Source organism: Mercenaria mercenaria, chromosome 12 (assembly GCF_021730395.1).
Source record: "Mercenaria mercenaria strain notata chromosome 12, MADL_Memer_1, whole genome shotgun sequence".
NCBI classification, from domain to species: domain Eukaryota; kingdom Metazoa; phylum Mollusca; class Bivalvia; order Venerida; family Veneridae; genus Mercenaria; species Mercenaria mercenaria.
The window spans coordinates 48,536,782-48,648,813 of record NC_069372.1 but is presented as its reverse complement, the minus strand read 5'-3'; the positions used below and the strand labels follow the sequence as shown (position 1 = coordinate 48,648,813).

At 36.5% G+C, this 112,032-nt stretch overlaps 1 protein-coding gene across 1 annotated transcript; it reads left to right on the top strand.

Moving 5' to 3' along the window:
• The first annotated feature begins 4,265 nt into the window (after nt 1-4,265).
• LOC123534516 (uncharacterized) lies at nt 4,266-105,192 on the top strand. Its single transcript, XM_053519971.1, has 16 exons — nt 4,266-4,340; nt 10,282-10,346; nt 14,410-14,721; nt 25,708-25,764; nt 34,019-34,405; nt 40,479-40,591; nt 42,146-42,216; nt 59,235-59,396; nt 67,399-67,598; nt 76,420-76,532; nt 85,212-85,331; nt 86,113-86,197; nt 86,430-86,564; nt 96,279-96,411; nt 100,661-101,367; nt 103,529-105,192. The coding sequence occupies exons 2-16, from the start codon at nt 10,325-10,327 to the stop codon at nt 103,669-103,671; spliced, it is 2,760 nt and encodes a 919-aa protein (XP_053375946.1). The 5' UTR covers nt 4,266-4,340; nt 10,282-10,324; the 3' UTR covers nt 103,672-105,192.
• Nucleotides 105,193-112,032: the final 6,840 nt, after the last annotated feature.

Here is a 112,032-nt window from a genome sequence, read left to right as displayed (position 1 = left end):
TTAGTTTTAAAACTAAGTGTTATAATTGACTTTAAATAATTTGATTACATAAAAAATTGGGAGTTATCATTTAGTTACACCATTTTCTTCAGTGCAAATCTGTATTTCAAATAAGATGACAGATGGCTAATTAATGATTCTCCTGAGGACTGGTTTCTCATTCTGTTTGACATGCAGCAAGTAAACAATAAAGATTAATACTGCCTGCTACTGTAAATGTATATTTAGATTGCATGCCAACATTTCTATATGTACAATAAAATCTGGTCTGGCCTGGCCTGGCCCGGCCCAGTCGAAAATTGGGCTCATCGAACCAGGCCAGGCCAGAGATTAGAACATGCCATGTTTTGCTGCTTAGCAATCGTTAACGATATATAATTATGACTAGCAGGCGCGTTGTCAGGGATAGCTGTTAAAAATAGTAAGAACAGAGAGATTATGTGCATCACAAAGATAAAGTAATTTAAGAACTATTACTGGTCAGGTTAAAAGTAAAAGCAAGAAGCTGAATTAGAACTGATAGAAGGGTGGTAGCTGCCCAGCAAATATTTCTAAGCTGGGACTAGTTGGAAAGACACAGGGAGACTGTACCACAGACGTATACTTCTGGAAAAGAAGGAGTTTGCCTGATAGTGTTTCTTTGAATACGGCATCAAGTAGTTCAAGTTTCTAGTTATTCTAAGGTGACTGTGGTCAACAAAAAAGGTGTTGTTGGATCTTGTACAACATAATAACTGCACTGATCTTACGGCATTTTGGAAACACTACCGGTGTAACTGTAGTCATTATAAACATGTCTTGCTGCAGATCTTTGAACTTGCTCTATTTTGAGGGTTAGGTATTTTTTGCCATGGTTGTCATATGGTGGAACAGTACTCTAACTGGGGTCTAACATAAGTTTTATGTGCAACCTCTTTGACTCTTTTTATTTGGGGTTTTGACATTACGTTTGAGGAATCTTAGGTATTTTTTTGCTTTGGATGTTATGTTGCTCATATTATTGGTCTATGATAGGTCTTTACTGATGATTACACCTAGATATTTGGCAGAATCAGCTGATTTTAACTCGATGTCATGCAGCTTATAAGGGAAGATTACATAGTTTCTTTTACGACTGATTCTTAGGACTTCGCACTTGTCTGGATTAGATTCCATGGACCAATCAGACTCCCAGGTTTCGAGACTTAAAAGGTCTTTCTGTAGAACTTGGTCATCACTTTTGGATTTGACCGTAACATAGACTATTGTATCATCTGCGAACAGCCTCACTTTGCCCTTAACACTTTCAGGCAGATCATTTTTGTAGGAAAGGAAGAGTCAAGGTCCGAGAACCGAGCCTGGAGGGACACCAGAGAGGACGGGGAGATTGTCTGAATTGTACCTTCGACGACAACTTGCTGGGTGCGACCCTGAAGGAAGGACTTGACCCAAAACGTGACCTGTGGGTTGACACCTAATCTTTGTAGCTTATGGACCAGTTTGTGATGATCTACCTTATCAAAAGCTTTGCTTAAGTCCATGACTATGATATCTGTTTGTTGACTTAGTTCTAAGGTTGTCACTGACTTCTTGGGAGAAACTTATAAGCTGGGTTTCACAGCTGTGCTTTGACCTGAAACCATGTTGGTAAGGGCTAAAGATGTTAAACTGGTCATAGAAGGACATGATGTTGGAGACCAGGATATGTTCCATTATTTTTGAGGCGATACATGTGAGAGAGGGATATGGGGCGATAATTAGAGGGTTTACACTTTCGACCTTTTTCATATGCTGGGGCAATGTGCATGCTTCCAGTCATTGGGGACAATACCAGTATTGAGGGAGATTTGGAATATGTAGGTAAGGACAGAGGCTATTTCTTAGTATAATTCTTTTAATAACCTTGGTGACAGTTCATCTGGGTAAGAGGCTTTGCTTGGATCAAGGTTTTTAGGGAGCTTTTCCACTCCGTCCTGGGATATGCTGACCTTGGACATGGCTGGTTGATTTGCAGGAGTTAACAGCTGCTTCCCAGAAAGCAGACATGTGTTGGCCCAACGTTGGGCCAACTGCAGACTCTTCGTTGGCCCAACGAAGATTTCCAACATTGGCTCAACGCCATTTTGCTAATTGGCGCAACGTTGGCCCAACGGTTGGTACACCGTTGGTCCAACGACTGGTATCCTACACTTATCGTTGGCCTTTCATTGGGCCAACAGCATTTTTTCGTCTATCATGTTTGGTCCAACGTTGGACCAACTCTGTTACTTTGTTGGCCAAAGATGGATGCCAACGCTATCCCAACGATTACGAATTTAACAAAAAGACTAAAACTAACATTATTTAGTACATAATTTATTTTCAAAATAGTTTTAATTTTGTTTAACATTTAACAAGAATAAATCTAACATTTATTTAAAGTTTATTTGCAATTTTCCTAAAGATTTATAACAGAATATTTCAACACTACTAACATGTAAAATATTGATTCCAACCTTTTATAAATCTAACTATTTTTCTTTTTTCAGTCACTGATTAAATCCTACTAAAGTAAATTACTGTCTGTATTTTAACTGACTATATATCCAAGTTCTGTCTGCTTGTTTTCTTTTCTTACTGAAGTTGCAACTTTATATTTTTTCTCTTTTTTTCCTGTGCACCACAGTGCTAGGCGCTCAATTATTACTCTCTTGAACAGCACCCTGTAAAATAACCAAAAATCATAATGTTGATTAAACCATCTACGTCAAATTGATAACAATAACTGAAGACATGCACATAAACCTCTGGACATAAACTTGCAAAAAAATGTATGAAATTTATTTTTGTCTGTATTTAACCGAGAAAATAATGTTAAAATTAACGAGAATATGAGTTATTTTATTTAAAGAATTAAATACTCAACACTAGTGCCATCCGCCAGTTTTAGAAAAAAGTATTTAACATATGTTCAAGTCACATGGATATTACATGCGTACACGATATAAAAAGAAGTTCTCTATAAGATCCCACAACTTTATCAAAAAACATTCAAAAGCTTCTACTTACAGTTTATAGCTAGTAGACCGGGCTTTTGTTTCACATGTATAATAGTTTCCTCTACTTCACATGTCTATGCAGCTAGAATTCTTGCCTAGAGACAAAGAAGTATAAATTTATTTTTATAGCTCTTTGCTAGAGAGTAAAATAACCATATTTTCTGGGATTTCTTACATAACTCGGGTTAACGAGAGTTCATGTTCTGGAATATTCAACAGATTTATTGTAAACATTTTATGATTGTATAAAATTAGATATTTGTTATAGTAGTTTTTTTCTTCAATATTTTTTTTTCACAAATTTGATTTTCCAGGTAATAGATTTGAAATAGTTCAAAATATCATTACGGCTGCAGATAAGTATTAAGTTTAATTAGTCCAAATTTAACTGATTACGAATTGGTGCAGAAAAGTGTTTAATTATTAATTAAATACTGCATGTTACACCTACACAACGTGTTTACCTGTAGGGGCTTGTGATAAAACAGTGACCTGTTGAATATATAAATATTATATTATTACTTCTAACGGGCCAACGTTGGGCCAACGATGTTTTCTTTGTATAAGTCTTTCCCTGAAAATCAATATTGGGCCAATGCAGAGATATCTCTGACTGAATTTTAAAGTTGGTTCAACGTTGGCCCAACAGCTGTATTTACAATACTTGTTAATCATTCTTGGGCCAATAGTGGCCCAACAGCGATTATCCTTTGTTGGTTTTTGTCGTTGGCCCAATGACTACATGTTTACAGGGTTATTAATCGCTTTGTGCATATGCTTACCTTAGTTTTTATTCTTATGTGCTGAATTTATTTGTTTACTATGCTTGTGTCTTAGCTCTTGTTGTTTGCTTTGCTTTGTGAATGTGCTCTTCCTTTTATCAGTTCATGTATTCTTGACAATGCATTTATGCCTTGATTATATGTCTTCCTTTGTTGCTGTCTTTATTCTGTTGCTTATGCACAGTATGTTATTTGTAGTCGGTTAAAAAGCTCTTATGAGGTTAAAGAGCTATATACTTTGCTCTACCGCGTTTCATTTAGCATTCTATCGAAATCGGCATTTTTCTATCACATACTAGGTAAAAATGGCAGCTAGTTATATAGCTCTTTATAGGAATATAAGTCTCTGAAAATCAGATATGCTAGAAAATGCCGAAAACCGTTATAAGTTAGTGGATTTATATGAAATAAATAACAGCCGGATTTAGTGGTGTTCAGCCTGATAGGAATGGACATGCTAAGTTGTGTCCCTTTTGTATTCTCCATATTTGTAGCAATGGAGCGGGGGATAATCACTCAAAATTCAAAGTGAATTAATAAAGTGAGTAAAGAAAGCTAATGTTTAGTAAAGGCATCTGTCATACACACATTTTCATTACATTCTTTTTATAACGATTTTAAGATGTTTGCAAACGGATTCGGGGCAGGTCAAGATTATTTTACTAGTTTCGAAAACGAAAGTGGGATGTATATAGACTGAACACCACTAAATCCGACTGTTATTTATCCCGGCACAACCAGTTTTCAACCGCTTAACAAGTTTTCTGTGCAGTTTTGTACAAATGCAAGTCCAAATCTTTGGTTTATTGTCTAACACTTTCTATCAGCATAAGTGCTATAAAACATACCATTTAAGTTTCAAGTTTCTAACTGATCGAATCCCTGGCAGGATGATTTTGAAAGCCATCAGTAGGAAGTCTTGCTGAAAATTTACAACCTAAATTCGACCACAGGTGGTATTTTCCTTCCAGCAAAATGAAACAGCACTAAACTTTTACTGTAGTTTCATTACATCATGGCAAACATAATACACCCAAAATTCAAGTCTGGCAACAAACACTAAAACCAACATGGCAGATCAATATACTGTAGGTACACTTGCCTAAATTGGCACCTAAATTACAGGGGGTAGGGTAAAGTAAATGGCAGCCAAAAGTTAGTGCATTATCTAAAGAACTATATCATGTGCTCAATTACTGAAGAGAACCAGGGTGTCACATCTGCTACATTGATAGCTGTCACATATGGCAATGTATTATATAATCACTAAGCTTTTGACACTCCAAATATTTCAGATTGCTTAGAAAATGAAAAAAATGTTGCAAGGACAGGCATCATGATTGCATTGTCAAAAATAATTTAATAATAATATGCTTCAATTCTGGCAGTAAGCATGTGTTAAGCAATAAACGTTTAATGCAAAAGATATATAAATACTGATATTGGCTTAAGCAAGAATAGGTAGTAGACAAGGAAAGATGCAGGTTTTTTAGTAATAAGAAAAACCTCATGAAAACATAGTACTGCTACATAAATGGAATTTATATAATTTTCTAAGTACCAAAACTAAAGGCGAATAGGTTCCTAACATGTTCTGTCTCTGCTGTAAACAGTGAAACAATCACAACTGATAAATTTGGCTTGTAAAGATTTTTATCATACAAAGTCCTAGGCGGTTGAAAATAGGTTGTGTTTGAAAATAGGTTGTGTGGGGATATCTGTTTATTTCGTTTAAACAGGCTGGTAACATTGCCCAATCGGACTTTCAACAGAAAAACTAGTATTTCTTGAAAAATAACGAAGATATTTCTTTCAAACTTCGTCCTTTTGTTAAGCATTACAAATGATACAAATTAAAAATAACTTGGTTGCCTTCACTTCAGTTTTGGTAGAATTATTTCCCCTTTTCAGATTTTTATGATGCATAATTTTTGAAGTCCAAAAAAATTATGTTTTAATACTAAGTTCTACCAATTCAATTCCTTATTTATTTCATATTAATAACAAAACATTCAGACCTCATTTTCAGCACTTTAGAGCATTTCAATGATATGAAAACCATATATGGTCATTTAGTATAACATGTCTTCTTATCAAAAATAGAAAAATATTGACATGTTATGTTGAATATAAGAAAAATAATCTGTTCTGAGAAACATCACCCTCTAAAAATGCCCCCATGAAAACAGCTGTTTAGCAGTTACGCGTAGGTAGACATTTTTCGCAAAGAATAAAACTTATACCAAGAAATTTACAATGAAAATGGTCTAGATCTATTCTCAATACTATAAGCAATAAACAGAAGTCAAAAATTTAACTGTCACCTCCTCATGTCACTCATTATACCAGATTTCATCCATAGTATGGAACTACATTTTGGACTACTTCACATGTAACACTGAGTATATAGTCACTTCCGGTTTGGTGTAATCCGTCCATAAAGAAACATTTTACATACTCAAAATGTGTTATTTTCACTTAAATTGTACCAGTATTCTAAATGCATGAAAAAAATACCAGTTTCAGTTTGATACAATCAATTTTCAAGGTTTTATGGCTTTTTCAGTAATGTATGCTAGCGTGCCAAATTTCCTGGAAAAAAGCTGTCGCGACATCATTTTTGACCACAACTGCACTCAAATCACACACTTTTACTGTAAAATATACCCAAACTCACCCCTGACACCTAAAACATACCAATATTTAGTCAATAAATATGCATTTTTTGAAAAAAATACACCCAAAACAGTGATTTTGAAATATTTTTAGTTTTTCTTCTTTTTCTCTGCTAAATTGCACTGAAATTGTCATCTTCTATCATAATCTGGCCAAACTAGCCTGTTTACAGCCACATCTAAACAAGTTTAAATTTTTACCCCTGCACAACTTATAGGTTGCATTCTACCAATTCAATTCCTTATTTATTTCATATTAATAACAAAACATTCAGACCTCATTTTCAGCACTTTAGAGCATTTCAATGATATGAAAACCATATATGGTCATTTAGTATAACATGTCTTCTTATCAAAAATAGAAAAATATTGACATGTTATGTTGAATACAAGAAAAATAATCTGTTCTGAGAAACATCACCCTCTAAAAATGCCCCCATGAAAACAGCCGTTTAGCAGTTACGCGTAGGTAGACATTTTTCGCAAAGAATAAAACTTATTCCAAGAAATTTACAATGAAAATGGTCTAGATCTATTCTCAATACTATAAGCAATAAACAGAAGCCAAAAATTTAACTGTCACCTCCTCATGTCACTCATTATACCAGATTTCATCCATAGTATGGAACTACATTTTGGACTACTTCACATATAACACTGAGTAGTCACTTCCGGTTGGGTGTAATCCGTCCTTAAACAAAAAAGGGTTTAATGGCTTTCTAATGCTCTAAATTATTGCGCTATTACTAGCTTACTGTCGCTGAGTGGCTGCATTTTGATTTCTGACTTGCAGCCACCACGAATTAAGTTATACAGTTTGACCTTCACAATATAAAACAAACTGCACTAAACAATTTGCATATAGGACATATTGTTCAGTATGGAGAGCCCAAAACAATGTGTACATTTTGCTTTTGAGAATGAGTTTGGTGATTCAAAGCTTTGTCAACCTTATTTAATGGACTTTCGGTAATGAGTATTACTTTGTATTATTCAGTTATTATATAAACAATGATATGAACATGTTCAAAAGTTTTTATTATAGACAAAATAACCGACATTGACAAATTTATAAGCATACATGTATGTAGTAGTCGATGGATACTGACCCAAGTGTTCATAGAAATTTCGAACATAAAGCCCGAAATGCTATGAGGATAATAGTCAATATTGTAGTTTGAAATTTTGCATAAGCTGTTCTAAAGGTAGCAATTGTTGTATATTGAAGAAGTATACTTATAAAATGTGGTAACTAAGGGCTGTAGCATGCCCAAAGTAATGTTTTATACACATGGTCAGTACCAGATGCTTCTGAAACATTTTATCAAAAGGGTAAATGTCTATATCCTTGTAAAATTCTGTTTTGAAACTCAATTCCTCTGTCAGAAGGTTCTAAATCTTAGATGCCTGTATCTTTTCTGCTAGATTTTGGTAAAAAATTAAACAAGCCAGAACAGGTCAGTGTGCTTAGATTCCACAGGGGGAGGGGATACACCCATATTTAGAAATTTAGTATGCTAAGGTTCCTTTAGCATTTTAAGAGTGTGAAAATTATGGTCAGTTTTGCTGGACTACATTGAATACTGCTGTGAATTCATATATGAAGTACATTCCATTAACTGATAGAAGTTTGATACAAGACTCACATATATTTCTATACTGAAATATAAAGAGTTGGCCCCAGTGTACAGGAAGATCTACGTTCATTAACTTTATATTGGTTCAGTATCCCCTTCCCTCTTTTTCTGTAAGTTCAATACATTAAGTTGATGTTATGAATTGTAATTGAGATCTTTTTTTTGCTTTGTTCCTTGGGCTATAATAACCATGGTATTTTGACTGCTGTTCAAAATCTGTGGTATGTTTTGTGGTGTTGAAAATCCTGGGCATTTTTGAAGACCGTATTATAGGTCTTGTAGATCTTGGTAGGTTGAAGATAACCTCCAGTCAAACTCCAAAAGTCAATTTTAAAGGAGCCAGAGATCTGTATAGGTCGACTACCGGGTACCCCCATTCCCCGACCCACCAACACTCAAACAAGCGCCATTATATGGCCATATCTTTTCAGCATTCTTTATTGGGTCTTTATCCAAAGTCATCATTTGGACTATCTCTGTAAATGTAAGAAGTACATTCATGGGTAGAGAATGTTAAAATTTCTTTTCGATAACATGTGAGGCAAAAACTCTTAATCTGCGATGGGTTTCATATGCTCTGTCTGTGCCTGTTACCAGTATAAAAATCATTAGCAGGTTCATAGCATCATGTTGCTAAAAACTCATTCACCAAAACATGTCCACACATACAAAACTGGTCAATGTGTAATGGAATGTAAATGAAATAAGTCAATGACGGCTATTATCCACTTTCAAAGATAACACATGTAGGGCATTATCCATGGTCATTTTCGGCTATTATCAATTTTTCACACAAGGATCAATATAAATGGTTTTGACATAAAAACGGCAAACGTAAGCAACTTATTCTAAACTGTGTCAGATGTTTAAATGGTAGAGCTGTATATACAGTGAATTACAAGCATAAAAAACAATTTTAAATATTTTTTTTATGAATTTTCAAACTAAACTTACATGGATTTTGTAAATTATTTAACATATTGTGTATTGTTATCACAAAAATAAAGTAAAATAGTTTTGAGTTCCATGGAAACAAATCGCCATTCGTCTTTTTTCAACATCTGGTGGTTAAAATCTCTTATCAAGCCTAAGCAACTTACTGAAAATCTGAAATTTTCAAAAGAGTTCATCTGTCATTTTGTAGCATTTTGGAATTATCAAAGCATTTCGTATTATCCAGATAACAAGGGTGATACAAGCAATATGAAATTGGTATTTCATTACTTATCAGGAAATGGATGCATCCTCGCATTTATTATCGTTTGGTATTAGTATATCAGTTATATTTGTGAAAACAAAAGTTTCATTTTGTGTGATTATGCATTTTGGTCATTCGCATACTGTAAAATCTGGTAAATGAGCGTATACGCTTATAATAATTTTAGTGACCGCTTCATGCGCCAATTTTTGATATATGCGCTTATACTTAAGCCAAAACTATGCGCCTATTTTTGATATGCGCTTACAGGCAAGCCATGTGTGCCTATTTTTGATATATTAGGAATATTGAAAGTGTTTACCTTGGTTGAGAAAACGAAAATAAAACATGGTCATGGACGTGCACAGTGAACAACTTCCTTTTATTGCATAGGCCTACAGTATTTATACATAATGAAAGCATAATGAACTTCATAATTTGCAAAATATGGTCAATCTCTCAGACCATTCAATAATTGTTTAACTGTTATAAGATTGTAGCATTTTATCCATACTCTTTGCAAAAATTTACAAAAGAATGACAAACTTGTAATTTACTGAAAACATTTTCTATTCGAAAACCATGATTATCGTAAACAATTATCGTTTATCAGACAAATTGGATGTTATAATCTTTTAACACCTATCGGCTATTCAACAGGTAAGAAAACTTGTCACCTGTATTTATGATAAACAATCATCACGGTATATTACCGTTAATTATGCCTTTTGTCTGCATCTGTTGTTTGTTTACCAGTAATTGGATATGCGCCTACTTTCGAGACAAAATTATGGTAAGGGCAGGACATGCGCTTATTATCCCATACGGAATAACGGTAAGACCGTATGCGCTTACTTTTGATATGCGCTTATATTCTACAGTATTTTATTTCATACACTACTAATTGATTATTCTAAACATATATTGATGAAGCCGGATATAGTAAAGTCATGATTCTTATTTTATTTTCAGGACTGTTAGTGCCAAGCTAAGGCTGGCGTAAATTCTGGCAGAAATGGCAACAAACCAACCGCCAGGTTTGTTTATTTTCTGTCACTTAAATACTTGTAATATGGATGTATACAGAAATGAATGTAAGGTAGTGGATGATTTTGACAATTGACAAATTGCATATTCTCTTTATATGAAAGTGGTTGGCATTTACAAGTTTTACTGATATTTTTGTGTAGGTTAATTTGAATTTACCGGTACGTGTGAAGAATGCTAAATCACATAATAATGGTACATAATCATAAGGAAATTGTCAAGTGTTATTAAGGTCCGCTGCCTTAATAGCACTCTCTCGTATGTAAGGATCTGTGACGTCACCGATAAGGTCTGCTATCTAAAAATAGCACAGGACTCAATTTGCGGACAAACAATCGGTGCAGCATAAGTAAACCTTAGATTTGGCATTTATTTCGTTATTTTTGTTCAAATTTCTAGCCTGCACATCGCAAACAAATGTTTTTTCTTCACTTTTTAATTTCAATAAACTAGACAGAGAAACAGAGAGTCTTTATTTTTTTTAACATACCGATTTTTCATCAATATATGAATGGATAATGTTATTATATTATTCTGTTCATTTTGTGACACATCCAGTTTTCAGATATATTTAGGAAAACAAAAAGATGCCCACTCGCAAAAATTTATTAACAAAAATGTTTAGACAGAACAGAAAAAAAATCCCAATTGTTCTTCTTAGTAACCGTCATATATCAACACCATATTTTTGTAATTTGTTTCATCCGTGAGTGTTTATGATTTTAATACTTGAGAATGTAAAAAAATCTTATCATCGCATAATTGAGTTTACTAAAATTTCAAAATGTGATGAACAACATGTATATTCTAAAGTAAACTGTCATACACATTTCATATTCGGCCACATATTCAGTTCTTCGTTGAAACAATTAACACCTCTGTGATATACAAATGTTCTGTTTTATTACAAATGACCCCTTGGTATGACATATAGATATTTGACTTTCGGAGGTAATATTTAGATGTTATCTGATAAAACATGTTGCTAATCTAATGCAGCACCATTTTTTTCCTACCAACTCATGCATAAATATGTATTTTCAATAAGGAAATGTTTGACGGACCCTGACCACAGCTGACATCGCAACCACCTCATTGGGGATCATCATCAAGTTTGCGTCTTGTGTTTTGTGAATCAGTTTTTTAACCACAAATGCTTCTTTCGGCGTTTCGAAACTCGAAAATATTGTAATTTGTTATTAAGAGTTTAAACTGTTCTTCTGATGCAAGATTTCAATAGTATTTATTGCAGAATATGGGGTAATGTGCATGCAACATACTTTTTAAGGTTTAGCAGTATATCACAAAACAACAGATTTTTTTAACGAATGAACAGCATCTTGACACACAACGTATCTGTCCAATACATGTTTTACTGTTCTGTCCCACAGAGTTGGATTCTTACTGAGTTGCCCCCCTTTAAATAAGAATGCCATTTGTAAAGAAATAAATGTAAACAATTGTCAAAAACGATGTTTTACCTAGTTATGTAAAGTTTAAACACTCGCACGATGTTGCAAATGCATCAAAACGAAGACGTGTAACAGCTTTTAAAAAATGGTGAGTTTTTAAAGGCGCTGAACTGTCCAGAAGTGTGGCCCCTTCATGCAGTCCCTTTCCGGAATTCAATACATATATCAGTAAATTCACAATGGTTTTGTAGAATAATATAAATGTTTTATACGCTGTTAAATTTTCATGTAAAACAATGCTTTCTTTCTATGATTTGATGACGTTCGAATTTTTTTGTCCGAAACATGGACCTATACCTTAACAGTGCTCTTTATTTGCTTAGGCCTACCCTGTTTTGAATCGTCTCGTTAAAAAAGTACGTCATTTGTATATTTCCTTCTTTCGTTCCACTATCTTTCTTTAATTAGTTATTGTTTCTTTTATTCATTCTGTTAACAGGTGAGACAATACAGATGGCAAGTTACATTTTAATACCCTTCGAAGTTTACTATACTGAGATTGTCCTTGTCCGCAGTTCGCGCATTGCATTATGGTATAACTACTGTGTGTTCTATTTATAGAACACGAGAGTGCTATTAGCCTAGTAGACATAGTTAGGGAGATTGATTTAAAGGAATATTGGATGAAATAAGGCAGAAAAGGATGAAATGTTGACTGGTGTAGCGCAGCCATTCTCAAAGGCAGCTGCTTTTTAGAAAAGTACGTTAAAGTACAGTAGATTAATTAAGTGCAGGAACTGATTGATTCACAAATATGTAAATTAGAAGAAAAATGTTTATTCACAATAGTGAAGATTTCATGTTATATTTTATAGTAGGAGAGCTTATTTAGATACAGTCAAACTTTGTTACCTTGAACTTGATGGCACATGTAAAATTTGTTCAAGTTATCAGTAGGTTGAGCCTCTGAAAAATATAAATTATATAGATATTTTGGTCCTAACCTGACAATGAGTTAGAGTGAAGAGTAGCGTGCTATTTTATTATCTGAGTTCAAGCGAGATGTTAGTCTGTGCCAAATTGTCCAAAAATAAGAGTTTGTGTTTTTTATGTGGTTGACTGTAATCAAATTTGTTATTAATTGTTTCACTGTTGATTAATTCTGCAGATATTTTTTGGACTTTTTTAGCTCACCTGAGCTCACGTGAGTTATTGTGATCGCTTAATGTCCGGCGTAAGTCTTCTGTCGTCTGTCTGTCAACATTTAGATTGTGTATGCGATAGAGGTCGTATTTTTTCAGCTGATCTTCATGAAATTTTGTCAGAATGATCACATTGATGAAATCTAGGCTAAGTTTGAAAATGGGTGATCTGGGGTCAAAAACTAGGTCACTAGGTCAAATGAAAGAAAAACCTTGTGTATGTGATAGGGGCTGTATTTTTTTATTGACCTTCATGAATTTTGGTCAGAATGATTGCCTTGATGAAATCTAGGTCGAATTCGAAAATGGGTTATCTGGGGTCAAAAACTAGGTCACTAGGTCAAGTCAAAATAAAACCTTGTGTATGCAATATAGGCTGTATTTTTCAACTGATCTTCATGAAATTTTGTATGAATGATGAACTTGATGAAATCGAGGCTGAGTTCAAAACTGGATCATCTGGGGTCATTAACTAGGTCACTAGGTCAAATGAAAGAAAAACCTTGTGTATGCAATACAGGCTGTATTTTTCAAATGATCTTCCTGAAACTTGGTCAGAATGATTGCCTTGATAAAATCTAGGTCAAGATTGAATATGGGTCATCCGGGATCAAGAGCTAGGTCACTAGGTCAAATCAAAGTAAAACCTTGTGTATGAGATAGATGCTGTATTTTTCAACTGATTTTTAAGAAAGTTTGTCAGAATGATAACCTTTACGGAATCTTGGCCAAGTTTGAAAATGGGTCATCTGGGATAAAAAACTAGGACACCCAGTCAAATCAAAGAAAAACCTTGTGTATGCAGTAGAGGCTGTATTTTTCAATTGATCTTCATGAAATTTGGTCAGAATGATTGCCTTGATGAAATCTAGATCGAGTTTGAATATGAGTCATCTTGGGTCATAAACTACATGTAGGTCACTAGGTCAAATGAAAGTAAAACCTTATGTATGTGATAGAAACTGTATTTTTCAGTTGATCTATATAAAATTTAGTCAGAATGATTCCCTTGATGAAATCTAGGTCGAGTTCGAATATTGGTCAACTGGGTATAAAAAGTGGGTCACTAGGTCAAATCGAAGAAAAACCTTGTGTATGCCATAGAGGCTGTATTTTTCAATTGATCTTCATGAAATTTAGTCAGACTGATTGCTTAGATGAAATCTAGGTCGAGTTTGAATATGGGTCATCTGGGGTTAGAAAGTAGGTCACTAGGTCATATCAAATGAAATACTTTTTTAAACTCAAGGGACTACATTTTTTCTCCAATCTTAATGAAAATTGGCCAGAATATTTGTGTCCATGAAGTCACTAGATCAAACCTGTTTACACTGTTTTGGTACGTTTCTCAGGTGAGCAACCTAGGGCCATGTTGGCTCTCTTGTTTTTGGTTGGTATATGATTAAAATATAGTATTGTTTGAAACATTTTACTCTTAGCTGTGCTGGCAAGAGAAGCAACTGAAAAGAATCTCCAACGTATTGCTAAGTCAGTGGGATCCAACTGGGAAATGCTTGGGCCATACCTTTTAAAGCAAAATGCCATGGCTAAAGTAGAACAAATAAAAGAAGATCACCATAAAACTGAAATGCGTATATATAACCTGCTTCTAACCTGGAGGCAACAGGCTGCACCAGATACAACGCTTGGTCATTTATTCCATCAGATGCTTCAAGTTGGTACCTCTGTGACAGTAGAATGGCGGTCAATAGCAAAATACCTAGATATTGATGAAAGAGACATAAGAGCATGTAAGTTTAATATTATTATAATATAATTATTTTGTATCATTGAACATTTCCTTTTGAATTTGTACAACTGTTCCAACCCAACATGTTTGTGACACTAATGATGGTTGTGATTTATTTAAGTATCTTATTAGTTAAATATGCTGCAGTTGTATGGACTTTTAAAAAAAAATGGCTTTATCTGTATGATTTTATTGTTTTTAGTTCACCTGTCATGTAGTGACAAGGTGAGCTTTTGTGGTCGCCCTTCGTCCGTTTGTGCGTTGTCCGTCCATCGTCCGTTCACATTCTCTTGTGAACATGATGGAGACCGCAGTTTGCAATCAGTTTTAATCAAATTTGCACAAAACTTGTATTGGCATAATATCTCGGTTCCTTTCGAAAACTAGCCAGATCCCATCATGGGTTCCAGAGTTATGGCCCCTTAAAGGGTCAAAATTTACTATTTTTGGCTTGTGAACACAATAGAGACCACATTTTGCAATCAACTTGAATCAAACTTGCACACAAGTTGTATTGGCTTAATATCTTATTTCCTTTCGAAAACTGGCCAGATCCCATTGTGGATTGCAGAGTTACGGCCCCTTAAAGGGCCAAAATTTGCTATTTTTGGCCTGTGAACATGATAGAGACAACATTTTGCAATCAACTTTAATCAAACTTGCACACAAGTTGTATTGGCATAATATTTCGGTTCCTTTCGAAAACTGGCCAGATCCCATCATGGACTCCAGAGTTATGGCCCCTTTAAGGTCCAAAATTTGCTATTTTGGTTTTTGCAGCCATATAGAGTCTTCATTATGGTTTGATTTGATACAAACTTGCAAAATATCTTCAACAACAATAAATCTTGGATTCCATGACGTCAGATTCAATCATAGGTTCTCGAGTTATTATGTCTCCCCCAGGAGACATATTGTTTTTGCCCTGTCCGTCCGTCCGTCCGTCCGTCCGTACGTCACACTTCATTTCCGAGCAATAACTGGAGAACCATTTGACCTAGAACCTTCAAACTTCATAGGGTTTAAGGGCTGCTGGAGTAGACAACCCCTATTGTTTTTGGGGTCACTCCGTCAAAGGTCAAGGTCACAGGGGCCTGAACATTGAAAACCATTTCCGATCAATAACTAGAGAACCACTTGACCCAGAATGTTGAAACTTCATAGGATGATTGGCCATGAAGAGTAGATGACCACTATTGATTTTGGGGTCACTCCGTAAAAGGTCAAGGTCACAGGGGCCTGAACATTGAAAACCATTTCCGATCAATAACTAGAGAACCACTTGACCCAGAATGTTGAAACTTCATAGGATGATTGGTCATGAAGAGTAGATGACCCCTATTGATTTTGGGGTCACTCCATCAAAGGTCAAGGTCACAGGGGCCTGAACATGGAAAACCATTTCCGATCAATAACTAGAGAACCACTTGACCCAGAATGTTGAAACTTGATAGGATGATTGTACATGCCAAGTAGATGACCCCTATCGATTTTGGGGACACTCCATTAAAGGTCAAGGTCACAGGGGCCTGAACATTGAAAACCATTTCCGGTCAGTAACTTGAGAACCACTTGACCCAGAATGATGAAACTTCATAGGATAATTGGTCATGCAGAGTAGATGGCCCCTAACGATTAAGGGTCACTCTGTTAAAGGTCAAGGCCACAGGGGCCTGAACATGGAAAACCATTTCCGATCAATAACTAGAGAACCACTTGACCCAGAATGTTGAAACTTGATAGGATGATTGTACATGCAAAGAAGATGACCCCTATCGATTTTGGGGTCACTCCATTAAAGGTCAAGGTCACAGGGGCCTGAACATTGAAAACCATTTCCGGTCAGTAACTTGTGAACCACTTGACCCAGAATGTTGAAACTTAATAGGATGATTGGTCATGCAGAGTAGATGACCCCTAACGATTTTGGGGTCATTCTGTGAAAGGTCAAGGTCACAGGGGCCTGAACATTGAAAACCATTTCCGGTCAGTAACTTGAGAATCACTTGACCCAGAATGATGAAACTTCATAGGATGATTGGTCATGCAGAGTAGATGACCCCTAACGATTTTAGGGTCACTCTGTTAAAGGTCAAGCCCACAGGGGCCTGAACATGGAAAACCATTTCCAATCAATAACTTGAGAACCTCTCGACCCAGAATGTTGAAACTTCATAGGATGATTGTTCATGCAGAGTAAATGACCCCTATTGTTTTTGGGGTCACTCCGTTAAATGTCAAGGTCACAGAGGCCTGAACATTGATAACCAGTTCCGATCAATAACTTGAGAATCACTGGACCCAGAATGTTGAAACTTCATAGGGTGATTGAACATGCAGAGTAGATGACCCCTATTTTGGGGTCAGTCTATTAAAGGTCAAGGTCACAATGGCCTGTTTATGTAAAATCATTTTTTGGAAATAACTTGAGAACCACTTGACCTACTATCTTGAAACTTAATAGGATGATTGGACATGCAGAGTAGATGACCCCTATTTATTTTGAGGTCACTTGATCAAAGGTCAAGGTCACAGGAGCCTGAACAGTGACTTGAGAACCACTAGGCCAAGAGTGTTGAAATTTAGCGGGATGACTGGACATGCCAAGTAGATGATCCCTATTGCAGCCAACCATCAGTGTCTCTTTGACTTTCGCTCCTGACCCCTATTGACTTCTTGCCTATAGGACTTTGCATTGGGGGAGACATGCGTTTTTTTACAAAAGCATTTTCTACTTTTATATCTGATTACCTACCCTGATTTTGATCAAAATTGATTTATATCAGTAAGTACTTAAAAGACTCATTTGAAAATTCATTATTGTCATTAGTTGGACTGAGACAATTAAGGTAGATAACTATGGACTGATTTTATGTCAAATTACCTCCCTTTATTTCAAATTAAAATGGGTATATCTCCGTAAGTAATGAAGATACTGATCTGAAATTACATTTATGCCATCAGATGTACTTGAAAAATCAATGAAGATGCATATTGACTGAATTTATGACAAATTACCTCCCTTTATTATGCCCCCGAAGGGAGGCATATTAGTTTTCAACTGTCCGTCCCTTAGTTCGTTCGTTCGTTAGTCACAACGTTGACTTTTTGCATGAAGGCACTTTACTCGCGAACCACTGCACCCAGGACCTTCAAACTTCACATGCTGATAGTACTTATTGAGTACACCACCCCTACTGACTTTGGGGTCACCAGGTCAAAGGTCAAGGTCACAGGGGCCAACGTTAACTTTTTGCATGAAGGCACTTTACTTGCGAACCACTGCACCTAGGACCTTCAAACTTCACATGCTGATAGTACTTATTGAGTACACCACCCCTACTGACTTTGGGGTCACCAGGTCAAAGGTCAAGTTCACAGGGGCCAACGTTAACTTTTTGCATGAAGGCACTTTACTCGCGAACCACTGCACCCAGGACCTTCAAACTTCACATGCTGATAGTACTTATTGAGTACACCACCCCTACTGACTTTGGGGTCACCAGGTCAAAGGTCAAGTTCACAGGGGCCAACGTTAACTTTTTGCATGAAGGCACTTTACTCGCAAACCACTGCACCCAGGACCTTCAAACTAGACATGCTGATAGTACTTATTGAGTACACCACCCCTACTGACCTTGGGGTCACCAGGTCAAAGGTCAAGGTCACAGGGGCCAACGTTAACTTTTTGCATGAAGGCACTTTACTCTCAAACCACTGCACCCAGGACCTTCAAACTTCACTTGCTGATAGTACTTATTGAGTACACCACTCCTACTAAATTTGGGGTCACCAGGTCAAAGGTCAAGGTCACAGGGGCCAACGTTAACTTTTTGCATGAAGGCACTTTACTCGCGAACCACTGCACCCAGGACCTTCAAACTTTACATGCTGATAGTACTTTATGAGTACACCAACCCTACTGACTTTGGGGTCACCAGGTCAAAGGTCAAGGTCACAGGGGCCAACGTTAACTTTTTGCATGAAGGCACTTTACATGCAAACCACTTCATTCAGGACCTTCAAACTTCACTTGCTGATAGTACTTATTGAGTACACCACCCTTACTGACTTTGGGGTCACCAGGTCAAAGGTCAAGGTGCTACGGGGGCATTTGTCACCATTAGCGACAGCTCTTGTTTTTTATCTAAATGAATATACCTTAGCAGCTTCTAATGAGAATGGTTTTAAACGTTATTTATGTCTTTCGTGGTAAGAAATAGTAAGATAACTCTTGATATAACATTTATCGATGTGAATACTTTTCTAATATATTGTTGTAAAGGCTTGTACTCTGTATCTTCTACATGCATATACCAATGCATGATGACCTGCCCTGATTTTAATAAAAATGGATTTATCTCAGTAAATACTTAAAGAACTCATTTGAAATTTCATTATTGTCATAAGTTGGACTGAGACAATCAGGGTAGATAACTATGGACTGATTTTAGGTCAAATTACCTCCCTTTGTTTCAAATTGAAATGGGTGTATCTCAGTAACCAGTGAAGATACTGATTTGAAATGTCATTTATGCCATCAGATGGACTCGGACAATCAGGGTAGGTAACTTTTGACTGAATTTGTGACAGATTACCTCCCATTATTTTATGTCAATGAATATACCTTAGCAACATCTAATGAGATTGATTTTAAATGTTATTTAAGCCTTCCAGGGTAAGGAACAGTCATGCTAGTACAAAAATGCAGCATTTGAGCCTAGAACCCTCAAACTTCAAGGCCGTCGCGGACGGCCCGGCTTGTTCGGCAGTGGCTGGACCTCTTTTTGGCCAAATATAATGTTGGCCGTAAACGGCCGTACCAGTTTTTTTTTTTCATTAAATCTGATCTTTTGCTTTGATCAAAAGTGCCAAAATTGCCTTGTTAATCAACTATCTACATCGCGCTGTATCTGTAATGATCACACGCGGGTATGAAAACAACTTCGGGACACTTTGTGTCAATTTTGACTGGATTAATCATAATTAAACGGTTATGTGATGGATCTTTAATCCGGTATGGTTTAAAGGACGATTTCTTTTATAATCTGTATTAATTTTTAAAGTTCAAATTTCAACTTTCAAGTTTATTGGCATAGTCAGCAAATAAAAATTGCCATTTACAAAGAATACACGTGAAGTATGGCAAAGACATAATTATACAATATGATTTAACATTTCATGAAATAAATTAATAAATATAAAAAAAAACAAAAAAAACAAAACAAAAAAAACATGCCGTATGTTTTTAAAACATGGAAACAGTTGTGTTTTTCACGACGTAATAAAACAAAAGCTAATTTCTTCTAATTATTTGGATATTATTTTAAGATATGATTATATATCTTAAACAATTGCTTTAAATAAAACGAATGTCGACATACTTCTCAACTATGGAAATACATCAAGATCTATAGCAATCTGCTAAAATTGGCCGATTGTTGGACCCTTGTAAAATATTATGAAATCAACTGAAAATCTTAACAGAAAATGGTTTCAAAATGCAAGAAAAACGCTCTTTAATACTGGCATCCAAAATCTTAAAATTTTCTTGGGGGAGATCCCACGTACCTCCATCAAGGGGAGAGAGAGAGAGAGAGAGAGAGAGAGAGGGAGAAAGAGAGAGTTCCCCTCTAGCATTCGGTACTGCTGGACGCCGAAGGCATGACCACTTGTTCAAAACTGGCGACGGCCCTGAACTTGGTATGGAGATTGGCCCTGACTAGTATGTGACCCATAGGTCAAAAGGGACTGTTACAAGAAAATATTTATCCTGATGATATTTAATGTTATGCCTATGTGAAATATGTCAAAACTTATCTTATCATTTTTAGCAATGGTACTCTGGTGAGCACTATAGGGCCATCATGGCCCTCTTGTTTATGTTAATCTGATTTAGCTTTGATGAAGCGAAAAACAATACAGACTGCCAGTGGTCAATTTATTATAATAAATATTATTTTAGTGATACCTGTTCAGATTTCATTGAAGTGAACATGGTTAATCCAGTCTGATTTTAGGTAAACATGGTTAAAGGTAAACATTGTTAACCCATTTGAAATTAAGGAAAAGAGTTAACCAGTTCTGATTTTAGGTAAACATTGTTAACCCATCCAGATTTTAGGTAAACATGGATGACTCATTCAGAGTTTAGGTTAACATTGTAAATCCATTCTGATTTTAGGTAATACTGAAACCTAGAAACGTTCGCGAACACTATATTTCGCATTTTCATGACGACAGACGATTTAGTGGCTACAAAGATTGGTGGAATATGCCGGTTGCAAAATCCGCTAAAAATTAAGAGCTTAAGCACATAACAAACGGTCGCTGGTAAAATAACAGATAAGGCTGCACATAAATTAGGCAAATATTAGTAATTGATCACTTATCCTTAACATATTTTCAATCAACCCTATTTGTGATCTTGAGTGAAATTCACGTTTCACAATATACTGTTTGTTATATCAGTTTTGATCAAACAAATACAAGCATCATTCTCGGTGATAACTGGACCATAGCTAAGCAAGGTAACACTGTTTTAAATTTGCGTAAAATAAACATCAGAGGTAAACCTGTATAGCGGTCTGTTTTACAGAAGCGTGCCGACTATCACCGAGCAATTATTATCACAGGGTGTCACGGAAAATCCGATATTTAGCAATACACGAAGACAATACACCAACGTGTCAATATCGAATTACACCTCTGGGCACAATTCAAAACTTCGCAGAGTCACGAGAGTGTTCCTCCACGCAAGAACGATTATCAGTCAATCTGATTCACCAAATTAAGCCCCGCCTACTATTACGAAAGCAAATGAAACGAAATATTTGATGAACGCACCGTCTAAAGCCCCACCCATTTTCCTAATACGAAAAACGCAAGTTATTTTTAATATCAAGCCGATTCACCGAAGTAATCGAGAACTGAAAAAATGCTGGAAATAATGACAACTTGAAGCGAAAACCTTAAAACTATCCATATTATAGATAAATTTGCGCGATCGATATTAGATAAATTCGCGCGATCGTAAAATATTAGTGTTAAATAAATCTACGCACTCGTAAATTTCAGTTGCGTTCATAAAATTTCAGTCGAAGAATCTTTGAGATACAAATGAACTAAAGCAGTTCTTTTGGTTCTTTTTTTGCGTGCCTAACGTATAGCATTCATACACCATTGATACACAGCCTCATCAAAGGGCATCAAAATAAAGAGCTACTTATACCTTTATGTGGTATATTCGCTATACATTTTTATGTATGAAACGTTATAGAAATTTAGATATATATATAACGAAACTTTAAACCTTTTTAAAAACCTTTTCAAAAGTCAAAAAATAAAATAAAACACGCTATTTTGGATAAATGATTATGACCTTATATAAATTTTGAAATAAAAAGTTAGAAATTTAAGAGCTAAATGGTCATGCTTTAGAAACATCTAAGTAGTGGAAAAATGGCCATTAAAGGGAGATAATTCAAAATTGGCAAACTATATAAAGGGCAACTTCTTACTTATCACTAGGATAAATTACACCATACTTAGCAAAAGTCATCATTGCCAAGCAAAGTTGTGCATATTATGTGCATGTTCTGGTTCAATATTTTTAGCTCACCTGTCACAAAGTGACAAGGTGAGCTTTTGTGATCGCGCAGTGTCCGGCGTCCGTCGTCCGTCCGTCAGTCCGTGCGTGCGTGCGTGCGTCCGTAAACTTTTGCTTGTGACCTCTCTAGAGGTCACATTTTTCGTGGGATCTTTATGAAAGTTGGTCTGAATGTTCATCTTGATGATATCTAGGTCAAGTTCGAAACTGGGTCACGTGCCATCAAAAACTAGGTCAGTAGGTCTAAAAATAGAAAAACCTTGTGACCTCTCTAGAGGCCATAATTTTCAATGGATCTTCATGAAAATTGGTCAGAATGTTCACCTTGATGATATCTAGGTCAAGTTCGAAACTGGGTCACGTGCTTTCAAAAACTAGGTCAGTAGGTCTAAAAATAGAAAAACCTTGTGACTTCTATAGAGGCCATATATTTCACAAGATCTTCATGAAAGTTGGTCAGAACGTTCTCCTTGATGATATCTAGGTCAAGTTCGAAACTGGGTCACGTGCCATTAAAAACTAGGTCAGTAGGTCAAATAATAGAAAAACCTTGTGACCTCTCTAAAAGCCATATTTTTCATGGGATCTGTATGAAAGTTGGTCTGAATGTTCATCTTGATGATATCTAGGTCAAGTTCGAAACTTGGTCAACTGCGGTCAAAAACTAGGTCAGTAGGTCTAAAAATAGAAAAACCTTGTGACCTCTCTAGAGGCCATATATTTCATGAAATCTTCATGAAAATTGGTCAGAATGTTCACCTTGATGATATCTAGGTCAAGTTCGAAAGTGGGTCACATTCCATCAAAAAGTAGGTCAGTAGGTCAAATAATAGAAAAACCTTGTGACCTCTCTAGAGGCCATATTTTCCATGGGATCTGTATGAACGTTGGTCTGAATGTTCATCTTGATGACATCTAGGTCAAGTTTGAAAGTGGGTCAGGTGCCATCAAAAACTAGGTCAGTAGGTCAAATAATAGAAAAACCTTGTGACCTCTCTAAAGGCCATATTTTTCAACAGATCTTCATGAAAGTTGGTCTGAATGTTCATCTTGATGATATCTAGGCCAAGTTCGAAACAGGGTCATGTGCGGTGAAAAACTAGGTCAGTAGGTCTAAAAATAGAAAAACCTTGTGACCTCTCTAATGGCCATACTTGTGAATAGATCTCTATAAGAATTGGTCAGAATGTTCATCTTGATGATATCTAGGTCAAGTTCGAAAGTGGGTCACGTGCCATCAAGAAGTAGGTCAGTAGGTCAAATAATGAAAAAACGTTGTGACCTCTCTAGTGGCCATTTTTTTCATGGGATCTGTATGAAAGTTGGTCTGAATGTTTATCTTGATGATATCTAGGTCAAGTTCGAAACTGGGTCAACTGTGATCAAAAACTAGGTCAGTAGGTCTTGAAATAGAAAAACCTTGTGACCTCTCTAGAGGCCATACCCTTGAATGGATCTTCATGAAAATTGGTCAGAATGTTCACCTTGATGATATCTAGGTCAAGTTTGAAACTGGGTCACGTGCCTTAAAAAACTAGGTCAATAGGTCAAATAATAGAAAAACCTTGTGATCTCTCTAGAGACCATATTTTTCAATGGATCTTCATGAAAATTGGTCAGAATTTTTATCTTGATAATATCTAGGTCAAGTTCAAAACTGGGTCACATGAGCTCAAAAACTAGGTCACTATGTCAAATAATAGAAAAAACGACGTCATACTCAAAACTGGATCATGTGGGAAGAGGTGAGCAATTCAGGACCATCATGGTCCTCTTGTTCAGCAGAGTTATGGCCCTTGATTCTTCAAATTTTATAATGTAGCAACTTTCAAACAAACGTACAGGAGTGATCAGTGTCAAGTCTTACTATGCATATTATCAATCGACATGGACATAGCCAGTTAAGTAGATTTTTCATCAGAGTTATGGCCAATTATTGTCATATTTTACACTGTGTACACTGCTTGCTATATATAATTAGGCTGAATTTCACCAGACCTCATGAGAGAGTATTGTGAAGCATAGTTCCTCATATTATTATAATGTTCTTATTAGATAATTTTCAGCGGAGTCGTGACCTTTGATTTGTCAAAGTCTGTGATATTTGCTGTTTCTGCTGTACATGTACATGTGGATGGAGACACACCAAACATCACAGGAGTAACCACTACCAAGCCTAGTTGTCTGTATCTTTGGAATGTTATTGTTTAGTGATTATACCCCCACAAAACAAAGTTTGGGGGGGGGGGGTATATAGGAGTGAGCTTGTTGGTCGGTTGGGTTGGTCTGTCGGTCGGTCGGTCCATTGGTTTTGCAGGGTTTCCGGATAATAACTCAAGAAAGGCTTGACCAATTTAAATAATTTTTGGTACACAGGTGTAACATCAGAAAATACAGGTCAAGTTCGAATTTGGGGTCAGTAGGTCAAAGGTCAAGGTCACAGTGACCCTGAACAGTTAAACGGTTTTCGGATGATAAATTGAGAACGCTTGGGCCTAGGATCATAAATTTTGGTACACAGGTGTAACATCATGAAATGCAGGTCAAGATTGACTTTGAGGTCTGTAGGTCAAAGGTCAAGGTCACAGTGACTCGGAACAGTTAAATGTTTTCCGGATGATAACTTGAGAATGCTTGGGCCTAGGATCATAAATTTTGGTGCACAGGTGGAAGATCATGAAATACAGGTCAAGTTCTACTTTGAGGTCTGTAGGTCAAAGGTCAAGGTCACAGTGACTCGGAACAGTTAAATGGTTTCCGAATGATAACTTGAAAATGCTTGGGCCTAGGATCATGAAAATTGTTAGGGAGGTAAGTTATGACTAGCAGATGACCCCTAATGATTTTGAGGTCAGTAGGTCACAGGTCAAGGTCACAGTGACCTGGAACATTTAAACAGTTTTTGGACAACTTGAGAATGCTTGGGACTAGGATCAGGAAACTTAATCTGGAGATTGGTCATGTCAAGCAGACAACCCATATTGATTTTGAGTTCCAAAGGTGAAAGGTCATTTAAACCTTTTACTGACAATAACTTGAGAATGCTTGTGCCGAGGATCATGAAACTTCATAGGGAGGTTGATCATGACTAGCAGATGACCTCTATTGATTTTGTGGTCAGTAGGTAAAAGGTCAAGCAAGTTCGGCTTTGACATTGGCTTAGTTCTGTGACAAGGCCATATTGTGGGGGTATAATTCGTCACTCCTGTGACAGCTAGTTTTACTTGGAGTTCTGGCCTTGTTTTTTTTTGGAATTTCTCAATTTCTGCAAATTGTTAAATGGTGGAAGGCATACGTTTGTCATGAGAAACAATCCCTAGTTTTAGATAATCATGGTCTTATTTTAGATAAAACATTGTTAAATTATTCTGATTTTAGGTAAAAAGGGTTACCAGCCACCTGTACAGGAGCGCTCTACCAATTTATCAATCCCAGGTAAATATATAAGTTTGGGTATTCATTTTGTATTTAAGTATGTTATAACAAAAGGTAAGGTTAACTTGCATTTTAATTTTGGCCTTGTGATACAAATGTCCTAGGTTAATATCAGAGCAACACTTGCTTCCTGAGTCATTTTGCTATTACTCCATCATTTTGGTTTGAATTTCGGCTTAACTGAATCGGGTATTTTAAAACATATAACTCAATGAGTTCAAGTTGAAATGCATATTTGCATATTTCAGTTTGAATTTCACAACAATAAGTAAATTTGCAATCTTAATAAGGTTTAGCTTATGTGGCAGTGTTTCAGTGAATAGTGTTGTAGACAAGTATTCTGGCATTCTGAGTCAGCTATCTTATGTCATTTTTTGCTCACCTGAACCTAAGATTCAAGGTGAGCTATTAATATGGGATAGATAGTCCGGCGTCCGTGGTTCATTGTCCAGATTACTTAAACATCTTCTCCTCTGAAACTACTGGTCAGAAGAACACTAAATTTGGTCTATAGCATCCTGGTGAGGTCCTCTATCAAATTTGTTCAAATTGGGACACTTGGCCCCTTTTAGAGGCAGCTCGAGCTAAAAATAGAAAAAAAAACATTTTAACAACTTCTTCTCATAAACTGCCTGATGGATCTTCATCAGACTTGGTCTGTAGCATCATTATAAGGTCCTATCCCAAGTTTGTTCAAATGGAGGCACTTGGCCCCTGTTTGGGGATGCTAGAGCTAAGAATAGAAAAACCTTAAAAGGACTTCTTCTCATGAACTGCTTGATTGATCTTCATCAAACTTGGTCTGTGGCATTATTATAAGGTCCTCTCACAAATTTATTCAAATGGGGGCACTTGGGCTTTCAGGGACAGTTAGAGCTAAAAATAAAAATACGTTTAAACAACTTCTTAACATGAACCTCTTGATTGATCTTCATCAAACTTAGTCTTTAGCATCATTATACAGTCCTTTTTCAGATTTGTTCAAATAGGGACGCTTGGCCCCTTTTAGGGTCTGCTAGAGCTGAAAATAAGAAATACCTTTAAACAACTTATTCTCATGAACTGTTTGATGGATCTTCATCAAACTTGGTCTGTAGCATTGTGTTATGGTCCTCTCACAAATTTGTTCAAATTTGGACACTTGGCCCCTTCTAGGGGCCTTTAAAATAGAAATTCATTTAAAAGACTTCTTATCATGAACCGCTTGATTGATCTTCATCAAACTTGTTCTGTAGCATCATAGTATGGTCCTCTCAAAAATTTGTTCAAACGGTGGCACTTTGGCCCTTTAAGGGTCCATAAGAGCTAAAAATAGAAATACCTTTTAAACAGCTTCTTATCATGAACTCTTGATGGATCTTCATCATACTTGGTATGCAGCCTAATTATATTGTCCTTTCCCAAGTTTTTATTCAAATGGGGGCACTTGGTCCCTTTTAGGGGCCACTAAAGCTAAAAATCGAAATACTTTTAAAAGTCTTTTTTAATTCAATCTTTTTTATTGTTTTTTTTTTAGCTCACCTGAGCAGGAAGTGCTTAAAGGTGAGCTTTTATGATCGCCCTGTGTCCGTCGTCCGTCAGTCTTCCGTCCGTCCGTCGTCCGTCGTCGTCAACAATTTGACTGTTAACACTATAGAGGTCACAATTTTGGCCCAATCTTAATGAAACTTGGTCAGAATGTTACCCTCAATAAAATCTTGGATGAGTTCGATATTGGGTCATTTGGGGTCAATAACTAGGTCACCAGGTCAAATAAAAGGAAAAGCTTGTTAACACTCTAGAGGTCACAATTTTGGCCCAATCTTAATGAAACTTGGTCAGAATGTTACTCATTTGGGATCAAAAACTAGGTCACCAGGTCAAGTCAAAGGAAAAGCTTGTTAACACTCTAGAGGTCACAATTTGACCCAATCTTATTGAAACTTGGTCAGAATGTTACTCTCAATTAAATCTTGGACAAGTTCGATATTGGGTCATCTGGGGTCAAAAACTAGGTCACTAGGTCCTTCATGGCCCTCTTGTTTTGTGTGTATATTGCTTTGCTTTGGATGTTCTTTTTTTTATTTGGCAGATCCCTTTTTTGTTCACTTACAATCATTTTAGCTCACCTGATCATGAAGTGCTCAAAGGTGAGCTTTTGTGATCACCCTGTGTCAGTCGTCAGTCCGTCGTCGTCAACAATTTGACTGTTAACACTCTAGAGGTCACAATTTTGGCCCAATCTTAATGAAACTTGGTCAGAATGTTACTGTCAATAAAATCTTGGATGAGTTCGATATTGGGTCATCTGGGTTCAAAAACTAGGTCACCAGGTCAAATCAAAGCGAAAGCTTGTTAACACTCTAGAGGTAACAATTTTGGCCCAATCTTAATGAAACTTGGTCAGAATGTTACCCTCAATAAAATCTTGGATGAGTTCGATATTGGGTCATTTGGGGTCAAAAACTAGGTCACCAGGTCAAATAAAAGGAAAAGCTTGTTAACACTCTAGAGGTCACAATTTTGGCCCAATCTTAATGAAACTTGGTCAGAATGTTACTCATTTGGGATCAAAAACTAGGTCACCAGGTCAAGTCAAAGGAAAAGCTTGTTAACACTCTAGAGGTCACAATTTTGACCCAATCTTATTGAAACTTGGTCAGAATGTTACTCTCAATTAAATCTTGGACAAGTTCGATATTGGGTCATCTGGGGTCAAAAACTAGGTCACTAGGTCCTTCATGGCCCTCTTGTTTTGTGTGTATATTGCTTTGCTTTGGATGTTCTTTTTTTTATTTGGCAGATCCCTTTTTTGTTCACTTACAATCATTTTAGCTCACCTGAGCATGAAGTGCTCAAAGGTGAGCTTTTGTGATCACCCTGTGTCAGTCGTCAGTCCGTCGTCGTCAACAATTTGACTGTTAACACTCTAGAGGTCACAATTTTGGCCCAATCTTAATGAAACTTGGTCAGAATGTTACTGTCAATAAAATCTTGGATGAGTTCGATATTGGGTCATCTGGGTTCAAAAACTAGGTCACCAGGTCAAATCAAAGCGAAAGCTTGTTAACACTCTAGAGGTCACAATTTTGGCCCAATCTTAATGAAACTTGGTCAGAATGTTACCCTCAATAAAATCTTGGTCGAGTTTGATATTGGGTCATCTGGGTTTAAAAACAAGATCACCAGGTAAAATCAAAGGAAAAGCTTGTTAACACTCTTGAAGTCACAATTTTGGCCCAGTCTTAATGAAACTTGGTCAAAATATTACCCTCAATAAAATCTTGGACAAGTTCGATATTGGGTATCTGGGGTTAAAAACTAGGTCACCTGGTCAAATCAAAGAAAAAGCTTGTTAACACTCTAGAAGTCACAATTTTGGTCCAATCTACATGAAATTTGGTCAGAATGTTACCCTTAAGAAATCTTGATAAAGTTGGATAATGGGTCAGCTGGGGTCAAAAACTAGGTCTTTAGGTCAAATCAAAGGAAAAGCTAGTTAACACTGTAAAGGCCACATTCATCATTGTATCTTCATGAAATATGGTCAGAATGTTAATCTTGATGATCTCAAGGTCCAGTTTGAATCTGGGTCATGTAGGATCAAAAACTAGGTCACCCGGTCAAATCAAAGGAAAAGCTAGTTAACACTGTAGAGGCCATATTTATGACCATATCTTAATGAAACTTGGTCAGAATGTTAATTTTATGATCTATAGGTCAAGTTTAAATCTTGGTCATGTGGGGTCAGAAACTAGGTCACTAGGTAAAATCAAAGGAAAAGCTTGTTAACACTCTAGAAGCCACATTTATTGCTGTATCTTTATGAAACTTGGTCAGAATTTTAATCTTGGTGATCTTTAGGTCAAGTTCGAATCTTGGCCATTTGGGGCAAAAACTAGGTCACCAGGTCAAATCAAAGGAAAAGCTTGTTAACACTCTAGATGCCACATTTACTGTCTGTTTCTTCATAAAACTTAATCAGAATGTTAATCTTGATGATCTTACGCTCAAGTTTGAATCTGGGTCATGTTGGGTCAAAAACTAGGTCACTGGGTCAGACCAAAGGAAAAGCTAGTTAACAATTTAGATGCCACATTTATGACCCTATCTTCATGAAACTTGGTCAGAATGTTAATCTTAATGATCTTTAGGTCAATAGGTCAGATGAGCGATACAGGGCCTTCATGGCCCTCTTTTTTAATTCTTTTTAAATTTAATACTTTGTCCTAAGCAAGATCTAATTAGATCAAAAACAACCTCAGTTGAGCGACTTAGGCCCATTTGGCCCTCTACTTAAAAATTTGAATGTATTATGTCTACTCTATTTTGTTAGCTCAAGGTGAGCTTTTTTGATCGCCCTGTGTCCGTCATCCAGTGTCGGCTTTGTCGTCGTCGACAATTTGACTGTTAACATTCTAGAGGTCACAATTTTGGCCCAATCTTAATAAAACTTGGTCAGAATGTTACTGTCAATAAAATCTTGGATGATTTCGATATTGGGTCATCTGGGGTCAAAAACTAGGTCACCAGGTCAAATCAAAGGAAAAGCTTGTTAACACTATAGAGGCCACAATTTTGGCCCAATCTTAATGAAACTTGGTCAGAATGTTACCCTCAATAAAATCTTGGACGAGTTTGACATATTAGGCCCAATCTTAATGAAACTTGGTCAGAATGTTACCCTCAATAAAATCTTGGAATACTTAGATGTTGGGTCATCTGAGGTCAAAAACTAGGTCACCAGGTCAAATCAAAGGAAAGGCTTGTTGTACACTCTAGATGTCACATATTTGGCCCAATCTTAATGAAACTGGGTCAGAATGTTACCCTCAATAAAATCTTGGATTACTTAGATGTTGGGTCATCTGGGATCAAAAACTAGGTCACCAGGTCAAATCAAAGGAAAGGCTTGTCAACACTCTAGAGGTCACAATTTGGGCCCAGTCTTAATAAAACTTGGTCAGACGTTACCGTCAATAAAGTCTTGGATGAGTGTGATATTGGGTCATCAGGGGTCAAAACTAGGTCACCAGGTCAAATCAAAGGAAAAACTTGCTAACACTGTAGAGGCCACAATTTTGGCCTAATCTTAATGAAACTTGGTCAGAATGTTACTGCCCGCTCGCTTAGCTCAGTAGGTAAGAGCGTTGGTCTACGGATCTGGGGTCAAAAACTAGGTCACCAGATCAAATTAAAGGAAAAGCTTGTTAATACTCTAGAGGTCACAATTTTGGCCTAATCTTAATGAAACTTGGTCAGAATGTTACTGCCCGCCCGCTTAGCTCAGTAGGTAAGAGCGTTGGTCTACGGTTCGCGGGGTCGCGAGTTCGATCCTCGGATGGGGCGTATGTTCTCCGTGACTATTTGATAAACAACATTGTGTCTGAAATCATTAGTCCTCCACCTCTGATTCATGTGGGGAAGTTGGCAGTTACTTGCGAAGAACAGGTTTGTACTGGTACAGAATCCAGGAACACCGGTTATGTTAACTGCCTGCCGTTACATGACTGAGATACTGTTGAAAAATGGTGTTAAACCCAAAACGAAAAAAATCAGAATGTTACTCTCAATAAAAATCTTGGATGAGTTTGATATTGGGTCATCTGGGGTCAAAAACTAGGTCACCGAGTCAGTTCAAAGGAAGAGCTTTTTAACACTCCAGAGGCCACATTTATGACTGTATCTTCATGAAACTTAGTCAGAATGTTAATCTTGATGATCTTTAGGTCAAGTTCGAATCTTGGTCATGTGGGCTCAAAAATTAGGTCACAGGGTCAAATCAAAGGAAAAGCTAGTTTACACTGTAGAGGCCACATTTATGACCGAATGTTAATGAAACTTGGTCAGGACGTTAAACTTGATTATCTAGAGGTCAAGTTCAAATCTGGGTCAGGTGGGGTCAAAAACTAGGTCACTAGGTCATTCAAAGGAAAAGCTTGTTAACACTCTGGAGGCCACATTTATTACTGTATCTTCATGAAACTGAGTCAGAATGTTAATCTTGGTGATCTTTAGGTCAAGTTCGAATCTTGGTTATGTGGGGTCAAAAACTAGGTCACAGGGTCAAATCAAAGGAATAGTATTTAACACTTTAGAGGCCACATTTATGACCATATCTTAATGAAACTTGGTCAGAATGTTAATCTTGATGATCTTTAGGTCAATAGGTCAGGTAAGCAATACAGGGCCTTCATGGCTCTCTTGTTTTTGCCTTTACTGTCTATCTGTGCCTCCGTCCTTCCACATTAAGCTTGTCTGGCTTTAAATTCACAGGTCAAACTCTGCCGTTGGCGGGATTTCGACGAAACTTCACAGGAACGATTAGTACAAAACCTTGTGCATTTCTCCGCCATGCTCCGCTTCACTGCACAAAATGGCCACCAAAGCTAGAAATAGAAAAAATCTTGTCTGGCTTCACAGGTCAAACTTGTGACTGGATTTTGACAAAACCAATACCAAGCCTATTTGTGCATATCGCTGATATGTTCCGCTTTGCTGCACAAATGGGCGCTAGAGCAAAAAATAAGAAATTATTGTCCAGCTTTCACAGGTTAAAGTGCTAGCTGGATTTTGACACAACTTCACAGGAGTGATCAGTACCAAGCCTAGTTGTTCATATGGCTGATATGTTCCGCTTTGCTGCACAAAATGGCTGCCAGAGCTGAAGGCATACATAAGAGGGGAGACATTATGTCTTTGTTACAAAAACACCATATTCTAGTTTTAGCTTACTTGAGCCTGACTGTCAGAAAACAGTTTCTGATCAATAACTAGAGAACAAGTTGACCCAGAATGTTGAAACTTCTTAGGATGATAGGAATTATAGAGTAGATAAACCTTGATATTTTGGTCACTTGTCGATCAAAGTTAAAGGTCACAGGGGCCAGAAATTGGAAAAAAATTCTGATCAATAACTTGAGAACCATTAGACCCAGAACCTTAAAACTTCATAGAGTAATAGGAGTTACAGTGTGAATGACCATTATTGATTTTGGGGTCACTTGAGCAAAGCTCAAGGTCATAGGAGAAATGCAGATTCAGACATAAAAAAGGATGCTTTAGACCAGGTTATTGTAAAATTCTTGTGATTTGTAGAATGCCTGGTCATTCTGAATTGATGTGCATACTGGCGTAAGAATGAATTGACTGGAATGACCATACGGCCTATTTATTGTAATCATGTAATAATTTTTGTCCCCCCCCTTGAGTTGTAGGGACATATAGATTTGGTCTTGTCCGTCCATCCGTGCGTCTGTCCGAAGTTTGTGATGCACCTAACTCAGAAGGTATTTGATATAAATTGATGAAACCTTGCATGAATCTTTATCATGATATGAACGTGTGCACCTCCTATTTTTCGTCTGGCTCTGCCCCCTATTTTTAAAGTTATGGCCCCTGAAATAGTCAAAAATGCACAATTTCACCTTGTGACATGCCTAGGTTAAAGCTTTTTGGCAACCTTTGTTTTTCTGTCATATCTTTGTTAATATTGCTTATAACTTACTGTTAGTTTACATAAACATTGTCCAGCATACAAACAAATTATGTGCAGGGGCTGGGCCCATTTTACCCAAGGTCAAGGTCACAAAGTTGTTATACTTGAATTATTTTCATGTTAAATTTTTTTGAAAGCTTCGTTTATAGACATATCTTTGGTACTGTAAAAGATAATGACTTGAAATTAAAAAAAACATTTCTTTATAATCATCATCTGCATGTGTGGTAACAAACTCAATAACTCTAATTGTATTTTTGACAGAATTATGCCCCTTTGGTACGTAAACTTTTTTTTTTTGCAATCTTCGCTTTCTGGATATTACTTTAATGAAATGTAAGATAAAGACTTGAAACTTCAAATATATCTTTATCATCATCATCTGCATGTGGTAACAATCCCCATAACTCAGATTTGTATTTTTGACCAAATTTGCCCCTTTTATACTTAATTTTTGTTAACAAACTTTGTTTTCTGGACATAACTTTGGTACATTATAAGATAATGACTTGAAACTCAAAATATATCTTTACCATCATCATCTGCATGTGTTGTAACAATCCCAATAACTCTTATTTGTGTTCTTGACAGAATTATGCCCCTTAGTGTATCTTCCTTTTAAAGTAGAGGTCTCTTATTGAGACATATATTCATTTTACTGTCAAATCCCCGAATAGTGGTGCGCGCTGTCTAATGGACAGCTCTTGCTACATGAATCATTACTGTTTCGCACAGTTTACAGTTGCTTATTATTATATTTATAAATCATACTTACAGATGAGCAGAATTCAGCCCAACAGTTTCCTGTTCAGGCTACTGAGGACGAACCTATGGAAGTTGACTCTGATCGACGTGTCACGGAAAAAGGAAAAATGGAAGTTGACTCTGGACCTGTCACGGAAAAAGGAAAAATTGAAAGTGACCTTGGACGTGTCACTGCAAAAGAAAAGATGGAAGTAATGGAAGTTGATGAAGAACATGGTAGTGAAGAAAAATTTAGACCATCGTTAGAGGACCGGAAACATAATAAAACATGTAGACCTCCTATGGATGCTTGTATATTTGATGGTCGATTGATCAAGCTTGAGAAGAAAGATATCAGTATCTTGGAACATGTTTGTGTTAAGGAGATCGGGAGAGGTGGATTTGGAAAGGTTTATTCTTGTAAGTTTTAGAGTAATTTAACCAATAGCTGCTTTTGAATACAAAATCATTGTGGCTCATTATGACAAAATCATTAATGAAAATCGTCTGGCTTGTATATGTCATTATTGTAGTAAATTCAGTTTTCATTCTCCCAATTATGCCATTCAAATAGCTGGGCTATAAATATTTCCAGTCTAAGAGCCTAGCTTGCTAACAAGTTCAAAGGTTTATCTGAAACACTGATTGTAGTGGCCTCATTTGTTTTACCTCATATTCATTAAATTAAGTCAGAATTTTATTTTGCTTGTATGAAATAAAGGTCACATTCAAAACTGGGTTACCTAAGATTTTAAACAAGGTTATTAGGCCAAGTTATAGAAAACCTTGTTAACATTCTATAAGTACTTGATCAGCAATAGGACTTATGGAGTAAATGACCACTATTGTATTTGGGGTCACTCCATCAAATGTCAAGGTCACAGGGGCCGTTTCTCCGTCACATTTTTTTTTTGATCAATAGCTGGTGAACCATGTGACCTTGAACTTCAAAACTTCATAGGGTGATAAGCTTACTGAGGAAACGATCCAGTTTAATTCTGAGGTTACTAGATTGAAGAACAAGGTCACAGGGACCTGCACATAGTACAACTATGCATTTGGGGAGACACTGGCTTTTCTTCAAAAGCATCTTCTAGTTATAAATTTACTTAAAGACAGGACTCCAGATAAGCATCGTTTTAATGTTATAACAAAATGATTTTCATCAATAACGAATTAAATTCCAAACCCTACCATTAAAAAAGATCCGATTTTTAATTGCTATCGTTTTAAAAACCCTTGAAATTGCCGAAAACGCCAAGAAACCATCTTCCAATTGTTATGTTTACACTGATATATTTTGTCAGGGTGGTAATTTATGATAACACCGTCGATGCAAGTCAGGGATAATATCTGAACCATGCCGTTATTAGCATGCTAGAATGATCCCCCTTCTTAGAAATTGCAAATATGGCGTCGGCAGTAAGAAAGCGAGGATGAGCAGAAATAAAAACTGACAGCGCATTTCCTTTTATGATTAATTTTGTGACAAGAACGAAAAGAACTAATGAAGAAATCAAACATGGAATTGTATTGGAGATCGCAAAAAAATGTCATAAATCCTGATTGGAAAAAGCCAGTGAAACATAGTGGACTAAATTATTTAGTAAATTATGCAACAGAAAAATTTACTCAGTCATGGAAAACGGCCTATTGGTAAAACGAGCGCTATTAAATGAATGACAAACACGCTCCCTCCGACAAAAAACTAAAAGGTTGAACTTTTTGCAAAGAAAACTAATTGAAAATTTAAAAAAAAAAAACTAATTGAATTTAAAATTTGGTAGTGAAAAAACTAATTGCGAAAAAAATCAAAAAGTGAAAAACTAATTGCATGAAAATTATATGGAGCCCTGTAAAGATAATTTGATTCAGCTTGGAAAAAGTTTAAGCATGTATTTTATTTAATTTCAAAATTTCTCATTTTTAGCTCATCAGATTTTGTGCGTTTTATGCTCCCCACGAGTGTTGGAGGCATATAGATTTGGTCTTGTCTGTCCTTCCCTCTGAAGTTTGTGACGCGACTAGCTCAAAAAGTATTTGATATAAATTGATGAAACCTTGTATGAATTTTTATCATGATATGAACTTGCCCACCTCCTATTTTTTAGCTCACCTGTCATGAAGTGACAAGGTGAGCTATTGTGACCGCTTGATGTCCGTCGTCAGTCGTGCGTCGTGCGTCAACAGTTTGTAAAAAAATCTTCTTCTTGAAATCCACTGGGCAGAATTACACCAAACTTCACAGGAATGATCCTTGGGTGGCCCCCTTTCAAATGTTCAAAGAATTGAATTCCATGCAGAACTCTGGTTGCCATGGCAACCGGAAGGAAAAACTTTAAAAATCTTCTTCTCAAAAACCAGAAGCCCTAGAGCTAGATATTTGGTGTGAAGCATTGCCTAGTGGACCTCTACAAAGTTTGTTCAAATCATGACCCCAGGGTCAAAATTGATCCCACCCCAGGGGTCACTTGATTTTGCATAGGAAAATCTTAAAAATTCTTCTCAAAAACCAGAAGCCCTGGAACTTAGATATTTGACATGTAGCATTTCCTAGTGGACCTCTACTAAAATTGTTCAAATCATGACCCCGGGGTCAAAATTGACTCTGCCCCAGGGGTCACTTGATTTTACAAAGCAAAATCTTCAAAAATTTTCTAAAAATAAACCAGAAGGCCTAGAGCTTAGATATTTGACATGTAGCATTGCCTAATGGACCTCTACAAAATTTGTTCAAATCATGACCCCGTGGTCAAAATTGACCCCGCCCCAGGGTTCACTTGATTGTACATAGGAAAATCTTAAAAAATCTTCTTCTCAAAAACCAGAAGCCCTAGGGCTCAGATATTTGACATGTAACATTGCCTAGTGGACCTCTACTAAAGATGTTCAAACCATGACCCCCAGGGTAAAATTGGCGCCGCCCCAGGGGTTACTTGATTGTACATCGGAAAATCTTCCCAAAAATTTTCTAAAAATCATCAGTTTGACATTTGAAACATGTAGCTCATATTACTCAGGTGAGCGATCCAGGGTCATCATGACCCTCTTGTCTTGGTTTACTTAAGTTTTTAGTTAAGGTCAACATTTTTTCTTATCGGTAAAAGGTATTGCTTTATTACTTGGAGGAGTGATTTGCCATTAAGAGCTGACAGTGCACAGCTAGTACTGTAACTCTACATTGCTTTTTGCAAGAATTAGGGTCCTTTTTGGACTTAAAAAATCAGATTTCTAGGTTAAGTTTTGTGTTTAGGTCAACTTTTCTCCTAAATTATCAAAGCTATTACTTTAAAACTTGCAACACTTGTTAACCATCAAAAGTTGACTCTGCACAGCAGGAAACATAACTCTATCCTGCTTTTTGCAATAATTATGGCCCCTTTTGAGGCTTAGAAAATATCAGATTTCTTGGTGGTGGCTATTGCTTAACAACTTGGAGCAATTATTCACCATTAAAAGTTGACTCTGCACAGCAAGTACTGTAACTCTAAATTTCTTTTTGCAAGTATTATGGCCCCTTTTGGACTTAAAAACTTGTAAGACAGAGACAAAAAAATCAGATGAATGTCTGCACCAGCAAGACCCTGCTCTTATTATTCAGACAAATAAGTATACACAATGTAGTTATAAAAAATAAATTTTCTGACTTACCACAAATGAAAATATATTCTGTCTAAGAGCATCCCATTCTAGTTTGGAAAATGTCTGTAATGCCTACAGATTTCCCACTTTAACATGTCCATAACATCTGTTTGTAATTAACTAATCAGGCTCATACTGTGACCTAACAAATAATGTTAAAGCATTAATTTAATTGATCTACAATTACCAGTTCAGTATGATTGTGTTTACAAATGGGTAATGGTCCAAATACAGTCAAATACCATTACCTCTATATTCAAGGGATTGCAAAAATTGCACAGACGTATTGGAAGTTCGACGTAATGATATCGACTATCAAGGACAATAGGATTACATCTTATCCTTTTTTAGAAGGTTTGAATGGGGAAAAGAAATAATATAAAACCTACATACAATTTTGATTTTATTGACAAATCAAACATCTTAATTCAGTACTACATACATGCAACTTTTGAATTTTTTACTGGGTCCTTCCCCATGAATAGCATGCTCGGTAGAGTTGCTAGGTATGCACCTCTGGGTTGGTTACCGGGTCTCCCCAAAACAAGTTTGAATGTAATCATTCTGGTTGAGTATTCACTTTGAATGTGTTTCAGTAATGAAAACTTGCCAGTTAAATACGCATATTGTTACTTTGTCAAAAAAGGCGGATTTTCACTATGTTAAACAGAAAAATATTTCGTCTTAACTAACTGTCATTATATTGGAAAACAGCTTGCTTTTAGACTGATTATTTAGAATTTAATGCAAACTTGCTAACATTTCAATTGGAATAAAGACTAAATAACAATTGAAACAAACACAAAACCTAGCCTTATTATCCCCTGCCGATGAAATCGGGAGGGGAGTATTGAAATAGCGTTGTCAGTCCGTCCGTCCGTCTGTCCGCAGCTATTTCTTAGTAACTAGCAGGTAGATGTTTCATGAAACTTGAAATAAACATGAACCAACATACTGCGATGATGCCCATCAAATTTATTTTTGGATTGGTCAGTTTCCCTGAGTAGTTATTGCCCTTGATTTAATGAAAAATGCCCAAAAATGTCCGTCCGCAGCCATTTCTCAGTAACTATCAGGTAGAATTTCATAAAACTTGAAATAAACATGCACCAACATACTGCGATGATGCCCGTTAAGTTGTTTTTTTGGATTGGTCAATTTCCCTTAGAGTTATTGCCCTTGATTTAATGAAAAATCCACGTCTGTAACCATTTCTCAGCAATAAGCTGGTAGAATTTCATGAAACTTGAAATAAGTATGAACCAACATACTTCGATGATGCCTGTCATTTTATTTTTTCAATTGGTCAATTTTTCTTAGAGTTATTGCCATTTAATTGTTTAAAAATCTACAGATTTGTACATAACAAACCAACTAATTGGTAGAATTTCATTAAACTTCTTTCATTCTTTTCCATGTACATTTATTATAAACATGTGAAGTTTTGTACCCACACCTGGTCACCTGTGACCTTGCCTTGGTCACACCCCCTTCCCTCGCCCCTCCCAAAAAAATCATTCCTTTTTATTATTTTTTCTTTTCAAACCTTCCATGAATATTTATCAGCATGCAAAGTTGTACCTTTCCCCCACCTCACTCTCCACTCAGTCTTGCCCACCACCCCGATCATGCATCCCCATTCCCCATTTTTTTTTTCATCATTTTTAATTTTCCATCAATATTTATAACCAACGTGTGAAATTTTGTACCCTCACCTTGTCACCCCCGCCCCCCCCCCCTCTCAAAAAAAAAAAAAAGCATTCATTTTCTGTTAAAATAATTTTGACTAATGAAATTATTTGCTTCTTAGTAACATCCTTAACTTTTTGCCGTATATATTTTTTTTGCCATTCCTCACCACAAGTCCTTTCAGTGGGGGATATCAATTCATCGAATTTGCTTGTTATATTTAATACATCGCCAGACAACAATATTTGATTTTCAACTGTACATTGCCATATATAAGTAAGTAAGTAAGTAAGTAAGTAAAGTCTTTATTTACAGAGGGTTGCCCAATTAGCATAGTATTATACTAATCTACCTTGGGGCCCTCTACACAATTTTACTTGGTATATACAAAACAAAGAAACAACACATTTTATGTACATAAGACAGAAGAACAAAATTCATACACACATTCACGTAATGGAAACTAAAATACTAACACCTATATGTATGAATATAACTTTATATTAAGAGAAAGATTAACAGGTTGCTTTAAATTGTCATATCATTCAAATGGTGTATTAAAACCATACAAAAGTATTGAAAGAAATTTAATCCAAATTATCAATCAAACCTTTCAATTTAATTAAACAGACTATTAGCTATGCATCAGAGGTACTTTGATTTATTGCATAAAGAATGCTTTTGTCTTGTGTTTAAAGATTTCCAGAGATGAACAATTTCTTATATCACCTGGTAAATCATTCCATACAACAGGCCCTGAATACAATAAGCTTCCTTTGAAAAGTTCTTTATTTGGTTTTGGTACTTTGAAAGTGGGACCACAGTCTGATCTTAAAATAATGGGTTGATTAACATCATCTGCATCTTTAAGTTCAAAATCTTTACATATATACATTGGAAAATTTCTATTTACAATTTTAAACATAACTACAGCTTTATTGAATTTAACTTTATCTAGGAAAGGAAGCTGATTTATTTCTTTCATGGCATCTTCAAAGGTTGTATAGTTTTGTCCAAAAATCAGTTTACATGCACGTTTTTGAAGGCGAATAATTTTACTTTAAAAGAAGAAAAATGTCATTTAAACACCAGTAGAATATAGTGTTGGGAAAAAGTGTGCTTTTCAGTATGGCGATATAACACAAAATGAAAATTTTCTTAGCTTCAGATTATTCAGATGAATCTATTCCAAATGGCTTTGGAATGCATGTTGCTGTAAAGAAGATAAAAGTTCCAGATAAGGAAAATGAAGACTATATCAGATCAATCAGAAGGGTATAAATTCATTGCTTTATTAGGAAATAGAAGTTCTACAAATATTTACATTCTTTTCCAATTGTATCTTATATAATATTACTGGATTCTTGACAAAATCCGACCAAATGTTATAGCCATGCAGTTGCTATTCCATAATGATGATTTTGCATTCTCTACCTTCTCTCTGAAAGTTATTATAATTTATAGGTTCATCACGGCATCGAAGAAATCTTGAAAAAAACAAACAAAAAAACAAACAAAAAAAAACTGCAAATTGAGTATTTTTCTATACTCACTTATAATCCACCAAATCCATAGGAGCTTCACTGGGGTATAGATACTAAAGGGGTTGACTTTGAAAATGCAAAACAATACATTTTGGTTTTAACAATCCAATGAAGTCATATTTTTTTTTAAATAATGTTGAAATATCTTCTTCTGAAAAAGAATCTGATTTTGGGGTTATGATAACTGAAGACTGTAAACCAAGTAAACAATGTGCAAAAGTTGCTTAGCATTAAGATGATTAGGTTTACTTAGAGGGATATTCAAACGGATTGATGAGAACAGGTTTAAGGTCATTTATCCAACATACGTTAGACCATTAATGGAATATGCTGTACAACCATGGAATCCCTACTTTGTGAAAGATACTGAATGTCTTGAAAGAGAACAGAAATATGCAACAAGGTTAGTGCCTGAGTTGATGGATTAAAATTATGAAGAACCTTTGGATCTTTTGAATATGTACTGTTTTAAACAAAGGTGTTTAAAGGCGACTTGATTGAAACCTACAAGTTTTTGACTGGTAAATACAATTCTTATCCTGACAAGTTTTTCAAGTTGTCAGATATTTCATCTACCAGAAGACATTCGCTCAAGCTCTTAAAACCAACTCCTTCAGAAAAAAATTTACAGTGAGAAAATAATTTCTGTTCCTTGTGCAATTACTGAATGCATCAAGGGGGCATTTCATGTTGTGTGAGCTCTTGTTTTCAATTGATCTTCATGAAATTTGGTCAGAATGATTGCCTTGATGACATCTAGGTCAAGTTCGAATATAGACCATCTGCAGTCAAAACTAGGTCACTAGGTCAAATCAAAGAATAACCTTGTGTATGTGATAGATGTTGTATTTTTCAAATGATCTTCATAAAATTATGTCTGTATGATCATGATTGCCTTGATGAAATGTAGTTTCAGTTTGAATATTTGTCATTTAAGGTTAGAAACTAGGTCAGTAGGTTAATATGCAATGGAGACTGTATTTTTCAATTGGTCTTCATGAAATTTGAAGTTTGAATACGGGTCATCTGGGGTCAAAAAGTAGGTCACTAGGTCAAGTCAAAGAAAAACCTTGTGTTTGTGATAGAGACTGTATTTTTCAATTGATCTTCATGAAATTTGGTCAGAATGATTGCCTTGATAAAATCTAGGTCAGGTTTGAATATTTACTTTTTCCGGATAAATGACGTTATGCCATCACTTCTGGTTTATCAAACTTGCAAAACTACCTTAATATGATCCATGTTCATACCATTAAATTGCTGTTGCTTATTGTTTGTTTTCCAGGAAATGATAACGTCTAGAATAATGCACCCATTTGTTCTTCCGTTATTAGCTGTTGTTGATCGACTTCAAGGGTAAGCTAAATTAAAGAAATAATTCACAGAAGACAGTTTCCCTTTTCTTTTAAAATAACACATCACTTTGATCAATAGATTAAACAAAAAAAGACAGTTGTTTAGTACAAGAGTAAAGAAAGTATCTTCATTGAGTAACTAAATCACATTTATTGTCCTGAAAGCTGAAGAGATTTCACTCATCCTTTTATTAGTCTGGTGGTTTTAGTGACAAAAGTGCTCTAGAAATCATTTTATGAGGGCCGGAATGTTAATGCCCGAAGACACATTTTTGCTGAAGCTTGAACCTTCCCGGTTACTTTGATAGCTGTCTCCAAAAAATATAACAATGTTTTATGTAAATTAGAGGGGTCAAAATGTCATGCTATAAAAATTCTGATTTTGCGATTTTTCTGTGTAGCTTTTATTTATTTAAATGATAATGTACTGGCAAATTTTCTGGAAAATTGTACCATAAATGTATTATGAAACTATTTTTTAGTCATTTATAATTGATGCAAAGCTAAAACAGAACACGACTAATAGAAACAATGTCTGAAGTTAGGGTCAAACGTCATGCACTTTTATCTATTCACGTTAAGGCAATGTCAGTCTATATATATATATAAATACATTATTCAAAAGTGACAGATGGAATTTATTGAATCTTGATACAAAGATTAAGGACATTAGGGAAAAGTGTTTTGTACAAGTACAATAAATTTACCTAGCGTACTTTTTGAATTATCTCCCTTTATTAAACTAAAGAACAACTCAAAAATTATCCAACCGTTCTTTTTGAAATTTCTTGCAGTGATAAAAGCCATAAAAAGAAACAGAAGTGTAAAGAATCATAAGTCTATCTTGCTTATGCTTTAAATGATCTCCCTTTGTAGAATTTAGTTGTCTGAACTATATGGTTAAACACTAAAGGACACTAATGAGGCACAATATGTTGTAAAATTGTTTACCCAGTTTACCAAACTTTGAGCAGTGACTGTCTGCCACTGAGTATATCATGCTTTGTTTAATGTACCATCTTTTTCACCAAAATCTACGTTACATTATAACACTTAAGATTGACAAACTTTTCAAAGTTACACAATGAGCATTAAGTTTCAGTGCATAGTTAGTTTATACTAATTTGTTTTAGCTCGATTGTGATGAAAGCTTGAAGCATATTGGAATGAACCACTCTCGAGTCCACTTCCTGGAAAAACAGTACTAGTGTCATATGAAAAGTCATGGTCATGACCCCAGCGGGGCTCGAACCCACAATCCCCGGATTGAGCAGCTGACACCTTATCCATAAGACCACTGCTCCCCTTTTGCAAAGTTAACAAGCATCTCTAAAGTTAATGACTTTTGAACAATATTTTATGGAAATTATACTCGGCGTCATTGAAAAGTTACCACTTAATATATACCTCTTGTTTATACAAGATCTATGTCACTTTTTTATGGCCTGTGCGCGGTCTATTATAGACCCTGTCTGATCATGTCTCCTAAACCATTTCATGACTTAGGTGAGAACAGCACATACGATGTGCAATTTCACGACATGCAAGTTCGGCGTCAACCATGTCAGTGGCCTGTCATGGCGTTGATGGTGCCTTAAACGTGGCATTCTTAGCAAGGATATTCTGGATTTTTAGCTCACCTGAGCACGAAGTGCTCAAAGGTGAGCTTTAGTGATCACCCTGTGTGTGTCGTCCGTCGCCGTCCGTCCGTCCGTCGTCAACAGTTTGACTGTTAACACTCTAGAGGTCACATTTTTGGCCCAATCTTAATGAAACTTGGTCAGAATGTTACCCTCAATAAAATCTTGGACGAGTTCGATATTGGGTCATCTGGGATCAAAAACTAGGTCACCAGGTCAAATCAAAGGAAAAGCTTGTTAACACTCTAGAAGTCACAATTTTGGCCCAGTCTTTATGAAACTTGGTCAGAATGTTACCCTAAATAAAATCTTGGACGAGTTCGATATTGGGTCATCTGGGTTCAAAAACTAGGTCACCGGATCAAATCAAAGGAAAAGCTTGTTAACACTCTAGAGGTCACAATTTTGGCCCAATCATAATGAAACTTGGTCAGAATGTTACCCGCAATAAAATCTTGGACGAGTTTGATATTGGGTCATCTGGGATCAAAAACTAGGTCACCAGGTCAAATCAAAGGAAAACCTTGTTAACACTCTAGAGGTCACATTTTTGGCCCGATCTTAATGAAACTTGGTCAGAATGTTACCCTCAATAAAATCTTGGACGTGTTCGATATTGGGTTATCTGGGGTCAAAAACTAGGTCACCAGGTCAAATCAAAGGAAAAGCTTGTTAACACTGTAGAGGCCGCATTTATGACTGTATCTTCATGAAACTTGGTCAGAATGTTAATATTGATGATCTTAAGGTCCAGTTTGAATCTGGGTCATGTAGGATAAAAAACTGGGTCACCAGGTCAAATCAAAGGAAAAGCTAGTTTACACTGTAGAGGCCACATTTATGACCTTATCTTAATGAAACTTGGTCAAAATGTTAATCTTGATGATCTATAGCTCAGGTTCAAATCTGGGTTAGGTGGGGTCAAAAACTAGGTCACCAGGTCAAATCAAAGGAAAAGCTTGTTAACACTCAAGAGGCCATATTTATGACTGTATCTTCACGAAACTTAGTCAGAATGTTAAACTTGATGATCTTTAGGACAAGTTTGAATCTGGGTCATGTCGGGTCAAAAACTAGGTCACCAGGTCAAATCAAAGGAAAAGCTAGTTAACACTGTAGAGGCCACATTTATGACCATATCTTAATGAAACTTGGTCAGAATGTTAATCTTGATGATCTTTAGGTCAAGTTTAAATCTGGGTTAGATGGGGTCAAAAACTAGGTCACTAGGTCATATCAAAGGAAAAGCTTGTTAACACTCTAGAGGCCACTTTTATGAATTTATCTTCATGAAACTTAGTCAGAATGTTAATCTTGATGATCTTTAGGTCAGGTTCGAATCTGGGTCATGTCGGATCAAAAACTAGGTCACGGGGTCAGATCAAAGGAATAGCTAGTTAACACTTTAGAGGCCACATTTATGACCATATCTTAATGAAACTTGGTCAGAATGTTAATCTTGTTGATCTTTAGGTCAATAGGTCAGGTGAGCGATACAGGGCCTTCATGGCCCTCTTGTTCAACGTATTCCTTTTAGTCTGTCGACTAACTTTCAAGTGCAATGAATGATTTGGATGAATTAATGGAGTTAATCGAATTTGACATATCTTTAGACCAGTGACGTCTCAGTTGTTTCAAAAATGTAGTCGTGTTATGCTTTTAACATAGTCCAGTGCAATTTTTAAAATATAAAGGCCATTAGGGTGGTAACTTTTCAGTGACGCTGAGTATACTTTAAAGTGCATTCTTTTGCCAAACGCAGCTTATTGGTACATACGTTACTTAATTAGAATTTAGATTATGCCCTTTGTTCATTAAAACTATTGATCGGGAGTTAGTGGCGCAGTGGTTAGCAGGCTAGGCTACAATGCCAGCAGTCCCGGTTCGATTCCCGGTCGCGGCTGATATGACAACTAGTGTTCAGTGCTGTGTGATATACTTAAAGTGATACTGTTTCCAGCAGTATTTGCCTAGACTGGCGACTTTTCACATAATTATTAAACTGTTTAGCTGTACTGAAACAAAACAAGTCAATAAGGTTATTATATTAAACAGTACGTAGCTCGATCTGGGAGTGGAGATCGGATCTCAAGAGGCATGCAAAATACTGTTATAATGACCCTTTTATTTGATACCTTAACCTATTTGTTTGTTTGTTTTTTTTTGTTTTTTTTTTGTTTTTTTTTTATTTTTGGTTACTGAACGAAGTCTTCAATGTTTATCGATATTAAAATGGCACTAAGTGAAGTTTTTATGTTTCATTTATATCACTGTGTCAAGTCATGCATGTTAATGAAAGTATTCCGACAGCATTCAATACAAAAGCTACAATGCGTAATTTAAAAAGTACAGTACAGATTTTTTGTGCCTGTTCATAATTCATTTGATTGTGAAATACAAGGCGATTTTTTTTTCAGAATTTATGTAGATAAAATTAAAAATCAATATATCTGAAACGTTTTTGCGTACAGAAAAAGGTGGGTATAGAAATGGGCTGCTTTCATCAGTCCGTCTTTCAGCCCGTCACACTTTGAATCCGGTTCACAATTTTGTTATCCGTGCAAGGATTTTGAAAATATGTGGCACAACTGTTCCCTAAAATGTGTTGGTCCCTGTCTCAAGATCAAGGTCACGCTTAGCAGTCAAACACAGTAAATATTTTTTTGTTCAGGTCATAAAGATTACTTTGCATGAATGAACATTCAAGTAACTAAATTACTTGGCAAAAACAGCCACCATAGCAAATTGGTTTGTCCCATGTTAGACCAAACCTCTAGCTCAAGGTCAAGGTCACAGGTCACACCTGGATATAAAATATTTTAGTATTTTTGTCTGGTCTGTTTTAATGCATGAATGTATATTTACATAACCCTGTATAAATATTCACCATAACAAACAATATGACATGTGCAAAGGTTAAGTTCATATGTGCCCATATTAAGTTTCTTTTTTGTTTTTAGATAAAATAACTTCCCTTTTATTTACTTATTTATTTATTTATTTATTTGGGTTTTATGGCACACCAACACAGTATAGGTTATATGGCGCCAAACAGGACTACACATTTTGGTTTCACATCTCGTTTACATCGGAATAAAAACATGAGGTTTGGAATCAAAATTTGCATACCTGCTGGAATCACAGAGTTACAGAAAAACCAAGTGTTGAGACCCTATTAGTCGCCTCCTACGATCATGCAAGGGTAAGGCAGTGGTTCCAATTCTTTTCATACACAGATCATCTCTTATAGCATGCACTGCAATAAATGTTTTTTTGTTTCCCATCAGTTTTTCAACTAATTCAAAAATGAAATTACGATTGGTATATTGATAGATATATAAAAATGTATAGATTTCCAGAATATGAACACAGACGCAAGTCACAATCTTATTGTATATATAGGTAATACAGCATTATTATGCTTGCAATACAATACATTGATACACAGTGCAAATCTGCATTGACCAACACTGGTATTAACTTTCACTGTTGCTTTATTCTTTTTAACCATAAAATTATCTTGCATTTCATTTGTTAAATAATTACTTCCCTTAAATATAATATTATTATAATAATATATCATGACATCTTTTTATTTCTTATTTCTTACCAATTTAAAAATAAAGTCACATTCACTCTTAAATGCAGATATTAACATTTGAAAGCATTCAGTAATTCTAGATTTCCAGACAATTTTAAAGTACACAATTACCTCTTCATGAATTATAGAATATATATAGTTATCATTTATATACATTATGGTCCCCTCTAACTTATTTCAAAAGGAAAATGTTGTATTTGCATGCAGTTTGTGAAAAATGTCCTTATAGATGGATGATGTTGGTAACAATTTATTGTTTAAATTTTACCAACCATCTACTTTGATCATCCTTAATGGCATTTGGTGTAAACATGCGAAGGGAACTGCATACAAAGACAAAAATAGGTGACATAAAGGAAAATATTCACTTTTCGACTTATCTCATGTATCTTACAGAGTTGTCCAGGCTATTGCCCTAAAAGTGCTGGAGGGACTTTACAAAATAAGAGGACATTAAGAGACGTTCTTGTATGCAAGAACCATAACTTAAAACATTGATATCTTCTTAATATCCGTCCTTTATTTAATGTTTGTGTGTTAGGACAATTCCAAAACCATCTAAGGGATTTTGTAAAACTTTTTCACATTATGACAAGGTATATTGAGAGGAAGTGTTGCCATCATGCATACTTTTTGAATAATCTCATTTATCATATTTATTTGTCCTGATCATTACAAATGGGAAAGGAAGTTTGTATAAACTACATACAGGGACAGATACATTCACTGGAAAAGAAAGCATAGCACTTATAAGTTCACTGTTTGTCACTTTTAAATTATCCCCAGTCACCTTACCGTTTAAATACATTTAAAAAGATTTTTCAAGAAATGGTTTACAGGAATCGGTTCTTAAGAGAATAATTTAAGGATTTGTACACCAATAAACCACATTCTTTTACTATATTATATTATGCTTGTCCCGGACATAAGTGAACAAGAGTGCCAGACTGTCACAAAATACGCCTTCAAGTTTGGTGAAGATCGGATGAATACTGTTCAGCTTGGAGTGCGGACAAGGCTAAATTCACAGTTTTTTTTTAGTAATTCAAGGGCCATAATCCAAGAGTACCTGGAGCGATTTGACTGGTTATCAAGCTTGGCTGAGATATTATGCCCACAAACATTGTCAGCAAGTTTGGCAAACATCCGATAAAAACTGTTTGAATTAGAGTGCGGACATAAAATGGAATAATATACCAAGTTACCTTTCTGAAAAGAGAAAAGAATAATTTACAGGCCATTTATTTCTGTTCTTTCAATATATTAACGTGATTGAATGGTAAACATTGATTATGTTTCTTTTCAGTGGGCAATATCATCTGGTGGCCGCCAGAAGGTGCTATCAGCTGGTGGTCAACAGACGATATGACCATGTTTATTTATATTTTATAGCACTTACTGCGACTTTTGACATATACCTGTGATATTTAAACTGAGGAGCATCTGTATGATCAAACTGATTGCATCAGTTCAATGAAGAAAATTTCCTTAACGAGAAATCAGAAATATGTGCTTAAGTAGTCACACTTCAAATTAAAATCAAGCAACGAAAAGAAACATTAAAACTTTATAATATCTCCTGCCAAAAGGTGAACTTCAACAGTATTTTATAACAATATGTATGTAAATATTACAATAAGATTTACTGGGACATTTGTAATCTATAAAATAAACGCTTTTCTAAAATTACATACAACCGACATAATACTGAACAAAGCAGCTACCCCCCATCTGTTTTGCCAATATCTTCAAAATAACAAAAATACTTTTTGAAATGTAGTGTACACTCAGAACAAAATGCCGAACTTTCAACAAAATCAAAGCTCATCTTCAGATATATTCGTTCATTTTACAATTTCAATCCATTTTTGACAGGTCACAAAAAATAAACAAAAATGTTTACAATTTACATGTACATACTAAATACGAAAACGTATTTTGGAAGGATGATCAAATAACTTCATTGAAGTGCCTTTTCTAAAAAGAGCATTGAATTTCGTCTTTCGTGTCATATTTTACCATTCTTTAAAAATATTAGTATGAAAAGTTCGTATTCTTACCAATGGTATTTACTTTTCTGAATATCAGCTATTATGTGTTTTTGTGACTTTTTACAAATGGGGTGAGTAAGTAAAATTATATGTTTGCATCACTTAATATTTTTGAATTTTTAGTATGTTATTAACAACACATTGGTCTACAAATATGCTAAATTTCAAAATTGTATTTACAAAAATTGCAAAGATATTGGAAAATTGCAAATGGCAGTTAGCTATTCTGTTCAATATAATATCCAGTGACATTTAACCTTTATATATGAGCATACAATGCGTTTTCGAGTGCGAGTCATAATTGATTAATTGGATACAAGTGTATGAATTTTTTAAACCTATAACTGTAGATCAAATCTAGTAGAATGTGAAATTATTCATGAATCATTGCATCAGTGCCGAAAATAATGTGAAAATATCAGTTTTAACACATTACCTTTTGACCTCTATAATTTGCATATAATGGTCTTATATTTTTTGGAGACAGCACGCAGATAAACCGGGGATGTTTAAACTTTAATAAAGTCTTTGTCTCTAAGCATTAACATTCCGGCCCTCATAAACTTTTTTTCTGGGGCAAAAACCACCAGACTACATGGTACTATTAGATATTAGATAGGTATTTGGCTGAAGATCATTATTCAGACATTATTCACTTAAATGCTACAGTATGTACTTGTTTCAATATCTGTTCAAATTCAAATATACATTTTTCGCTCACATATAACAAGTTTATGGAGAGCTGTCCTACTCAGGCTGGCATTGACGTCTGGGTCCTTCCGCATACACACCTTATATAGTGTTTTTCTCATTATCGCTGTAACTACATGATTGATTTGCTTCAGATTTAAAATAATTATTTAATGAGTAGAATTATGAATCATAAGAACAATAATAAACACAAATTCTTAAAAACACTTGCTTTTATTTTCTCAGAATTAATGCTGACAAAAATTTCATTTATAAATTTGTGATTCAGTATCACTTTAATTTATGCAAATTCAGTTATGGAACAAGTTTGGATGATTTGTGGCTGCATCTTTCTGCCTGAATGTCAAGCTTGAATTTGTAACATAAAATGACCCAGAGAAGACAATGTAATGAAATTTCTAACAACCAATCATGCCTACACACTTTAGTAAACTTTAGGCAAACTTCAATTTCCTTTAAGTCCAATTTTTATGTTAACAACAGATGAAAGGGCTGTCAGAATAGATGCCACGCAAATGTCATGGCAAGAGAAGCTCTATTTATATTCTGCATAATGAACTTTTACAACTCTGAATGGGGTTAATTTCTAACCATAGAAACAATAAAAGTTTCCAGTATGTTCATCAACAGTCAGACCCTTGGCAAATATTACACGTAAACAAAAATCATAGTGGATTTAACAATAGAGTGATATATTTTATATATACTGTACAGCGGGTTATTTCTGCAGTCAAAATATTCTGTGTTTTGGCCCCAAAAATTGTGAAACAAATTTCTGCGTGTTTAATTTCTGCGTTTTCACATACAAAGAAGAAAAAATTCTGCATTTTTGATGCCAAGGACGAGGTAATTCCCTGCATGATAAGGCGTCATGAGAATGATAGAGTATGAAAACAATAAAATAGGGTTATTATAACAGTACCTAGATCTGGGATGCAGTATTCGGCTCGAGTGGATTTTGCCAGATCGGATCTCACGAGGCGCGCAAGCGCCGAGTGTGATCTGACCTTGCAAAATCCACTCGAGCCGAATATTGTGATCCGACCTTGCAAAATCCAGGAGAGCCGAATACAAAGTCCCAGATCTAGCTACTGTTATAATGACCCTTTTATTATATACCTTTACCATTTTGATTCTCGTTTTGTTCTTGAACGAAAACTTCAATGTTTATCGATATTAAATTGAACTTTGTTAAGATTTTATGTGCGCTATTTATAGAAATGTGTCAGGTCATGCATATTAATGAAAATAGTCCGGCAGCATACAATACGGAAGGTACAATACGGAATTTTAAAGGTACAATACGGAATTTGTGTCTGTCTGTTCATATTTAATTGTGAAATAAAAGCCGATTTTTTGCAGAATTTATGTAGGTATATAATAAACTAAATTACCGGTAACTGCTGTAAAGTAACTTTGCTTTTAATGAACACATTGTAGGATATAATAACATGTGAATTGAAAAAAAATATAAGTCCGACAATTGTACAAACTACAACTGTTAACTATGGTATATCGGCATAACGGTTACACATGTTTAAAGGTTACTAAAGTATAGTTCAGAAGGTCTTCACAAGCGATTAATAAGAACAACTCAAGTGAAATTCACTCAGTTTATTTCATTCACAAAAAACATCGTTTCCTGAGGGATTAACAGTTAGGACTTTGATTGACCATCAAACCTAATTATACCATTATCGGTAATTGTTAGATGCCATTGTGAACTTCAGATTACCTCGGGTAACATAGCGTGAAACAACATTGGTGATGACTGAAATACTGTTGAAAAATGGCGTTAAACCCAAAACAAACAAAAACAACATTGGTGAAAACATTGCAGATTTTTTTGTGTTTTAAATTTTTGCTGGATGAATATTCTGCTGGAAATATTTTTGCGATTCTACCGAGAGACTGCAGAAACGCAGAAATATTCCCCAGTAGAAATAACCAGCTATACCGTATTACAGAAGATGCAGCCACCATCTTTCAAACTTAGACATAAATAGGAGCCTTGTAAATTTATTGTCAATAACCTAAATGCATTTTTGATGTGATAATTTGCAATTCAGTCCAGATAATGCTTAACAAAACTAATGTAACGGAAAGAGGATGAGCACAAGTCTATGTCAAACAAAATCATTTGTACATTCAAATACAGTATAAGTTTATATACACCTGAAATTAATTCAAATTTTCTTAAGAACCAAACTGTAGGAGAAACAAGTAAATTTGTAAGCTGTGTCTAAAAACAGTAAAAAGGCCTACAGCCCTGCATAGTTACTATAATTTCTTTTTTGATTTTAAATAATTTCAATGTCCACCACATGGAGACGATGTGCAGAGTGTATGTTTTGGATGGCTTGCTTCAAGGTCAAGGTCAACGGTCTTATGACTTTGTTTTGTTTGTACATTGCTCTGCATTGCAGTGCTCTTGTTAATTATTTGGCAGATCCATATTTATTCACTTACAATAGTTTGTTATTGAATAAATTTCCTTTAATGTTACTATAAATTTTCTATTGTGTAGCATTTTGAGTTTTGGCCATAGGAAAAAATGGAGACCATTTTTCTGTGATACAACGTGGATGGTCTTCAAATTTTCGGTGTATTTTGACAAATCTGTACCTGATAAGGATTTATTTTGTGGACTTGGAATGTTTTGGGAATTTCTTCCCTTTGTTTTTCCTATCCTCTGGGCTACAACAGTCCTTTAAATTTTGCTTCTATCCTCCTCTGATATAAGCCTTTGGGCATATATTTCCCCACTCGGCAGACCTCTTGTTATGCCTTCTTCACCATCTCAGCTGTTACTGAATGGATTTAATTCAAACTTGATATCAGACAAGGTTCACAATGCTGGCACCAATATGGTATGAGTTATGCCCCCTATTAAATTTAAATTTCAGGTTCAAATTGTGATGCACTGTTGTTCTGTCTCAGTTTTGCTAAATACATTTGATCTGAACTTAAAATAGTTGTTCATTATTCGCCGCATGATATATCACAATCAGTTATTACCCCATTTATACTTATTAAATGTTTTGATACACTTTTCTATTCTTGTTATTACTAAATATACTTGACACAAGCTACAAATACTACAAATACACTTAAGTTATTGTCCAATATCTTTATCCACATTGGAGTCATTAAACACTCCAGTGATAGCTCCAGCTCAGTTTCACTGTCACACATGGAAAAGTCTCCTACGACATCTCTTGTATTTCAACTGATTTCATACAATTTCATTTCATGAGAGTAGTTTGTTCTCATTTTTGTCGAGCCCGCTTGCGATGAGCTCTATATAGTCGTCACTTTCGGTGTATGTGCATGCGTGCGTATATCCGTCCATGCATCCGTCTGATTTTGTCTGGACCATAACTTTGACATGCATGGACCAATCTTGTTTATATTTGGCATGAATGGTTACCTCAATGAGAAGCGTGTCATGCGCAAACCTCATGTTGCTATCTCAAAGGTCAAGGTCACAGTTGGAGGTCAAAGGTGAAATTGAAGTTTGTCCTGAAGATAACTTTTACATGCATGAACCAAATTTGTTTATATTTGGCATGAATGAGAAGTAGTGTCATGCGCAAACCCATGTTCCTATCTCAGAGGTCAAGGTCACAGCTTGAGGTCAAATGTCAAATTGAAGCTTGTCTGGAGCCTTTTTTCTTCATGCATGGTGGGATTTGGATGAAACTTGGCATGTATGTTCATCTTTATGAGACGGAGTGTCTTGCGCAAGAACAAGGTCCCTAGGTCAAAGGTCAAGGTCACACTTAGAGGCCAAAGGTCAGTTACAAGAATGACATTTTCTGGAGCATGTCTTCATGCTTAAGGGGATTTTGATGTTACTTGGCACATATGTTCAACACCATGAGGCAATCTTGTTTTTAGAATTACTTCCCTTTGTTGTTACTTTAAATAGCTTATATTGTAAATTTCATATTACTGGCCTGGGTGAAAAATTGAGAACACTTTTCTGTGGTACAACATGCATGCTACATCCAATTTTTAGTTCACCTGTCACATAGTGACAAGGTGAGCTTTTGTGATCACCCTTCGTCCGTCGTCAGTCCGTCCGTGCGTGCGTGCGTCCGTCAACAATTTCTTGTCTGCACGATAGTGGTTTCATTTATGATTTTATTTTAACCAAACTTGCACACAGCTTGTATCACCATAAGATCTCGGTTCCTTTCTTGAACTGGCCAGATCCCTTTATGGGTTCCAGAGTTATGGCCCCTGAAAGGGCCAAAATTAGCTATTTTGACCTTGTCTGCACAATAGCAGCTTTATTTATGGTTTGATTTTTACCAAACTGGCACACAACTTGTATCACCATAAAATCTTGGTTCCTTTCTTGAACTGGCCAGATTCCATTATGGGTTCCAGAGTTATGGTCCCTGAAAGGGCCAGAATTAGCTATTTTGACCTTGTCTGCACAATAGCAGCTTCATTTATGATTTGATTTTAACCAAACTTGCACACAACTTGTATCACTATAAGATCTTGGTTCCTTTTTTGAACTGGCATGATTCCATTATGGGTTCCAGAGTTATGGCCCCTGAAAGGCCAGAATTAGCTATTTTGACCTTGTCTGCACAATAGCAGCTTCATTTATGATTTGAATTTAATCAAACTTGCACAGAACTTGTGTCACCATAAGATCTTGATTCTTTAGTTGAACCGGCCCAGATCCCGTAATGGGTTCCAAAGTTATGGCCCCTGAAAGGGCCAAAATTAGCTATTTTGACCTTGTCTGCACAATAGCAGCTTCATTTATGATTCGATTTTAACCAAACTTGCACACAACTTGTATCACCACAAGATCTTGGAACATTTCTTGAACTGGCCAGATTTCTTTATGGGTTCCAGAGTTATGGCCCCTTAAATGTCCAAAATTGGCTATTTTGGCTTTTGCAGCCATATAGAGACTTCATTTATGGTTTTATTTGATACAAACTTATGAAATAACTTCAACAACAATAATTCTTGGATTCCATGACAAATCAGATCCAAGCATAGGTTCAGAGTTATTTTATATCTGATTACCTCCCCTGATTGTAATCAAAATGGATTTATATCAGTAAGTACTTATAGGACTTATTTGAAATTTCATTATTGTCATTAGTTGGACTGAGCCAATCAGGGTAGATAACTATGGACTGATTTTATGTCAAATTACCTCCCTTTATTTCAAATTAAAATGGGTATATCTTCGTAACTAATGAAGATACTGATCTGAAATTTCATTTATGTCTACAGATTTATTCGACAGATCCTTCCTTTGTTCACTTACAATAAAAAAAAATTTCAATTACTTCCCTTTAACGTTACTATAAATAGCTTATTTTTAGTAACTTTTTTAGCTCACCTGTCACGAAGTGACAAGGTGAGCTTTTGTGATCGTGCAGCGTCCGTCGTCCGTGCGTCTGTGCGTCCGTCCGTGTGTGCGTAAACTTTTCCTTGTTACAACTCTAGAGGTCACAGTTTTCATGGGATCTTTATGAAAATGGGTCAGAATGTTCATCTTGGTAAATTCTAGGTCAAGTTCGAAACTGGGTCATGTGCGGGCAAAAAGTAGGTCAGTAGGTCTAAAAATAGAAAAACCTTGTGACCTCTCTAGAGGCCATATATTTCACAAGATCTTCATGAAACTTGGTCAGAACGTTCACCTTGATGATATCAAGGTCCAATTCGAAACTGGGTCACGTGCCGTCAAAAACTAGGCCAGTAAGTCAAAAAATAGAAAAACCTTGTGACCTCTCTAAAGGCCATATTTTTCATGGGATCTGTATGAAAGTTGGTCTGAATGTTCATCTTGATGATATCTAGGTCAAGTTCGAAACTGGATCACGTGCGTTCAAAAACTAGGTCAGTAGGTCTAAAAATAGAAAAACCTTGTGACCTCTCTAGAGGCCATGTATTTCAGGAGATTTTCATGAAAATTGGTCAGAATGTTCATCTTGATGATATCTAGGTCAAGTTCAAAAGTGGGTCACGTGCCTTCAAAAACTAGGTCAGTAGATCAAATAATAGAAAAACCTTGTGACCTCTCTAGAGGCCATAGTTTTTATGGGATCTGTATGAAAGTTGGTCTGAATGTTCATCTTGATTATATCTAGGTCAAGTTCGAAACAGGGTTATGTGAGGTCAAAAACCAGGTCAGTAGGTCTAAAAATAGAAAAACCTTGTGACCTCTCTAGAAGCCATACTTGTGAATGGATCTCCATAAGAATTGGTTAGAATGTTTATCTTGATGATGTCTAGGTCAAGTTCGAAAGTGGATCATGTGCCGTCAAAAAGTAGGTCAGTAGGTCAAATAATGAAAAAACATTGTGACCTCTCTAGAGGCCATATTTTTCGTGGGATCTGTATGAAAGTTGATCAGAATGTTTATCTTGATGATTTATAGATCAAGTTTGAAACTGGGTCAACTGCGATCAAAAACTAGGTCAGTAGGTCTTGAAATAGAAAAACCTTGTGACCTCTCTAGAGGCCATACCCTTGAATGGATCTTCATGAAAATTGGTCAGAATGTTCACCTTGATGATATCTAGGTCAAATTTGAAATTGGGTCATTTGCCTTAAAAAACTAGGTTAGTAGGTCAAATAATAAAAAAAACCTTGTGACCTCTCTAGAGGCCATACTTTTCATGGGATCTGTATGAAAGTTGGTCTGAATGTTCATCTTGATGATATCTAGGTCAAGTTTGAAACTGGATCAACTGCGGTCAAAAACTAGGTCAGTAGGTCCAAACTTATTAAAATCTTTTGACCTCTGTAGAGGCCATATTTTTCAATGGATCTTCATGAAAATTGATCTGAATGTTCACCTTGATGATATCAAGGTCAGTTTCGAAACTGGGTCACGTGCGGTCAAAAACTAGGCCAGTAGGTATAAAAATAGAAAAACCTTGTGACCTCTCTAGAGGCCATATTTTTCATGAGATCTTCATGAAAATTAGCGAGAATGTTCACCTTGATGATATCTAGGTAAAATTCAAAACAGGGTCACGTACCTTCGAAAACTAGGTCAATAGGTCAAATAATAGAAAAATCTTGTGACCTCTCTAGAGATCATATTTTTCAATGGATCTTCATGAAAATTGGTCAGAATTTTTATCTTGATAATATCTAGGTTAAATTCAAAACTGGGTCACATGAGCTCAAAAACTAGGTCACTTTGTCAAATAATAGAAAAAACGACGTCATACTCAAAACTGGGTCATGTGGGAAGAGGTGAGCGATTCAGGACCATCATGGTCCTCATGTTGTTATTGGCCGTAGGGAAAAACCGAGATCACTTTTCTGTGGTACAACATGGATGGTATTTCCAATTTTTAGGTGTATTTTGACATATCTGTACCTTGTAAGAATTTTTTTTTCTTTTTGGTTAAATTTCTTCCCTTTTTAGCTCACCTGTCACATAGTGACAAGGTGAGCTTTTGTGATCACGCAGCGTCCGTCGTCCGTCGTCCGTGCGTTCGTCCGTGCGTCCGTCCGTCCGTCCGTCCGTAAACTTTTGCTTGTGACCACTCTAGAGGTCACATTTTTTGTGGGATCTTTATGAAAGTTGGTCAGAATGTTCATCTTGATGATATCTAGGTCAAGTTCGAAACTGGGTCACGTGCCTTCAAAAACTAGGTCAGTAGGTCTAAAAATAGAAAAACCTTGTGACCTCTCTAGAGGCCATATATTTCATAAGATCTTCATGAAAATTGGTCAGAATGTTCACCTTGATGATATCTAGGTCAAGTTTGAAACTGGGTCACGTGCCATCAAAAACTAGGTCAGTAGGTCTAAAAATAGAAAAACCTTGTGACCTCTCTAGAGGCCATATATTTCACAAAATCTTCATGAAAATTGGTCAGAACGTTCACCTTGATGATATCTAGGTCAAGTTCGAAACTGGGTCATGTGCCTTCAAAAACTAGGTCAGTAGGTCAAATAATAGAAAAACCTTGTGACCTCTCTACAGGCCATATTTTTCATGGGATCTGTATGAAAGTTGGTCTGAATGTTCATCTTGATGATATCTAGGTCAAGTTCGAAACTGGGTCACGTGCGGTCAAAAACTAGGTCAGTAGGTCTAAAAATAGAAAAACCTTGTGACCTCTCTAGAGGCCATATATTTCATGAGATCTTCATAAAAATTGGTCAGAATGTTCATCTTGATGATATCTAGGTCAAGTTCAAAAGTGGGTCACGTGCCCTCAAAAACTAGGTCAGTAGGTCAAATAATAGAAAAACCTTGTGACCTCTCTAGAGGCTATATTTTTCATGGGATCTGTATGAAAGTTGGTCTGAATGTTCATCTTGATGATATCTAGGTCAAGTTCGAAACAGGGTCATGTGCCTTCAAAAACTAGGTCAGTAGGTCAAATAATGAAAAAACGTTGTGACCTCTCTGGAGGCCATATTTTTCATGGAATCAGTATGAAAGTTGGTCTGAATGTTTATCAACTGGGTCATGTGGGAAGAGGTGAGCGATTCAGGACCATCATGGTCCTCTTGTTTGTTACTGTCCTTTGGACTTACATATTTTTTCTGAGGACCTTCTTGTCCTCAAGTGCAATGATAACAGGTGAGCGATATAGGGCCATCATGGCCCTCTTGTTTGATGTATTTTGACCTATCTCTACCTGGTGAGGAGTTTTGTTTGAACTTTTATTATATATTTTTTTTTATCATTTGTCAAAAAAGTTATTTATGCAAATACAGGTGCTAGTGTAAATTAGTTCTGACACCGCCAAATAGTATAATAAATGTTACAGTTTTAGACAGCTGGGCATGCAGAATGTATTTCTAGGCTAAGAAATTAGAAGTGCGGTACAGAAAATATTTTTGATTTCCTGATTACAGGTCCTTATTCTGGTGCTACTGATTACTAATAATGCATATACAAAATGAAACATACTTGCTGTGACAGTGTTCTTTCGTTTTAAGTTTTTGTATCACGCCCTTCTTGTACAGGTACATGTATTTTCAAACTAACTTTCTTATCATTTAGGAACTTGGAATTTTGGTTTGTTTCTCCACTGTGCAAAAATGGTGATCTTCATGCTGCTATTAAGAAGGGCAATGTAATAACTAGAGAGATGACATTTGTGAAGATTCTTCTCCATATTGCATTGGCCATCCAGTACATCCACACTGCAGTGCCAAATGTCAGGTAATGTCTAACATGTCTAGTGCATTTGATATGAAAACTTTAATATTTGTTAGCTCAACTATTCAAAGAAAAGTAGAGCTTTTGGACTCACCCATGCGTCGGCATCTGCGTTGGCATTGGAGTCCCAATTTGGTTAAAGTTTTGTATGTAAGCTGATATCTCAGTAACCACTTGTGGGAATGGAATGAAACTTCACACACTTTTTCACTATGATAAACTGACCTACATTGCACAGGTTCCATAACTCTATTTTGCTTTTTAGCTCACCTGTCACATAGTGACAAGGTGAGCTTTTGTGATCACCTTCGTCCGTCGGCAGTCCGTCCGTGCGTCAACAATTTCTTGTCTGCACGATAGTGGTTTCATTTATGATTTTATTTTAACCAAACTTGCACACAGCTTGTATCACCATAAGATCTCGGTTCCTTTCTTGAACTGGCCAGATCCCATTATGGGTTCCAGAGTTATGGCCCCTGAAAGGGCCAGAATTAGCTATTTTGACCTTGTCTGCACAATAGCAGCTTTATTTATAATTTGATCTTTACCAAACTTGCACACAACTTGTATCACCATAAGATCTTGGTTCCTTTCTTGAACTGGCCAGATTACGTTATGGGTTCCAGAGTGATGGTCCCTGAAAGGGCCAGAATTAGCTATTTTGACCTTGTCTGCACAATAGCAGCTTCATTTCTGATTTGAATTTAATCAAACTTCCAGAAAACTTGTGTCACTATATGACTTGGACTCCATGACAAATCAGATCCAGTCATAAGTTCCAGAGTTATTTTATATCTGATTACCTCCCCTGGTTGTAATCAAAATGGATTTATATCAGTAAGTACTTATAGGACTTATTTGAAATTTCATTATTTTCATTAGTTGGACTGAGCCAATCAGGGTAGATAACTATGGACTGATTTTATGTCAAATTACCTCCCTTTACTTCAAATTAAAGTGGGTATATCTCCGTAACTAATGAAGATACTGATCTGAAATTTCATTTATGTCAACAGATTTATTTGGCAGATCCTTCTTTTGTTCACTTACAATAATTTTTTTTTTTAATTACTTCCCTTTTACTTTACTATAAATAGCTTATTTTTTAGTAACTTTTTTATTATTGGCCATAGGGAAAAACCGAGACCACTCTTCTGTGGTACAACATGGATGGTACCTCCAATTTTTAGGTGTATTCTGACATATCTGTACCTTGTAAGAATGTTTTTTTCTTTTTGGTTAAATTTGTTCCCTTTGTTGTTCCTGTCCTTTGGACTTAGATATTTTTTTCTGAGGACCTTCTCGTCCTCAAGTGCAATGATAACAGGTGAGCGATATAGGGCCATCATGGCCCTCTTGTTTACAAAATTATTCCCATTTTTCAACTTAGAAAATCTTGGTTAAGGTTTTGTATGTAAGCTGGTATCTCAGTAACCACTTGTGGGAATGGATTGAAACTTCACACACTTATTCACTGTGATAAACTGACCTACATTGCAAGGGTCCATAACTCTATTTTGCTTTTTACAAAATTATGGCCCCTTTTCGACTTAGAAATTCTTGGTTAAGGTTTTATATGAATGCTGGTATCTCAGTAACCACTTGTGAGAATGGATTGAAACTTCACACACTTATTCACTGTGATAAACTGACATACATTGCACAGGTTACATAACTCAATTTTGCTTTTTTTACAAAATTATTCCCCTTTTTTGACTTAGAAATTTTTGGTTAAGGTTTTGTATATAAGCTGGTATCTCAGTAACCACTTGTGGGAATGGATTGAAACTTCTCACACTTATTAACTGTGATAAACTGACTTACATTGCACAGATTCCATAACTCTATTTTGCTTTTTTTACAAAATTATGCCCCTTTTTCGACTTAGAATTTTTTGGTTAAGGTTTTGTATGTACATGTAAGCTGGTATCTCAGTACTCACTAATTGGAATGGATTGAAACTTCACACACTTTTTCACTGTCATAATCTGACATGCACAAAGCAGGTCCCATAACTTTATTTTGCTTTTTTACAAAACTATGCCCCTTTTTCAACCTAGAAATTTTTGGTTAAGTTTTTGTATGTAAGCTGGTATCTCAGTATCCACTAATGGGAAAGGATTGAAACTTCACACACTTGTTCACTGTCATGATATGACATGCAGTGCAAAGGGTCAATAACTCAACTTCGCATTTTACAAAATTATGCCCCTTTTTCAACTTAGGAGTTTTGGGTTAAATTCTTATATGTAAGCTGGTATCTCAGTACCCACTAATGTGATGGATTGAAATTTCACACACTTGTCCACTGTCATGAGTTGATAAGCACTATGCAGGTTCCATAACCCTATTTGGCTTTTTTACTAAATTATGCCCCTTTTTCGACTTTCGTATTCATTCAATCGAAAAGGCTGTTGAATAGTCGAGCGTTGCTGTCCTCCGACAGCTCTTGTTTAAGATACAGCCTTGAAATTTTGATGACATACACAGTTTTGCACACAAATCGGAAAACTGAATTTCATTGACCATGCGTGTGACCTACTGACTTTCTTAATATTTTATCATCAGTTTGACATTTGAAACATGAAGCTCATATTTCTCAGGTGAGCGATCCAGGGTTGTCATGACCCTCTTGTTTGACTTTTGTATTCATTCAATTGACAAGGCTGTTGAATAGTCGAGCGTTACTGTCCTCCGACAGCTATTGTTTATTATATACTTTGTTTGTGGGGCAATATTTGAGTCACCCAAAATTGTCATTCTGGTCAATCTGTCTACATGTTTGTCTGTCTGTCCATAATTCATGTTTGATATTTCTAATCTGCTCTGAAGATATTCATCAAATTAGCATAAAAAAATTGCCTGTCCAGAAACAGTTTAGTTACTAACTTTTACACCATTGACATAATTGAAGTGAATTTTATATGCGTTATGTAAAGTATATCAGTAAGATCACTGGGGTAAAGGTCATGGTCACCTTCATTGAAAATAGAAAACACATTTAGTAAATAGCTTGAATTAGGAATGACAAGAAACAGTGAAATTTGATATGTAGGTAGCTTGCATGGAGACCAAGGTTTTAGATTGCATGTATGGTCGCTAGGTTCAAGTTTTTATAATATTTAAAATAGTAAAACAGTTTCGACAGTAAATAAAAAACACACACACTTACTTGAACAATAGCTGACACTGTTATTTCTAGTTTGCAGTGTTGCAGTTGTTATGTCCTTGCCATAAATTAAGAGGGGGTGGTGGGGGCGGTATTCACAATTCACATTTCTCGAGCTACATCCTTCAAATTTGGACCATATGGATAGTTTTATGTACTGAAATGAACTTTGACTTTGATCTTGACCCAGTGCCCTACTTTCACATGTCTCAAGCTAAAGCCCTCAAATTGGGACCACCTTCATAGTTTTGTGTGCCGAAATGAACTTTGAACTTGAAATTGACCTAGTGACCCACTTCCACATTTTTCAAGCTACATCTTTCAAATTTGGACCACATGCATAGTTTCGTGTTCTGAAATGAAATTTGACATTGATTTTGACCTAGTGACCTACTTTCACATTTCTCAAGCTACAGCCTTGAACTTTGAAGCACGTACATAGTTTTATGTTCCAAAATGAAGTTTGATCTTTAAATTGATCTAGTGACCTACTTTCACCAAATTTGGACCACATGCACAGTTTGGTGTACCAAAATGAACTTTGACCTTGATTTTGAGTTAGACTTGAAATTTTGAACATTTCAGAAATAGGTCAGTGGTGGGCGCAAAGATCACTCTGTGATCTCTTGTTCCAGAAAGTTACGGAATGCCAGTCACGACATGCCAGTTGCCAGTTGATACTTGCCAGCTGCTAGTTGCTACTTGCGAACTTGGTAAAGTTTATATGTACACCCTCAGTTTGCAATTGTCACAACGCGTGTTAATTAGCAAGAGGGAACTTGCAAATGGCAACTGGCAAGCAGCTGCTGGCAAGTAGCGATTGGCAAGTGGCAACTAGCAACTGGTTTGTTGCAACTAGCAACTGGCATGACCCTACCAGCATTCCATATAAAACAAAGTCCCATAACTGCAGATTTTTTTCCTGAAAGAACTTTACACCATGTACAACTAAGGTTACTACTGATTTCTTGTGTTACGTTTCATTCAATTGTGTTCATGGGTTCAGGAGATTAAGCTCGCACAAGATTGCATATGCAGACTCTAAGCATATAGTATAGTAACAGAAAACATAGTCTCATAACTTGCAGTTTTTTTTTTTCTGGAAGAAGCTAATATGCACCATGCACAACTTACGTTGTTACTGATCACTTGTGTAAAGTTTTATTAAATTGTGTCGGAGGGATGAGGGGAGTTGTTGCGCAGAAGATTGTGTCTAGGGACAGACAGATGGATGGACAGGCAGCCAACCTGAAACCAGTATACCCCCTTACAACGAATATGTTCTAATTTCTCAGTATCATTGTATGGTAGAGGGTAGAGTGCAGTGCAATTATAATTAGCATATATTTTTACTAAATGCAATAAAACTACTATTATATGAAAGTACATTTTCCTTGCAATTAGCAAGAAGCAGTTTGCAAATGGTATGTAGCAACTAGCAACTGGCAAGTGGCAACAAACAATATGAAATAATCATAAGTTATGATTAACTCTGAAGGGTGTGCAAAATTTTCGTAGGAATGGTCTCCCTCCGTCCTTCCGTCTTCTGTCCTTCTGTAACATTTTGTGTCTGCTCCGTATCTTCTAAACCCCTTGAAGGATTTTCATGACACTTGGGTCAAATGATCACCTCATCAAGACGATGTGCAAACCCACTGTATCTCCTAAATTCTTTAAAGGATAATCATGAAACTTGGGTGAAATGATCACCTAATCAAGACAGTGTGCAGAATTCATGAGTCAGCCAAGTTGCCTTAAGGTCAAGGTCACAAATCAAGGTCAAAGGTTTGAGCCTTCCATTTTGTGTCTGCTCTGGATCTCCTAAACCCTTTAAAGGATAAACCTGAAACTTGGGTCAAATAATCACCTTATTAAGACAAAGTGCAGAATTCATGAATCAGCCAAGTCGCCTTAAGGTCAAGGTCACAAATCAAGGTCAAAGGTTTAAGCCTTCCATTTTGTGTCTGCTCTGGATCTCCTAAACCCTTTAAAGGATAAACATGAAACTTGGGTCAAATAATCACCTCATCAAGACAAAGTGCATAATTCATGAGTCAGCCATGTCGGCTCAAGGTCAAGGTCACAACTCAAGGTCAAAGGTTTGAGCCCTATTTTTGTGTCTGCTCTGTATCTCCTAAACCTCTTGAAGGATAATCATGAAACTTTGGTCAAATGATCACCCCATCAAGACGATTTGCAGAACCCATCAGTCAGCCATGTCGGCTCAAGGTCAAAGTCACAGCTCAGTGTCAAATGTTTGAGCTTTACATTTTGTGTCAGCCACTCTGAATTTCCTAAACCCCTTAAAGGCATTTCAAGAAACTTTGGTCAAATGATCACCTCTTCAAGATGATGTGCAGAACTCACGAGTCAATCGTGTTAGCTTAAGGTCAGGGTCACAACTCGGGTTCAAATGTTTGAGCCTTCCAGTTTATGTTTGCTCTGTATCTCCTAAATCCCTTAAAGGATTTTCATGAAACTTGGGTCAATTGATCACCTCATCAAGATGATATGCAGAACTCATGAGTCAGCCATGTTAGCTTAAGGTCAAGGTTACAACTCGAGGTCAAAGGTTTGAGCCTTCCATTTTATGTCTGCTCTGTATCTCCTAAACCTGTTTTGCACAGAATTTAAAATCACTCCAGCCAGCTTAAGGTCAAGGTCACAACTCTAATGTTTAATTGTTCCACCCAATACCATCAACCCTTTCACTATCCATAACAGTGGCAAGGGATATAGCTGTCTTTCAGACTGCCTTGTTGATACATAGGTGTATCATCTTAAAATACAGGTCAAGTTCGACTTTGAGGTCAGTAGGTAAAGGTCAAGGTCACTATGACACAGAACAGTTACACGGTTTTGGGATGAAAACTTGAGAACCCTTGGGCCAAGGATCATTAATTTTCATATGCAGGTGTAACATCATAAAATATAGGTCAAGTTCAACTTTGAGTCCAGTAGGTGCAAGGTCAATGTCACAATGACCCGGAACAGTAAAGCAGTTTCCGGATATCATGAATGTTGATAGAGAGTTTGTTCATGACCAGCAGATGACCCCTATTGATTTTGAAGTCAGTAGGTTAAAGGTCAAGGTCACAGTGACCTGGAACAGTTAAACCATTTCTGGGCGATAACTTGAGAACCCTTGGGCTTAGGATTATGAAAGCTAAAAGGAAGGTTGGTCATGACCAGCATATGACATGTATAGATTTTGAGGTCATTAGATCAAAGGTCATGGTCATAGTGACCCGGAACATTTTTCCGGATGATAACTTGGGAATGCTTGGGCCTAGGAACAGAAAACTTAATAGGGAGGTTGATCATGACCAGCAGATGACCCCAAATGATTTTGAGGTTCGACTTTGACATTGGCTTACTTATGTGACAAGGCCGTATTGTGGGTGTTCAATTCGTCACTCCTGTGACAGCTCTAGTTTATATTTAGTGTACATGCTCCTGAAGGATGAATGTGTTAGTAAATATTCTAGAATTACTCTAGTTCATCCACTCAAAAGATATTTTGAAGCGAAAACAAAAATGTTCACCTTCTGGATCGAAACTGATATGTAACTTGCCAAAGTTATTTTTTTAATAGGACTGGGATGATTACTTGGTTATTCGGATCCGATTCGATTACTAGGTGAAACCGGTTTCAATTTTGCAAAACCGCTAATCGCTCGCAAACAATAAACATCACAAACCATACTTTCTATTTTATTTATTTTATTTTTATATGACCAGCACAGACCCGCAGTATATTGCCGCTAAAACACACTGACTGAACATAATCAGTAGTCTCGGATTTGCCTGTCATGGTATATTTAAAATAAAATACACCAAAATATAACTTATTAATTATCACACTCCTTCCAAACAAAGTTTGTAAGTTCCTTATGAAGTCAGCTGCTGGAAGTACCTTTATATGGTCGTCAGGAAAGAAAACAGCATTTCAGATGTGGTGGCCAATTAACCGGTTCGATTCAATTTCGTACAAATTATTAACCGGTTTCAAAATTTTAAAATCGTCCCAGCCCTATTTTTTTATTTGAAAATGGAGTCCAAAACTACATAATGATACCTCCAGTCAATCAACAACAGGTCCATGAATACAAAAATGCCCTTAATTTTATTATACCATTATCACAACCAAATAACTAACGTACGTATTAAGGGTCCTCAAAATTTGGTAGCTGTCATCCAGGCAGTGATCTGTCATCATTGGCGCCGGAAATATATGGTGATTTCAAGAATTAATTTAAAGTAATTGTTGGTATTTTTTAGGAAAGGCCAGTTTTAGTCTAGCTTTTCATTTGGGAAAAGAATCCCCTTCAGATTTTATATTTGTTAGCTCTGTCTGTTTCTTACTGGCCTTTTTCAACGATATTGTATTTGTATATAGAGCAGTTAACAAAATGTTTCTATATTCTACACCTGTACTGTCATACCTGTGAACAACCATTTTAAATGACATTGACAGGGCAATGGTGTCTGCCTTTGACAAGTAAGACCAGCCGAATTACAGCATTGCCATCACCCATAAGTTTTGCAAAAACAGTGTTATGGTGCCCAGTAAAATTAACATCTGTTTATAATTAACAACACTACACTTAAAGTATAAGCATGAGAAAAACATAACAGCAGTCAAATTGTACAAATAAAAGATTAATTCATCATGATCATGTTTGAAATATTAGAAATCAGACTAGTAATTTTCATAGCATATTATGCAGGAAAATGAATTACACAAAATTACTATATAAATTTACAAATCCCTATCCAAAGATAAATCCTATTAGTGTACTTTAACAACTATAAAATTAATGATTTCTGTTACAGGGATGTCATCCTTCATAAGGACATTTCGTCTAAAAATGTTGTGTTGGATGATAAATTTAATGCTCGCCTAATTGACTTTGGATTGGCAAGAGAAAAAGACGATGAAACAACAAATGTAAAAGGAAAAGTGTATTATTTACATCCCGATTTTGGAAAACATGGTGCTACGGAAAGCTGGGATTATTACAGTTTTGGAGTCAGTGAGTGATTTACACAACATTTTGCCTATATGTAGCGCTGGTATCTGGCAGATAGAATGAGTATCAGGATCAAGTTGCGTTCATTCTTGCAAAGAAGAATGAGTAAATTTCCTTGCTGATGTTGGCTGATCCGTCTGTTAGTACACCCATATGTCAATGATTATATGCCTTAGTGGTGTGGGAGACATACTGATGTGTCTGTCACAAAGCTTGTCCGCACTCTAAGTCAATCATTTCTCATCCGATCTTCCCCAAACTTGAGCAAAATGTGTTTGACCATAAGACCTCGGCCAAGTTCGATAACTAGACAATCAGCCTGGGCACTTTAGAAGTATGGTCCTTGAACATAATTACCAACAACTACCCATGCATCATTATAGACATTTACTCCACTACAAATACAGCATTGTAGATCGGTGCAGCATTGGTTACTCCAACACTACCAACTCAGCATTGTAGACCGGTTACTCCGACATGTGAATACCAATAGGCCACAAACAGTATACAAAGACAGACTTTCTATTCAGATGATATGGCAGTTGTGGGAGAATACACTTTTCTCAAAAGCACCTCTCATTTGATTTAATATCAGTAAGTCGAAAAATGCCTAAACTGTCAAACTTGATAAAATAATTATATTGTTTTTGCCCTGTCTGTCCATACGTCACACTTCCTTTTCCATCAATTACTGGAGAACCATTTGACCTAGAATCTTCAAACTTAATAGGTTGGAAGGGCATATAGAGTAGACCACCCCTATTGCTTTTAGGGTCAATCCATCAAAGGTCATGATCACAGGGGCCTGATCATTGGAAAACAATTTCCCATCAATAACTTGAGAACCACTTGACCAAGAATGTTGAAACTTCATAGGATGATTAGTCATGCAGAGTAGATGACCCCTATCAATTTAGGGTCGCTCTATTAAATGTCACAGGGGCCTGAATAAGGAAAATCATTTCCTATCAGTAACTTGAGAACCACTTTACCAAGAATGTTAAAATTTCATAGGATGATTGATCATGCAGAATAGATGAACCCTATTGATTTTGGGGTCACTCTGTTAAAGGTCAAAGTGACAGCAGCCTGAACATGAAAAGCCATTTCCAGTCAATAACTTGAGAACCACTGGACCCAGAATGTTGAAACTTCATAGGATGATTGGACATGCAGAGTAGATGACCCCTATTGTTTTTTGGATCACTGCCTTAAAGTTCAAGGTTTCAGGGGCCTGAACATGGAAATCGGATTCTGGTCAGTAACTTGAGAACCATCTGACCCAGAATGTTGAAACTTCATTGGATGATTGGTCATGCAGAGGAAATGACCCCTAATGATTTTAGGGTTACTCTGTTAAAGATGAAGGTCACAGGGGCTTGAACATGAAAAACCATTTCTAATCAATAACTTGAGAACCACTTGATCTAGAATGTTAAAACTTCATAGGATGATTGGACATTTTGGGGTCACTCTATTGAAGGTCAAGGTTGCAGTGGATAGAAAATGGAAATAAATTTCCAGTTTATAACTTGAGAACCATTTGACCTAGAACCTTCAAACTTCACACAGAGATACAAACTACAGAGAAGGTGACCCCTATGTTTTTTGGGGGCCACTCCATCAAGGTCAATGTGACAGGGGGCTGAACACAGAAAAAACTTTCCAATAAATAACTTGAGACCCACCTCATGTGGTTCTGTGATGATCTGTGTATGAAAAAAATTGGAACCACTGCCTTACCGTTGCATGATCGTAAGAGGCGACTGATAGGGTCTTAACACTTGGTTTTGCTGTAACTCTGTGATTCCAGCAGGTATGCAAATTTTAATTCCATACCTCATGTTTTTATTTCAATGTAAATGCGATGTGAAACCAAAATTTGTAGTCCTGTTTGGCGCCATAATTAACCTGTACTATGTTGGTGCGCTGTAAAACCCAAATAAATAAATAAATAAATAAATAAATAAACTTGAGATCCAGAATGAAAGGTCAAGGTCACAGGAGCCCGAAAATGGAAAACCGTTTCCAGTTCATAACTTGAGAACCACTAGGCCCAGAATGTTGAAACTTAGTGGGATAATTGGGCATGCCAAGTAGGTGATCCCTATTGCAGCCATCCGTAAGTGTCTCTTTGACTTTTGCTCTTGTCCTTTATAGACTTCATGCATATACGACTATGCATTAGGGGAGACATGCGCCTTTTTACAAAAGCATCTTCTAGTTGCTTTAGGTATCATTTGGTCAAGGCCAGGGGATTAAAGGTCCAATTGACATAGAGACTTAAAGTGAGTTCCGGTAGTGGGAAATTACTTTGGTCCAAGACTGTCAAACTCCATAGGATTAAGAAGGATTGCCTGTGATCAGTAGAAAACCCATTTTGTTGTGGATTTCAGGTATCTCGGACAAAATTATGAGCTACTACAGTGATCATAGCTTTTACATAAGTTACACAAAGAATAATTAAAACTCTCCTTTAAAAAAGTGCTCATGTAGCACTACCAAGCTCATCCAGAAGGGTTTTTTATACCCCTGAAAGGATGTATTGTGTTATACCCCCCGTGTCCATCTGTGTTAGCAGTTTTGTGTCCGCTCTGTAACTCTTGAACCTCTTGATAGATTTCGAAGAAACTTGACATAAATGTTCACCAAATCAAGACAATGTTTGAGCACATGGTTTGGATGGCTCGCTTCAAGGTCAAGGTCACACTTGGGGTCAAAGGTCATATAAGTTTGTTTTCTGTCCGCTCTGTAACTCTTGAACTGCTAGAAGGATTTCGAAAAAACTTGACACAGATGTTCACCACATCAATACGATGTAAAAGAGCACATGTTTTGGATGGCTTTCTTCAAGGTCAAGGTCACACTTAGGGGTTAAATGTAGACTCTAATATGACTTTGTTTCGTGTGTTTATTGCTCTGAATTGCGGTGTTCAATGCAATGCTCAGGTGGGTTTTTGTGACCGCTTGATGTCCGATGTCAGTCGTCAGTCTGTCTTGTCTTTCATCTGTCAGTCGTCTGTCAACATTTAGCTTGTGTATGCAAAAGAGGCTGTATTTTTCAACTGATCTTCATGAATTTCGGTCTGAATGATTACCTTGATGAAATCTAGGCCAAGTTTGAACACGGGTCATCTTGAATCAAAAACTAGGTCACTAGGTCAAATCAGAGAAAAACCTTGTGAATGCGATACAGGCTGTATTTTTCAATTGATCTTCATGGATTTTAGTCAGAATGATAACCTTGATGAAATCTAGGCCAGTTTTGAAAATAGGTCATCTGGGGTAAAAATCTAGGTCACTAGGTCAAATCAAAGAAAAACCTTGTTTGTGCGATAGAAGCTTATTTTTCAGTTGATCTTCATGAAACTTGGTCGGAATTTGAATATGGGTCATCTGGAGTCAAAAACTAGATCATTAGGTCAAATCAAAGAAAAATCTTGTGTATGCAATAGTGACTGTATTTTCAATTTATCTTCATGAATTTTGGTCAGAATGATTGCCTTGATGAAATCTAGGTTGAGTTTGAATATGGGTCATCTGGGGTAAAAAGTAGGTCACTAGGCCAAACCAAAGAATAACCTTGTGTATGCGAAAGAGGCTGTATTTTTCAATTGCTGTCCATGAAATTTGGTCAGAATGATTGCCTAGATGGAATCCTAAGGTCAGGTTCGAATATGGGTCATTGAGACCACTTTTCTGTAGTACAACATGCATGTTACATCCAATACCTTGGGTGTCAAACTAGGTCATTAGGTCAAATCGAAGAAAACCTTGTGTATGCGATAGAAGCTGTATTTTTATGCCCCCCTTGAAGAAGGAGGGGTATATTGTTTTGCAGATGTCGGTCGGTAGGTCGGTCGGTCTGTCGGTCGGAATGTAGACCAATCCGTTTCCGGATGATAACTCAAGAATGCATGGGCCTAGGATCATGAAAGTTGATAGGGAGGCTGGTCATCACCAGCAGATGACCCCTATTGATTTTGAGGTCTGTATTTCAAAGGTCAAGGTCACAGGGACCCTGAATAGTAAAACGGTTTCCGGATGATAACTCAAGAACACTTGGGCCTAGGATCATGAAAGTTGATAGGAAGGTTGATAATGACCAGCAGATGACCCCTATTGATTTTGAGGTCTGTATATCAAAGGTCAAGGTCAGAGTGACCCTGAATAGTAAAACGGTTTCCGGATGATAACTCAAGAATGCTTGAGCGTAGGATCATGAAAGTTGATAGGAAGGTTGGTCATGACCAGCAGATGATACCTATTGATTTTGAGGTCAATATTTTAAAGGTCAAGGTCACAGTGACCCTGAACAGGTAAACGGTTTCCGGATGATAACTCAAGAACGCATAGGCCTAGGGTCACAAAAGTTGATAGGGAGATTAGTCATGACCAGCAGATGACCCCTATTGATTTTGAGGTCAGTATGTCAAAGGTCAAGGTCACATTGACCGGGAACAGTAAAATGGTTTCCGAGCAGTAACTCGAGAACGCTTGGGCCTAGTGTCAGGAAAATTGATAGTTAGGTTGGTCATGATCAGCAGATGACCCCTGTTGATTTTGAGGTCATTAGGTCAAAGGTCAAGGTCATATTGGCCAGGAACAGCTAAAACGGTGTCTGATCTTCTTTTCTAAAACCACAGAGCCTAGGGCTTTGATATTTAGTATGAAGCTTCATCTAGTTGTCCTCCACTAAGGTGATTCAAATTATTGCCCTGGGGTCTAATATAGCCCCGCCCCGGGGGTCACATGGTTTATATAGACTTATATAGGGAAAAACTTTGAAAAACCTCTAGTCCAAAACCACAGGGCCTAGGGCTTTGATATTTTGTATGTGACATCATCAAGTGGGCTTCTACTAAGATTGTTCAAATTATCCCCCAAGGGTTAAATATAGCCCCGCCCCGGGGGTCACATGGTTAACATAGACTTATATAGGGAAAAACTTTGAAAATCTTCTTGTTCAAACCACAAAGACTATGGCTTTGATATTTGTAATGTAGCATCATCTACTGATTCTCTACCAAGTTTGTTCAAATTATCCCCCTAGGGTCAAATATGGCCCCGCCCTGGGGGTAACATGGTTCATATAGACTTACATAGGGAAAAGCTTTTAAAATCACCTTGTCAATAACCTACAACATTTAAATTTTGATCACATGTATGATTTTGAGTGGCAAGATGAACCTTGATATGAGTTGACCTTGACCTTGACCTAGTGACCTACTTTCACATTTCTGTAGCTACTTTTTGGTAGAACATAGTTTTGTGAACTGAAAAAAATTTTGACCTTGACATTGACCTAGTGACCTACTTTCACATTTTTGAAGGTACAGGCTTCAAATTTGGACCACATGCATAGTTTTGTGTACCGAAATGAACTTTGATCTTGAGATTGACCTAGTGACCTACTTTCACATTTCTCAAGCTACAGCCTTCAAATTTGGACCACATGCATAGTTTTGTGTTCCAAAAATAAATTTGACCTTGACATTGACCTAGTGACCTACTTTCACTTTTTAAAGGTACAGGCTTCAAATTTGGACCACATGCATAGTTTTGTGTACCGAAATGAACTTTGATCTTGAGATTGACCTAGTGACCTACTTTCACATTTCTGATTGTACAGACTTGGACCGCATGCATATTTTTGTGTTCTGAATTGAAATTTGACATTGATTTTTACCTACTACCTACTTTTTCCAAATTTGAAGCACATGCATATTTCTGTCTACTGAAATGTACTTTGACCTTGATATTGATCTACTACTAGTGACCTACTTTCGCATTTCTCAAGCCACAGCTTTCAAATTTTGACCACATACACATTATTCTGTTCCGAAATGAAATTTGACCTTGATTTTGACATTGAGCTACTCGTGAAATTTGGAACATTCAAAAATGGCTCAGTGGATGGCACCAAGATCACTTTGTAATATCTTGTTAAGTTAAAGGTCAATGTCAGATTAAACCAGAATGGTAGAACTTTTGTTTACAGTGAGCATATAATTTCTGTTCCTTGTGCAATTACTAAATGCATCAAGGGGGGCATTTCGTGTTCGACGAGCTCTTGTTCAATTAATCTTCATGAAATTTGGTCGGAATGATTGCCTTGATGAAATACAGGTCATTTTTGAATATGGGCCATCTTGGGTAAAAAACTAGGTCACTAGGTCAAATCAAAGAATAACCTTTCATATGTGAGAGAGGTTGTATTTTTCAGTTGCTTTTCATGAAATCTAGGTCGGAATGATTGCCTTGATGAAATCTAGGTTGAGTTTGATTTTTGGTCATCTGAGGTAAATAAATAGGTCACTAGGTTATCTCAAAGTAAAACCTTGTGTTTGTGATAGAGACTGTATTTTTCAGTTGGTCTTCATGAAATTTGGTCAGACTATTAGCCTTGATGAAATTAAGGTGGAATTTGAATATGGGTCATCTGGAATCAGAATGTAGGTCACTAGGTCAAATCAAAGAAAAACCTTGTGTATGCGATAGAGGCTGTATTTTTTAATTGATCTTCATGAAATTTTGTGAGAATGATTGCCTTGATAAAATCTAGTTCAAGTTAGACTATGGATCATCTAGGGTCAAAAACTAGGTGACTAGGTTATATCTAAGAAAATATTTTTTAAACACAAGAGACAACATTTGTAGTCCAATCTTAATGAAAATTGGCCAAAATATTTGTTTTCCTGAATACACAAGGTCAAACATGTTTACAGTGGTATGGTTTGTTTCTCAGTAGAGCGACTTAGGGCCATCTTCGCCCTCTTGTTATTTGACAGATCCTGTTTTTGTTCACCTACAAAAAGTAAAAATTAATTTTTTTTAAACTTTTTATGCCCCCGAAGGTTGGCATATTAAAGTCGCATTGTCCATCAATACCTCCATTTGTGCGTCCGTCCATGCGTGTGTCATTTAGATTCTTGTCCGGGCTGTAACTCTGCTATCCATCAAGGGATTCTGAAATAACTTGGCATAAATGTTCACCATAATGAGATGATGTGTCCTGTGCAAGACCCAGACTTCTAGCTCCAAGGTCAATGTCACACTTAAAAGTTGAATGTTAACAGGGTCTGTTTCATGTCCGGTTCATAACTCTGCCTTCCATGAAATGATTTTTAAATAACTTGGCATAAATGTTTGCGCTAATGAGACAATGCGCCATGCGCAAGTCCCAGATCACTAGCTCCAAGGTCAAAGTCTCATTTAGAAGTCTAAGGTTAGCAGGGTCTGTTTCGTGTCTGGTTCATAACTCTACCATTCATAAGGTATTTTGAAATTACTTGGCATAAATGTTCCCCATTATGAGAGGACGTGTTATGCGCATGGTCCAGACCCATAGCTCTAAGGTCAAGGTCACAAGTAGATGTTAAAGGGTAACATGGTCTGTTTCTTTTCCGCTCCAAATCTGCCGTCAGTGAAAAGATTTTTTAATAACTTGGCATGAATGTTCCCTCTTTTGAGGTAATGTGTCTTGCGCAAGACCCAGAACCCTAGCTCCAAGATCAAGGTCACACTTAGAAGTCAAAGATTAACATTGTCTCTTTTTATCTGGTCTATAACTCTGCCATTTATCATGGAATTTGAAAATAATGTGACACAAATGTTAACCATATTGAGAAGGTATGTCATGCTCATGATTCAGGTCAAGATCAAGGTTGCAAAATGATTCATACCTAAACTATTCTGGCACATTATGCGCAAACAACTGTAACATTCTTGAGCATACTTCGGGGGCATTTGTCACTAACAGTGACAGCTCTTGTTAATTATTGGCCGTAGGGAAAAATCCGAGACCTCTTTTCTGTGGTACAACATGAATTATACCTCCATCAGGTCCCTTTGTTACATTTGCAGGTGCAACAGATTAGTAATAAATCGTAATTTTTATTAGAAATATTTTTCACGAGAATCTTACACAGTAATATGTATTTTTTTTTCAACCATGTTGATTACTTTTTACGAAACGTTGAAAGATATCTACCAAACCAAGTTTAAGGTAATTCTGCATGTTTGAAAAACTGGAAGTGATGGCCTAAGGTCATTTTTCCGGAAAACGTAGAATAAAGCCTTGATTCGGCGTACGGAAATGAAAATCATTTTATGAATTAACCGAAACCTGTGAGTAAATTTATTACAATGGCACTGTTGCTCTATTTCTAAAGTCAAGATATGATATTTAAACATATGGCATGTTAAAAAAATAAAAATAATGTCCTAAAAGTAGCGTGAAATGTCTGGTTCACTTTAATCATGGCCAGATTTCTCAAAAATATGCACACGGACCTATACATTTTATTTTACCAAATTGTAGGCCATGTGTTTATTTACAACTGTGAAAAGTTTCACCAAAATCTACATTGTAGAAAAAATTCTATTCGCGAAAATGTTATGACAGCTGTGATTTTCCCATAGACTCCTATTATGAAATATTGTGTGAGGTCCAAATTTTTCAAATCAGTCTAGCAAAAAATCAAGCACACGACCCTATCTTTTTTATATGCAGAATTTTCTAGGTATATTCTGAAGTTTTGAACAATCAGAGTTTAATCAAATTCTACATTGTAGAAAAAATTTCAATCCAAACGTGCAGAACTACCTTAAGCATTATCCTTACAAGAATCTTTCTATCATTGCCATCTTCTTTAACTGTAAGTTGGTTCGTAGACATTAGACAGTAAGTTAAAACTTAATACTGAAGCAAGATATTTAACTTAATTCTTAGACAAGAAAGTTTACTTTATTCCGAGACAAAAGAGTTTATTTAATGGTTAAACAAGATAGTTGACTTAATATTTTGTATGTTAACACGCAGTTATTAGGGAAGTGTTGACTGGTCTTGAGCCTCAAGGATGTGGAAATAAGTTTCTAAAGTTTATGGAAGCTGATGAAGTCGAGAGGATTCTTAAGGATTTAAAAGAACAAAAGGTAAGGAATATATTTATTCTGACATTTTCCCTGGAGTATTAGAATTCCACTGTGCAACATTTGTGAAATTAGAGCCCAACTTGATACAAGAGTTGTTAGGATTGATTTAGTAAATCTCGCTATGTAATATCTTCATTTGCTTATGATTGAGTGAATTTTTAGCTTGACTATTTAAAGAACAGTAGAGCTATTAGACTCGCCATTGCGTCGGCGTCCCGATCTGGTAAAGTTTTTGTATGTAAGCTGGTATCTCAGTAACCACTTGTGGGAATGGATTGAAACTTCACACAGATTCACTATGATAAACTGACTTACTTTGCACAGGTTCCGTAACTCTATTTTGATTTTTAGCTCACCTGAGCAGGAAGTGCTCAAGGTGAGCTTTTGTGATCGCCCTGTGTCCGTCGTCCGTCCATCGTCGTCAACAATTTGACTGTTAACACTCTAGAGGTCACAATTTTGGCACAATCTTAATGAAACTTGGTCAGAATGTTACCCTATAAAATCTTGGACGAGTTCGATATTGGATCATCTGGGATCAAAAACAAGGTCACCAGGTCAGATCAAAGGAAAAGCTTGTTAACCCTTTACTCCATATACATTTAGCCTAATTAGGCTTATCATATCCATACAGCTTTACTGATAATCAGTACACTATCTCCATACAGGATATTGGGGAAAAATGCAGAATTTATACCTGTGTTATTCAATTCAGTATTACTATATTTAATATTGTTTTAAACACTTAGTAACCAACATAAAGTTTTTTCACAATTAAATTTTCTTTCTAATGGTATATTTTACATAAAAGTGTGATAAATATTTCTTGACATACAAAGCTTTAAACCCATTAGTTTACTTTTCTATAATAATTTTAGCTACTTTTCTATTGATGGTACTTATTTATTTCTGCATTTTTCCCCTGGTATATTAGTTACATAATGTTTTTGTAAGAATAATTGATCAAAAGCAATTTTATCAGCTTATAAAAACACTTATCAGTAAAATTTCTTAATTGGATTAACATCAAAGTTGCCTACAATTATCCATAGCACACGCCAATTATCCAAAGATCACCCCAATCAACCATACCCCACACTGATAGGTAATATACAGACATATGTCATAAAATTCCTTAGTGCAGCAGGTAATTAGCTGTTAATTTGTCTTCAGGGTAAATCAGACCAATATGTATTTGCAACAGTTACTTTTTTAATCCATCATAAAGTGTATATTTTTTATATAAATCCATTGAAAAAAAAAAGTTCCGCTTTCTAAATCACCTGGGAAATGCAGAAACCTAAAAAAAATTACAGTACTATTTTTAGCTTGCACAAATTCACAATTTGTACAAATAAATACTACACAAATTCATAATTTGTAAAGATAAACTTGGGGGTGTAATTAGCCTTGATCAGGCTAATTTTAGCTCAAGATGAAACTTTCCTCACAGTAATTTTCCATAAATACACTACCTCATTTCAGGTTAAAATTACCATTAAAAATCAAATATAAACCATATATTTTTTTGACAGATATCATTTGTACATGGTTTAAACTTTACAAAAATGCTTTTATGGGATTCCTTGATGTTGAACTTTATTCATAATTTGCTTTTAAACTTGAAGGCGTCAAAAAGAGTATCTATCAGGGAATGGATAGAGGTGGTAAAAAGGGTATCTATCAGGGAATGGATAGAGGTGGTAAAAAGCGTATCTATGGAGTAAAGGGTTAAAAGTCTAGAGGTCACAATTTTGGCTTAATCTTAATGAAACTTGGTCAGAATTTTACTCTTAATAAAATCTTGGACGAGTTTGATATTGGGTCATCTAGGGTCAAAAACTAGGTCACCAGGTCAAATCAAAGGAAAAGCTTGTTAACACGCTAGAGGCCACATTTATGATTTATCTTCATGAAACTTGGTCAGAATGTTAATCTTGATGATCTTTAGATCAAGTTCGAATCTGGGTTATGTGGGATCAAAAACTAGGTCACCAGGTCAAATCAAAGGAAAAGCTTGTTAACACCCTAGACACCACATTTGTGACTTTATCTTCATGAAACTTGGTCAGAATTTTAATCTTGATGATTTTTAGGTCAAGTTTGAATCTGGATCAGGTGGGGTCAAAAACTTGGTCACCAGGTCAAATCAAAGGAAAAGCTACTTAACACTCTTAGAAGCCGCATTCATGGCCATATCTTAATGAAACTTGGTCAGTATGTTAATCTTGATGATCTTTAGGTCAGTTTCAAATCTAGGTCAAGTGGAGTCAGAAACTAGGTCACCAGGTCAAATCAAAGGTAAAGCTTGTTAACACTCTAGAGGCCACATTTATGACTATATCTTAATGAAACTTAGTCAGAATGTTAACCTTGACAATCTTTAGGTCAAGTTTGAATCTGGGTCATGTGGGGTTAAAATCTAGGTCACCAGGTCAAATCAAAGGAAAAGCTAATTACACTATAGAGGCCACATTTATGACGATATCTTAATGAAACTTGGTCAGATTGTTAATCTTGAAGATTTTTAGGTCAAGTTCGAATCTGGGTCAGGTAGGATGAAAAACTAGGTCACCAGGTCAAATCAAAGATAAAGCTTGTTAACACTCTAGAGACCTAATTTTAAGTTTGAAAGTCATGGGAATTGCTCAGAATGTTTGTCTTGATGACCTCTAAGTCAGGTTTGAATCTGGGTCATGTTGGATAAAAACTAGGTCACCAGGTCAAATCAAAGGTAAAGTTTGTTCACAATCTAGAGGTCAAATTTATGACTGTATCTTCATGAAACTTGGTCAGAATGTTAATCTTGATGATCTTTAGGCCAAATTGGAATCTGGGTCATGTGGGGTGAAAAACTAGGTCACCAGGTCAAATCAAAGAAAAAGCTAGTGAACACTCTAGAGACTACATTTATGATTATATCTTTATGAAACTTGGTCAGAATGTTAATCTTGATGATCTTTAGGTCAAGTTTGAATCTGGGTCAGGTGGGATTAGAAACTAGGTCACTAGGTCAAATTAAAGGAAAAAGTAGTTAACATTTATGACCATCTTAATGAAACTTGGTTAGAATGTTAATCTTGATGATCTTTAGGTCAATAGGTCAGGTGAGCGATACAGGGCCTTCATGGCTCTCTTGTTTACAAACATAGGCCCCTTTTTTGACTTGGAAATTTTTTGTTTATGTTTTGTATGTAAGCTGGTATCTCAGTACCTACTTAAGGGAATGGATTGAAACTTCACAGTCTTGTTCAGTGTCATGATCTGACATTCACTGCAGATGTCCCTTAACTCTACTTTTTATGTTTTCAAAATTATGCCCCTTTTTAGCTCACCTGTCACATAGTGACAAGGTGAGCTTTTGTGATCACCCTTCGTTTGTCGTCAGTGCGTCCGTCAACAATTTCTTGTCTGCATGATAGTGGTTTCATTTATGATTTTATTTTAACCAAACTTGCACACAACTTGTATCACCATAAGATCTCGGTTCCTTTCTTGAACTAGCCAGATCCCTGTATGGGTTCCAGAGTTATGGCCCCTGAAAGGGCCAAAATTAGCTATTTTGAGCTTGTCTGCACGATAGCAGCTTCATTTATGATTTGATTTTTACCAAACTTGCACACAACTTGTATCACTATAAGATTTAGGTTCCTTTCTGGAACTGGCCAGATTCCATTATGGGTTCTAGAGTTATGGCCCTTGAAGTGGTCGAAATTAGCTATTTTGACCTTGTCTGCACAATGGCAGCTTCATTTATGATTTGATTTTAACCAAACTTGCACAAAACTTGGGTCACTATAAGATCTTGGTTCCTTTCTTGAACCGAGCAGATCCCATAATGGGTTCTAGAGTTATGGCCCCTGATAGGGCCGGAATTAGCTATTTTGACCTTGTCTGCACAATAGCAACTTCATTTATGATTTGAATTTAATCAAACTTGCACAAAACTTGTGTCACCAAAAGATCTTAGTTCCGTTCTCTAACCGGCCAGATCCCGTAATGGGTTCCAGAGTTATGGCCCCTGAAATGGCCAAAATTGGCTATTTTGACCTTGTCTGCACAATAGCAGCTTCATTTATGATTTGATTTTAAATAAACTTGCACACAACTTGTATCACCATAAGATCTCGATTCTTTTTTATACGCCTGCAGAGACGTATTATGTTATTGCCTTAGTGTCCGTCTGTCTGTCTGTCTGTGTGTTGGTTAGCAATTTCCCTTCCACTCTGTAACTCTTGAACCCCTTGATGGATTTCAGAGAAACCTGACACAAATGTTCACTCATTGAAAGGATGTGCAGAGGGCATGTTTCGGATGGCTAAATTCAATGTCAATGTCACACTTAAGGGTCAAAGGTCATATGACTTTGTTTTATGTGAATATTGGTCTGCATTTGCATTGCATTGCAGTGCTCTTGTTTTTATTTGGCAGATCCTTCTTTTATTTGCTTACAATATTTTTTTTATTACTTCCCTTTTATGTTACTATAAATAGCTTATTTAGTAACATTTTACTAATGGCCGTAGGGAAAAACTGAGACCACTTTTCTGTGGTACAACATGGATGGTACCTCCAGTTTTTAGGTGTAATTTGATATGTCTGTACCTTGTAAGAATTTTTTCTTTTTCTTTTTGGTTAAAGCAATGGTACTCAGGTGAGCGATATAGGGCCATCATGGCCCTCTTGTTTGACTTTGCAGTTTTTCGTTAAGTTTTTGTATGTATGCTGTTATCTCGGTATCCACATATGGGAATGGATTGAAACTTCACACACTTGGTCACTGTCATGATATGACCTGCAGTATATAAGTTTAATAGCTCTACTTTGCATTTTTAGCTCACCTGAGCAATGCTCAGGTGAGTTTTTCTGGTCGCTCGATGTCCGGCGTCCGTTGTCTGTCGTCTGTCTGTCTGTCTGTCTGTCAACATTTAGCTTGTGTATGCGATAGAGGCTGTATTTTTCAACCGATCTTCATGAAATTTAGTCAGAATGATTACCTTGATGAAATCTAGGGCGAGTTTGAAAATGGGTCATCTGGGGTTAAAAACTAGGTCACTAGGTCAACCTGTGTTTGTGATAGAGCTTGTATTTTTCAATTATTCTTCATAAATTTTGGTCTGAATGATTACCTTGATGAAATCTAGGCCGAGTTTGAAAATGGGTTATCTGGGGTCAAAAACTACGTCACTAGGTCAAATCAAAGAAAAACCTTGTGTATGCGATAGAGGCTGTATTTTTCAATTAGTCTTCATGAATTTGGGTCAGAATGATTACCTTGATGGAATCTAGGCCGAGTTTGAAAATGGGTCATCTGGGATCAAAAACTAGGTCACTAGGTCAAATCAAAGAAAAACCTTGTGTATGTGATAGAGGCTTTATTTTTCAATTAATCTTCATGAATTTTGGTCAGAATGATTGCCTTAATCAAATCTAGGTCAAGTTTGAATATGGGTCATCTGGGGTCAAGAAATAGGTCATTATGTCAAATCAAAGAAAAACTTTGTTTATGCAATAGAGGCTATATTTTTCAATTGATCTTCCTGAAATTTGATTGCATTGATGAAATCTACCTTGAGTTGATTAAGGGTTATTTGGGGTTAAAAAGTAGGTCACCAGGTCAAATCAAAGAAAAACCTTGTGTATGCCATAGAGGCTGTATTTTTCAATTATTCTTCATGAAATTTAGTCAGAATGATTGCCTTGATGAAATCTAGGTCAAGGTCTAATATGGGTCATCTGGGTTCAAAAACTAGGTCTCTAGGTAGAATCAAGGAAAAACCTTGTGTATGCAATAGGGGCTGCATTTTACACTGGATTTTTATAAAATTTGGTTCCTTGATAAAATCTTGATCAAGTTCGAACATGGGTAGTCTCGGGTCAAAAACTAGGTCACTAGGTCAAATCAAAGAAAAACCTTGTGTATGCAATAGAGGCTGTATTTTTCAATTGATCTTCATGAAATTTGGTCAGAATGATAGCCTTGATGAAGTCTTGGTCAAGTTCGAATATGGGTCATCTGGTTTCAAAAACTAGGTCACTAGGTCAAATCAAAGAAAATACTTGTTTATACTTTAGATTTTTACACCAATTTTAATGATAATTGGTCAGAATATTTTTATGCCCCCGAAGGGAGGCATATAGTTTTTAAACCATCTGTCAGTCTGTCGGTCTGTCCGCAATTTTCGTATCGGTCCATATCTTTGTCATCCATGGATGGATTTTCAAATAACTTGGCATGAATGTGTACCACAGTAAGACGACATGTCGCGCGCAAGACCCAGGTCTGTAGCTCAAAGGTCAAGGTCACACTTAGATGTTAAAGGTCATTTTTCATGATAGTGCATTCGTGTCCGGTCCATATCTTTGTCATCCATGGATGGATTGTCAAATAACTTGGCATGAATGTGTACCACAGTAAGACGACGTGTCGCGCGCAAGACCCAGGTCTGTAGCTCAAAGGTCAAGGTCACACTTAGATGTTAAAGGTCATTTTTCATGATAGTGCATTCGTGTCCGGTCCATGTCTTTGTCATTCATGCATGGATTTTAAAATTATTGGGCATGAATGTGTACCACAGTAAGACGACGTGTCGCTGCAAGACCCAGGTCCGTAGGTCAAAGGTCCTAAACTCTAATATCGGCCATAACTATTCATTCAAAGTGCCATCGGGGGCATGTGTCATCCTATGGAGACAGCTCTTGTTTTTCCATGAAATCACTAGGTCAAACATGTTTACACTGTTGTGTTGTGTTTCTCAGGTGAGCGACCTAGGACCATCTTGGCCCGCTTGTTACAAAATTATGCCCCTTTTCGACGTAGAAATTTTTGGCTAAGTTTTTGTTTGTAAGCTGGTATCTCAGTACCTACGTACAGGAATGGATTGAAACTTCACACACTTGTCCACTGTCATGACCTGATTCCGTAACCCTGTTTTATATTTGTACAAAATTATGCCCCTTTTTATACACCCGTTTGAAAAATGGGACGTATTATGGGAATGCCCCTGGCAGGCAGGCAGATGGGCAGGCAGTTGGGTGAGCGGCTGGCGTCCACTGGCTTTGTCTGGAGCATATTTTCTTCATGCATAGAGGGATTTTGATGAAATCTGGCACAATTGTTCACCATTATGAGACAGAGTGTCATGCACAAGAACCAGGTCCCTAGGTCTAAGTTCAAGGTCACACTTAGTGGTCAAATATCAAATTTAAGAATACTTTGTCCGGATCATATCTTCTTCGTGCATGGAGGGATTTTAATGTACCTTTGCGCAATTGTTCACAATCATGAAGCAGAATGTCATGCGCAAGAACCAGGTCCTTAGGTCTAAGGTCAAGGTCACACTAAGAGGTCAAAGGATACAAGAATGAAAACGTTTTCTGGAGCATTTCTTCAACATGCATGGAGGGATTTTGATGTTGCTTGGCAAAAATGTCATGCGCAAGAACCAGGTCCCTAGGTCAAGGTCACACTTAGAGGCCAAAGGTCATATACAAGAATGACTTTGTCCGGAGCATTTCTTCTTCATGTATGGAGGGATTTTGATGTAACTTAACACAGTTGTACACCATCATGTGACGGAGTGTCAAGCGCAGGTCCCTTCTTTAGGATTACTTCCCTTTGTTGTTACCAAAAATAGCTCATATTATAACTTTTTATGCCCCCACTTTGGTGGGGGGGCATATAGATTTGCCCTTTTCCGTCTGTCCTTCCGAGAATGTTGTGTCGCGCGCCTAGCTCCAAAAGTATTTGACGTAGAGTCACAGAGCTTTACAGGAATGTTGGTCAGCATGTGTAGTTGTGCACCTGGGGTTTTGCATCCAGATTCATTTAGTCGTGTAGGAGTTATGGCCCCTGACTTTGTAAAAATTGGTCATTTTAGTGTTGTGTTGCGCACCTGGCTCCAAAAGTATTTGACGTAGAGTCACAAAACTTTACAGGAATGTTGGTTAGCATGTGTAAGTATGCACATGGGGTTTCGCGTCCAGATTCATCCAGGTGTGTAGGAGTTATGGCCCCTGACTTAGTAAAAATTTGGTCATTTTAGTGTTGTGTCGCGCATAGCTCCAAAAGCATTTGACCTAGAGTCACCAAAGTTCACAGGAATGTTGGTCAGCATGTGCAGTTGTGCACCTGGGGTTTCGCGTCTGGATTCATTCAGTCATGTAGGAGTTATGGCCCCTGACTTAGTTAAATATTGGTCATTTTAATGTTGTGTCACATGTCAAAAATGTTTTCTTCTGATATTTTGGACTTTGAAATATTATAACTTTATTTTATTACTGTGTGTGTTCCTCCTGATGTTGGACATAATTCAAATGGAATTTGGTATACATCATTAGATTTGACATGTGCATCTTGTCAGGAATTTTATTTGTGAAATGTTGAATGAATTTTGTTTGTTTGTAGATTTTTCAGTGCTAGAACTATATTTTGTACTTTGAGTAGACAACTCATTTTATAATATTCATGCAATACATGTTAGATATAGTGTGCATCATAAACATTAAGTGAAGAAGTGCATGTTTTTATGACTTTCATGTCAGATGATTTTCTTGAGTTCCTTTACTTTTTGAATTTTAATAGTATTTTATTCTGTTCAGCATTTTAGGTGGCATGTGTCATATAATGTTGTCAGACGTCAGTCTTGTTGAAAATGAATATTCCTGTTTTTTTAACAGAAATGTATTTGGTCAGCAAATGATAGAGACATACAACTTAATAGTGTTGCTGAAAAGTGTCTAAAACAAAATGACTGGAAAGTTGAAAAATTTGACACAAATGTTGTTCAAGGAATAAAAGTGAGTAGAAATTATTTTCTTTTATCATGGCTTCATTGAAATAGTTAAACTCTATCTATCTATCTTATTCTGTAGCAGACAAGGAGACAGGACTTTAAACTATGCTCAGTCTTACTAAGCTTATGCCCTGCCTTGACATCTGCAACCAAACAGAAAAATAGCAGACTCAGTTTGATTGAATCTGTTCATGAGAGATAGAAGTGTAACACCTCCCACACCCCATTGCACCAGCTTAAGCAAAACTATTGCACAGGTACTGAATGGACTGCATGATCCCAAAGGATCAGAAAATATAACACATTCAGTTCAAGCCTGACTTGATGGGGATCCGTACTTTTAGCCTGACTATTCGAGGAATAAGTAGTAGCATTGGCGTCGGTGTCACACTTTGGTTAAGTTTTTCATACAAGTCTACATTTTGTCAAAGTATTTTGAGATAAAGCTTTGAAACTTTCAACACTTGTTAACCATCAAAATGTCCAGTTATAGGCAAGAGTACATAACTCCATCAAGGAATTGGCTGAATTATGACCCCTTTTGACTTAAAAATCTTGGTTAAGTTAATTGTACCAGTTCATATTTTGTGTAAAGTGGTGTTTGACATATGGCTTTGAAATTTTTATTACTTGTTCAGTATAATAGTCTTTATATGTAGGCAACAGCACATAGCTCTGACAACTATTTGGCTGAATTATGGCCCAATTATGAATTAAACATTCATTTACCGACATGTATTTTTAGTGTCACATTTTAAACAATTTTCTTTTCTCTACCAATTAAGAAAATCTGGAAGGACTTTGGTCAAAACAAGATACTAGACCTAAAAGACCAAGCTAAATGTCATATATGCATGATAAATCCAAAAGGTAAGATTAGAAATGTGAGCTCTTAAGATTTGACATGTTATTAAAAAGAAGATTATCTGTTGTAATTGAAGACTTTTAAAATAATAATACACACTGATTTTGCTGTTATTCGTGTTATAGAATGCTTCTGATTTTTAAAGATTATTAAGATATAATTTAAGCAATTACACCCACCACTGAACCGTTGTACAAACTGATTATATAAAATAATTAATTGAAACTTGATTTTCAGCGAGGGAAACCTCGATGACACAGAAGCATGCAGACAATTGTAGCCAGAAAATTGAAGTGTGCATAGCTTGCGAAAAGAACTCTTTTCTCAATCCAGTCACATGTTACTGCGGAACAGAATTGCAACCAGAAATAGGTGATTCTTGTAAACCTGAGCGCTATGTCTGTGGTACTAGTTGTTGCGAGCACTCATCGTCTGTCATAAATCTTTTTACAACATTCATAACAAACATTTTTACACCTCCCTTTTAACATCTTGGCATATATCAAACAAACCTCATTTAAAAGTGATTTTAATGCTCTTTTTTTGAGACTATTTGAAATTAGGTCATCCATAAAGTATTCTGATTGCAATGACATCTGAATGGTGAAAATCCTTATCCTTAATAAGCCCACCTGCTTAGCTCAGTTGTTAGAGCGTCGGTCTACGGATCACGGGGTTGTGAGTTTGATCCTCGGGCAGGGGCATATGTTCTCTGTGACTATTTGATAAACAACATTGTGTCTGAAATCATTAATCCTCAACCTCTTATTCATGTGGGGAAGTTGGCAGTTACTTGCGGAGAACAGGTTTGTACTGGTACAGAATCCAGGAACACTGGTTATTTTAACTGCCTGCTGTTATATGACTGAAATACTGTTGAAAAACGGCGTTAAACCCAAAACAAACAAACAAATTATCTTTTATAAGGTTTCAAAGAAATGTTTCTTTGCTAACTTCTACCAGATTTATTGTTGTTGTTTCAATTCATTTAAAACATGGTCACCAGAGAGCAGGTGAGGTTGGGTGGAAGGGGCAAATTTGTTCATGCAGTCATAACTTCAACATGTTTGCCATGGGTATTGGTGTGGAAACAGTGTCATTGAATGGTCTCTTTGCTAACTTCTACCAGATTTATTGTTGTTGTTTCAATTCATTTAAAACATGGTCACCAGAGAGCAGGTGAGGTTGGGTGGAAGGGGCAAATTTGTTCATGCAGTCATAACTTCAACATGTTTGCCATGGGTATTGGTGTGGAAACAGTGTCATTGAATGGTCCGTTTGGGTACGATCTACCATGGAAATTGAAATTCTTACTTGAAACTTCTGCCAGAATAGTTTATGACAGGTTCTTTGACTGATCTTTCACCAGAGCAATTCTTTTAGCTCACCTGAGGTGAGTTACTGTGATCGCTTGATGTCCGGCGTCTGTTGTCAGGTGTCTGTCGTCTGTCTGTTGTCTGTCAACAGTTAGCTTGTGTATGTGATAGAGGCTGTATTTTCCAACTGTTCTTCATGAAATTTAGTCAGAATAATAACCTTAATGAAATCTAAGCCAAGTTTGAAAATGGGTCATATTTGGTAAAAAGGTCACTAGGTCAAATCAAAGAAAAACCTTGTGTATGTTTATAGAGGCAGTATTTTTCAGTTCGTGAATTTTGGTTAGAATGATAACCTTGATAAAATCTAGACCAAGTTCGAGAATGGGTCATCTGCGGTCAAAAACTAAGTCACCAGGTCAAATAAAAAAAACCTTGTGTATGCGATAGAGGCTGTATTTCAGTTAATCTTCATAAACTTTGGTCAGAATGATTGCCTTGATGAAATCTGGGCCAAGTTCGACAATGGGCCATCTTTGGTCAAAAACTAGGTCACTAGGTCAAATCAAAGAAAAACCTTGTGTGTACGAGAGACTGTATTTTCAATTGATCTTCATGAAATTTGGCCAGAATAATTGCCTTGATAAAATATAGGTCAAGGTTGAATATGGGTCATCTTGGTTCAAAAAGTAGGTCACTAAATCAAATAAAAAAAAAACCTTGTGTATGGGATAGAGGTTGTATTTTTCAATTGATCTTCATGAAATTTTGTCAGAATAAATGCCTTGGTGAAATCTAGGTCGAGTTCTAATATGGGTCATCTGGGGTCAAATACTAGGACACTAGGTTAAATCAAAGAAAAACCTTGTGTATGTGATAGAAGCTGCATTTTTCAATTGATGTTTAGTCAGAATGATTGCCTTGATGAAATTTAGGTCAAGGATGAATATATTTCATTTGAGAACAAAAACTAGGTCACTAGTTCATATCAAAGACTCAAAAGACCACATTTTTGGTCCAATTCTAATGAAGAATGGCCAGAATATTTGTTTCCATGAAATCATTAGGTCAAACATATTTACACTGTTACGATGTGTTTCTCAGATAAGCGACCTAGGGCCCTCTTGGCCCTCTTGTTGTAAAAAACATGGCTAGCAGGAAACATGGCCACTGAACGTAAAGAGCCGTTGACTTGGAATTTCTTGACACTCCCCAGAAATGCCATTTTCAAAGGACAGATAACATTTTTTCAGTACTGGTGACCTATGACTTTTATTGTATATTTTTAGCTCACATGTCACTTTGTGACAAGGTGAGCTTTTGTGATCGCGCAGCGTCCGTCCGTCCGTGCGTCCATCCGTCCGTGCGTATACTTTTGCTTGTGACCACTCTAGAGGTCACATTTTTCATGGGATCTTTATGAAAGTTGGTCTGAATGTTCATCTTGATGATATCTAGGTCAAGTTTGAAACTGGGTCACGTGCGGTCCAAAACTAGGTCAGTAGGTCTAAAAATAGAAAAACCTTGTGACCTCTCTAGAGGCCATACTTTTCAATGGATCTTCATGAAAGTTGGTCAGAATGTTCATCTTGATGATATCTAGGTCAAGTTCGAAACTGGGTCATGTGCCTTCAAAAACTAGGTCAGTAGGTCAAATAATAAAAAAACCTTTTGACCTCTCTAGAGGCCATATTTTCCATGGGATCTGTATGAAATTTGGTCTGAATGTTCATCTTGATGATATCTAGGTCAAGTTTGAAACTGAGTCACGTGCGGTCCAAAACTAGGTCAGTAGGTCTAAAAATAGAAAACTGGGTCATGTGCCTTAAAAAACTAGGTCAGTAGGTCAAATAATAAAAAAACCTTGTGACCTCTCTAGAGGCCATATTTTTCATGGGATCTGTATGACAGTTGGTCTGAATGTTCATCTTGATGATATCTAGGTCAAGTTTGAAACTGGGTCAACTGCGGTCAAAAACTAGGTCAGTAGGTCTAAAAATAGAAAAAACTTGTGACCTCTCTAGAAGCCATACTTGTGAATGGATCTTCATGAAAATTGGTCAGAATGTTCACCTTGATGATATTTAGGTCAAGTTTAAAACTGGGTCACATGCCCTCAATAACTAGGTCAGTAGGTCAAATAATAGAAAAACCTTGTGACCTCTCTAGAGGCCATATTTTTCATGGGATCTGTATGATAATTGGTCTGAATGTTCATCTTGATGATATCTAGGTAAAGTTCGAAACTAGGTCAACTGTGGTAAAAAACTAGGTCAGTAGGTCAAAAAATAGAAAAATCTTGTGACCTCTCTAGAGGCCATAATTTTGAACGGATCTTCATGAAAATTAGTCAGAATGTTCATCTTGATGATATCTAGGTCAAGTTTGAAACTGGGTCAACTGCGGTCAAAAACTATGTCAGTAGGTCTAAAAATAGAAAAACCTTGTGACCTCTCTAGAGGCCATACTTTTGAATGGATCTTCATGAAAATTGGTCAGAATGTTCACCTTAATGATATCTAGGTCAAATTCGAAACTGGGTCATGTGCCATCAATAACTGTGTCAGTAGGTCAAATAATACTCAGTTCAAAACTGGGTCATGTGGGGACAGGTGAGCGATTCATGACCATCATGGTCCTCTTGTTGTTGTTTTTTTTAGATGATTGTCCTTCAATATCCAAAGTTTGAAGAAATTATTGGGAAAAAATTTGCTGATCTCGTATACAGGAATTCTAGCATACACGTAAAATGTCATTTTGTCAAGGTCAAGTTAACTGTTACTAAAAAAAATTTTTTTCTCAATTTGATCATAAAAAGTCTGGTTTCCTGTTTATAATTAGGTCTCACATCACACAGTAGTAGTGGATATTGATTTACTCCTGCCTTTGTGTGTGTCTGTCTGTCACGAATCTTATCCCTGCATTAAGTCAAACTTTTCTCATCCAATCTTCACCAAACTTTTCAATGTGTGTGTCTGTCTGTTACAAATTTTGTTTGCCCTCTAAGTCGAACATTTCTCATCCTGTCTTCACCAGATTTGAAAAAAATGTCCTTGACCGTAAGTCCTCAGCCAAGTTTGAGAACCAGTCAAATCGGCCTTGGCACTTTGGAATTATGGCCCTTGAATCACCGAATTGCTCAGATCTTTTGGCATGAAAAACTTGTATACTTCTTACCATGCGATAAGTAGTATAGGAGTCATTTATGCCCCAAGATTAATCATGTCAGATGATTAGGCAGTTAAGGTCCTGGTGTATGGTTGGCTCATATACAACATTTCAGTTGTGGGAGGCATACGCTTTTCTCATAAGCAGCTCTAACTTAGTTTTGATATAGTTACTTTCATCAGACCTTGTGTACAGCAAGGTTTCCCGAAGACATAGCATTGAGTGATATTTGGGGTCACTGTCACTAAAAAAGAAAAATGGCTTCCACTCAGTTTTTTAGTTTGGGGTACACCTATTGTCAGTAAATTTGGTGTGCAGATAGCTTTGATCAAACACAAAGGTTTGGAATAGCCCGTTTGCTTAGCTTAGTAGGGACAGTGCAGCTCTAGGGATCGCAGGTTCGTGAGTTCAATCCCATGGCGAGGCACGTGTTCTCTGTGACGATTTGATAGAAGACATCGTGTCTGAAATAATTTATCCTCCACTTCTTTCATGTGAAAGTTACTTGTGGAGAGCAGGTTTGTACTGGTACAGAATCCAGAAAAACTGATTCGGCTGACTGCCCACTGTTTTATATCTGCAATACTGTTGAAAAATGGCATTAAACCCAAAACAAACAAATGTTGGGAATGTATTTATGGGTCACTTGAGACAGGGTCAAGCTCATTGTATCTGAAAATAGAAAAGTGGTTTCGGCTTAATACTATTAGTTTGGAATGAGATAACCTAAGTTCCCCTTGGACACTGTGGTCTACAGTGTTGGACTTCAGAGATCATTTGTCCTGTGGAACAAATGGGTCACTGTTATAATCCCTCTGAGCACCTATTTTTAGCTCACCTGAGCACGAAGTGCTCAAAGGTGAGCTTTAGTGATCACCCTGTGTCCGGCGTCCGTCCGTCGTCAACAATTTGACTGTTAACACTCTAGAGGTCACATTTTTGGCCCGATCTTAATGAAACTTGGTCAGAATGTTACCCTTGGTAAAATCTTGGACGAGTTCGATATTGGGTCATCTGGGGTCAAAAACTAGGTCACCAGGTCAAATCAAAGGAAAAGCTTGTTAACACTAGAGGTCACAATTTTTGGCCCAATCTTAATGAAACTTAGTCAGAATGGTACCATTAATAAAATTTTGGATGAGTTTGCTATTGGGTCATCTGGGGTCAAAAACTAGGTCACCAGGTCAAATCAAAGGAAAAGCTTGTTAACACTGTAGAGGCCACATTTATGACTATATCTTCATGAAACTTGGTCAGAATGTTACTATTGATGATCTTAAGGTTCAGTTCGAATCTGGGTCATGTAGGATCAAAACCTAGGTCACCCGATCAAATCAAAGGAAAAGCTAGTTAACACTGTAGAGGCCACATTTATGACCATATCTTAATGAAACTTTGTCAGAATGTTAATCTTGATGATCTTTAGGTCAATAGGTCAGGTGAGCGATACAGGGCCTTCATGGCCCTCATGTTTTATAAAAAAAAGTCACCATGTTGCCATTTGGTCAAGGTCATATTTAAAATAAGAACATAGATTTTAGTTATGATTGACTGACTGTTGCCAAACTTGATGTACAACAAGCTTATATTAAGAACTGGCATTAGATTGTATTTTGTGGTCACTATTACAAAAGATAAAAAAAGGGTATATGCTCAGTATCCTTAGTTTGGGTACACCTGTTGTCAGCAAATTTTGTGTTTAGGCAGCTTTTATCAAAGAATCATAAATTACATATGGCAATGACACATCTACTTTTCTTATATCCGTACTTCTGAATGGCATGATTTGGTGCAGTCAGATATGTATAATAGAATATGACCATTTTAGCTCAACTGAACTATGTTTAGGGTGAGCTGTGAGAAAAGATGGATAGCCCCGCGTCCTCCATCAATCACCCGTCGTCCCTCTGTCAACATGTTTACTTCAGCATATTCTCATCTGCAACTACAGGTCAGAATTACACTAAACTTTTTGTCAGTAGCATCCTGGCATGGACCCCTATCAAGTTTGTTAAGATAATTATATCCCCACAAAACAATTTGGGGGTAGGAGTCGGTAGGTCTGTCGGTCCGTTGGTTTTCATAGTTTCCATACAATAAGTCATAAAAGGCTTTACAGATTTAAATAATGTTTGGTACAGAGGTGTAACATCAGAAAATGCAGGTCTTTGAGGTCAGTAGTTCAGAGGTGAAGTTAAACAGTTTCTGGATGATAACTTGAGAACGCTTTGGCTTAGGATCATAAATTTTGGTACACAGGTGTAACATCATAAAATACAGGTCAAGGTCGACTTGGAGACCAGTAGGTCAAAGGTCAAAGTCACAACTACTCTGAACAGTTAAATAGTTTCCGGATGATAACTTGAGAAAGCTTGGGCCAAGGATAATATATTTAGGTACACAGGTGTAACATGATAAAATTTAAATCAAGATTAATTTTGAGATATGTAGGTCAAAGGTAAAAGGTCAAATGACACAAAACAGTTAAATGGTTTCCGATTTGCCCCTTTTAGAGACTACCAGAGCTAAATTCAAAGTGCCTTTAAATGACTTTTCCTCATGAACCGCTTGATGGATCTTATCAAACCTGGTCTAGAGGATCATTATAATGCCCTTCCTCAAATTTATTAGATTTAGGTCACTAGAGCTAAAAATAAAGATACCTTTAAAAGGCATTTTCTCATGAACCGCTTGATAGATTTCATCAAACTTGGCATCAATAGAAGTTCCTCTCCTAATTATATTCAGATGGGGGTAGTTTGCCCCTTTAAGGGGCCGCTAGGACTAGAAATAAAAAGTACTTTTTAATGACTACTTCTCTTGAACTGCTCAATTGATTTTCATCAAACTTAGTCCTTAACATCATTAATAGATCCTCTCAAAACTTTGTTCAGTTGGGGGTCGCTTGCCCCTATTAGGGGGCACCAGAGTTAAAAACTGGAAATGCCTTTAGAATGTTTTTCACATGAACCACTTAATGAATCTTCATCAAACTTGATTTGTAGCATCATTGTAAGGCCCTTTAATAGATTTGCTCAATTTGAGACACTTTGTCCCTTTTAAGGGTTGCTAGAGCTAAAAATAGATATACCTATAACTAACTTTTTTAGCTCACCTGAGGACGAAGTGCTCAGAGGTGAGCTTTTATGATCGCCCTGTGTCCATCGTCCGTCGTCGTCCGTCCATCCATCGTCTGTCCGTCCATCGTCAACAGTTTGACTGTTAACACTCTAGAGGTCACAATTTTGGCCCAATCTTAATGAAACTTGGTCAGAATGTTACCCTCAATTCAATCTTGGACGAGTTCGATATTGGGTCATCTGGGGTCAAAAACTAGGTCACCAGGTCAAATCAAAAGAAAAAGCTTGTTAACACTCTAGAGGTCACAATTTTGGCCCAATCTTAAGAAACTTGGTCAGAATGTTACCCCTCAATAAAATCTTGGACGAGTTCGATATTGGGTCATCTGGGTTCAAAAACTAGGTCACCAGGTCTAATCAAAGGAAAAGCTTTTTAACACTGTAGAGGCCACATTTTTGACTATATCTTCATGAATCTTGGTCAGAATGTTAATCTTGATGGTCTCAAGGTCTAGTTTGAATCTGGGTCATGTAGGATTAAAAACTAGGTCACCAGGTCAAATCAAAGGAAAAGCTAGTTAACACTGTAGAGGCCACATTTATGACCATATCTTAATGAAACTTGGTCAGAATGTTGATTTTGATGATCTTTAGGTCAAGTTCAAATCTGGGTCCAGTTGGGTCAAAAACTAGGTCACTAGGTCAAATCAAAGAAAAGCTTGTTAACACTCTAGAGGCCACATTTATGACTGTATCTTCATGAAACGTGGTCAGAATGTTAATCTTGATGATCTTTAGGTCAATAGGTCAGGTGAGCGATACAGGGCCTTCATGGCCCTCTTGTTTCTCTTGAACTCCTGGATGGGTCATCATCAAACTGTGATCATCATGATAAGGTCATTTACCAGGTTTGTTCAGTTTTGGGCACTCTTGTCCTTGAATGTTAATCTTGATGGTCTCAAGGTCCAGTTTGAATCTGGGTCATGTTGGATCAAAAACTAGGTCACCAGGTCAAATCAAAGGAAAAGCTAGTTAACACTGTAGAGACCACATTTATGACCATATCTTAATGAAACTTGGTCAGAATGTTGATTTTGATGATCTTTAGGTCAAGTTCGAATCTGGGTCATGTGGGGTCAAAAACTAGGGCACCGGGTCAAATCAAAGGAAAAGCTAGTTAACACTTTAGAGATCACATTTATGACCATAACTTTATGAAACTTGGCCAGAATGTTAATCTTGATGATCTTTAGGTCAATAGGTCAGGTGAGCGATACAGGGCCTTCATGGCCCTCTTGTTTCTCTTGAACTTCTGGATGGGTCATCATCAAACTGTGATCATCATGATAAGGTCATTTACCAGGTTTGTTCAGTTTTGGGTACTCTTGTCCTTTTTGAGTCCACTTCAGCTTAAAATAGAAATACCTGTAATGTAGTTCTCATGAGCCCCGTTGTGAATCTTCATCAAACTTGGTCTGCAACATCATGTTGGTGTCTTATATCAAATTTATTCAAATGTGGGCACTTGGGCCCATTTTGAGGCCACAAAAGTTAAAAAATTGAAATACCTTTGATAGCTTTGCGTTTTTCGTGCTTGACAGCAAAATATAAAATTTTTGTAAAATAATTTTGTTTTAAAGGGAAAGGCAATGTTTTTCGTATGTTAATTTCTTCTCTTAGGATTTCTCAAATCATTTTAAGATCTGAAATAATTTTCGAAATCGGCTTTAAAGTGAGGAAGTTATGAGCATTTCAATATTTTATCAAAATGGTGGCCAATTTGTTTCCATGACAACAAAAAATAAAATGGCGGATTTATTAGATTTTTAGATACAAATTTTAACTGTATTTACTTACTTCTGTTAAACAATTTCTCTCCTTTTAACAGTTATCTTGAAAGAAATAACCATGTGTTACAGCAGTGTGTAAATTACGTAATAAACACACTAAAATGGCTACCTCCATGATCGGTCATTTTTCTGAATTTCAAACTGCCATAAATTTCCTATAGTGGTCAGATAAAAAAAAAATCAGCATTTTGAAAGTCTTGAGGATGGTTTCCATATGAAATTAACTTATTGTTAGGCATTCCTTGCCCTTTAATGAACAGCTGAAATGATTTTCTTCAAACCTACTTAGAAGCAACGCCAAATGATTACAGTTTTCTTCAGGTGAGCAACTTAGGCCCACTTGTTAAACAGAATTTGTTTGCGTGATAAAAAGTTTTGTGGAGTTTTCACTCTCGTTTCGTGTATTTCTTTTTCAATTACTAAGTTCAGTGTACATGTTTCTTGTCAGTTTGCAATTACAGCTTTTGCTTTTAGTTTCTTAACATCACTAGTGGGAGCATTCATGACCTGTGAAGACATTCCTAATAAAATCTTTGCATGACGGAATTGCCAGTAGAACAAGATAACCTTCCCTTCTAGCATTTTTTGGTTACTATAAGGAAATAAAACGATTTAAATGTTTTATAAATGATTAGAAAACCTATTACTATGTACACACTTTATCAATTTTAGGAAGTAAGTATGGTGCATTGCTGGTAGCAGGAAATGATTTGAAAAACATGTCAGTGGCAGAAGCATTGACAAAGGATATCAAGGAGCTAAAGAAACTGATTACGTCAAGAGCACCACGTATAATGGGAATGAGGTTCTTTGTTTATTTTTTTATGTTGTTCAGCTTTTACATTTTCTTGCCTTAAGCAATTTGCAACATATATAAACATGATACATCACGTCTGTCTTTTTAGGTAGTTCTGCACGTTCGGATCTGATTTTTCAAAACTTTAGAATGTACTTAGAATATTCGGCAAATGAAATTGATAGGATCGTTTGCTTGAGTTTTTGTTAGACCGACTTAAAAAATTTTGCCCACAAACAAGTTTTCATAATGTGAGTCTATGAAAAAAACAACAGTTTTGATAACATTTTCCTGAATAGAATTTTTTCTACCATGTAGATTTTAATAAAACTGCTCTTATGAATAAATATAAACGTGAATAAACATATGATCTATATTATGGTGACATAAAATGTGTAGATTTTGAGATATTTGTGCATGAATAAAGAGATCTGCACATTTTAAGCTGATTTTAAGACATTATTTGGAATTATTTAACGTGTCAAACTTTCCAGTATCATATTTGAATTTAGAAAGATAGTAACTTTGCCGTTTTAATAAATTTACTCAAGAGTTTCCATTAATGCATAAAATGATTTTCAGGAATGAATTCAGGATTTATACTACATTTTTCCGCATAAATAACGTTACACCATTGATTTTAGTTTATCAAACGTGCAGAACTACCTTAAGATCTGCGGAGCTTGTGATCGTTAGTTGTCTGTCCGTCAATGACTGCAAGTTGTTGGTTAAGTTTAATTATGGTTCACCTCGGACTATTTTGGCGATGATTATAAAAGAACGCCATATTTAATCGTGTTAAAATTACCTTAATTTCTTTACCAGTGTTAATCATTTTATGATAAAATAGCTTTACGTTAGCACTCTATTAAGTTCAATTCTTGTTAACATTGGACCAGCAGGTCCAAAACCATATGGTACGCTCCTTGACAAAGCTTGTATTAGTGACCAAAAATCGATATTGAAATAATAAAATGTTTGTGAAGAGCGTTCTTTTAACTTAAAAATCAGAAAATTTGAAGAAATTATCTTCACTATCTCAATACTTACAATGTTTTGAAATATGTCACCGAATGCATTCAGAGACGTGACGCCAAGAATGTCATGAATACGGTATGACGTCGTTGTGCATGGTTTGTATTTATCAAGTCATTTCTGCGCCAAATAAAGCATATCACTGACTAAACATCATGCATTTGGATATTCAGAAACAGTTTAAAATTTACTGAAAAATAACTTAACCGTGTATTTTTGGTTTAATCAATGACCTTTTATATATACACCTCTTTATTCTCATTGTGTATTGGTGCTTTGGAATTTCGGTTGCCATGACAACACAAATAACATTTATTTATAAAAATGTTAAATTTTGATTGACCTTAGATAATTGTATTACAATATACTAGTTTCTAGTTTTTGCAAGAACATAAGAAAAACAATGACTATCCAGTATTTTAAATTAATCATTATGCAATAATTATATCATGTCAATAATACAGGTTTTCTCATGGAACAGCCCATATCAAAGGTTGACATATTAACTATGTTTACACGTTTCTTAACTTAACTTAATACATTGTTTTAAGATCTTGTTAAACCCCATTTTAAACGGAAGGGGTAGGGAGGGTATCGTTCTGTTCATCCGTTCTATTTTATGTCCCATCCATATCGAGGGTTGACTGCAACACTGTAGTTATTCAGTTTCAGAAAACTACAAGAAAAAACAACCTCATTTCACACAAAAAATCAATATACCAATCAGGATCCGACCTGTATATCATACTGTATATAATCCTAGAAGAAGAAATGGTCCCAGACATGTCAAAATTCTATTTTCTCTTCGTTTAAGCAAAGAAGTATGAAAAGTTATTTTTATAGCTCTTTGGTTTAAGTCTAATTCAACAATCTTCGTTTGTGTCAGATTGAATTTGAGTCGCTTTGGTCAAATTCTTATGTATTTACCTGTCGACCTGTGTCTTGCATACATAAAGGCGTGATCGTGCATTGCAAAACATATAGTAGAAATATAAAAAAATATAATTGATTTGCCTGATAATTTTTTGCATATCCATATTGGATTGGGTGTCACCAGAGGTAATTTCAGACAAAAGATTGTTTTATATGTGTGCAGTACTTATTCTTTGTATACAGTGAGCAGCGTTTACAATTTTAATTTTTCATTATTGCTGATAGACACCAGTTGTCATTTATTCTTATTAAGCCTTGCATAAACTTTTGTTCAGGCAGTGCCGAAAGTCTTCGTAAATTTGTTATTCTCAATGTCAGATCTCTCTTGCATGTTGTGAAGTAGAAAGGACTTAATTCGTCAGATTGCTTTTGAATGATCACTAAAATGATCACTCTAATCATTAGAAACTGCAAACAAAAGCAGTTAAATATAACAAATTTTAAAATATTCCCTTTTGATTGGTTTATATTATTGTAAAACATAAGATAATCCTTTTTATAAGAAAACAGGTTTTTGATTTAGAATATATCAAAGTTACAAATACAGTTTCTAATCTCAGTTATATAATGCTAACATAGGACTTCTTTTTCCTTATTAGCTTGTTATTATTTCAACTCACATAGAACATTGTTTTAAGAGGTAAATTTACTTCAAAACCAGTAATTATTGACTTTATGTGCTTATTTTAATAAAAGTCACACGAGTTGGATACCTCAAGAGCTAAAACATGAGTTTAGTCTTTCCTTTTTACACACACATGAAGTAAAACATTTAAACAAAATCTAAGCATATCAAAAACATTTAGTTGATAGAGCAGATTTGAATATGATCGAACAAGGAAGTTGATCCTCTTAGTGAAAAAAATGTGTGTATTTTGGCATAGGTAACAATGCAATGTCATTATATGCGAAATTATATAAGACTAATCAGTATATAATACAATTTTGAGACGGACCTTTATAATTATGTTTATGAGGCTAGCGAATGACACCTGTAAAAAGTCGAATTTCGATAATCTCTAAGTAAAACACTCTTTGAATTGGCAGGAGAGGGATTGGATATGTTTTTACACGCCTGTTTTGGAAAAATGATACGTATTATGTGATGGCGCTTGCGTCTGCCCATCCGTCATAAATTGTATCCGGAACATAACTTTATAAGCAGAAAAGGTGTTGACTTTAAACTTGGCATATAGGTAGATGGCGATAAGTTCTTGACCGGCTCTTTAGGTCAAAGGTCAAAATCACAAGCTGAGCGAACAGGTCAAAATTGTCGAAATAACGAAATAACCATGCAGTGTATTGACTTCAAACTTGAGATGTACGTAGGTGGTGATGAAACCATGTGCAAAGTACATGAAACGGGTCTGTAGGTCAAAGGTTAAGGTCTCAAATTGAGCTCAAAGGTCAAATCTGCCCGTTATATTTTGTGTCCGGAGCTTAACTTATTTACCCTTCAAACTTGGGATGTAGGTAGGATGTGATGAGACGATATGCAGAGTGCATGTACCAGGGTGGTAGGTCAAAGCAGGCCTCCTAGTGAAACCTTTAAAAACCTTTAATTTCAGAGCAAACCTTTAAAACCTTTAAATCTTCTGAAAAAACCTTTAAAACGGCCAAATAGTCTGTAATTTTCACTCAAAACCTATATTTTTGTTCAGACTGCTTGCCGTGCCAGTTTAAAGCAAGTAATGGTTATACTACTGTATTTCGTCCCCCCTTTTAAGTGTTGTTATTAGGATACTGCTTGTGTATCTTTCATCTTGAGTTTTTCAGAATGCTGTTTTGTTCACCAGACCACATACATGTAGTAAATACCTATATATATTATGTGTTTTCAACGAGAATTCCGACAAAAATAGCCTTTATTTACTCTTTATTTTTTAATATTTTACACTAAAAGGCCTTTATTTCCATAGATTGAAGCCTTTATAAAAACCTTTATTTTTGTTCAGGCCTGCTAGGAGGCCTGTCAAAGGTCAAGGTCACAGGAAGGCCAAATCTGCCAATCATATTTCGTGTCTTGAGCATAACTTCAAATATTAAAGGTATTTACTTGAAACTTGGAATATAGGCAGGTGATAATGAGACGATGTGCATACTGCAGTAGTTTACATTACAACCACCCTTCTCCCCCAAACACCTCTCACCAATAAAAAAGTCTTCAAAATTTGCTTCCGTTCTCCTCTAATATAACCCTTCGGGCGTATATTGGCCCGTTTGGCGGAGTTCTTGTTTTTAATTTTGCATATGTATGTATACGTTTGACTGTCATTTATTATTTTTATAGTGAAAGAAAGGTTCACACAGTAGTACCAAGAAAACCTGGAGAAGGGCCAGAAAATCTTTGGCCAAAAGTGAAAGAATGTATAGATATCTTTAGCGAAGATAAAGATATTGATACATTGCTGATCTATTTTTCCTGTCACGGTGCAAAGAACAAGGGCTCTGGTGATGCAGAAAACAATTGTTTTGAACTTGGATCAGAAAGTATTGCAATGACAACGTTTCAGAAGGAGTTGAAACGTCTGGACAATATTGATAAACTGGTGATAGTTTTAGATCGCTGCCATCCTTCAAGGATAAAGTTTCAGGACGGTAGAAAATTCATTCAGATAAATGCATGCAAAGAAAACCAGAAGGCAGACATAACGGATGAAGGCAGCATTTTTACAAAATATCTCGTTCAAGGATTAAAAGCAAATTCAGAGGGGAAGAGATGCGCTGACAATTGTCAGTGTTGTAATGACTACTGGGCAAAAAGGACTGATTTTATTACGGTCCAAAGCTTATATGATTATGTAAAGCATCATATGAGGAAAGTATCTCCGACAATAGCTTTGGACTTGCAGGGAGACAGCAGCAACATTGCATTCTACACAGACGACCAAGTTCTTATAGAGTTTGAGGATTGTACTGGCACTAAAAAAGATGTACCGCTTGAGTATCTTCAAAACATAGAGCAGCTGGAATCTAAATTGTTTAAGATGTTTGAAAGTAAGTAAAAAGTTAAATATTACTTCCCTTTTTAGCTCAGTAGGCCAGATCAAAGGAAAAGCTTGTGAACACCCTAGAGGCACACTCTTGATGCCAAATTTGTGACCTAATCTTTATGAAACTTGGTCAGAATGTTTGTCTTGATGATCTTCAGGTCAAGTTCAAAACTGGGTCATGTGGTGTCAAAAACTAGGTCAGTAGGCCAGATCAACAGAAAAGCTTGTGAACACTCGAGGCCAAATTTGTGACCCAATCTTTATGAAACTTTGTAAGAATGTTTGTCTTGAAGATCTCTAGGTCAAGTTTGAAACTAGATCATGTTGGATCAAATACTAGGTCAGTAGGCCAGATCAAAAGAAAAGATTGTGAACACTCTAGAGGTCACAGTTGTGACCCAATATTTATGAAACTTTGTCAGAATGTTTGTCTTGATTATCTCTAGGACAAGTTCGAAACTGGGTCATGTTGGCTCAAAAACTAGGTCAGTAGGTCAGATCAAAGGAGAAGCTTGTGAACACTCTAGAGGCCATATTTGTGACCCAATCTTTATGGAACTTGGTCAAAATGTTTGTCTTGATAATCTCTGTGTCAAGTTTGAAACTAGGTCATGTAGGGTCAAAAACTAGGTCAATAGGCAGATCAAAGGAAAAGCTTGTGAACACTCTAAGAGGCCACATTTGTGAAACAATTTTTATGAAACTTGGTCAGAATGTTTGTCTTGATGATCTCTAGGTAAAGTTTGAAACTAGGTCATGTGGGGTCAAAAACTAGGTCAGTAAGCCAGATCAAAAGAAAAGCTTGTGAACACTCTAGAGGCCACATTTGTAACCCAATCTTTATGAAACTTGGTCAGAATGTTAGACTTGATGTTTTCTAGGACAGGTACGAAACTGGGTCATGTTGTGTGAAAAACTAGGGGATTAGGGCAGATCAACGAAAAAACTTGTGAACACTCTAGAGGCGGTCACATTTGTGACCCAATCTTTATGAAACTTGGTCAGAATGTTTGTCCTGATGATCTTTAGGTAAAGTTCAAAACTGGGTCATTGGGGGTCAAAAACTAGGTCAGTAGGCCAGATCAACAGAAAACCTTGTGAACACTCGAGGCCAAATTTGTGACCTAATCTTTATGAAATTTGACAGATGTTTGTCTTGATGATCTCTAGGTCAAGTTCGAAACTAGATCATGTGGGGTCAAAAACTAGGTCAGTAGGCCAGATCATCAGAAAAGCTTGTGAACACTCTAGAAGCCACATTTGTGGCCCAATCTTTATGAAACTTGGACAGAATGTTTGTCTTAAAAAACTCCAGGTCAAGTACAAAACTAGTTTATATGAGGTCAAAAACTAGGTCAGCAGGCCAGATCAAAGGAAAAGCTTGTGAACACTCTTGAGGCCAAATTTGTGACCCAGTCTTTATGAAACTTGGTCAGAATGTTTGTCTTGATGATCTTCAGGTCAAGTTCAAAACTGGGTCATGTGGTATCAAAAACTAGGTCAGTAGGCCAGATCAACAGAAAAGCTTGTGAACACTCGAGGCCAAATTTGTGACCCAATCTTTATGAAACTTTGTAAGAATGTTTGTCTTGAAGATCTCTAGGTCAAGTTTGAAACTAGATCATGTGGGGTCAAATACTAGGTCAGTAGGCCAGATCAAAGAAAAGATTGTGAACACTCTAGAGGTCACAGTTGTGACCCAATATTTATGAAACTTTGTCAGAATGTTAGCCTTGATGATCTCTAGCTCAGTTTAGAAAATGGGTCAGCCGGGTCAAAAAGTAGGTCAGTAGGCCAGATCAAAGGAAAACCTTATGAACACTCTATAGGCCACAGTTATGACTCAATCTTTATGAAACTTGGTCAGAATGTTTGTCTTGATGATCTCTAGGTCAACTTTTAATCTGGGTCATTTAGGGTCGAAAACTTTGTCACATGGTCAAATCAAAGGAAAAGTCTGTGAACACTCAAGGCTACAGTTGTGACTCAATCTTTATGAAACTTGATCAGAATGTTTGTCTTGATGATCTCTTGGTTAAGTTCAAAACTGGCTCATTAGGGCTAAAAAACTAGGTCAGTAGGCCAGATCAACTCTGGTGAGCGATATATAGGGCCATTATGGCCCTCTTGTTCTATTACTTACACTGTTTATTTTATATTTTCAGAAGAGGATAAAGTGAATAAAGTCCGAATACTAAGACATACGTATAGAAAAGAGAAAGATCTAGAAGAGTGTGACACACTGGAAAAGGTTATGTCGGCCTGGGTCCACAGACAACCATTGAAAGTAAAATTTGAACCTGTCTGATATCATACGTATAGAAAAAGGCAGTGATATAGATACAGAAATGCATTACCATGCAAACTTGTACACAACTTGTATTGGCATAATATCTCGGTTCCTTTCGAAAACTAGCCAGATCCCATCATGGGTTCGAGAGGGGCCCCTTAAATGGCCAAAATTTGCTATTTTTGGCTTGTGAACATAATAGAGACCACATTTTGCAATCAACTTTACTCAGACTTGCACACAACATGTATTGGCATAATATCATGGTTCTTTTCGAAAACTGGCCGGATCCCATCATGGTTCCACAGTTATGGCCCCTTTAAGGGCCAATTTTTGCTATTTCGGCTTTTGCAGCCATATAGAGACGTCAGTTATGGTTAGATTTGATACAAACTTGCAAAATTACTCTAGCCCTAACCCTAACCCGTGAGGTCGAATCATAGGTTCTAGAGTTATGGCCCTTGAATGAACATTGAAAGTGCCAAAGTATGTTAATTTTTGCCTTGTGACCATTTTGCATTCAACTTTAGAAAATCATGCACACAACTTAAATCACAGTAAGATATCCATTCCCGTTGCTTGAAGGTCAAGGTCACACATTGAGGTCAAAGTCAGCACTTATAAATAAAATGGTTATATCTCTGCAACTATTGATGGTATTGGTTTTGAAACTTTATGTATGTCATCAGGTTGACCTAGACACTATGCACTTATTATCCCCCGCCGATGAAATCGGGAGGGGGGTATTGAAATGGCGTTGTCAGTCCGTCCGTGCGTGCGTCCGTCCGTCCGCAGCCATTTCTCAGTAACTAGCAGGTAGAATTTCATGAAACTTGAAATAAACATGAACCAACATACTGCGATGATGCCCGTCAAGTTTCTTTTTGGATTGGTCAATTTCCCTTCGAGTTATTGCCCTTGATTTAATGAAAAATGCTCCAAAAATGTCTGTCCGCAGCCATTTCTCAGTAACTATCGGGTAGAATTTCATAAAACTTGACCTAAACATGCACCAGCATACTGCGATGATGCCCGTCAAATTTTTTATCGGATTGGTCAATTTCCCTTAGAGTTATTGCCCTTGATTTAATGAAAAATCTACATCTGCAACCATTTCTCAGTAACAAGCTGGTAGAATTTCATGAAACTTGAAATAAATATTAACCAACATACTTCGATGATGCCGGTCATTTTTTTTTTCAATTGGTCAATTTTCCTTAGAGTTATTGCCCTTTAATTGTTTAAAAATCTACAGATTTGTACATAACAAACCAACCCATTGGTAGAATTTCATTAAACTTCTTTCATTCTTTTCCATGAACATTTAGTATAAACATCTGAAGTTTTGTACCCACACCTGGTCACCACCTTGCCTTGGTCACACATCCTCCCCCTCTCAACCCCCCCCCCCCCCCCACCCCAAAAAAATCATTCCTTTTTTTTTTTCCAAACCTTCCATGAATATTTATTAGCATGCAGAGTTGTACCATTCCCCCACCTCACTCTACAGTCGGTCTTGCCCACCACCCCGATCATACGTCCCCATCCCCCATCCATTTTTTTTTTTTTTTTTTTTTTTTCAATTTTAATTTTCCATCAATATAATCAACAGGTGAAATGTTGTACCCTCACCCGGACACCCCCACTGCCCAACCTCTCCGCTGCCCCCCCCCCCCCCCCCCCCCCCCGACCCCCAAAAAAGGCATTCATTTTCTGTTAAAATGATTTTGACTAATGAAATTATTTGCTTTTTAATAACATCCTTAACTTTTTGCCAGAAATATTTTTTTACCATTCCTCACCTCACTCACCTCAAGCCCTTTCGGCGGGGGATACTTTTGCTTGTTTTATATGTGATTGCCTTCCCCGATTTAAATCAAAATGGATTTATATCAGTAAGTATTTATAGGACTCATTTGAAATTTCGTTATTGTCATTAGTTGGACTGAGACAATCAGGGTAGATAACTATGGACTGATTTTATGTAAAATTACCTCCCTTTATTATGCCCCCCTTCGAAGAAGGAGGGGTATATTGTTTTGCAGATGTCGGTCGGTAGGTCGGTCTGTCGGTCGGTCGGAATGTAGACCAATCCGTTTCCGGATGATAACTCAAGAACGCTTGGGCCTAGGATCATGAAAGTTGATAGGGAGGTTGGTCATCACAAGTAGATTACCCCCATTGATTTTGAGGTCTGTATGTCAAAGGTCAAGGTCACAGTGACCCTGAATAGTAAAACGGTTTCCAGATGATAACTCAAGAACACTTGGGCCTAGGATCATGAAAGTTGATAAGGAGGTTGGTAATGACCAGCAGATGACCCCTATTAATTTTGAGGTCAGTATGTTAAAGGTCAAGGTCACAGTGACCCTGAACAGTAAAACGGTTTCCGGATGATAACTCAAGAACGCTTAAGCCTAGGGTCACGAAAGTTGATAGGGAGGTTGGTCATGACCAGCAGATGACCCCTATTGATTTTGAGGTCAGTATGTCATAGGTCAAGGTCACAGTCACCAGGAACAGTAAAATGGTTTGCAGGCAATAACTCTAGAACGCTTGGGCCTAGTTTCAGGAAAATTGATAGTTAGGTTGGCCATGACCAGCAGATGACCCCTATTGATTTTGAGGTCATTAGGTCAAAGGTCAAGGTCACATTGGCCAGGAACAGTTAAAACAGTTTCCGATCTTCTTGTCCAAAACCATAGGGCCTAGGGCTTTGATATTTGGTATGTAGCAAAATCTAGTGGTCCTCTACCAAGATTGTTCAGATTATTTCCCTGGGGTCAAATATGGCCCCACCTCGGGAGTCACATGGTTTATATAGACTTATATATATAGGAAAAAATTTGAAAAACCACAGGGCCTATGGCTTTGATATTTTGTATATGACATCATCTAGTGGTCCTCTACTAAGATTGTTCAAATTATTCCCCTAGGGTCAAATATGGCTCTGCCCTGGGGGTCACATGGTTTACATAGACTTATATAGGGAAAAACTTTGAAAATCTTCTTGTCCAAACCACAAAGGCTATGGCTTTGATATTTTGTAATGTAGCATCATTTAGTGGTTCTCTACCAAGTTTATTCAAATTATCCCTCTAGGGTCAAATATGGCCCTGCCCCAGGGGTCATATGTTTCATATAGACTTATATAGGGAAAAACTTATAACCTTCATGTCTATAACTTACATCACTCAAATTTGGACCACATGTATAGTTTTGAGTGGCAAGATGAACCTTGACATGAGTTGATCTTGATCTTGACCTAGTGACCTACTTTCACATTTCTGTAGCTACAGCCTTCAAATTTGGACCAATTGCATAGGTTTGTGTACCGAAAAAAACTTTGACCTTGTTATTGACCTAGTGACCTACTTTCACATTTTTGAAGGTACAGGCTTCAAATTTGGACCACATGCATAGTTTTTTGTTCCAAAATAAAATTTGACCTTGATTTTGACCTAGTGACCTACTTTCACATTTCTGTAGCTACAGCTTTATTTGGACCACATACACATTGTTTTGTACCGAAATGAAAGTTGACATTGATTTTGACCTTGAGCTAGTCTTGAAATTTGAAACATTCAAAAATGGCTCAGTGGATGGTGCCAAGATCACTCTGTAATCGCTTGTTAGGTTAAAGGTCAAGGTCAGATTAAACCAGAATGGTAGAACTTTTGTTTACAGTGAGCATATAATTTCTGTTCCTTGTGCAGTTACTGAATGCATCAATGGGGGCATTTCGTGTTCGGCGAGCTCTTGTTCCAAATTAAAATGGGTATATCTTCGTAACTAATGAAGACACTGATCTGAAATTTATTTATGCCATCAGATGCACTTGTACAATCAGTGTAGATACATATTGACTGAATTTATGACAAATTACCTCCCTTTATCTTTTAAGTAAATGAATATACCTTAGCAGCTTCTAATGAGATTGGTTTGAAACATTATTTATGTCTTCCATGGTAAGAAATAGTCATGTTAGATAACTCTTGATTGAACATTTATCGATATGAATATTTTTCTTATAATATTATATTGTTTCTAAAGGCTTGTACTCTTTATCTTCTACATGAATATACCAATACATGATTACCTCCCCTGATTTTAATAAAAAATGGATTAGTCTCGGTAAGTATTTATACGACTCGCTTGAAATTTCATTATTATCCCCCGCCGATGAAATCGGGAGGTGGGTATTGAAATGGCGTTGTCCGTCCGTCACATCCGTACGTGCGTGCGTCCGTCCGTCCGCAGCCATATCTCAGTAACTACCTGGTAGAATTTCATGAAACTTGAAATAAACATGAACCAACATACTGCGATGATGCCCGTCAAGTTTTTTTTTTGATTGGTCAATTTTCCTTACAGTTATTGCCCTTGATTTAATGAAAAATGTCCGTCCGCAGCCATTTCTCATTAACTATCATGTAGAATTTCATAAAACTTGAAATGAACATGCACCAACATACTGCGATGATGCCCCTCAAGTTTTTTTTTTGATTGGTCAATTTCCCTTACAGTTATTGCCCTTGATTTAATGAAAAATCCACGTCTGCAGCAATTTCTCCGTAACAAGCTGGTAGAATTCAATCATGAAACTTGAAATAAATATGAACCAACATACTTCGATGATGCCTGTCATTTTTTTTAATTGGTCAATTTTCCTTAGAGTTATTGCCCTTTAATTGTTTAAAAATCTACAGATTTGTACATAACAAACCAACCGTAGAATTTCATTAAACGTCTTTCATTCTTTTCCATGAACATTTATAATAAACATGTGAAGTTGTGTACCCACACCTGGTCACCACCTTGCCTTGGTCACATCCCCCCCCCCCCCCCCCCCCAAAAAAAAAAAAAAAAAGATTAGTTTTCATTCCTTTTTATATACTTTTTCAAACCTTCCATGAATATTTATCAACATGCAAAGTTGTACCATTCCCCCACCTCACTCCTCCACCAAGTCATGCCCACGACCCCAAGCATGCATCGCCTCTCCCCACCCCCCCATTTTTTTTTATCCCCCGACGAAAGTCGGAGGGATATAGTTTTGGCGTTGTCCGTCCGTCCGTGCCCGCGAAATGATGGTTAAGTGACTGCATAACGGTACTTTCTCTTTGATGTCATTCATTCCGTTCTGTTTATGTGACTATTTTTCTTTTTATGTGACTGTTAGAACGAGAGAGAACAATGGGGGTGTCAATAAAGACCGTTTCGTTAGAACGTCCGTCTTTCCGTCCATCCGTCCGTCCGTCCGGAGCCATATCTAGGAAATGGTTGGGAATATTTATTTAAAACTTCATATACATGTTCACCACTATGAGTTCTTGCGGCCCGTCAAGTTTCAGTCAGATTGCAAAGTAACACCAGAGTTATGGCCCTTAGAAGTTTCTAGGGTTAACTATATAGGGTACTATAAATTTGGCAATTTCTGCATCAAAACTTTTGATATATTTGACCTAGAACTATGAAACTTAAACAGAATTTAGATCACCATAATGTGGTTGTGTACACACAATTTCGTTCGGATTTATATGTAAATTAAGAGTTATTGCCCTTTAATTGTATATAAATCCACATATTTGTACATAACAAACTTACCATATGGTAGAATTTCATTAAATTTCTTTCATTCTTTTCCATGAACATTTATTGTAAACATTGAAGGCCCATCAAGTTTCAGACAGATTGCCCAAGTAACACCAGAGTTATGGTCACCCCCTTACCTTGATCACACCCCTCCCCCCCCCCCCCCCCCCCCCAAAAAAAAAAAAAAAAATAAAAAAAATTCATTCCTTATTTTAGATTTTTTTCAAACAAACTTCATATACATGTTCACCACTATGAGGTTATGGGGCCCATCAAGTTTCAGACAGATTGCCCAAGTAACACCAGAGTTATGGCCCTTAGAAGTTTTTAATGTTAACTATATAGGGTACTATAGATCTATAGATATGGCAATTTCTGCATCATAACTTTTGATATATTTGACCTTGAACTATGAAACTTCAACAGAATTTAGAGCACTATAATGTGGTTGTGCACACACAATTTTGTACAGATTTCTTTTGTAACTTCAGAGTTATTGCCCTTTAATTGTCTAAAAATCCACATATTTGTACATTACAAACTTACCATTTGGCAGAATTTCATTAAATTTCTTTCATTCTTTTCTGTGAACATTTATTATAAACAAGTGAAGTTGCACACCCATACCTGGTCACCCACTTGCCTTGGTCACTCCCCCTCCCAACCCCCCCCCCCCCCCCCCCCCATTTTTTTTTCATTTCTTATTTTAGATTTTTTTTCAAACCTTCCAAGTTGTACCATTCCCTCACCTCACTCCTCCACCCAGTCATGCCCACCACTGATCATGCATTCTCTTGCCGCCCCCCCCCCCCCCCCCCCCTCACAACTTCACCCTTTTACCCCCTTTTTTTTTTTTTTTTTAATTTTCAATCAATATTTATAATCAACATGTGAAATTTTGTTTCCTCTCCCGTTCCCCTGCACCCTGCACCCCCACCCCCTAAAAAAATAAATATATACATATATCTATATATATATATATACATATATATATTTCCATTCCTTTTTTTTTTTTAATGTTCAATCTTCAACATGTTAAGTTGTGACTGCACAAACCTTGCCCTCAGCCATGTTCAAGATATCTTACCTGTGTTCTCTTAAGGACATCTGTTCTTTTAAGTTCAAATGAACTTGTTAAACAGCAACACCTGGTGCCAAACCACTCAAAGACAATATTTCGTTCCAGTTTAACTTCAAGCTCACATTTCAATTAACTGCATTTAATTTTAAAAGCTAAGCTTATTACAGTAAGCAGATCCCATTCAAAATAAATTCTTTAGTCTGGATCAAAGTATCATACATTTATTATGTACTCTTTAATCAAACATTTTGTTTTTTGTTAAATTGATTTCGACTAATGAAATTATTTGCTTCTTATTAACATCCTTAACTTTTTGCCGGATATATTTTTTTGCCATTTCTCACCACAAACCGTTTCGGCGGGGAATACCAATTCATCGAATTTACTTGTTTTTTTTTGTTTTTTTTTTCATTTTTAATTTTCCATCAATATTTATAATCAACATATGATGTTTTGTAACTTCACCCAATCACCCCCGCTGCCCCACCTCCCCAAAAAATAGCATTCATTTTCTGTTAAATTGATTTTGACTAATGAAATTGTTTGCATCCTTAACTTTTTTTTGCTGGATATACTGTTTTGACATTCCTCATTCCTCATCACAAACCCTTTCGGCGGGGGATACCAATTCATCGAATTTGCTTGTTGTCATTAGTTGGACTGAGACAATCAGGGTAGGTAACTACGGACTGATTTTATGTCAAATTAGCTCCCTTCGTTTCAATTTAAGATGGATGTATCTCAGTAATCAATGAAGATACTGATTGGAAATTTCATATATGCCATCAGATGGACTCTGACAATCGGGGTAGATAAAGTTTGACTGAATTTATGACAAATTACCTCCCTTTATTTTATGTAAATAGATATACCTCAGCAACGTCTGATGAGATTGGTTTTAAATATTATTAATGTCTTCCATGGTAAGGAATAGTTTTGCTTGTACAAAAATGCATCATTTCAGCCTAGGAACCTCAAACCTGATATGGAGATTGGCCCTGAATAGTACATGACCCATAGGTCAAAAGGGACCGTTACAAGAAAATATTTATCCTGATGATATTTAATGTGTATGCCTATGTGATCTATGTCAAAACTTGATCTTATCATTAAGAGCAATCGTACTCAAATGAGCGATATATGGTGATCATGGCCCTCTTGTTATAGTGTGAGACGAGGATTGAGAATGTGCAATTTATGTTTTTGAGATAAACCATATTTCATTTCGCACGATGTCAAAGCATTCACTTATTTGAAGACTCGTAATGCATTTTGTTATACGCCCATTTAGGAAAATTCCCTGGATTAGACGATGTGTTATGCATGTAACCCTGATCTCTGGTTTGAAGGTCAAGGTCACACTTTGAAGTCGAAGGTGGACAGGGCTTTTTTCCTGTCCGGTCTGTAACTCGACAATCAGTAAAAGAATTTTAATATTTGGCACAAATGTACCCCATAATAAGACAACATGTCATGCACAACACTCAGACCCTTGCTCAAAGGTCCAGGTTACAATTAGAAGTAAACCGTCAAGAGGGCCTTTTTTGTCCCGGCTATAATGTCAACAATCCATAGAGGGATTTTAATATTACTTGGGACAAATGTTCCCCATAATAAGCTGGCGTTTCATGGTCAACACCTATACTCTTGTTCAAGGTGGCACATTGAGGTCAAAGATCAATAGGTTTTTCCCTGTCCAGTCC

Excerpts from the sequence above, each read along its gene's own strand:
- LOC123534516 (XM_053519971.1), top strand. The coding sequence starts at position 10,325 with ATGGCAACAAACCAACCGCCAG. Across the intron at positions 40,592-42,145 it reads ATATCAGATCAATCAGAAGG|GAAATGATAACGTCTAGAAT; the intron begins GTATAAATTCAT and ends TTTGTTTTCCAG. Across the intron at positions 76,533-85,211 it reads AGGATTTAAAAGAACAAAAG|AAATGTATTTGGTCAGCAAA; the intron begins GTAAGGAATATA and ends TTTTTTTAACAG.